The 143,067-nt window shown below is 41.6% G+C and overlaps 8 protein-coding genes across 9 annotated transcripts in view; 6 read left to right on the forward strand and 2 right to left on the reverse strand.

Moving 5' to 3' along the window:
* Positions 1–14,844, forward strand: part of LOC133015440 (nardilysin-like) — a 21,673-nt gene extending 6,829 nt beyond the window's left edge. Inside the window, exons 10-32 of the mRNA XM_061082638.1 lie at positions 841–914; positions 1,384–1,453; positions 2,128–2,205; positions 3,821–3,941; positions 6,141–6,199; positions 6,666–6,720; positions 6,804–6,908; positions 7,557–7,680; positions 7,996–8,082; positions 9,365–9,484; positions 9,603–9,654; positions 9,996–10,146; positions 10,300–10,427; positions 10,603–10,765; positions 10,919–10,950; positions 11,215–11,353; positions 11,449–11,496; positions 11,585–11,637; positions 12,342–12,425; positions 12,669–12,759; positions 12,986–13,102; positions 13,838–13,927; positions 14,060–14,844. Coding sequence (XP_060938621.1) covers positions 841–914; positions 1,384–1,453; positions 2,128–2,205; positions 3,821–3,941; positions 6,141–6,199; positions 6,666–6,720; positions 6,804–6,908; positions 7,557–7,680; positions 7,996–8,082; positions 9,365–9,484; positions 9,603–9,654; positions 9,996–10,146; positions 10,300–10,427; positions 10,603–10,765; positions 10,919–10,950; positions 11,215–11,353; positions 11,449–11,496; positions 11,585–11,637; positions 12,342–12,425; positions 12,669–12,759; positions 12,986–13,102; positions 13,838–13,927; positions 14,060–14,275 — 2,257 coding nt within the window. The 3' untranslated portion in view covers positions 14,276–14,844. The remainder of the gene's footprint in view (positions 1–840; positions 915–1,383; positions 1,454–2,127; positions 2,206–3,820; positions 3,942–6,140; positions 6,200–6,665; positions 6,721–6,803; positions 6,909–7,556; positions 7,681–7,995; positions 8,083–9,364; positions 9,485–9,602; positions 9,655–9,995; positions 10,147–10,299; positions 10,428–10,602; positions 10,766–10,918; positions 10,951–11,214; positions 11,354–11,448; positions 11,497–11,584; positions 11,638–12,341; positions 12,426–12,668; positions 12,760–12,985; positions 13,103–13,837; positions 13,928–14,059) is intronic.
* Positions 14,845–29,187: 14,343 nt separating this feature from the next.
* On the forward strand, positions 29,188–30,330 carry LOC133016127 (protein FAM163A-like). The gene is made up of 2 exons (XM_061083454.1): positions 29,188–29,280; positions 29,953–30,330. The coding sequence occupies exons 1-2, from the start codon at positions 29,188–29,190 to the stop codon at positions 30,328–30,330; spliced, it is 471 nt and encodes a 156-aa protein (XP_060939437.1).
* Positions 30,331–33,597: 3,267 nt separating this feature from the next.
* Positions 33,598–37,869, forward strand: LOC133015766 (rab GTPase-activating protein 1-like). The gene is made up of 8 exons (XM_061083034.1): positions 33,598–33,931; positions 34,570–34,650; positions 34,797–34,907; positions 35,503–35,607; positions 35,698–35,781; positions 35,903–35,974; positions 36,185–36,436; positions 37,400–37,869. The coding sequence occupies exons 1-8, from the start codon at positions 33,821–33,823 to the stop codon at positions 37,589–37,591; spliced, it is 1,008 nt and encodes a 335-aa protein (XP_060939017.1). The 5' UTR covers positions 33,598–33,820; the 3' UTR covers positions 37,592–37,869.
* Positions 37,870–38,225: 356 nt separating this feature from the next.
* On the forward strand, positions 38,226–41,264 carry ebi3 (Epstein-Barr virus induced 3). The gene is made up of 7 exons (XM_061083036.1): positions 38,226–38,301; positions 38,833–38,947; positions 39,108–39,160; positions 39,269–39,312; positions 39,936–40,050; positions 40,208–40,371; positions 41,016–41,264. The coding sequence occupies exons 1-7, from the start codon at positions 38,226–38,228 to the stop codon at positions 41,169–41,171; spliced, it is 723 nt and encodes a 240-aa protein (XP_060939019.1). The 3' UTR covers positions 41,172–41,264.
* Positions 41,265–41,416: 152 nt separating this feature from the next.
* Positions 41,417–44,175, reverse strand: odf3l2a (outer dense fiber of sperm tails 3-like 2a). Its single transcript, XM_061083035.1, has 5 exons — positions 44,127–44,175; positions 43,496–43,600; positions 43,198–43,320; positions 42,274–42,415; positions 41,417–41,762 (listed from the first exon to the last, which is right to left on the reverse strand). Exons 1-5 carry the CDS (start codon positions 44,173–44,175, stop codon positions 41,417–41,419), a joined length of 765 nt encoding a protein of 254 aa, XP_060939018.1.
* Positions 44,176–46,922: 2,747 nt separating this feature from the next.
* On the reverse strand, positions 46,923–65,432 carry crlf1a (cytokine receptor-like factor 1a). 2 transcript variants are annotated; one of them, XM_061082978.1, is made up of 9 exons: positions 65,264–65,432; positions 60,904–61,182; positions 59,409–59,538; positions 56,466–56,635; positions 51,258–51,415; positions 50,047–50,121; positions 49,866–49,959; positions 47,908–48,092; positions 46,923–47,733 (listed from the first exon to the last, which is right to left on the reverse strand). In XM_061082978.1, exons 1-9 carry the CDS (start codon positions 65,337–65,339, stop codon positions 47,710–47,712), a joined length of 1,191 nt encoding a protein of 396 aa, XP_060938961.1. In that variant the 5' UTR covers positions 65,340–65,432; the 3' UTR covers positions 46,923–47,709. The 2 variants fall into 2 exon arrangements, with proteins under 2 accessions (XP_060938961.1, XP_060938962.1); XM_061082979.1 differs by having other exon boundaries at positions 47,904–48,092.
* Positions 65,433–75,832: 10,400 nt separating this feature from the next.
* On the forward strand, positions 75,833–92,096 carry keap1a (kelch-like ECH-associated protein 1a). Its single transcript, XM_061082950.1, has 12 exons — positions 75,833–76,015; positions 80,972–81,749; positions 82,821–83,020; positions 83,243–83,399; positions 83,965–84,057; positions 84,291–84,437; positions 84,883–84,989; positions 85,751–85,880; positions 86,679–86,875; positions 89,212–89,417; positions 90,046–90,222; positions 91,293–92,096. Exons 2-12 carry the CDS (start codon positions 81,537–81,539, stop codon positions 91,469–91,471), a joined length of 1,806 nt encoding a protein of 601 aa, XP_060938933.1. The 5' UTR covers positions 75,833–76,015; positions 80,972–81,536; the 3' UTR covers positions 91,472–92,096.
* A 24,528-nt stretch (positions 92,097–116,624) lies between these two features.
* Positions 116,625–143,067, forward strand: part of zgc:110158 (uncharacterized protein LOC553590 homolog) — a 34,356-nt gene continuing 7,913 nt past the window's right edge. Inside the window, exons 1-5 of the mRNA XM_061082570.1 lie at positions 116,625–116,783; positions 124,511–124,583; positions 126,130–126,191; positions 131,200–131,284; positions 142,297–142,386. Coding sequence (XP_060938553.1) covers positions 116,728–116,783; positions 124,511–124,583; positions 126,130–126,191; positions 131,200–131,284; positions 142,297–142,386 — 366 coding nt within the window. The 5' untranslated portion in view covers positions 116,625–116,727. The remainder of the gene's footprint in view (positions 116,784–124,510; positions 124,584–126,129; positions 126,192–131,199; positions 131,285–142,296; positions 142,387–143,067) is intronic.

Below are 143,067 nucleotides of genomic sequence, written 5' to 3' on the forward strand. Positions count from 1 at the left end.
CAGATGTAATTTTTTTTTTCCAACAGCGTGCACCTGGAAATGATAATTTCTCCATAAAGCTGAGCTGAATTCATGTTTTCTTACAGACCTCCGTTTCCGTTTTCTTTATGAGTCACTGCAGTAGGGTTGTTAGTGAATAAACTTGCGTACCACTGCTTTCATTTCAGTTAAGGGATTACATGCTCCTGTATGGGTTAAATTAATTCTCTCTCATCCATGAGCTTATAAAATCTTCTCAGGCGACTTAAGCTGCTTTTAGATTTAACTAAATTCATTTTCATCAAGCCAAAAACATATGTATAGTTGACATCAGGAAATGCCATCCAGCAGAAACAAGATACCATTTTTGGGATGTATAATTATGAATTAAGAACAGTCGTCCTTAAACTTACTCTGGAAACATATTCAGCGATCTCTTGTTAAAAATATCAGTGATTTCGGTAGAACAAAAATGTTCTCTGTTTTCTTTAAACGATTCATGTATGAGTCCCTGGGAAATTTGTGGAAATGTAAAAAAACTTGCAATGTTAAAGAAATTGAAGAATAATCCCTCGATCCACCCCAAAATGTAATTGGTTTCTTCCTGGCCTGTGTCTTATCCCTCCACCAACTTTCGTTGAAATCCGTCATTTGGATTTTGTGTTATCCTGCTGACAAACAATGAAACAAGTGGACTGGGGTGAAAACCTCCACCAGGGAGGTTATCAGATGTTAAAAAAAACATTGTGGTGGATGTAATACCCATTTATTGACTTGTGTTGACACACAGACATTGTTTAATCGATATTAGTGGAGTATTTGTCATTGTTGCTTCTTCTAATCCTGGTTTTGTTCCTGCAGTGGTCTGCCCCAGCCGGATTTCTCTCATTTGCCGGATCCCTTCGAGACACCAGCGTTCAACAAGCTCTACCGAGGTACCGATCCAGCTCACTGTTTCTATCTGAACACATCTGCTGTACTCTAATACTTAGGAGCATTGTTTCCTCAACCTCTGAATAAAAGATAGTAGATAGTAAAGCAGAAAATAAATGATTGTACTGCACAGAACGAACATTATTCTTTCTTAGATTTTTTTTATTTTTATTACTTACTAAATAATGGTTGCCTTTTCAAGCCTCTACAATTTCACACTACAAACATTTCCGAAGGAACGTTAGTTTACACTGTCGACAAACCTGTGAATAAATGACATCAGATAAGATTTTTCCAAAGTCACAAAGCTTTGTGTTAATGGAAGTCAAAGAGATTGGTGAACGGTTCTGTAGAAGCAATCGACCGATGAGCCACACCATTACAACAGGCAACTGGTTTTAATGATGTGGCTGATCAGTGTGTAATCCAGCTGTTTGTTATCTTGTGTTTCCTGTGTTTGTGTGTCCACAGTCGTTCCTGTGAGGAAAATTCATGCTTTGAATATCACCTGGGCTCTTCCTCCTCAGGAGGAACACTACCGGTGAGCTACAAACAGCAGAAACTATATCCAACCTATTGCATCATCGCATGCTGCTAACACAATTGTCCACCTTCTATCTTTCAGACTTGGATTTTATAATGCACCCTTCTCTGCTCTTTCTCACTGTGCTACTTGAGGTCTTTAGCTTTTTCAGAAACCAGCTACAATCATCTCTCTCTTCACTGGTTGCCAGTGCAAACTAGGACTTCTCTTTATTTAAGACCACTTTATTTATTGGAGCTGATACTTACGCATATACCTCATTACCAATACCGATAATAGAAAGTATAAATATATATATATATATATATATATATATATATAGAATAAAAAAAGAAAGAAAAATAAACCAATGATCCTTTTTTTATCGACATACTGATACTGAATTTGGTAAAACTCTAATTTAAATATCCTTCTAACGCTGACGTTTTTAATGTATTTTTTTTTTTGGTCTTGTGTATTACTCTGCTTCATCTAAATTCTGGGCTCTAAATAAAACTAGAGAGAAATTGCGTCATGCCGTGTCTTTGTCTCCTCTCTGGATAGTAGTGGCTTTTCATATCGACATAGAATTACAAGAGGCAACCGACATCAGGCTTTGCCCTGATTGTAGAGGGACAGCATCAATATTGTTGTGTTTTTCCTTTTTCATGCTCTTCCCTCTTTTGTGTTAGGGTGAAGCCTCTCCACTACATCTCTTGGCTGATTGGCCATGAAGGCACAGGAAGCATCCTCTCACTGCTCAGGAGGAAGTGAGTGTTATTGCCTCGGTCTGTCTGTTTGTTTGTGTGTCTGATTTGAGGGCACTCCACAGCCCACTTAAAAGGTCTTCAATTCGCACGGTATACATGAGCCTTTTCACGCTCTGAGTGTATCGAGCCCTATCTTCCAACTATACACTTCGCCTGCCCACTCGACGATATGATTCCTAAGTTCTCATCTTGGTGGATGTGGTCGTGCGCGAGCGTTTCCGCCTCTTGTCGCTAAGTGGCAAAGCGATTGGCCAAAACTCTGCTGTAGTCCCACAGTACAGCGAGCGACCCCATCCAATAGTCCCTTTACCAGCAGCGCCACTCGCAGCGCTTGATAGAATATTCCTGTTTACTGTTAGTGCTGTTTGCTATTGTTGATAAGTGACAACAGTGACATTTGAGTGTGCTCCTTCTCAATTCCCAGTCGTAACAAAGTGCTGAGGCAGTGGAGTGTTTTTTTTGTTTTTTTTTGTCGATACAATCACAACATCAAGGGCCGAGAGGCTGGTTTGAAACCAGGCCACTGTTGTGCTCACTGAAAGAGGGGACTTCTCCGTGCATACGTCCTCACAACAACACACACACACAGACACACACACACTCACACACTGTTTGAGTTGCTGATCCTCTGCCTTAACCCTCTAAAGAGCCATACTGGTGATTTAATACAGATTTTAGTGACTGTACTGTACAGCAGATCAATAAAAATCTGTTCTCTACATCACCGCTGGTCTTTTTTCAAAAAAGTCCATCATACATTATTTCTCCCACCACTGGTTTGAGTTCATTTCAGTGCAGTATGAAAACCTTCAGAGATTTAAAACTTGCTCTGTGTGATCAATCACAGTTAACGTCTCTTCTACTTGTGTGGTAATGCAGTGCAGACACATTTTTTATACAACTCAAAAGAGATAAAAGCAGATGTGATGTTCACTTGTAGAAACGCAAAGTGTCAAGTTTTTTTCAAGTTGTTTTTCATGTTTAAAAGACTCAAACGCTGCAGACAAATTCAAAATAGAATGAAACATGGAATTCCTTTCATTTCAAATTTTTTTATATTTTTATATATATAACATGACCACAGAAGTGTATTCAATAAACATGAACCACCACCGCTACAGAGCACTGGTCGCCTGTTTAATAATAGTGACTGTATCGTATGTCTAAATGGCACCAAAATCCACAATCCACTATCCTGGGTCCTTAACAATACACAATCGAAATGTGAAGCTGATTATGAACAGTTCTCGGCTCCTACAGACAGAGATTTGTGGAAGTATTACATAGATATCTTTAATGGTAAATGGACTGTATTTATACACTCTTCCCTTTTAGCGACCACTCAGAATACCTTACTGTACAATTTACCTTCACCCGTTCACACAACCGTCATACAGCGCTTGTATAAGCAGTGCCTTACCATCACTTACCATTCATGCACTAGTGGCACAGACTCTGGGATCGAACCACTGACCTTCTGCATTGTGGATAACGCTCTGTACCTCTACCCACTTGCCCTTAATGTGCATTCTCTTTCAAGGTTATGGCAGAGAGGGAATCTTTACCCTGCCGTCCTATTTTTAAAATCTTTGTGCGTGTGTGTGTTTGTGTGCAGGTGCTGGGCCCTGGCTTTATTTGGAGGAAACAGTGAAACCGGCTTTGACCAGAACACAACCTACTCCATCTTCTCCATCTCCATCACCCTCACTGACGAAGGTTTCCGAAACTTCTACCAGGTAAATAAAACCTTATATTTGTCTCTTCTTCTTTCTACCTAGTTTTGATGTCCAGTTCATGGTCATTAATATTATTTCTTGTCCGATTATCGAAATAATTGTGTTTTTTGCTTCGGTAACTAAGATTTACTCTTCATGAACACAGATGCCGCATTTGTCTTATTTTCATTGATACATCAGATCACTTCAGGAAAACAATCTGTTATCAGTTGCTATGACAACTCTTGTGTAAAGCAGAGAGACATGGCAATTATTCAGCAGGCCAAGTGTTATCTAATCTTAAGAATTTAATGGAGAAAATGTTTCAGGTAACAAACTTGCATTGTTAACAGCTGTATAAATAATGCCTCGGCCCTGAGGAGGTTGTTTACTGCGATGAAGAACACTTCATCCTCCACTCCTCCTTTCAAAGAGGATGAACCTGGAATCTCTTGGATCAGAGGCTGTCTGTGTTTTTGAATCACGGTGCAAATGCAGTCAAGTGTGGCTCTCGAAGTGCGATGAGTAGGTGACGCACTTGTAGCATTTTGTTATCTGGAGATGCGAGACACATGTCAGGCTCACGTGGTAACAGTGAGAGGTTGGGAAGATGTATCTGTGCTCGAGACTGATCCATATGGAACGCTGATATTCGCAAGTAAAGATTCACTCTCAAATTGCCAGATGTATATGCAAACAAAGTGTTATTTAACCCTTACGACAAGGAAATTTGAGGCTTAACCATAAACCTTATTATAAAAAAGAAAACACAAATACAGCCAAATATATAGAACTTCAATTGAGACATTAAACATAATGTTTTTACGTAACATGTAAACAATTGCACGCAATTTTTGCATTGTTTATTACCCAAAATAAATGTTTTTGTATCCGCAAACATAAGTGTAGATACAGATGTGAGAGGCTCATGCCGGCCATTTTATTCACCCAACCGATTTATCGCCCCAGCTCTAATCATTGGCTAATGGGGGTGTAAAGGACAGCTTACGATCATGGCCAATCATCTTCACTTTAGATAATGTTGATTAAATGATTCGATATTTTTCTGTCTCGCGCCGGCAACAGCCAGTGGCTGGAGGCATTATGTCGGGTCTGTCCTTGTTCTTGTGAACACAATATCTCACGAAGGTTTTGAATTCCTACATTTTTGTTAATATTCATTTGGACTCACGGATGAGCTGATGGAGTTTGGTGGTCAGAGGTCAAAGGTCACTGGAACCTCAGGCTCTTGTGAACGTGATATAGCAGGACCATCCAAAGGGGATTTCATTACATCTGGCACAAACATTCACTTCGTCTGTTTCTTTCACAGAAAAGTGAAAGAAACTAAAGCAGAGTACTTCTGTGTACATATCTACCTCTCAGCAGAAATTTGCCTTAATTGTGTAGGAGAGACGGGACAACATCCAACATCATGCAGATAAATCCTTTGTTCAAGCAAAACATATTTAAATTCATGAATACCATAAATAATTAATATGAGACCTGGAGATGGTAGTGAACTTTTTCCTTACCAGACACTATTTGCATGTGGAACAGACTTGGAAACATGACGGTAACCACTAACCTTTCTGGACTCTCCACTGGTTGCCTGGAAACTGCTGTTGGCAAAGAAAAAGCCTAGTTCCAAAAATGTCAGACTATTCCTTTGTATAAGGGTCTGCAGGTCAAGAGTTGACCTGAACACGTTAAAATACTCAAAAGAAAATCTCGAGTTAAAAATAAAGTGCTAAAGGTTTACCGTTGTTGAATGTTCCCCTTTTTAAACTGCTCAGATTTAAAGCACAGTTTTCTGTTCTGTACAAACGGTCGGGTTAGGACGGAGAAATATTTACTTCGGAGTTAATAATTCTTATGCTTTAGGTGGAGCTGACATTTTCATTTCCATGTTTGAGTCTCTTAAAGAGGACAAATAAATCCACGCATTACTGCCTGTTTAGTTTTTAAATGTCATCACCTTTTTTAAGTGACTGTCCGAGCTCGTTCTAATGGTTTTGAAATATCCTTGGTCAACATGATTGGCAGCCTCTGTCTCGTCAGTGGGATTTGTATGGTTTATCAACATAAATGCTGCATTTCTCATAAACCCAATCGTTAATGCTGACAAGGGGGGGTTACCTTCGACATTTTAGGAACGGAACTTAATAAAATTATAAATTAAAATTAATGAAATCTAATTATTCTCTGTGGTCTTAACAGGTGACTCACCTGGTTTTCCAGTACCTGAAGATGCTGCAGACGCTTGGACCACAGCAAAGGTACTCACTCTCTCACTCTCTCACTCTCTCACTCTCTCACTCTCTCACTCTCTCACTCAATCACTCTCTCACTCACTCACTCACTCTCCCACTCTCTCACTCACTCTCTCTCTCTCACTTACTCTCACACTCACTATCTCTCACACTCACTCTCTCTCTCACTCACTCACTCACTCACTTACTCTCTCACTCTCTCACTCAATCACTCTCTCACTCACTGTCTCACTCACTGTCTCACTCACACACTCACCTTGGTCATACTTTCTTTGGCTTTTGGATTCATTTTAAGGTCTGAGGTAGTGAACAATTCATTATATTTCATATCGAAAGGATAATGTGGCTCTTGTACTTTTTATATTTATGCCTTTTGTTATTTTCCATCATCTGTGTCTCTGACTTATTAATTTTGTGACATTTGAGACTTAATCTGGGATGATTTTGTGTAATTAATTGCACGTTCATGCAGAGTATACGAAGAGATCCAGATGATTGAAACAAATGAGTTTCACTACCAGGAGCAGGTGAGAACCATCCAAACGTCCACATGCTGCTGTGTTAGATAAGTCAGTTAATGTTCTGTAACGACTGATTTCTGTTTCGACAGATTGATCCCATCGAGTATGTTGAGGATATTTGTGAGAATATGCAGCTGTTTCCCAAAGAGGATTTCCTAACAGGAGATCAGCTGATGTTCGAGTACAACCCAGAAGTAAGTACTTCACTGTAGAGCCTGACTAAAAATTCTAAAAATCTATTTATATAATATGGCTAAAATCCCTAAAATGACATCATCAATTCTCTTGTGACAAAGAAATGTAGTTGAGGCTTGACATTTTACAGTTTGAACCTAAACGTTATCATAAATAACTATAAATGATAAGAAAACATAAATACATTTAAATATATAGAACTTGAAATAATACACATTAAAAACAATTAATGTAAAATGCATATACAATTTTACATATTGGCATGCACAAACTTAAATGTATAACCAATATATTTGTTCTTTGAAGAAAAACATTTCGTATTGGCGCATATCAGCAAAAATAGACGCTGATAATGATCTAAAAGGCTCATAAATCGGATAAATAGGTCAGAGATGCTCCAGGAATCCTTTATTTCCCTTTTTTGGATAAACACATCATTGTAATGTGGGAAAAAAACCTTTGTCTAAAACAAAAATCCTTTTGTAGCTTATTTATCATACAAATATACTTGTTTATCCTCTTTTTGGCTTTTCTGATTCTTATTGCGATCTTTCCTGCTCGAAATTGTTCTCAAAAAAACTACTCTCCTCTCTTTGCTAAAAGTAGTTTATTTTTTTGGACCTGTGTTGTCTCTTTGTGTTTTGTAGGTGATCAGTGCGGCTCTGTCCCTGCTCACCCCTGAGAAAGCAAACCTGATGCTGTTGTCACCAGAACATGAGGGCCAGTGTCCCCTGCGGGAGAAGTGGTTTGGAACACAATACAGCGTGGAGGGTGTGTTTTTGTTTTTCTCTGTGTGTTTATTTGCTTGTTTACTGTCACAAAACAGCTCCTTCTCACAGTGCAGAGACCCAGTGAATACTTTCCCCTTGTGTGAGGATATTCAGTCTGATCTAAGCCAGAAACAGAAATGCCAGCATTTATCTTTGTCTCTTAAATGGCGAACAATAGTGTTGAAACAGCATTTAAATGTTTTGGAAACAAATTTCAACTTTTTTGCGGTAAAGTCTTAAGTTCCCTCAACTTAAAACACAAATCTATATTCTAAATAATTTGTGTCATGACAACAGCCTTTTTGTCTTCTCACAGACATCCAGCAGGAGTGGATGGAGCAGTGGACGGGCAACCTGGAGCTGAACAGCGACATCCACCTCCCTCAGGAGAACAAGTTCATCGGTGGGTGAAGTTACGTAGTTATGATGCTTACCAAACCAACAGATTTCAGTTTGTTATGCTAGTAGCAGGCGAAGTAGCCTATGGCCTCAGGCAGAAATGCTGAGTGGGCTACAGAGATCTCATGAGCTCATATCGTTCCCTCAGACATATTTGTTTTCTCTTTCAAACTTGAAGTCTTTAGCCGCAGCCAATGCAACTCAATGATGACTCTATTTCATGGGAATCAGACTTGGATACAAATCTGCTCTGGTTGCCCGGAGATATTATGTCATGTTGAACGATTCCTGTGAACACGATATCTCATGAACGCTTCTAGGAAATTCCTTCAAATTTAGTACAAATGTTCACTTGTACTTATGGATGAACTGAGACCCAGCATTTGCATCATTAGCTTCACCTGCTCAAGTTAAACTATTTGAACTCGAGCAAGAAATCCATATGACGTGAAATCACTCACACACACAAGTCAATCGGTTCTAGCAGGTCATCAAGCCGGCCACTGGTCAGCCTCAGGCAGCCAGTCATCCAGATGCAGATGATAAATTCCCCTGAGCTACTTAAACCAGTGGCTGATATACAACACAGATTGACAATTGTTGTCACATTAATCCTGCTGAATGGGAATTTAGTTGAAACCTTGATAAGGATAATTATTTATTTTCCTTTCTAGTGATTACAACAAACCTGGTCTTGTGCTTATAATATTTTGACATTTTATACTATTTAATATTTGTAAAAATTGTATATTTATGCTTGCACAAAACACCACGGCAGATTCCTTTAATGTGTAAACCTACTTAGGAATAAAGCCTGATTCATATTATACATTTTTTTTGTATAAAACTTTCTGGCGACACTTGACTACAAGTTTACAATTTTCAACTTTCTTTCACCACCAATCTGACTGATGCATAAAAAGTTATTCTGCTACCTCAACAGACGGCAATGGTTGATTTACTGGAGCATATTAATGAAAGGTCAAGATTTTTTATGCTGTCTCAGCAAACAAGCAGCTCTGGTTTAATTCTGACCAAACTTTAAGGCCTGATACAATTCGGTATTCTGACAAAATGTGGAGGGAGAATACGTCTTCAGTGCTTGCCCTAAGGGTTCCTGAATCATTTATTAGAGGTGGGGGGGGGAGACGACATCTTTCTCTGCATTGAGTTACTGCATGTTCATCCCCTAACTGGACATATTGAATTGTTGAAACTCACACATTATTTATAAGGTTTTACCAAGTGGAATGATGGGGATTTATTGTTTATGTGCATTTGTTCAGCCACTGACTTCACCCTGAAGCCCTCTGACTGCCCAGACACAGAGGTCCCCGTCCGGATTGCCGACAGCGACAGGGGCTGCCTGTGGTACAGGAAGGACAACAAGTTCAAAATCCCAAAAGGTGACATGTGTTGGAGTCGTTGTGTGTGTGGATCATTTAGCATGCAAGCTGTTTTTGGAAAGACATTTGATATCATTAGAGAGGTGTTGATACTTGTTTGTCCTCTCTCCTGCTGCAGCCTACATCAGATTCCACTTAATCTCTCCTATAATCCAGCAATCTGCCAAGAAGTAAGTGCAGGCTCAGATTTAATCTTGTGAAATTAACATTTGTTTCTCTAGTGCTGTAACACTCATTAATATCCTCCACCCCTCACTCTTTTTTTCAACTGCACCTCCTTGTCTTTTTAATAATTATAAAAAATATTTTTCTCCTACTCTTGATTCTCACTCTTATTTCCTTTTTCCCCTCAATCTCATCTATCTCACCTTCTATTGCCTCTACCTCCCCTTTCCTTAACTTCATTTCCTCTTCCTGTCTTCCTTTCCTTGTCACTTTTCTCCCTCCCGCTCCTCCTCTCCTCTCTATCTACCTCCCAATGTCTTTCCTCTCTCTCTCCTCCCTCCTGCAGCGTGGTCTTGTTCGACCTGCTGGTCAACATCCTCGGACACAACCTAGCGGAGCCGGCCTACGAGGCGGAAGTGGCTCAGCTGGAGTATAAACTGGTGGCTGGCGAACATGGCCTGGTCATCAAGGTCAAAGGATTCAACCACAAACTGTCTGTGAGTGAATGTATCAGGAATAAATTAACTATTTCATCTTAGTGTTAATCTGAAAACACTTTTAAGATAAAAACTTATACATGAATTATTTCCCCAGTATGTATTGTTCACATTAATTAGTTATAATAATTGTGTGTCTGGTTTTCTGTGCAGCTGCTGTTCCACCTGATCATCGACCGCCTCGCTGATTTCTCCGCCTCTCCTGGCGTCTTCAGCATGTTCTCAGAGCAGCTCAAGAAAACTTACTTCAACATCCTCATCAAACCCGACAAACTTGGCAAGTGAGTAAGACTCATCCTGTGTCTTTGTCTTTCTGTCTCACTTTCTGATTCATCACCAAGTCTACGATGCCTTCTAGTGGTGAAATGTGTCAACCTCAAAGAGAACTCCTCTTTCTCTCTCTCTCTCTCTCTCTCTCTCACTCGCTCCTCCTCTCCCTCTTCTCTTCTGTGTCAGGGACGTTCGTCTGTTGATGTTGGAGCACGGTCGCTGGTCCATGGTGGAGAAGTGCCAGGCTCTGACGGCCGGGCTCACCAGCGATGATCTGACGGAGTTCAGCCGCAGCTTCAAGACGGAGCTGTACGCCGAGGGACTGGTGCAGGGCAACTTCTGCAGCACTGTAAGTCCACCGCAGCTGGAACCCACACAAATAGGTTGATTAACAATAACATTGATACTTTCATCGACTGATTCTGAGTGAACTTGACTTCTATACTCTCTTTCGCTCTTATCTCTACCTGCTCATTATCATTTAATTGTGTTTCTTCCACAGGAGTCAGCTCAGTTCCTGCAGTATGTCACAGAGTAAGTCAGCTCTTATCCTGAATGCTCTCTAATGAGAACACTAATACTCTACAATCACAGATCTGTAATTTGCATTAGCTTCGGTTGTTCAATGATCCCCTTTTAAACTATCTTCACTTCTGCCTCTTTTCTTTTTTCTCTTCTTTCTCCCTTCTTTGTTTCTTCCTCTACTCCCTCGGATCCTGACCGGGTTTGTTCTCTCTCTCTCCTTTCCTTCCATCCTCCCTTACTCTCCTCTTCTCCTCCTCCCTCCTCCTCTGGCAGGAAGCTGCAGTTCTCAAAGTTGCCAGCAGTTGTGCCAGTGATGTTCAGAGTGGTGGAGCTTCCTCTGAAGCACCACATCTGTAAAGTCAAGTCGCTCAGTAAGGGAGACGCCAACTCTGAGGTCACAGTTTACTACCAGGTAAACACATCTGCACACATCTGTACAACATACACATTTTAGCATTATTTGTTTTTACGCGATTTTATGTTTTATTTTCCTTTACATTTATCTAGTCTGGCCTCAAGGCCTTAAAGGAGCACACACTGATGGAGCTGTTAGTGGTGAGTTTCTCTCTCTTTTCTCCACCTATTCCTTCATTCACTCTCAGTCCATCAGGTCATCCCTCAATCTTTGTTTTTTGTTTTTCAGATGCACATGGAGGAACCCTGCTTTGACTTCCTCAGGACCAAAGAGACTCTCGGGTGAGTTTTTTAAAACTGTATTTTAAAGCATTTCTGACATTTCAGAAAATTATTATGGGATGAAGCTTTAATTTCTCTTATTCAATATTTATAAGCATAATACATTCATAAATTGAATTAATGGATTATAACCTGCAAAATCCTAAATATTCATACTCCGGCTCCCACTTATGAATGACTTTACAGTATGAGTTGTAGTTGTTGACAATTCTGGTTACAACTGTGTTACTGTCTGTTTATAAACCATTTTTTGATACTTCTTAGATCCTCTTCTATGTATCTGTCAACTTTGAAGCTCATTGTTTGAATCCTCTGTGAGAAATGTGCTAAATTACTTCATTTTTATAATTTGAATTTTTACATATATGAATATAGTCAAGACAAGAATGCATATTGATTTAGTTCCAGTCTCTGCCTACATGTTGTTCTTCATAGTGAGTTTGTATTGTATTTAAAAAGAGCAAGCCTGTGCTTTAACCGATGGGAGGATTTTCTTACTCCGCATTGTGTGCACCAAACTGCTCCAGTGACTTTGAAAAAAATGCTTGTCACATTTAGCCAGACTTTAGTGTTTACGGCTAAACTACTATTTAATTAAATTCCAACCCTTGGCCCTCCAGACTGGCTTTATATCGTGCAAAGTGTAGAAAGTCAGGACAGGAAATATAATGCATTTTCTTCTTTTTTCATTTCTCCTGCCGCAGGTACCATGTCTTCCCGACCTGCAGAAACACCTCGGGTGTACTGGGATTCTCTGTCACCGTGGAAACACAGGCTACCAAGTTCAGGTGAGTCCGAGACACAATCGTAACCTTTTATTTGCCCCAAAGCAGGACACCATTTATCTTAACCGCCTTCCCAAAACCAAGGTGTAATGTGTCTGACTGTTCACCCAAATCCAAGCTGCAATTTATCTGTGTGGTTGTGGAGAGAGGAGAGAGAGAGGAACTGATGAATGAATAAAGGAATCAAATAAACCCGAAGCCTATAATATATCTCTCTCCTCTCATGAACTGTTTTTTCCCTCTCAGTACCGAGCTGGTGGAGTTAAAGATTGAAGAGTTCCTGGTTTCATTCGGGGACACGCTAAATGCTCTGACTGAGGAGGCCTTTAAAACTCAGGTCTGTGTGTGTATCTGTGTGTGTGCATTATTTTTTAGGTTTGTAATTTTCCTATGTTTATTCAAAAGGTGAAAATGGTACATATGCAAAAAAGGTTTTAGGAATGTGAACGGTTTATCTTTTCCTTTGTTGGATTACGAGGACATTTTGTAACTATATATGCATGAGTATATGCATAAGTCGAATTAGGGATTTGTGTGTTTGTGTGTGTATGTATTATGTACAGGTGACTTCTTTAGTGAAACTGAAGGAGTGTGAGGACACACACCTCGGGGAGGAGGTGGACAGGAACTGGGCCGAGGTGGTTACACAGCAGTATGTGTTTGACAGGCTTAACAGAGAGGTGAGGAAAACACACACACACACATACACATCTTTAACCCGGTAAACATACAAATCCATACATCCTATTCTCCTCTGCTTACATGTATTGATAGTTAGTTTATCCCCCTGTTTGTAACTCTAACTTGATCTTTACCACAGACTTGTGTGTGCTCTCTACTGAGTGCCATTCTAGTTTGGATTGTGAAACACTCAAAACAAACTGGTCCCAAGTGATGTTCATTCCTGGACACACCTCCTGACGACAGCTGATTTCACACCTAATATTAGACCTTTAAGATCCAGAAGAACATGAAAATAAACTGTGAGAGGTGCAGCTCTGCCATATCATCTCTTTAATCTGGCAGATGAATAGGAGATTTTTTTTATCCCATTGGCATCAAGTATCGGACCACCTGTCCAGTTTAAGACCAATTTAGCTGAGGCTTGGATTCCATCAACTCCAGAGGGAAATATCTGGCTTCCTAGCAGCAGGTTGTGTGCAGATAGTGAATGAACTGGTGGAATTAAAGCAAACTCTAAATGAGCTGTAAAAACAAAAAATGGTGAAGCTAAACTAGGCTTAAAATATAAGGCTGACAATTGTGTGAAGACTAACCCCTCCTTTTTCACAGATGTCAATTGATTCAGCGTTGTTATAAAGACATTGATTAACAGAGGATTAAACTTCCTATGAATGTTTTTTTGTCCGTCAGCCCAACCAGTGTTCTTCTTACATCCGTGTTTCTGCTTTCAGATTGAGGCTCTGAAGCAGATGAGCAGGAATGAGCTGGTGTCTTGGTTCCAAGAACATCGAGAACAGAACAGCCGCAAACTCAGTGTGCATGTAAGAAATGTCTTTGTGTGTGTTTGTGTGTGTTTGATGGAGAAACTCAAGGATACTTTTGAAGGACATGATACATTTTTCTTTATTTTTTTGCATTACTCAACACAGTGAATCTATCCCTGTCTCCTCAAGGTGGTGGGATTTGGTGCTGAGGAGAATGATGAGGACGGCAGTGGTAAAAAACAAGAAAGCAAAGAGGAGGATATAATTGGCGCTACCTACTGTGAAGTGTCCAAACTCACTTTCCTTCCTGCCTCACCCAAGCTGGCGGGCGCCATTTCCATCATGGATATTCCTGCTTTCACTCTAGGCCTTCCCCTCTTCCCCTACCACAAGATACTGGAATGAACTTGTTGTCAGACTGACAGAGGGCTTAGCTCTGAGCTCTGAGCCACATTTGGGGGACGCTGCCTCATTAGAGATGCAGGCGCTTAATATGTGGAGGTGAAGGCGGTTGAAACGGCGTCGGCTCCTCTCTTGACCTGGATTCTGTCTCTGGGGCCCGGCTGTTGATTTTAGTTAACACTGTGTGCACAAGCAAAAAAGCCTGGAAGTGATAATAGACTTTTCTTTTTAGCCAAGTGATAATCTATTCTGTTTTCTCACACTCAATTGTTTTATATCCCCAGACACTGGGAGTGTGGGAGAGGTCCCATTCTCTTCCACTATTCAATATCATAAATCAAATCTCATTTATTTAGTTCTCTGAGCTCTGCTGATGAATCGGTCTTTTCACTGGTTATGTCGCACTGCAGGTTGAGCCTCATACTATTTTAAAGTTGTTTGAACTCCACATGTACGTGTTTGAGTGATCCTGCTCTTGATTTCTTTCTCTGCCGTGCACTACTGTTATAAGCTGACCTGGATTGTGCCATGGAATGAAACTGTGCTAAGAAATAAATCTGTGACTGAACGAATTGGAGTTTACAGAAAAACATCTCTTGAGTTGACTTTACAGTAGAAGTAGAAAACAATTGAAAGTGCGTTTTCTATAACAGCTCATACTTAAACTTTAACATGACACGTCTGCTATTTAAATCCCATTAAACCAAACAGAGGCCGAGTGTTTCCACAACCCGCTGTCTGATAAACGGTGGGATCTGTTAAAAGTCACAAGTGTGTGCATGCAGATGACTGAGTATGGCATCAGCTGTTTAATTCATGCAGCTTTAATGTATTTTAAATGTGTACAGAGTCGCCACCTTCTCTCGGAGGAAAAGGTTGTTGCAGGCGATATTGTGTGGGCCTGTGGCTGGCGACACTCGGTACTATTGAATGTAATTAAAAACTAATCCCGAGCCGAGCCGAGCGTGTTGACAGAACCGACTAATGTGCCCACAGGAAGGTCTCATACTGTCGCACACAGTAGCCTCACAGTAATATAAAATGGATGGCAAGCCAGTTTGTCCACATTTGAAGTACAAGCGATGTGTGTTGCTGCTGCAGCTCTACGTGCTTGTTCGACACGTCGTTCCAAAAGAGTGGTGATTAAAGCGCTGCTGTAACATCCTCCGTTCAATTAGTAAAGCCACCCTCAAGATTTTAGAACCTGGCTGCAGGGATTTGCTTCTATTCAATGATAAGAGCATTAGTGATGTTGGGCTGATGTGTGATAAGGCCTGGCCCGCAGTCAGGATATTGAATGGGGTTGAGTTGGAAGCTCTGCAGGATTGTCAGGTTTCCTTTCTCTTTCATTTTCTCGAGTATTTTTAGTTATTTCAATAAAGAAAGGGACAGAAAAATTTAAAACGTGACCATTCTGGATTTCCAAGGATTGTCTTTTCTGTGATTTACAAGCAGCTTTATGGACATTGCGATGCTTCGGACATCAGAGTGAACGATATCCATGGACTGTGTAAGTCACGAAATAACCTAAACACGTGGAGAACTGCAGAGTTGGACTATTCCTCTCTGTCCTGTGGGTTAATTGCTACAAGCCTTGGTGTGGCCACTTCAATAGATCTTGTTCCCTGCAGATGTTTTGACAAAGCAAGCAGTTAAAGCACAAGTGTAATTGATGACATAAAGGCTTCATTCCATTTACGTTGGCCAGTCCCAGGGTCCTGATACTGGACATGCAGGTTAACTGGATAGGCTTCCTGGGACACGTAATTAAACTGTGGCATTGTGTCACCTGCTTGTGCTGCTATAAGTCAAAGTGGCTGCAGTGACTAATGCCTATTCAAAGTAAAGAGCTTCGCCCAAAAAGCCCAAAGGCAAAGCTCAAGTTTGTAATTAGAGTCATCGACATACTTGAAGACGTATTGTCCCTGTTGTGTCACATAGTCTATATATAGGGATGGACAACATGACCTCTTGCCCAAGGTATAGCCAATGTGTCTTGATTTCATCCTGGGGGCTGGCTGCAATATAGGTCATTAAACCTGACTCCTCCCTGTAAGTGGATGGGACATGGACCAAAACAAAAAGTCAAAGAGCGTGCCAAGTTAATTTGAAGATGTTCTCTGATTGTTACTTCTCAGACTCTGGTTCCAATTGACGTCATTTTCACATGATGGCGGCATTCGTATCCTGGATATTTAAGCTTCATTTTTGGATATAGAGAGGAGGATGCATTGTCAATTTATATGTAAGTCTTTGTGCGGTGACTGTGACAAATGTATTCTATAAATGAAGCTAAAGTGCTCATGTGTTCTGTGGAAGAGAAGTGGAGAACTGGATAAAGCATGTAAAGCTGCTAAAAAAGAAGTTAAACTCCACCTATGGGGAACGTGGTGTTGTTACACTTTTAGTCGTCCAACATGGAATTCACTCGACAGGTTCTGGGTGTATGGTGGCAACATGCAGCCCTGCCCGGTCCCTCAGAGCTCCTCCTGGTGATAAACAGATCTAATAATCTTTCAGTTTATTGTGATCTGAGCTGAGTCTCCCTGTTCAGCTGCCTTAATCTCTTCCATGGGGAATACAGGATATTACGCATGGGCCGGTCGTCCCACATTACACCAGAGCGGAGATACTGTAGCTTTGATAGACAAAACTGATTATGTGATTATGAACTAAGAGCAATGAAGACAGGCACGTTTTAGCTTCAGAAAAGCCTCGGATCTGTTTGTACTGGTACCAGACACCACGTGTACTAGAATCCACCTTTTAAAGAAGAAAAGGCATTCAGTTCTTTGAAGGCTAAAGAACTTGAAAATCAATTTTCACACTTTAAGCCCCAGGATCTCTTAAAGGTTTAGTGATGTCTTTATGTGCTGAGCTCCGAGGCCACAGACTTTATTTAGGTGTTTAGGTGTTTATGAAAACACTTCTAAGACTATTTGGCCTCTGGAGGAGCAGTGACAGTTAGGGCTCCTTTAAACCTGGTGCATTACTACCTGGCTATCACTCCGGCTGATATCCCCAATTCTCCTCTGATATTTCCTTCACTTTCTTTCCCTTAGTGTTGAAAGCAGGGGCACTATATAAGGTCTTTTGAGAAATAAATCATGATTTTACCAGTATAACACCAGATTTACTGTAGCTATATACTCCTTGTCATCATACCTCACTACAGTACAGCCGACCATTTTCACCTGTCAGTGGCAGTAAAAGATTTAATAGTTCATGTCAAGCTTGCAGTGAAACATTTTGATATTTATACCTTCTCTTTGCAGAAAAGGTTCAATTTCAGATTCCTTGTAAACATATCTATATATAAAAGTCTCCTTTAAAATCATTTGTTGTTATTGGAGACCTTTTATTAACCTTTCTGCAGGTCAAGAAAACAGGTCTGGGAGTTAATGTCAATTCTATGACTCTGTGAGGCTGCACCATGCTGCTGTTTGGAGCTTTTGACGAAATGCACATCAAAAACATTTTTCTCAAAGATGGTTTCTCTCATTTTAGACATAGTTCATTTTTCTAGTAAGTTTAGTTCTAATTAGTTATTTGATGCTATCAAAAACAAGGTCAAATGTCATGATTGACAGCTGAGACTGGCTCGTGATTGGTTGAGCAGGACTTCACTTAATTTAGTAATAAACCAAAGTGCTGCACTAATTATTAATCTGACCTTATGTTGGTGCTATAAGGAAAATCAAGGATACACAAAGTTATCACAAGATTGATGTTATCACCACAATCATGAACCTCATAGTGACGCCAGAGGAACAAAATCAGCAGGATACATCATCTGGGACCAGATTCCAACGCGCTCCATCCAGTTGCTCTAGATGTTATAGTCTAAGACATTACCACCCACAGAGCCACCCACCCTTGCACTGCTAAAAATAAACCTATCATCCGTTTATCTCCAAATGCTACATGAAAAGCAGGCACTTATTCCAGCAACTTATTCTAAATACAAACCATTAAACCTCAGAAGACAATATGCATTGGGGGGGTAAAGGGATGTATAAACCTGCCAGTCCCTACATCATCTGTAGTTATCGGTGCTTTTGATGAAAATGAGAATCGGCTTCCCCGTGTTGTCTCGGTGTGCAACGGAGAGCAGCAGTGTCTCGGCACGTCTTTTGATCACCAAGTCATAATTCAGCCTTTGGGATGTGTAACTGTGACACAAGTAGTATTGCCAGTAAATGAACTCAGCCTGCGCTGTCAGCAGTAACTGGTGGTCCCGCTAAGAAAGGCTTTGTGACTTAGTCCCGGAGAGTTGTGCTCACGCTGTGTTCAACTGTCACAAACCATTCGGTCTCACGCGCTCTCGCGCTCCATCTCGTAGACTGAGCGCATACGCGGAGAGGAAGAGTATCACAAATGCATGCAGACAAGCTTGCCCATGAATCAGAGAAGATTAGATTTGTTCAGTGTGCACAAACACACACACAAACACACACATACACTTCGTCTTCACCCTAAGAAAACTTTCCACTGTCATTCCTGTTGTCATGTGAGGAACCCTGCCAAAGCAATAATGAACTCCAGGCATGAGGCAGGGGAGCATGCTGGGTGGATGTGAGTCGTCATGTGTGCACACGTGTGTGTTTGTGACAATCTTAGAGAAAATGAGACACAAGGTAAATGGAGGAAAAGACTGAAGAAGGAGGCTGACCAGATTTCCACATGTTGTTTGTGTGTGTGTGTGTCTGTGTGTGTGTGTTTCCTTGCGCTGTGTATAACATTGTGCTGGTTTTAAATGAATCAGTGCAATGGGGTGTATCTTCTAAGCCGCTATAATGTGTCGGCTCCTTTATTTGATTCGAGCAGTAATCTTAGAACTCCCCACTGGCCTTCCTTCATCGGCCCTGTACTACAAAGCTAACGTTGCCACAGAGACACACAGACCGAAGCAGGGCAGTGCCAAAGAGATGAGCCACTTCCCTGGATTAACATTATACTTAAACAAGTGAATCCAGCCGGAAATCTCCTCATTATATGAGCATTATGGTCAAGACGGAGCTCGTTGGAGTATTAGTTTGCGATGGTTGGCTTCAGCTGCTTTAGGGAATTAGAAAGATGAAGATAGTGAAAAAAAGATTTATGAGTAGTTATTTAGTTGCTGTAATGCCCTTTTCATGCATGAACTCCGATAAATGTCTAGAAAATTTGGTTTGGACATTTTTCAGAGTTTGTTTATGATCACACAGCAGGAGATTTTCTTTGTCACAACAACAGGAAACCTCCGGAACGTACAGGACACAACGTTGAAATTCCACTGTGGACATCACGTTTTATTTACAGGACATCGAAACTGGCCCCTTGGTTACGCAAAAAAAACAACTACGGAACCAGTTTCCACCAAACTTAGTTCTCACGGGATGAAGCCTGAAAACAAGCCATTAAAGTTTGGTGCCGTTTTATAGGTGATGGATTTTCCCTTTCGTCAACTATGTTTCTTGACAATCGTGTATAAAGGTCAAATGCTGAAACTTGCTTTGGCTTTAACATAATATTTTTCTCTATAAACACATTTTTTACCTTTTCAAACTTGTAGATCATGTAAGAACATGCAGCCCTCTATTTAAAATTAGCCTGACATATTTGTGTTGTTATTATTATTCCAGTTTTGGTCTGTCCCATGTAAGACACATAATCAACACGTTTGCTCCAGGTGGATCCTCCGGAGGATCTCCTGCTGAGCTCATTCAGACATTCTCAGGAGTTTTTACTAGGAGGCCTGATGGAGAAACTCCGTTGAATGTCCTGATCTTCTCACTCGGACATCTGCGTTCTTCTTACATTCTGCTCCTCCGGGGAATGTCCGGAGTTTTCTGCAACAAAAAAACAGCTACAGACTAGGATTAGTTTTAAACCTTCATCTCAGGATGGTGACGAACCCCTGCCCACATTCTCCCTGTCCTCCATCACCTCCATCCTGGTGAGGAGACATCACACCGCCCCTTGTGCCCCTCTCCTTTCGCCACCCCGCCCCACCGGGACCGCTGGTAGCTGGTGCCAAACCGCCCCCAGGGAGCCGCCGACGAGGAGGAGGAAGAGGAGGAGGAGCAGGAGGACACAGTCATGCCGAGAGACGACACTCACCATCCGGACCGCCGCCTCGTCTCATCCGTCTCCAGCGCCTCACACGGGCGGAAGATGCCGTGAGACCCCCCCCCCGCAGGCCCCGGACCCCCTGCTGGGAGCGAGCTGGAGGAGCGGCGGACAACGGACGGCGGAGAATGACGTGATGGTTCCGGTGGTGGAGCCTTTAGTGACCGGAGCTGCAGAGGAGAGCACCGGACTCTGACTGTGTGTGGACCCGCCTGAGGAGCACGACACCGGGGGAAGGAGACGGTCTGAAGGTAAGACATCCTGGACCCGTCCGTGCGCATCCATCTATCCGCTTAATTGGGTGAAAGATGAGGCCAATCAGCAATGAAACCGCCGGTAAATGGAGCTCCAGAAACCGGTGGAGTTTGACAGAGGCTGTGTTTGTTTCAGGGAAAGTATTAATATAAATTGTTACCCCTGAAATATGCATATAATTGCTGTAGTTTGACATTACTCCAAATGATGAGCATCCTGTGGTGAGAGATGAGTGGACCTGATTCTACCTCCTTATAATAATAAAATAAATGTTTGTATTAGAAGAAGAAGAAGTAAATCACATGCAACATGTAGTTTGCAGAGTTTATGGGTAAAATCAATATGAATGTCTATTTATTTTTGCACGATTGTGACCATTTTCTTTCAGATTGAATGCTCTAGAGATGTACAAAACAATCTACAAATATTCCAATGTGCCGAAGAGCAGTGACAGTAAATGAATGGGGGTTTACACAGGAGTGATGAATGCTGATGTTTGGGATGTGAATGAGAACTCCTCCGTCTGACTGACCTTCTCCGTCCCTTGCAAACCACCAGGCTCATGTACCGGAGCTGCAGGGCCGACCATTCACCCGCCGAGGGCCCTGAGGCTTTTTCCCAGGGGGCTTTGCAGCACTGTTGAGGATGCCACGCACCCCAGATGCTGACCTCTACGGTTAAGGTGTGTGTTTGAGAATCACGGTTCAAAAGGCTAATACCTTTTTTAATTTTTGAATATTTGACTTGCATATTTCATCAATCCAGATGTTACTGTCCATTCAAGTATAAAAGATCTGTGATAATTAACGCTGAGGAATCCACGACCCCTTTTAGCCCCTTCAAACACAGAAAGAGACCTGGATCATCGTCGGTCATGTGGGGAAAAAACGGATGACCGCATTCTGTTTAGACGATATGAAAATGAAATCATCCACCCCCCACCCCCCCTTGTATTTTTTCTTTCCGCTCCTTTGCCGCCCCCGAGCCCTCCCGCTCTGACGGTGGTTACCTCTGTCCTAGATGTGGATGTGTTCCTCTCCTCACACGCCGAGATGAGTGCTTTCAGAGGCGGACGAGGCAGAAAAGTCCAGATTTTTACTACCTGGCTAAATTGCCCCCGTGATGGAAAAATATTGTTAAAGGGAACGATACTTGAATAATTGAAGGCCCGCGGTTTTAAAATTGCAGGGACTAGCTGTGATTTTCCAGCGCAGAGTCGGGAGGCCGCCGCAACGAAATATTCATATGATTATTAAAGAATGGATATATCGGAGAGCCACTCAGGTGCTGCCACCGTCTCGCTCCATCTCTCCCCCCCTCAGTCTCTGTGTTAGGTTTCTATCTGCTGTTGTAAAATCAACCCTCAGTTTCTCTTAGGGTCGGACCATCAGACCATTTTATTTCGTGGACATTCTCAATTTGGTTAATGATCCACATTTCGAATCGTACGGATCGCATCATTAAAAGTTCCTTTGACAAAGCTACACTGTGCAACTTTTTAACTCAAAATAGCAGCTTTGAATTTTATCTTGATGGTGCACTGACTGGGAGAGATTGGTGTGACGCTTTCATTCTTCTTGCTCCATGTAACATTAGTGAGCGGGTACGATCACGTACGTAACAGACTGATTGTTGTGGTTTAAAAAAAACACAATCAGGTCTAGCAAGTTCGTGACTAACGTCGAACAATAGATACGTTTTTAAGATTTAGATATAATTTAAAACCAGAGTTTAGTTCCAATATTGAGTGAGGATTCATTTCTGGCTCAGGAAGCTGCTATGATTCACTTCAGTGAGTGGGACACATCAACACAATGATGGGCTTTGTTCCTTTTTACTTTACATGAAAACTATTTACAAATCTTCATCGCTTGAACACGGAGCCAAATATAAATAATCATCACTTGTGGCTGTTATTTCTATAGAAAAATTACAGCCATATTAACTTAAGTTTTTAATTGGTGTCATTTTTGAATAACCCAATATTTGCTGTCTTTTTTCACACTGTGTTGCTGCAGAGGGCGCTGTTGCTCAGCTGCCCCACTGAATTTTACACACTGAACCCTTAAGATAAATTTTAAAAGATCGGCCCCTGCTAACCAGCCTGCTTTCACACCACTGACTGCAGCTCTAAGCCAAAAGTGTGATTCGTTGTGAAATCGTTTGTTAACAGAAAGCAGCATTATGGGCGAAGAATGCGGACACGCATCAATATTCTTGGTCAGAATCAAATCAAAGAAAAAACAGGCTTCAGAGATTTATGAGTTGGGTCTTTAGTGTGACAGACTTTGTGTCAAGGCAGAGAATCGTGATTTAGATCATAGAAAAAGATTGCGATAGGATTTCTTTGGCTTGATCCTCCTCTTTTAGCTTCTATCACTGTCTAAAATGGATCGACTATCTATCGGTCTAGAATGGGAGCTTGAACACGTTCAAAGCACCCTTATCATTACACCTGTTTCACATAGTTTTATTCTATTTATCTGCAACGATTGTAAGGTCTCCAGTTCTCAAGCTTTTAAGATTTCCTTCAGTTTCTCTGTTAACATCTTTGTAAACTGAAAATCTTTTGGTTTTCGAATGTTGGTTGGAAAAAATAAGTTTTCTGAAGACTTAATTTTGGGCTCAGAGAACGTGTGATGTTTTTAAAAATTATTATTAGCATTTAGATTGGTTTGCCTTAAAATAGGAAACGAAACTCCTGGTTCCTCAGCCTGAGTTCTGGGCATATACCTCCACATCTGGGCTGATTCCAGCTGCTGGCTGACAGCAAGATTCTCTGTGTGCACCAGAATGGGTCCAGATGTGGAATCTGAGAGTCGTGCTGTGCGTGGACAGGACCTGGGCCGGGGAACAGGGCACGTATTGAGCAGGATGTAAGACAAAAATGTGGCACAAGTATTTGCCAGAATAAGTTTTCCATCTGAAAGACAGTGTGAAACAACTAGTTGGCGCAAAGTGAAGAAACTTCTTGGAATCTCTCTGTCAGGTAACAGAGTCCAGGAATCACTGCTCCTGGTACATAGGAGCACATAAGCCCTGTGAAACTGACACTTTTAGTACGAATTAAAGAAACGACATGTAATGTGTTAATTATTGAGATTTAGAGGTGCTTGAAAGATGATGAATACTGCTTCACCCTGTTTTCACTCCACGACTGAAGCTAAGCTAATTGGCTGCTGGCTCCAGCTCGATTTTAAATGGACAGACATGAAAGTGATGTCAGGCGTCTCATCTCGGTATCAGCACGAAAAGGAAATGATACATTTCCCCAAAATGTCAAATTATTCTTTCAACTTGTAGATAAATTGGATTTTGTAATTAAACTTCTCTTTGAAAATCGTCTCTAATTTTTGTGACTTACTCAAGCGTCACATGGGAGAAAGTTTCAAAGCACCAATCATCATCACATCATCCCACCTGAAACTTCTGAGGGAGGCAGAGTTTTTACCTCTCCAGGTTTTGCTGCGATCAGGGATGTTTAATGTTGGATGTGTGCGTGTGCGTGTGCGTGTGCGTGTGTGTGTGTGTGTGTGTGTGTGTGTGTGTGTGTGTGTGTGTGTGTGTGTGTGTGTGTGTGTGTGTGTGTGTGTGTGTGTGTGTGTGTGTGTGTGTGTGTGTGTGTGTGTGTGTGTGTGTGTGTGTGTGTGTGTGTGTGTGTGTGTGTGGTTGTTATCACCTGTGTGTCTCTGTGCGTTTATCCAACTGCTTGGATCATTTCGATCCCACAGAGAAAACTAATTAAAATATGACGCCTCTCTGAGCTGTGTCGAGAGACACCAGAACTTCTAAATATACCTCTGTAAGTGGAGTGTGAAACCTCTCCACCTCTCTCAACACTTCTAACATCATGAAGGTGGTAACTGCATGAGGCTGTGGTGGTTTAATCATGTGAGCATTTCTCTCTCTTGGCACAAGGATATGGATATTTTAACAATTTAATAAAATGTTTTGTCAGGTATTTTTTTTGTTAGATTGCTGTAAATCCTAAAATACCCATGAGTTTCATACACGCACACAAAGGCAACCTTCAAAATCCCCTGTGAGTCTCAGGGATACTCGTCTGCTGCACAGTGAAGAAGTGGAGCTTTTACTTTCTGTCACTGAAGCTCATCTGACAGATACACACAGTATTATTACAACTGTAGTCTGCCGGTCACCTGGGACTCGTACACTTAATGTCTTCAAAGAGGTTTTGTGTAGTGGACATCAGATGCCTTTTGGCTCATCTGCGTCTTCCTCATCCCCCTCTTTATCCCTGCCACTTCTCCATGTCAGCACTTGACAGGATTTCTGTCAGATCCTCTTGCTCCTTTTGAGCCACAATGAAATCCAAGGATGGTTATGTGTGTGTGTTTCCTTGGATTTGTGTTTCCCAGTTCAACCAGACAGCTGTGGATCCTCTGAGAGCCACACATGAACTGCATCGGTTAAGATACTCTGACAGCGTTAGACTCGAGTCTCCCAACCTCCCTCACTTTGCTTCTTTGTCTCTCCAGTCCGTTGGAAACTCCCTAATCCGAGGCTTTTCTTCTGCACTTCCTTTCTAACGTAATTTGGTTGCGTGTTAGTCCAAATGACTAAATTCATTTGCTTTGTCTGTGTTGATATACATCAGAGAAGGCCACAGATTCTGAATAAACCTGCTGCAGCAGCTTCAGCCGTCTTAACGCAGGTCTTAAACTAAAGTGACGCCGGAGACCAGGAGGGGAATGGTGTAACGGTGTGGTGAAAGAGGAGGATGGGGTTTGAGAGTGAATGGGAGATGGAGTGTAAAAGACAAGACAAGAAGCATAAGGACGACTGAGGAGGTGGAGAGGGAAAGTGAGCCAGAGAGGGAGGAGATGGAGAAACGGGGAGCATGAGAGGCTTCACATCGCTTTTAACGACATTATCGTGGCCCGTGGTGTATATAATTTAGTACGATGATGCAATGGAAGGAGCTGCAGCGAGTGAGCTGTCTGGGAGGAGGCTCACATGCTCATTTCAACACACACACACTTTGCTCTGTGTTAGAGCCAAATTTATGATTCTCACCTTATCTTTAAACAATTTTTAAGGGATTCGCCAGTTGGTGTTTTGTAGCGGGGATGATGGCGGATTTCATCCTCCTTAATAACCTGCCAGTTCCGCCATCCCCTCTCTGCAATCGCTGCTTCTCGATTGTGAGATAGAGATGCGTGTGCAGACACAGAATCACCCACTGGGGTTCACCTCAGAATTTCTGCCTCCTATTCAGACCTTTACACAGGGAAGAAATCTCTGCCTGGTTTTGACTTTTGGTAACATGTGGCTCAGCAGCCGGGCACCAGACCAAAACCAGCCAACCCTGAACCAACATGTTAAATGTTCTGGCTGAGATTGGCCAGTAATGATGACACAACAAGCGCCAGAGCAGTTCAACCTTTTCATTATGAAAGATGACGAAAATTCACTGCAAATTGTAGCCTTGGGAGGCTCGTAGCTTTTCACCAAATTACATTAATTCACCAGTAATGAGAAGGAAACTTGAGTTTTTCAATCAATTTAATTAGGATAATTAAATGTGTTTTTTCCGCTGAGAAATATCTGGATGTTTCAGCTAATCACCTTGAACACTAGATAAACAAAGTCGTCTGGTGTTGTAATTACTATAATGGCAGCGCTTAAAATTAATCATTTTGCCTCAAGCTTAATCATATAAATGTCCAAATTAAGGTCAAATGAATGTATTTTATGTACTGATATATGAGGTCGTTTTCACTGAGTGAATTCATTTTTGAAATGTGCATTTATTTGGTATTTGAGTCGTTAACTTGACAGTTAGTGGATTGCGTGTTTATATGTGTGTATATGTTACTATGATTCCTAAGATAAACCCTCATGACAGAGAAATGTAATTGAGGCTAGTTATTTTACAGTTTAAGCATGAACTTTTCACTATACATAAAAATACAAGCACATACATAAAACTTGAAAATAATATAGATAGACGATAAATATACATGTTTTTTAGGTAAATTGTATATTGTAGAAATTATTTATTTGCACATATCTGACATCATACACACCGATACTACATCAGCAGTTTGTCGACATCAGTTTTTAGAATCCACTGATATCACACGTAATAATTTATTGCTTTCCCTCAGAAAGAGCTGTTTATAAGAAAGTCTATTTAAAGCTAGACGTTGTATTTACTGTGTGCAGTGGAGATAATTATGCGTGCAGACATATTTTTCTTGTGTTTAGCTGAAAATATTTCTGCTTCTGTGTGAATCAAGGCTGTTTTGGTAAAAAATATTTACCTGCATCGTGGAGCTGGAACAACAGGGACGAAGCTTTTCTCTAAAAATCTGTGTGATTGTCCTATATAGTCAGCAGAACATTAAATTGCATGATTTCTTTCTTTGAATAGTTTAATAAATACATTTTTGCTCTGGTGTCTTAATGAGCACCTTCAGTATTCAGTGAATTCTGTCCACATGACGACAATTATCCATGCGACTGTAAGAGCTCCTTCTGAACCGCTCACAGAAAACTGAGATGACAAGATGCACGTAGGCATGTGGTTTAGTATTCTGAAACTATACTGCACATATGCATATAACACACAGGCCATATGGCTCCTTTGCAGAGTGGGTGAAGCTGCTATTCTCTTGCTATGTCCTGAGTGAGAGGTTCACATCCAAAATTGTTCTGGTTTTGTGTAATTTGTGCCTTTTTATGGATTTCGTTGCAAGACCAGATTCCGAGTCATGAATAATAGTTAATAGTCGTTTACTGTCAGAATCCTACATGTCAAAGGGTTTCTGCCTCACCCAACGTGAGGATTTGCTGCCCGCTTCTTTTCACATAACAGGAAATAGACTGCCCCTACAGGAATAGCAGGTTGAAGTACATCACTTAAGGCTGCAATCTAAAGATAATTGGTGATTTAATTCATCCAAAGAGCAGATGAATCACCGCTGAGAATAATGCCTGGCTGCACCCCCACGGTTCTCTTCTCTCTCTCCCTGCAGGAGTCCCAGTGAGAGGAGGTCTTGAGAGTGACACTCCGCGGGCCTGTCATGGTTTCCTACCTGTCACACTCCTCCATCTCTGCATCTCCCGCCGTCTTCTAATGTAGGTGTCCATCTCTTCCACTACAACATCACTGTGCTCAATAGCTCTGAAAACTGCAAACAGGTCTGAAACTTACCAAGCTTTTACAATCATGTGTGTATCGTAGAAGTAAAGGAAATTGAGTTGCTCTTTCACGGAACAGCTGTTTATTTTTTACCTTAGCTCTATTCAATCCATTAGTTTTGAGTGCAAGCAGATACAAACACACTGCAAATACCTGCTTTCACTTTCTTTATAGAGGTGTTCTTATTGGATTTTATATAGTGTAGATGTCACTGCCAGCTATGGTAGATATTTCGTTGACACTGATATATTGCAGCTGTCCGAAATTTCCAGTAGCTCGGTCTCGGACGCTGATCTCGGGAAATTTGTACTTAGTCAGAAGGAGAGAGAGCAGGTGGAAAAACAGAACGAGGGCACAGGACTCAAGGGTTGAGTGAGACCCAAAAGTATGTGAATCCAACAACACATGAGTGAATTTTCACTAAAACTAATGGGAATATTATTTTTGAGTATATCTCCAGATGAGTAACTTTTGGTGCTGATGAGTCAAAATCAAAAGAAATGTAATCCCCCCCCAAAAAAATATTTTCTCATATTATATTATAATATAATATTGACAAAATATTCATGAATGGAATGACATCATCATGTTAAATTATGTTGTAGCGTATTAATGCTTTAACTTGAACTAAATTTGCTTTTATTAGATGTTCAATTTATTTACAGTCATATGAAGTAACGATGGAATTTTCTATATTTATATATAGTTTTACCTATTTAGGGAACATGTGCATCCAGGGTAAACATTGTTTGTATCATTTAGCATTTTATTAGTTTACAGGATCTTCTTTTGTTGTCTTATGTTTTGTATTTTAATCTCTTGGAATCATGTTGGAATAAGTGATACAGTGAAGTAGTTTCTCATGAAACTGTTATTCCTTGGAATGTAATTTGTAAATAAATCATATCTAGTTACATCATATTATGAATACACCAAATTAGGACTGAGTTGAATAACACTAACGACCGGTGAAGCTGCTCCGTGGGTTCGTTGGGACCGAGCTTCATATCAACACACTTAACTTTAATTTACCACTTGAATCTGTGTATGTGAGGCCTGTCACAGCCCCAGCCGCCTGAAAACAGCTGCACCACAACCATCCAGTTACAACATGTTTCATCAGTTGCAGTTACATCACGATGGCACATGAACATAATTCAGCCGGCACTGGTTATCATTGCCGACGTTACAGAAACCTTTGGACATGAGTTTGCAGGATAGTCTTTTAGCTGCACTGAAAGCCACATGTCGAATGAGCTCAATCAGAGTTTTTCTCCCTCTCTCTCTCTCTCTCTCTCTCTCCAACTCTCTCTCTCTCTCGCTCTACTGCTTCCATCATCGCTCCGCCTCGCTCTGAAGGGTTTGATGGAGAGCTGGTCGAATGTCAGCGGGAACTATCGTTATATCCGGAGGAATTCTCGCCGGAGTGATACTGCTGTGCATCGTAGCAGTGCTCTGTTACTGTAGACTCCAGGTACCACTGTGTGTGCATGAATCTTAAATCTATAGATGGATGGAAAGAAAACAGAGGCACAAGAAGGGATCACAAGATTTGTGCAAAAAGAGTAGAGAGCATAATGAGATAAATATATGAAATATACATGTGTAAACTTAAAAATATAAACATAAAATACATTAAAAAAGTTATACAAACACAAAAATACAGTATATGATCATTTAAAGCCTTTGCACTATAAAGCTTTTTGTATACACTTTATAAAAATAATAACTGAGTTTATTGATCTGTGGACAACATGAGAAATTTGAAATGAAGATAAGATTAATAAAAATGAAATTGACAAAAGTAACTATTTTGCTCATACATAGGTTCATAATGTTCCCGTGTGTTTTCACTTGAAAAGGTTTAAATGCTCTAATGCTCAGAAAACACATCACTGTCCTCACACTGTCCATAGCTGCAGCTCCTCTTTTCAGCCTCTGTCTGTAACCCTTGGTTTTAGCTCCTGTATCTTTAAAGGGATAGTTCACTGAAAAAGGAAAATTTAGAAGAAGTACATTTACATTCTCAAAAATGTATAAGAGTGTTTAGTGTTAAAGCATCCTATGTTTCCTTTAAGAATCCTTTAACCCTGAACCCTTATTTTCAAACTCTGTCTCCCTCTGTCCCCTCCCTCGCCCTCTGCAGTATTACTGCTGTAAGAAAAATGATTCGGAGGTGGACGTGGGCTCCGCGGTGGGAGAGGACCCCCTCTCTCACTTTCCCTGCAACGCCTGCAACGCCCTCGCCATGGACGGCGCCACTGTCACCCCGGTCTCCGTGGATCAGCTGGACACGGGGTCCCACCACAGCCCCTGCCCCACCTGTTCGCCGCGCCCCACCCACTCTGGTCTCGCAGACGGAATGCGTAACGGAGGGGAGCGGCTGGGCTTCCACACCTACTACGAGAACCCGTCCGTCTCTCTTCCTCTGTCCGCCAACCCGCAGGGATCCTCTCCTCTGAGTTACTTCGGCCCCTCGGACCTGTTCCCTCCGCCGCCGCGCCCCTACAGCACCGATGTCTGACCTCTGCTGCACCGCCACACAGACATATAGATTTACATACATACACCTGACATTCACACATCTAGCACATGTGACTAAACTCAGGTTACAGGTTACAAAACAGCACAATTACACTCACACACCCACATTACCGCACACGCTCACTTCAGCCACAGATTCATCCGAGGGAAAGTGACCCACAGACTGAGCCGAGCCTCTGTGTGGGCAACAGATCCACGGACCAGCAGAGGGCAGCGTGAAGTGCTGTTACATCAGCAGGGAGCCGGTTAATCAGCCTCACTTTGTTTCACATGGGACTAAAACGTGTTGTTGCCGATTGGATTATCGATGTGACCCGGTCCACATTCAGGTGTGGACGCGTCTGCACTGGTGCCGTCATTCAGGCCAAATGTGAAAGTTGTCAGAGACACGTGACCATGCATGTTCTCTATAGTGTGAACACAAAAGGGCCCCACGCACAAGTCATTGTTCTTTCTTTTTTTCCACAAAAACCATGTTGATGATCAATTACAGATGAATTCTTAAAAACAAATTGCATATTTTTTGTTGCCATGAAAGTTTATTTTAAAAAACTGCACTGTTTTTACAAACCCAAAGGAATTGAGTTATAAGAAATAATGAATTTCAAATTAAATTGATAAAAATCCCTTTTCCACCAAATATTCCACCAGTTACACTTTCTGTTATTGGTTCATATTTTCTGATTCAATTCCAAATTATTTCACAATTGAATCACATGTTCTGGGGTGTCACAATGTTTTTTTTTGTGTGCTAATTATTAAGAAAAGTAGGAATTTCCTCCCAAAGGAAAAATGAAAGTGAAAAAAATGTTGTAACATTCCTTGGAAAATTAGTGAAAATGTTGAGAAAAAAAACGTCTCGCAATGTTAAAAAAAGTGTGTGTAAAAATTACATGCGTAAATCTGTTGAGTTGTTTTTGCGTAATCTTGCTATCAAACAAACAAACAAATCAACCAACAAGCAGACAGGTGTGAAAACATAACCGCTTGTCGGAGGTAAAAGGTGGATTTGTACTTATCCAGTAACATTTTGAGTTCTCTTTCCTTATGTAACGCAAATATCAGGAGAAACTCATGAACAAGTCAAGTCAACTTTCTGTCATATAGCCCAATATCACAAATCACAGGTTTGCCACGAGGGGGCTCTTGCTCACAAGAAGTCAACCGGTTACAAAATGCTGAGTCTAAAACATGGACCACCACCACCTCTTCAGTTTCCCCTCCTGTATTGTTGCCCCCCCACCTCCTCTGCTGCTTATTATACATGAGGGCTAACAGTTTTTCTACGAGGCGCTCGTTTGGACAGAAACGACTCGGCTCCATCGGTAGTTTCTACTGTTGCCGGAGGAAAAGACTCCATAGGAGAAACTCCCAAGTCGGAGCATTTCCGTGCATCATGCAATTATCTGGAAGAGTCGAGTTTCAGTCTGCTGGTAAAAAAAAAGTCCTTTACTACAGTGAGAATTTATTTTGCTTCTACTTTCACTTCAGGTTTTATGAAATTGAGCTAGACCTGTGTCTTCCATAGGATTTGATGGTATTAATATGTTCATGTTTACAGATTGAAGTGGATGAAAAGAAGATTTGAGTCTTGTTTTAGGAAAGTGACAAATATAAAGGTTCATGTTTTTATCTAAAGCCCTTATATCTGCTGTAGAGTGAGGAAATGCAGTGTTATTCCACAGTATATGCCTGAATCTATATATTTTCAAGGAGTGTTGTAGTTTTTGTGAAGGGTGTCAGGGTTTAGATGTGTTTAAGTTAGTTTGTACCAAATGTGAGATTCTCCATCTACTTCCCTTGTAGACTGTGAGAGAATGGAACATTTACATTTGGAAATGAAAGTTTACTTTGTCCAATTATCCAACGTTGTTCTGTAACTGAGATAAATATATGAACACAATTGTATGAAAGATTATTGATGAAAAGACATAAACATATTTATTCACTGTATTCTCACAATGTTCCCACTGAGCTGTGAGAATTCTTTCCTCACCTCCAATCGTTGTGAATAAGTTTGTGCTAAATTACAGTAAATATGTAAAATTACTTTTTGTTAATTTAGCGTTTGAGGTGCACTTTGATATATTCACACAACACATATGGTTCCCATTGTCTGGTGAAAGGTTTATTTCTAGCGGCCAGCGGCTCTGTGTTGTTGTTGCACCACAGTGACCACAACAGAATCAGAACTGACACCTTTAAACAGCTTCCTTGTTTTCTTCCGATTGTTAAAAAAGTGTATTTTTCAGATTTGTCCGTGTGAAACTAAAAATAAGTTCTGTTATAACCTGATACACAAAAGAATCCACCGTGTTTCACAAATGGTTCCTTTTTTTGAGGAGGAATAAATGTTTATACATCTGCCTGGACTTTTTTTTTTTTGTCTTCAACCACAATGACAAAACAAAAATCACAGACGTTAAGGGACTCAAAAAAAAGTTGAGTCAATCAAAGACGGAAGTGAGAAGGAGCCACAAGCCGCTGAGAGAAAGGGAAGTGAAACCTACGGGGGGGAAACTTAGGTAATTTGTCATTCATCATGAAAGGAAAAGACACAAAATTAAGTGCGCGACGTCGTGACTAAGGGAGAAGTCAGGAGAAACTTGCAAGGGAAAATGTGAATAAAGGGGATAAAGTGGGCGGAGGTGCAGAATCCTCTTTTGTTATTCTGCAAAGTCATGCTTTACCTGCCGGACCCGTTTGCTCTCCTGCCAGGCTGATCAGACAACAATAATAATGTGTGTCACAGCAGCACCTCAGGGGCAAATATCACAAATACCACATCACTTACGTCACTTAAAGTGGGTCCATGTCAGTGTGGCAGCTTCATACTGCGTCTGTGCCAGAGTATGAGCCAGAAGAAAGTGGAGAATGGATGAAAGTTAAGATGAATGTCCAAACAAAATGCATTGTGGGATCAAATTATTGTTGTTAGTGGTGTTTAAGTGTGTGTGGGTTGTGTTGTGTTGAAAGCTGAGCACTGCAGTGGGTGTATCTGAGGCTGTTGTTCTTTCACACACTCTCTCAGGTCGCATATAAACCTTGCTGAACCTGTTACTGCCTGTGCACCTGTAAAACACACACACACAGACACACACTCCTTCAGATGACACTGTGTCCAAGTGGCTCTGCTCTCTGGTGGGAAAGGACACAGCTGCTCTTTACCTGTTGGGAGGTGTATCTCTCTCTGTCCTCCACCTTTGGACTGTAAAGCTGCGTTTCCTCGTGTTGGGAACGGCGTGGACTTTTCCCCCGATCGTGCGCTTTTAGTCCTGTTTACACTCTCATGCTGGATTCACCGCTCGCCTGCGTCACCGTGAGTCAAAACAAGACGTCTTCCCCTTGAGGAAGTCACCTTACATCTGGTGAATCGGCTGTGATTTCTGGAGTTGGAGGTGTTTTTCCTGCAGAGGCCTTGGTTGTTTGTGTGAGCGTGAGCAGCTAGCCGGGCTGCGTATTTGGGCAAGATGATGGAGGAGGTGTCCACGATGATGGCGTACGATGCCGAATTTATGGAACAGATGAGCGAGGACGAGATCCTGGCGTGTCTGGTGGAGGAAACAGGACCTAAATTCACAGTAAGACTCACTGTTGCTTGGATTTATTCAGTTAAATGAGCATTTCAGAGACAACACTGACCAAAACCGTGGCACTATTCTAATATTTGTAAATGTATGAAAAAGCGTCTAGTCATTCTAAGAAACTGTTGTGGATTTAGTTGAACTTTCACTTCAGTGTGTCTTCAGGAAATCAGTGCAATGCATCTAAAAACATACAGATACACAACTTGGATTCACAGAATTTTCCTACAGCAAGCGGGGAATTGTCAGTAAAATCTTGAGTTAAACTGATTCCAAGAAAAAGGAAAAAATTACTTTGGTGTCATTCTCTGTGATGATTTGTCATTTGAGACATTAGAAAAAGAATTCTATTCTGATCATTTTAGTTATTCAAGATATGGAAATTGCAATTTCAGGCTTTAAAATAACCCTCCCCTCCACATTAATTCCTTCATGCATCCTCAGATATGTGCCCAGCTATGTCATATCTCAGTCTTATCCAGATCTCTTTTTGGGGCCTGCTCTTGATTTGTTGCACTCGCTCTGCATCCGGCACCAGATCATTGTGGAGGAGATATCTTTCTTCATTTCAGTTAAATAGGACAGTTTTTTCCATATTAGTGTATTTAGTTAGATCTGATTCTTTCTCCCCTCAGGTTCCGACAAAGAAAGCTAAGCTGAGGGAGAGCCGGCTTCAGTTGATGGAGGCTGTGGAAGATCCTTTGGACAAATACGAGGTCAGAAATCTATGACTTTTGACTTGACATCAAAGCCCAATGTCTTTGAAGCTCAGCCCTCACATGCAGCCACTTCCTGTATCAGCAGAAATAAAATTGTTAAATTGTTTGTGAGCCACAAACCCTGATAGTTGAGTGTTTTTCAGAAGGAAAACCGTCGTCTGGAGCAGACCAGCCTCCGTCTGGAGCAGGAAAACGACAACCTGGCCCATCGCCTCATCAGCAGCAAGGTGGCCCTGAGGAACGCTCTGGACAAGGTGCGATTAGCTCCAGTCCTTCATAGAAAGAGTCAGAATTCAATATACAAAACATCAAAACTAGTCCTTGCTTTAAAAAACTCCAATATATAAACTGTCAGTGCTAAGCTAAGCTCTCATTTTATCCAGAGAAACATAAAGCATGCATTTTTTTTTTTTAAAGGAAATGGTTCAACAAATCCCTGAAATGATGGATGCTGTTTTGTGTGTTTTAATCCTGCTCAGCACATTAAGCTTTGCCAAATGCAAGAAGAAAGCACCATCTTTTCAAATGTAAAATAATGAGATGGATTTTCCAAGAGTGATGTTCTGGAGTTAAGCAAAATTATGAAACGGTATAAATAGAAGTCGTCAAAGCTAAATATATTCTCAAATCCCTTTAATTCTTTTATTTATACCAGTTATTATAATGATATATGTAATGGAATTTTACAGAAATCACCTCATATGAAATTTAAAACGAGTTTTTTCTGGTTTTTATGTGTTTAGTTTTTCCAACTTTGTTGCAAAACCTGGAAAACCTTAGATACAAATTTTTTTTTATTGATATTTAAAAATTGAATAATGCATGGAGGTGTTTGTGGGCTGTTGACAGGCGGAGGACAAAGAGGACGAACTCGCCAAAGACCTCGTGCGGACCAGACGTCTCCTGCAGGCCGCGGAGGAGGAGAAGATTAGGAAGGAAGAGGAAGCTGGCACGGTAAAAACGGGTTCTACTGCCTCCCACAGTCATTATAATAATCACTTTATTGTCGGCGTTAGAGGTAAAAATGATTTCCTCATCTCCCAGCTGAAGGAGGTGTTTCGAAGAGAGCTTGAGAAGGCTGAGCGGGAGGTCAAAAGGTCATCGGGCATCATCGCAGACTACAAACAGGTACAGACAATTGTCAGGGTTAAGAAACGGGGTGTAGGCTTCAAATAATATATTAATAACAATAAAGAATTCAGTTGTGTTTTTGCTTAATGATGTTATCATCAAACGCTCCTGCGCTCAGATCTGCTCCCAGCTGACGAACCGTCTGGAGAGGCAGCAGACCGCCCACAGAGAAGAGCTGGATTCACTCAAGGTGAGAATAAAAAAACTTTCATCTCTTCCTCTCTTTTTTTTGATCTCTTTCAAGCCACATTTAGAACAGAATGTTGAAGGAAGCAATTTTCAACGCTTTCAAGAAATTGTTAACACGACTCGGCTGCTTAACTTTCTCATTACAGATGGTTTATTGCAGCAGGTGTCAGTGATATTCTCATCTCACATATCTCATCCTCCGTGTTTGCAGAGTGCAATGAAGGCTTGTTCTCGCTGTCAGCACATTGTGGACCCAGATGAACCATCGTCTCCAGCAGCAGCAGCTCAGACAGGAGGCCTCGTGATGATCAGAGCTCAGGACGGGGACAGTCGACCTCCTAGCAAGGCGGAGCAGAGGAGGCAGGACAAGGAGAGGGAGTCCCTCAAGGCTCAGATCAGGGGGATGGAGCAAGACTTGGCGCAGACCAAACTCCAGATGGTGGAGGCTAAGTGCGAAATCCAGGTAAATATGGTGCTAATCCTGCTTTTTTACCTTAATAACAACAGAAATACAACTTGTACTCACAGGAGCTTAAAAGGGAATATGTTTGCTGCCTGATTTGTAACTCAGAAAACTTAACAACCTTCAGTTCAGCCATCAGACCCCACTGACATGAAGCATTTCCATTTAGCGTAACAGCTTGATTGTAGAAGACAGGACAGGATTTCCCAAGGTCTCCACGCTGCTGCTGGAAAGCAGAAGTGACAGGGAAAATGAGAGTAGGAAGAAACAGCAGAAATTAATTCATAAAGAAACAAAAAAAAAAAAAATGTGAAAGAAAAGATTTTCCTCCTTGAAAAAAAGCTTCTTCCCTAAACTGACCTCAATACGCTTAAGAAAACAGGATCCAGCAATTTTTCCGGAAAAGCCTCTTGAAAGGAGAAATGCTTTTGAATGATTTCCGTTAAATGATCAAGATGAAAATATTGGTATTTGAGATGTTTTTTTTAAAGTATATTAAATGTGTTTTCACTGTTCTACTGTAAAATGTATTATACATGTAGGTCTAGTAGTATTTCAGTGTACTTAAAACAAGTATATTAACTTTAACTTTGTTTCTTCTTTCATGCAAAATAACAGTGTCCATTTAGTATATTATTTAAGTAGACTGATGAGTATAAACATAATGGGTATTCAGGTACTACTAGCAATTACTGACAAAACTAACTCAGTGACAATAGTGACAAGTGACAATATATCTGTTTAGTAAAATGTTATAGGAGGGATATTAAAGTACAATTAAGTCAGTATACTGATTGACCACTTTTATTTGTTCATTATTTATAAAATGATGTTATGATCGGTTTGATTTAAGCAAAATAGAGTATACTATCTTTTACCTCAACGTTACAAGGACTTCCAGAGAAATACAAGAGCAACACTTTTCTGTAACATTTCTAATAAAGGCTGTGTTTATTCTTCCAGGAGCTGGAGCACCAGAAGGGTCTCATGGCCAACCAGCTACACGCAGCAAAGAACAACTGGATCAACAAGGCCTTCACGTCCCTGCGCACATCCAGTGGAGGGACTCAATGGTATAAGCACAACCCAGGGACGGGGGAGCGTCCTTATTTGGCTGGAACCTCCACCGTGGCTCCCTGTCCAGAAAATATGTGACAGCTCAGACTGTGGACACTGATCATCTGGAAATGGACATTGTAGCTTGATCAAGACTTTTTAAGTGTGAGCCGCACACTGTGTTTTCAATGCTATCGCTGCTATTTGTCATTTTGGACAGTAAAGGGGCGTCTGGAGCACAGAGAGGAGCAGAGAGGGACTTGGACATGTCCCAACATATTCTCTCATGTCTCTTCACCACTTTCAAAGAACTGCATCTTCTTGTACATAATTATTTCATCTGTAAAAACAATAAAACACAAACGTTAAATACTCAAGTAGGAAACTTGCTGTTTTTGCTTGTGACATACGGAAACCTGACACATCAAAGTGAAACAGTCGTTTCTGAGGGAGGTAAACCACACTCGCTGTTCCTCTTTCATTTTCTGCCTTTAAAGAGCTGATCAGCCGCGACTCAAACACACACACTCACACACTCGGGCAGAGATCGAGAGGAGATTGTGATCTCTGAACTTTGACTGGTGTAGCAAACTGGAGGAAACGGAACCGAGAACAAAATAATCGTACTGTCTGTGCCAGGCTTCGCCACAGGGTTTTTAGAGATATCTTTTCAACAGACAACAATCAAGGGCAGAATTATTGTTCTCAAAGACGGATGATGGCTGTTGGTGGAATGTTGGTCACTGTGACTCTCCTCCTGTGTGTTCTGGGAGGACAAGCACTGGACCTGCTGAGAGCTACATCAGGGGGTGAGTACCAGTCTGTGCTCATACGCTCACAGTTATTGGTGTGTGCTGTGTGTGGTACATTGTGTGTTTGTGTGTGTGAATTAGTTTTAACCAAAAAGCTAAAACAGAGGACTTCATTATTCTTTATTTAATAACCATGTTTTATTGTATGATAGTTATTGGATTGTACTTTATACAGTCACTTTAATTCTGTCATTTGTTTATTTTCATCTTTTTACAGAGAGAAAAATTATCTATTTTATTAATGTAGTTTGCTGTTTTGTGTGTATTTCAATTTTCTTTGCTTTCATTGTGTTTTCTTTCTTTTAAGTGATATAGAAACAGGGATAATACAAATAAAATAATTGAATTAAAAAAAACAATAACAATAATAATAAATATATAACAAAACCAAGGTAATAAGAATAATCAAGAAAAGATAAGTAATATTAAAACATAGTTTTTTTCATGGATAGAAACACATTCATTCTTTAAATGCTCTGCTTGTATTATTATTATTTTTTTTTCACTGAATATGATTTGTTCCACCAGTTCCTCCCCCCGTTCCAAGAGTGTACTGCTGGTGCTCGAGCTTTCCAAATGTGACTCTTTGCTCCTGGCCTGAACCGTCCCACTGCCCACCGACACATTACGTTGCCACCTACAGGTAAATCGGACAAATTAAGCAATTCTTCTTCGTCCTCCTCCTCCTCTTCCTCATGCTGGTGCTGACCCAAAAAAATGACCCCTTTTAGTAGCATGGACTGCACCTGTTGAGTGTCATTAAGGAGCTTGTTTGTATTCATGTAAATGTGTGTGTTTGACAGTGAGAGACATGGGCAGCCAATCATTGAGAAGTGTCATCTCATCCCACCCTCCCATAATTCATCCCCTACATCATCATCCCCTACATCATCATCATCATCATCATCATCATCATCATCATCATCATCATCATCATCATCATCATCATCATCATCATCATCATCATCATCATCATCATCATCATCATCATCATCATCATCTCAACAGGTAAAAAGGTTATTCATCTTTGCAGTTAAGAGGTTTTCCCGTATGTACAGAAGCAGATTTGAACCTAAATCAAACTGAGCACACATAATTCATTTACAGGTTTGAATTTGTGAAGGTTTTAAACTGCAATGTTGATCCAAATACTCCAAGCTCCATTTCCAAACTGGTCACAGTGACCATTACATGAGACAAGAGAAATAAGGAGCATTGTGCTTGGTTTTGTTGAGTTGTGTGTTCATCATAATAATGTAATAAACTTTATTTAATGTAGCTTTCATTCATAAACACAATTCAGAGGGCTTTATACAAACTTAATTAAAATAAAATGATAAACTAAAATAAAGAAAATGCACAAAATACATAAAAGTGCATAGAGGTACACAAAAAAATAAAGAGGTGTTAGTTAAAAGTTGATTGATCAGCAAGTTACATAAAAGATATAAAGTAATAAGGAGATATTTATCTTCATAAAGGGATACTACAAATAAATAAAATATACACTCTCAGTGTATATAAATTAGCAAAATACTTTCATTTATAGATTCTTTCAAATTGAAATACACTATAAAATACACTTACCGTTAAGATGTACTAACTGGAATCAAATCTGCTTTCTGCTCTAGTGGCACTGCCAGCTGCCCAACCTGAAGCTTCTCACCGACTACATCATCAACATCACGGCTGTTCATTCTGGTGGAAGCAGCTCCTACCTCTCAAGTTTTATGTTGGAGGACATTGGTAAGAACTGGAACGATGAATAATCAAATTTAAAAAGTGTTAAATCTATGTAAGGTGTGAGTTACCTCCGTTGATGGAGATGCAGTTTTGCAACTTGGCCTGATAACGATAGTATAAGAAGAAGCAATATTAATTTTCTCTGTCTCTGGTTGTGCAGTGAAACCAGATCCTCCCGTAGACGTCCGGGTTTCCTCTCGCAACACCAGAAACCTGCTGGTGCAGTGGTCTCCTCCGTCCACCTGGACCAACCTGCACATCTTCCCCCTCAAATACCAGATAATGTACCAGTGGGAGAACAAGGGCATCGCATCGTCTGTCAATGTAAGAAAGAGCTTCATCACAATCTACAGGGTTAAAGTGCAGCAACCTCAGAAATGATGGGATATGTGAAACTCTTTTAAAAAATCCTTGTTCCAAAAAGTTTTCTATAAACAAATCCTCGTTACATTGTTTTTTTTTAATGTCTCCTATTAATTTTCAATTGTTTGATTGAAACAATTTAACATTCTATTTACTCTTCGCGTTATCTAAATATAAGAATGTATCCATGGTTGTAATTCCTTTGGCTGATGTTTATCCTATCTACACTAGGGGTTTAACTAAAGTCCATCTACTAAAAATGTATTAACTTGTAATATTGGAGACTTAAATTAATTATAGCTGTCATTTGTAACTGTATTATTACCAAAAAGAAGAAGTAAACATAATATTTGAAGGGATATTTCACAACCTGACAAACCAAAAAGTGCTGTTATTAGTCAATCTGCTAATAGATGAAGTATTCTAACATTAATAAAGTTAGAATCCATTATTAACCAGAACCACCTATATTTCCAGATGATAAATGACATTTAATCTTTCATGGAGACGATTTGTGTTAAATCTGCATATGCAAACCTCAGCCATTGTGTTTATTTTAAAACTCAAGATGGTGAAAATAACATATTGTTTATTTTCTCCTCCAGTTGGGTCCGTTTGAGAGCGCCCAGGTGGAGCTGAAGGGGCTGAGCCCGGGGAGGGAGTACCTGTTCCAGGTGTGCGCCAAGGAGCTGCTGGATCTCGGCAAGTGCAGCAACTGGAGTTCACCTGTAAATATCACCTTACCGAGGACAAAGCCTTAGACTCTCACACCCGGTTTTATTTATCTCTCTCCTTCTAAGCTACCACTGATCTTTGTTGTTTTGAGTGCACATACAATGCAAGCAAAGGTCGTTGATATTTAAAATGTATTTATAAAGAAATGGAAATTTTTGTTATTGCCGTAGTTTTTGTTGTAACACTGTTGGTTTTATTGTCAAAGAAACAGCAAAATCTTTTGTGAAAAATAAAATAAAAATAAAGCTTTTGAATAAAATCCACCGAGGAGTCAGTCGACTACATGCAGCACGAGCGGGGTGACAAATTCAGAGTGTCTGACCCCCAGAGAGAAGGACGGGGGTTTGGGAAGGTGCACGTGAAACTTCTCCGGGCTGTACGCTCCCGGGCCGGGAATGGTCGCAGAGTAACTGGGCCGCTTGGTGCGGCTCTGCATGGTGAAGGAAGGCTGGCGCTGGCGGAAGATGTCTGGGTTGGTGCTGTTGTATTTTCCTGGTCCCGGGCTCATGGAGAGATCCTCGGAGGGAGCGCCGACCTTCCTGCGGCCTGAGAAGCTGAAGCTGTTGCTGGAGGGTTTGTTAGGAACCTGGCAACCGAGCAGATTTGGGAGACTGTAGCTGGTGGAGGAAAGAAAGCTTAGTTCAATTCATTCATTTAATTAGTTTGATTTAGTTATCTAGTTAGTTTTTTTACTTCAGAGATTTCGGATTTTGAAATTTTTAAATACATCCACTGCTGAAAGTGTAATCCCCAGGAACTGCAAGAAATATCGACGACAATGAAGGTGTTACTAATCTGTAAATTTGCTCTATAAATGTATTTTAATATAAAAACTTTTATTGCATCTAAACTGCAGTTCGACCAGAAGATTCAGGATTCAAGCATTTTGTTTGTCCTTCCAATACACATGAGAGGGGAAAAAACTAAATACTAAGGCCCCCGGTTAGAATCAATGAAATAGAACACTAGAATCTAAGAACTAAGTTCTATTCTCTAGTTTTGAGTGGAGTTGATGAAGCTCTATGGCACAGAGCAATAATCTATATCAGACTTTGGCTGCACAGACAAAACTGTCTAATGATCTGTAATAGACCAGCTAATAGTTGATAAATGATAGTACTAATAAACCTGTTGGGGGCTGGTACAGCGTCCACAGAGCGGTATCTGGTGCGGCTGCCGATGGTGTAGGATGGAGGTCGGCTGTGAGCATTGAGAGGTGGAGCCTTTTCTGGGCTGTAGGCTCCGGGTCCTGGAGTCGGGAACCGCTCCCCTGTGAACACACAAAAAGAAGCTGGTTCAGGAAGTCTGCTTTTCTTTATCACCTATATGGAATTGAATTGAACCTAGGATAGGTTAGGTTAAGTTAGGAAGGCTATGCTAAGGTAAGGTAAGGTTAGATAAGCTAAACTAAGATGAGCTGAACTAAGACAAGATAAACTAAGGTAAGGTACGGTTAGGTTAGGTAAGGTAAGGTAAAGCCTATTTTATTGCCCCACATCACTGCATCACATTCAACAGCACAATGGTGCACATACATATAAATACACCAAACAAATACATCAAAAGAAAAATATCCCCTTCTTCACAAGAGTGTTGGCAACTAAAGCAATGAAAACACTAGTTCTCATTTTTTTTCGTATTGTTTTGAAGTTCAGTCTACATTTTGGCCTCTTGAACTGTCGACCTGAGGTTAGCAGTTTGAAATCGGAGGAGAGGATTTGTGTTGGGTCACTTTGTATGTCATGTCCTGCCTCATGCTGCTGCTCTACACAGACGCTATCCCCACCTGAATGTTCCGGACATCTTCCTGTTGTTGGGAACGCATCTGACAAAATGTTCGTACCAGATTTTCTGGTCTGACACAGCTTTAGAATCCGATTCAGGTTCAGGTACCGACTGAAGTTGGTGATGGTCTTGGTCCATATTTGTTAGGATGAGTTTGGTCCACCAATTGAAAAAATGTTTGTTGTCCTCTGATCAGATGTCTTTACAATATACCCTCTATGGAACAGTTGTTATGCTCTCCCATATACTTGATCCCAAACCAATCACCTTTACTTCCTGTGCTCCTTCCTCGGCCCAAAATTGAGTAGGACGGCGTCTCCATTCGGCCAAAGCGGGTGACCTTTGCGTCAACGTGGTACCTTGGTCCCGGGCTGGAGTCCACAGAGACCACTATAGGAAAAAAAACACAAACAATCATCCAAAGACATCCAAATCATCCAATTCCAGACAGTATATGTAGAAAGTAACAAGTTCTAGCTGGTCGGGAATCAAAAGCTGGGCAACTACAAACCAACAGAAAAAAAAAACATGTAGCGTCCCAAGAGATTTCCATATGAAAACTCACTGCTGTTGCGGATGTGGAAGGAATATGCAGGGCTGCTGGGTTTGGTGATGTCATGGTTGATGTATCCAACTGTAGGGGGCAGAGCGTAGCGTCCAGGGCCCGGGCCTGACAGTGAGAGAGAGAGAGGGAAAGAAGAGGAGGAGGAGGAGGAGGACGACGAGGCGGAGGAGGAGGAGGAGGAGGAGGAGGAGGAGGAGGAGGAGGAGGAGGAGGAGGAGGAGGAGGAGGAGGAGGACAGTGATGAAAATGATGCAACAGGCTTAGTTCCAAGCAGCAGAGGTAGACAGCACACCCACTGACTCTCTGGCTCGGCCTGTGTTGTCGCTGATGATTTCCACATGTAGCCCTTTGACAAATTTTCTATGGTTATGCATTTTAACGTCCTTCCTCGGCTTGTTTGGGAACGGATTCTAAACAAAGTAGGAATCTCAAACCAGTATGGAGCAACGGCTGTAGAAATGCTGTGTGAGAAATGTTATACCAAAGCCAGTTCAGCTCTAATACAGTCCATGTGGATGTTCGAGCCACACACTCACACGCACACACACACACACACACACACACACACACACACACACACACACACACACACACACACACACACAGTGGGATACACAATTCTTAAACTGACCTCTTTCTCGGGCAGAGATTATGGGCCGTCTCTTCACCACCTCCTCCATACTGTGCCAACCTCTTCGTCCTTGTCCTCTCCTCTTCCTCGGTCACTTCAGACACATCCTCTTCTCCCGTGTGCCTCTCTCCAGGTGATCAGCTCCCTCCCAGGCTGAATTATACATGGCCATGAGGTGAAGAAATCCTATATTGACAAGGGAGCTGGGTACGCCCCAACCTGCTCTCCATTTCCTTTCCCCCCTAAGGTCCTTTTAAGACAAAATATTTTTACATCTGTGGCCAAAAGTCGACTCTTTCAAGGCTAAAAAGAAGATAACCATTGATTGTTTGGAACTAAAATGTCAAAGATGATAGAACAAACAGTTAAGCATGCACTGAATTCTCAAAACGTACTCGTAAAGTGCTCAGTTGACGTAAAACACTGCAGCATCACTCATGTCAGCAGTACAGTTTTTCATCTTATTCCAAGTCACTACAGGTAACTGTAGTTCAAATGAGCGTCAGTGTGGGCTATTAAAAAATAGAAGCACTCACATTGATCTTCTGTTGCATGTGGATATTTGACAGACTGAACTACGCTGTAATGAAAACCATCGAGTGGCGAGCATTATAATCTGAGAGTCCTTTTTTTTAAATAAAAAAATCTTATTTAAGTCAGTTCAAGTGATTCATTACCTGCCAAAGCAGCTGCAAATTTAATTCAATACTTGGCAAAGAAGAAAGAAAAAGGCTTTTAAATGTTGAATAATCTCCAGGGATCTTTTCATTTCTTTCCTCTTTTCTATTGGTTAGAAAAGGAACCATTAGAGGTAAAAGCCCAACTTACAGCACTCAGCTCTGGAAAGTACAGTAATGAAATATACTGAAGTACTGAACTTGAGCTAAATTTAACTTTTACATTTTTTTTTACCTTTCGGTATTTCCATTCAATGCTGTATTATGTAACTCGTGTGAGGAAAGCAAAGAGAGAACTCCCTGTTAAACCTTTCAAATGGTTCTGTTTAAATTACAGTTGGAGGCTCAAAAAACAAATATGAATTTGTGTTGTACAACTTTTGTAGGTTATACTTCTATTATTTTACCCAAATAGACTATTTACTGCAGGAATTGTGCGAATAAAGGAGTATTTTTACATGATACAAGAAGAGAGAGCATTTTGGTTTCACACTTTATTTAAAATTGCGAGATGGAGCTTTTTTGAGTTTTCTTTAAAATCTCATGGAGTAATTCATGGATCTTAAAAATAAATCTCCAGCAGGTTTAGGAGAGTAATATCTATGAGATTTGGATTTGGGTTTTTGGGTTTCAAAAGCAAGAGAGATCTTCCTTCCTATTTCCTTTCCTATGTTCCAAAATAATCACATGTATAGATAAGACATCTATACATTTACTCCGGAAGTATCTTTACAGAAAAAGAAATTCTACTTATAATATATTTTACAGTGTACATTAAGTAAAAGGAAGGAAAAAAACTTGACAAACACCTTAAGGTTGAAATCCTAAATTCTCCTGATAGGCAGAGTGATATATATATATATATACATATATAAAAGATAAATATGTTTGAAATAAAAGATAACCTCGATTTCATGCCTGAAAGGTTGTGTCAGTGCTTTTGAAAACACGTATTTCTGCAACAGTGACATTTTCAGGACACAAAAATTGGTTTTCCTAGCTGGAAACCTGCGACTAATTCTAAAGTAGGTCACTTTGCCTGCTAGTTTTCACCCAGACAGCATCGGAAAAGTGTCAACTGTGACAGAAAAGCCCTGAGGAGGATTAACTGCTGCTCTCTTTTACTTTCCACTGAGAGAAACTCAGGTAGACATTCAGCCTGTTGCTCCCTGGTCTGATCTTCTGTCCCCCGAGCATAGAGGTAACTAAAGCCTTTAGTCCGAAGCCATGACCAAGACAAACGCCACACTGGTTAAATATTAAGCACCAGTGACTCTGAGTGGTCACAGGATCAGTAACAAGACTCTGCAGGAGATCAACTCGCTGTGACGACAGGAAACAGTGTCTTCAGTTTCCCTGACAAACTTTGGGACAATGCAACTTCCAGAATCAAACTACACAAGTTCAACTGACGCTGAACTACAGATCAGATTAAAAGACGTAGAAGTCTGTAAAAACTGTGAATCTCTGCTAACCAGTGAAGAAGCATAGACCATTTTATTATATCTCAAATATATAGAATTCTAAACAGAGTTTGATGCATATGTAAAACTTTAATATAATTTTATTCGCTACATGAAAACCACCTAATTATTTGGACACCAATAGAATGAATCACAACTTGTGCCTGCAGAGGGTGCTGCTGCTCGGTAAAAGTTATATAAGCTCCGTCTCAAAGCAGGTGAAAACGTTTTAAATGTAAGTACTCAACCGAACAAAAGGTTCAACAATTTTAGAAAGAGTGACGCAATAGAAAGACTAGACCGTCTTATTTCAGTTCGGCAGTGAACCCGGTGGATTGAGACACAGATAGTGCTGCTTTAATTTTCCACATGTGATTCTTGTGGCACAGTGGTGCAGCTGGATTTAGCTCCAACCCTCAGAGATGGATGGATGGATGGATATGTGTTTCCATGTGTCTACGGTTGTTGTAGATGCATCATCATGTGCAAGATTTGATCCAAAAAAAAACAACTAATGATGAGATTTTCTTTCCTAACAACAGTCTTTTAACCACAGAATCTGCCACAAAAGTAATTTGCAAACTCAGTTTTTCTGACAATATTTTTATAGAGCAACATTACAGATTAATAACAACTTCAGTCATTGATATTTCTTTACTAACTAAACATAACTTAAGAAATAAAACGTAACTTTATACAGTTTTAAATATGCTGGTTCAACTCAGTACAAAAATAAAGGCGGTGAAAAAGTTTCCATACCCAAACACCATCATCACGTCATCAGTCACTCGGAAACGGAGGAATCCTGGATGAACCAGTTTGGCACATTATCCACTTATATAACAAAGCATGAATTACAAATACTGAATGATAATTTGGTACTTTTCTTTTTCCCCGTTTTCATGAAGCTTTTGGTGGGAGAGTCCATGGGTGTTGAACAGCCACTAGATGGTGCTTTGAATCCACAGGAGAAACCTCCAATAAAAGGTCACAGAATACTTTTCACATGCTCCTGCTTTGCTTGGATCTGTTTCCGACCACCCCTGTGCACGTTTAGAGCCGGCACATGTCAAACGTCTTTAACTGGTGTCCAAGTTATTCATGCTACAGTTTCCTGTGTGAAAGCAGAGTAGTCCACGTGATACCAGGATATCCGTGACGCGTCCACCCTCCTCAGTCCTTGCCAGCGGAACATGTTTGCAGGCGAAAAACAGAGCTCGCACCTCGACCGGCAGAGAAAAATCCCATCGCTTCTCTTTGGATGTCCTCTCACGTTTCATTGCCGGCATCCGCACAAAGTGTCCAGAACAAATTGTCTTTATAATTCCCATATACGAATACAATCTCTTTCTCATTCCTCATACACAGAAAGACAAAAGCAACAAATCACACGCACTCAGTTCTTTTCTTGACTTGTTTTGTGCCTGTGAAAGGCAGCATGTGCTAGGATTTATCCCCTTGGAGAACCTGAATTAAAAGACAAAATCTGTTAAAAATCATCTCTTGTAAAATAACCGACTGTTTTTATTTTATGTGTGTGTGAGGCCCATGTCTGCGTGCGTGTCTGCGCTTTGCATTTGATCACGTGTGTGTGTGTGTGTCTGCGTTTGCGTTATCGCTGCGTTACTGATGCTTACCTACCTGGTTGCGAGTTTTGTGGGATTTCTGCATCAGCACTCTCCACTGGTCGTACAGCTTCATGGACATGCTGCTGCAGCCGTAGGCGTGTTTCCGCACCCAGCCGAAGAACTGCTTCAGCTCCCTGCGCAGGGTGGAGTTGGAGTCGCCGCTGGACTTGGAGTCGCAGGAGCCTGACATCAGCCGCTCTGCACGGTCAGAACAGAGAGAGGGAGATTAGAAAAGAGAAGATGTTAGAGAATAACATTCACGTATAGTTCCAGATAATTACAAATTAGGGTTTTCCGAGATAATGAATATCGCCAGGAACGACTTTTTCTGGAGATTTTGCAACATATTTGATGATTTGTACTTTTATTTTAACTAGAATGTCATCTAAATCCACCAACACACAACATCAGCCCCCTGATCTGGATCTGCACCAAACTCGTTAACGTTTAATACTGCTATAAATGTCTGTCTGCTTATATCAGGTATAAATACTTCTTTATGAGAAAAAGTCCAGCATTATATTTTCTACTTCAGGAAAAGTACATATATTATTTTTTATTTAAAGGAAACCATCTGAATAGTTCAAATATCAGTCCCCTATATTTGTTTATTTCATCACAACCCATGAATAAATCTCTCTGAATCTTTAACATTTTGCTAAAAGACCCATCTCTCAATGTTAAAGAAAGTCATTAAACATTTCCTGGATCTGTCTCCTGATATGAATTTGCACCAGAATTGAATGGCTTCTTTCCTCTGGTCCTTTCCCACACAGACACAAAGTTTCATGGAAATCGATCAAGCAGATTTTTGGGAATTCCTGCTAACTAACACAGAAGAAAACATCCCCTCCTTGGAGGAGGGAATGAAACCATGTGAGAAGTTTACATCTTAAATGTCTCTGATCTGATGATGACGCTTAGACATCTGATATGTGAAACGGGCACAAAGAGACAGAGCTTTTATTTGAAGGGGGCCACAGCCCAGAACGGTTGGTAACCACTGATTTAACCTTTAGAAAAGCATCTTATTGTATGTGTTTCACGTAAAATAGCTAGAGACAGATAAGTAGGAGTAATATGTATTAAAATGCTCAATTACCTTATTTAATTAAAGTTATTAATTACATTCCAGCAGAGTTAGAGGAGAGAAATCCACAAAGAAGAATTTAATAACGGCTAAGGATGTGTGGTGTCCTGTTTATGTGTGTCTGTGTGTGTGTTGATATAATATTAATGTAAACTCGGAGCCATGGAACAGTTCAGCCACTGAATGATGCAAACCCTGATCAGTCTGGTGCTTCAGCTCAAATTCCTGGCTTTCATGGCAAGGTCTGGGAAACCCTTGAAGGAAAAATTCAGAACTTGTGTTTTCATAGTTGTGGCCATAATTCCTATCAGTTACGATAACATTTACTCAACAATTGCGTTGCTACGGTCTGGGGAAAGCAGGAACCACAGGCTGCCCACAGCTTTATGACATCCAGTAGAGCAACAGGTTTTTAGCAAATCAAATTTGGTTCAGCCTCCTGTGTCGGCCTTTTCATCATCGTTTCTTTGGGAGGCAACGAGAACCTTACACGTTCAGAGTCTGGTTTGATTTAAAGGATGTTTAACAATGATTTGATTTAACTGATGCATCTGCTCCAAATTAAACTGCCAATACAATACAAAACAGAGTGAGGACATTGAACAAGGACGGTAAAGTAGCACAAGTTTTGTTCTTCTCAGAGGTTTTCCAGTTTCAGGCAGTGCGATGTGTGGTGCACCGTGAGATGAAAAAAAAAGTTTGGTGATCAAATATTCCCCCGCAAAATGGACCTGAATACACAAAACGAGAACTGAGATTCTGAGTGTGTGTGTGTGTGTGTGTGTGTGTGTGTGTGTGTGTGTGTGTGTGTGTGTGTGTGTGTGTGTGTGTGTGTGTGTGTGTGTGTGTGTGTGTGTGTGTGTGTGTGTGTGTGAGCTCACCACTGTGGGGTGTGGATGCAGCGGTGGGATGGCTCCACTCGCTCCAGATCCCAGCTTTGCGAGAGCCGTAGATGCCCACGGGGTTACAGCGGACCTGAACACAACATATCAAACTCATCATCACACACATGGAGACACACACACACACACACACTCACTCACTAATCCGCCTACACCATACCTGGACAAAATAAACAGTTCCAGGTCTGAGTCCGGCCAGTCTACAAGAGGTCTGGTTCCCGACGTCATCCATCACCTGGAAAAAAAGAAGAAGACACAAACACAGAATAGTTGAGCGCTGGAGGTCTGACCACAATATTAAATACCAATGGGCATAAACGAGATCACAGGGAAAATCAAGATGTAGAAAACACAACTATAATCCATGTACGGACCTAAACATGCACACCACATTGTTTGATGGCTCCTGATCAGCATGTTTATGAAACTATTTTAATGTAATTGCGCCCGCTGGGTAAAATCTGTTCTCTGTTACTTATTACAGAGCTGGATTCACTGGGACACACACAGAAGAGCGTGCAAGGTACAGGCAGGAAAATAGATACGGAGAGAGAAGTACACACACGCTGGAGTTAATAATCTGGTCTAATAGTCCCCACTTTCTCTCTGGCATTCGGTCTGTAAACACTTGTTAGAGAGCGACTCCAACAGAAAGCAGAACATGGAAATTACAAGCATCGGAGGGCTAATGACGTGGCGCGGCGAAAAGCCAAATCGGCAGAGGTTAGCGCCGGGCGTTTTTTTTTTACCCCCATATTGAAGACATTAACAGCTGAGATGTATCCCTCCATTCCTGAGCATGACCTCATGATTACGGCCGCTTTTTCCTGAAGGGAGACGGCGTTTTTAGTTTTCACCACGAACCCCTTTAAGCCACTTGGATTCGAATCCTCCTCTCTCCTCCTGCGAAACGCTCTCATCCCTCCGCCGCCTCTCCACTCCCCTTCTTTTCTTTTTCCACTTTGCGAGCAACGACTTGCTTACATTACATCTGTGTAATTCCGCCTTAATTACTGGAGAATCTTCACTCTCACCCAGAGGACTCTGCAGAGCGCCATCTGCGCGGTTAGAGGTTTCACACAGTATTTTTCATTCATTAAAAGCTCAGATGGAGGTATACACAGCGGCTCTGGCCTGTGGTTTTCCTCCTGCTCGGACCTCAACTGCTAGATTCATGACTAATGAAAGTTTTTTGACGAGCCCTACTTTTAATTTGTCTGGCAGCGGAGGCTTCAATCAGACCAGATTAGATGTGATTACAGCACGAGGATGAGAACCAGCTGGGATGCAGTGTGTGTTTGAGGGCGGGAGACAGAGAGAGCAGATTCATCCTTCATCCATCCCATAACCGCCTGCCCACTTGTCCTTTACCTTCCAGTCCTGGCTTTCCTCCAGTCTGTAGCGGATCTGGTACTTGGCCTGAAACAGGAAGTCCTTGAGGGCAGGCGGAGCCTCCCAGCGGACGCTCAGCTGGTCCTCCAGTTGCCCAACGCGACTCACCATGACACCTGACGGAGGGTCCGTGGTCACTGGAGGGAGAGAGGGAGGCGGTTGTTGAGTAAGAAGCAAAACACATCGAATCAACACCTTCAATTGTGACATGTTGTTCTTCACCTATATGAGTGTAAACTAAAAATCTTTGGTTTTTCATTTCTTTGCCCGATAATTTAATTTTAAATGCTCCTAATTACTCACACTGAGTGTGTTACTGCGTCTAATTTGACACTATTACATTTTATGCATAGCTACATGAAGTTAGCTTGATTGGGTTTGGGTGTTTCTGTCCATTAGTCTCTGTTCGGCCTTGTATTGATCTCTGCCGACTCCGGAATGAAATAGTTTCCTCTTATTTCTCCACTGTGTTGACTCCCTAAGTTGCTGAGCAGTGAACATCAGTCAAAAACAGTAAAGCAGTGAAATCAAAAGGCTCTCAAATAGAACCAATGAGCTTAAAAACTCCCATTTTTAGGGAAAGTACAGAACAGGTTAGTTTGAGAAACTTCTGATTTGATCCATAAGTAATTTAAAAATATTGATAAGCACTGCTTCAAAGATCTAAGCAGCATTCAATAGAACAAAAGAAAATGAAAACACTCAAATGGCAAGCAGTAGAGTGCATTCCTCCACCAGGGTCCAACAGTCCTCTTATAAAATCACATTTAAATTCACTCGATCCAGATTTTTATTTGGATCTGCACCAAATTCCACGCACTCATAAATATCAGTCATCTAAATATGCCTGATTTCTTTTATCAAGATCCATGAAAGTCAAAGAAAATATTGAAGAATACCTTATTTCACAAGGTTAAAGACAATGATCAAAACCCATGTCACATCCTTCCACCCAGTTTCGTGGAATTCCCTTTTGTTAGAGTTTGCGAAATCCTGCTGAAATTCAAACTAACTAACTAACAGACAGGGGGGGGGGGAAATAATAGTAGTCATTATTAAATATAGTGAAATCATGGTGTAGACTCTTAACTGTACAGGGATTTCACAAAGGGCAGAAACTGTTTCTTTTAATCATTACATCCATTAACAAGTTCATTTCTACCCTGAGAGGATAATGAAAAACCTCTGGTGGACAGATGGCCCAGATTTTCATTTCCAACCATGGCTGCAGAACTCCACAGCTCAGGGGTTTCTTCATACTTAAGGTTAAGTTTGCGGGGTCACGAAATCCATTCAGTTCAAACAGTAAGTAGTAGGAGTGACGTCCGTGTGTCAGAGCACATTGACGGATTGTTCGGCGTTGGCTGAGGTTTGCGGTCAGATGCCTTCTGCCTCTGAAGGCTGGACTTGTGCGGAGCTGGAGGCGGCTTCTTCATCTGACTGTGATTATCTTTTTCGACAAACAAACATGTGGTGACAGACCATTACTTTAACCCTCCTCGCTTTATGTTCTAGGCCCTCGAGCTTGTTTCGATGTTCACGACGTCAGTTCCTCTTCGCGACGTCGCCACACAGCGGCAAACAAACAAGGCGACCCGGGGGAGAAGAAGAGGATGGGGAACGACTCACTGGAGGAAACGCCAGAGTTCAGAGGAACCAAAGACTGTGCAAAATAAAAAGTGTTTGTTCAAACGGCTCTCGTGGGTGAAATAAAAGGATTAAACCCCAGTGGTGGCTACGGGGTCGTCCGTCTGAATAATATATTTTTTAAAAACAAAAGTTGAGAGTAAAACTGAGAATAGAAAGTTTTAAATGTTGGGGGGAACCAAATCGGGTTGTTTTTAATTATTTTAATTATTTATTCATTCTTATTTGAGATCATTGTTTAAAGTAGTTCTATTTTATCCCATTATGTTATGCTTACAAATTATCCGTTCATCGCTTAGGGTAAGAGATCACTTTTCTCATGGTGACAGATTCATTTTAACCAAGTTATTTAATTTTCACTTTTCAGAATCAAGTTTTGGCTCGATATATATTTCCAGTTTCAGTCTGTTTACTCACTGAAACCTCTGTACACTTTCTTATTACCAGCATCAGCCAGCACTTTCCTTATTTCAGTTGCCCTCACAGTGAGGAAAGCATCAGTGAGGGGGGGGGGTTTCCTCGACTTTCTTTGCCCTGTGGTTCACCTCTCAGGCTGCGAAGATGTTGATGTCTGCAGCTGGATCTGAGAGTAGAGCTGCAGGAACGACTCTGAACTTTGAATAAATTAGTTTTATTGCGTGAGTCGAACTCGTAAGATGCTACACTGAAGGACTGAGCTCTTAAAAAGCTGCATATACATTATTTAGCACCAAGTATAAGGTCTTACAGCATTTTTAAAAGTCTAGATAACGGTTTTCCTAACTGTGTTGTTTAATTATTATCTAAATAATTGTATCACTTCATTCTGACTGTTTTATGATAATTATCCAGATGCCAAGGAAATCCTCATTCGTTTATATCCAACTCAACATTATTGCGGAGAACAAACATTTTAAATGGTATCTGTAATAAAGAATTATGATTCCTGTGCTTTTAATGATTTTAGCCATAAAAGTCAAGTAGACATGACAAATTACAGATGAATCATTAACACACTGTATGTTGTCATCCCTCGGCGCAGCGGTGCATGTTGCCTCCCGTCACTCGGTGGAGGGGGCTCCCCGGGACTGAGGAATGCAGCGAATACTGTAGGTGGAGGTTTCTGCCTCGCCTTCATGACTGATTGGACATGACCGGAGTGACTCACGGCAGCCGGAGCACGCAGGTGCGGTTGCTGTGTTTTATGACACGCTGCTGTTGTGGAAACTACTCGACAGAAAAAGAGCGGCAAGGGCAACGTGAGCGAAACAAAGCCAACACACACACACACACACACATGCACGTACACAAGTCCAGAAACCGCCTACACTCCAGCCCGCCTCTCTGTTTCTATACTGTTACCAGGCCCTGCCCTGCCCTGGGGATGTGTAAACAGGTGTGTGCGTGCGTGCCTGCATACATTAGGGAACGGAGAAGGATTACAGTTTGATGGACACTTCTTTCCTTGCCAGTGACGTGTTCGCCCCTAAACTCTATATGGAGTTCTCATGGCACATTTCCCCGACCTCGTTAGGAGCGTGTTGGGGGTGAACCAGGTGAAGCGTTCCAAGGGAATCAGGTTGTATTATGTCAGGTGTACGTCTCAAAGCCTCAAAGCCCAAACTCCTCGGGCCTCAGGGGTCTGCAGTCGGCTCAGAGACGGGATTAGGTTCGAGGATCAGTCTGGAACATTCCAACACTACATAAAAGAGTGTAAGCGAGTGCTTTCTGTGTGTGTGTGTGTGTGTGCGTGTGTGTGTGTGTGTGTGTCCAGTGAGCATGAATAAAGAGAAAATTAGCTCATCAAAGGGAGAGGGTGTTTCCCTTTGTCACACACCTACGCCTGTCCAGGTGTGGGCATGCGTGTGTGTATGTGTGTGTGTGTGTGTGTGTGTGTGTGTGTGTGTGTGTGTGTGTGTTTGTTTTGGTGATACTGAGAGAAGAACTGGGTCTAGTTTCATGCTCCGTTTGCTTAAACCGCACTAAGCTAAGCAACGGACCACATAACAAAGCTTTAAAAGGAAACACTGCTCACTTCCTATCAGTGTGAATCAGCGCAAGAAATTGCAAACAACTTTCACCGACAGCCGGGGGCCACGGGACTCCAGCCAGTGTCCTGCCTGAAGGAATAAAGGAGATGAGGCTGTAGAGCGAAGGATTACTCTTCTTCTGAGAGATGCCTACTTGGGGCTGAAGCTTAAGCCATTCATGGTTCCCAACCCGTGGGTCACAAGATGAATCTGAGGGATCACGAGGGGATGAATACACGTTGGAATAAACCGCTTAGCGTAGTTATCCTCCTTTTGCCGCCTTTCATTAGCTTTACGGTCATTATTGATAACTTTAATAATGGGTTGTTAATGATGGGATGAATAGTTAAACACAATAATGGGTTTTTAGGGTTGCAACATTTATAAATATGTAAATACTTCTTGTAAAGAATTTCCACTTTAATAAAGAAGGGAATTCAGAGAGCACATATCTCCACCAAGGCTAATGCCAAAGTTCCTGGATCTGCCTGTTTATCCCGATCCACTCCAAATTATAATTTCCAACCCCTCCACAAACTATCTTGGAAATCGGTTGAGTAGTTTTTAATTTATCTTGCAGACTGACCCTGACCCCCTTACGCTAACAGGCGGACTGGATTTGGCGCAGGTAAAAAATAAAGTTCAATGAGGGATTTATTTAATCAGTCATATCATGTGGATTAAAAAGAGATACAGCGTTACGATTTTATTTTGTAGTTTTAGTCGCTCAAAATTTCTGCCTGTTAACTTGTTAACAAAGACGAGCCCTGGATGGTGCCCTGCCCTGTAGATAACTGGATACATCCGTTCAAGATGGCCGCACATTCGTTCCCATGGAAGCTGCTCACCATGCAAGTTGCAGCACGTCATTCCATTGAAACCAAAACTTTTAATTTTTTACATTTTTGTAGAGTTAGTTAAGAAGATTGCGTCCTTCCATCCCTGAGCAACAAAGGCTCCAAAGGGTGGATCCTTCCCAGCCCAACCTGTCCCAGGATTCATTGCACTTCAGTGATGAAACTTTTTTTAAAGAGTTAATGGCGCAAGCGAGCAACGATAGATGACGTTACTCAAGTTTTCAAAAACCACGGGGCATTAGAACTTTCTCGTAGATTCCAACTTTAGCTCTGTAGCTTGGCAACAGCAATACGGGCGGGACGAGCTGGTGACGCAGATCACGGCAAATCCTCCTTAGACCAGACTGTCTCATTTCAATTTAGCCTTAACTGTCTACTCAACCGGGTAGAATGCATCTTTCGAAGGATGCAGTCCCTGAATTGAGACCCAGCCAATACGACAGTGCTATCGATTTCCTCATCTAACGCTTGGCAAGAAGTTGTATTTCACACAATGTCTGAGCATTGCTTCCTAAGACAAACAAATCAATCGTTCAACCATGTCAGTTTTATTCCTAACTGTGAAGGCTCATCAGCCTAAGAGTTTGGTTCCTACTACACCCTCAGCCCGAGGGCTCACTAACTCTCTAAACTCAGTTCAAAGAGGGTCAAAGTTCACTTCTTCTCAAACTCACCTACGTCTAGGATGTCAAGGGTGATGACATCAGATGTGGCCCGCCCCAGCTGGTTGGAGGCCTCCACCCAGATCTCATAGGGCGTGAAGAGGTGCAGGTCTCGGGTGATGCTGCAGGAGTACGGCTGCGTGTGAGTGTAATCCTCACACTCCTTCTCTTTACCGTGCCACCTGGGAGGAAACAGAAAAATGCTGAAACACTTCTGGACAGAATTCATAGGCTTTGAATAACGCTCTCAAGAGTTTATCTGGCACTATAGTGGTTTTATGAAGTGCTTATTTACACTAATCTGACTCCAATAAGAGATCTCCATGCTGTTGGTACGCCTGTGGGCAGTGCATGTCAAGTCACTTCTCCTTTGGTGTTTTTAAATAGCTGATTTAATGATCAAAAAATGTGAATAGATCCCTTACATCGCATCTGAAACTCATTTTTTGAGAATGTATCGCTCCAGAAAACCTGTTTTCCTAATTCTCATGAAATTTGACTTTTTTACGGTTGAAAGGTTTTTACCCTCTGGCTACCTCTGATGTTACTTCTCTTAAAATGAGGTCTGCCAAAGTCGTAATGTATTTTGTCCTGTTTCCAGCTTCACTGTAGCTTGTTTCTGGGGCGTTTTTTTTAGGCATGTCAGTATCATTTTAAAAAACTCTCTTGAAACATGTTGATTTTGAATAGAAACTTGTGCAATGGGCTCAACAATTCGGTGTTCAACCCATTTGAACACTGAGGTTTTTCTCGGTTTTCACTCCCTTCACCTATGACGTGAGGACGGCATGTCTCTACATGTTGTCATTTTCAGAATAAGTGAGGATGGTTAGAAATACAATCAACTGACCGTTCGCTAAAGGCTTTCTCTCAGATTGTCCAATCATAGCTTAGTAACTGTTACTGGGCATGGCAGGTTTGTCAACCTTTAGATTTCCCCACAGGTTGAAGCATTGTTCCAGGTGCTGCCGTAAAAGCCGTAGACTCTATACAAAGACTTTGGAGGGTGGTGTCTGTTTAAGCCTAAACAAAACCCAAGCACAAGATTAAAAGGAAGATCAAGATCAAAAGATAACCACACTGTTTAAAGGGGAAGGCCTCCGTAGCTGGGATCGTCCCCATGCACAGCTAACTGGCTAACTTCTTGCAGTGCACTGTGAGTAGCCTAACTTACTACTTACTTACTTACTTACTTACTTACTAAGGAGCACTAAATCATTTTGTGGGGTTACAGTTGGCATCTAATAATAAATGCTGACAGCTGATTGATAGCAGGTGGATTGCTCAGGACCCAGTGAGGTGCAGTGTTGTATTGTTTTCTTTGGGATGAGTCATTCTTAAGGGAGCTTCAAACTTTATTTTTCTACTTGACTTGAAGAAGAAAGACAAAAAACCTGAACCATATCAAAGCAGCGTGCAGCAAAAACAGGATTAACACAGGCCAAGCGATCATCCCCCAGTGACTATGAATGGGCACTGGGCTGAACAAAAACTCCATTTACAGCCACCACTGTGCAACATTATCCCACAAGGAAGAAGTCCGTCAAAGATTATGTTCACATGCTCCTCAGTTCATCTCACGCCACAACTTTCTAACTTGTTCTTGCAACTTCGGTGTGTTCATGTGTGGACCGTGGAAACAGCATGGACGCTATAAAGATGTAATTTATTAGCCAGAGTTGTTGCAGTACCAGTACATTCCCTGAAACCACTTAAATATTGCCTAACCTAACTTGTTATCAGGGTCACTGCTAGTAAAGCAATATTCTGCGTCCACGACTGCACTATAACCGAGTTTAGGGTAATAGCGGCCGCTCTGTGCCGCTCTTTCTTGGATTTGTAACTTAAACTCATAAAGGTCCAATAATCATGCTTTCAGCAGACAAAATTCTAACTTTCTTTTTATCAATTTATTTACAGTTTATTAGCTGTGTCCAAATTTGGGGGCCGCATCCTTCAGACGCTGCATTTGTAAACTTTACGTCTCAGCGGCGTGACCAGACTGTTCTAATTCGAAGGCCTCTCCAAAATCGGGCCGACAAATGTGACCAATGATTCCACCCCCCCGAACAATGGAGGCTCCACCTGGTAGATCCTTCCCGGCCCAGCATATCCCATGATTCATTGCACTTCAGTGACAAATTGTTTTTCAAAGCGGTGTATAGAGCAGGTCCTGTTATGTGTCTTTCTACTTGTTTTCATTGTTAAGAGGAGGAGTCGGCCATTCCAGCAAGATTCGGATCACTTTCACACGCACAAGGAACTTACTGGAAATGCATGTAATTCAGTCTGACTGTAACTCTATGACATTGATATCAACCCCACTGTTAATTGTTCGCATGTTTAATGTGGAGCAGTCAAAAGAAACACATTTATCTGCCATGTATTTGTAAAGATAGCACTGACCACAGCTGGTGATGAACTATAAGAAACAGCAGATATGTTTGTCATTTTTTGTCAGCGGATCCTTTCTGATATTAGGGAGCGGGTAATGAGAGAGGATCAGAGTGAACACAGCGAGTTGTTAGATGAGTTTCAGGTGACACTCCTTTCACAGTGCTCTGCTGTGTCAGGAAAACTCCTTGTAACCAAATCATTAATGTAATTCTAATAGGCCGACTGAAGTGCACAGATACCAACTGCTCTGTTGTGTTGCTACTGAAGTAGCTAGAGTATTTGCTGTAGTATTAAAGAGTCCTGTTACTGCCGGGAACCAAGAGAAAGTGATCCTAAATCAACCAGGACTGAAATCTGAAGCATTAGAACTGTATTATCTTTGAAGAAATTAAATTTCCAAACTAAATCATGGATTAGATCATATAGGGTGTGTGTGTGTGTGTGTGTGTGTGTGTGTGTGTGTGTGTGTGTGTGTGTGTGTGTGTGTGTGTGTGTGTGTGTGTGTGTGTGTGTGTGTGTGTGTGTGTGTGTGTGTGTGTGTGTGTGTGTGGAACATACCTGAGTCTGAACTTCAGCGTGTACTGGGTACTAATGTTGGTCTCTCCCTTTCCTCCTGGGGCCCAGCTGCAAGTCAGGTCTTTGGTGTTCCTGGACCAGCAGGTCAGATTGACCGGCCTCTTTGGAGGCACTGGGAGGGAGAGAGGGGTAAGAAATGGGTGAGGAGGGAGGAGAGAAAGATGGAGAGAAAGAAGTTAGAGAGAAAGAATATGGAGGGACATTGGCTCAGTGAGAGAACAAAGTTACCTCCATTACTTTAGCCCCTTCCTCTGGAGTGTAATTGACCCACTAGTGATGTTCCTCAGAAATTGGTGTTTTTTTCTTAATTGGCGTGTGTGTGTGTTTGTGTGTGTGTGTGTGTGTGTGTGTGTGTGTGTGTGTGTGTGTGTGTGAGTGTGTGTGTGTGTGTGTGTGTGTGTGTGTGTGCGCACCTTCTGATTTGGTCAGACTCAGGATCCCTGCCAACATTCCTCCTGTCTAAGAACACAGGGTTCTCAACGCCAGTGTCGCACAGAGATTAAGATCCGACTGTGTGTGTGTGTGTGTGCGTGTATGTGTGTGTGTTTGTGTGTGTGTGTGTGCGTGTATGTGTGTGTGTTTGTGTGTGTGTGCGTGTGTGTATGTGTGTGTGTGTATGTGTGTGTGTGTGTGTGTGTGTGTGGACTGTGGCAAACTCACATTGACATTAAGACACCCGGGAGTCTTTGAGTCTTTATGCTAAGCTAAGCTAACCAACTGCTGCAAAGTTTTATTATGTTATCACATCAACAAGGTCACCCAATAAAGTTCACTGTAAAAATAAGAAACTGTATTTAGGTTTAGGGGTAGGTAATGCCCCCATATTACTGAAGTGCGTGTGTGTGTGTGTGAGTGTATGCGTGTGTGTGTGTGTGTGTGTGTGTGTGTTTGTGTGTGTGTGTGTGTGTGTGTGTGTGTGTGTGTGTGTGTGTGTGTGTGTGTGTGTGTGTGTGTAACATGTCAGACCCCCACCCTATGAGTAATAGTGCGAGTAATGGACCACACAGGTGGTCGAAGCATCACACAGTGACACCCACTCACGGAGGCCTCTCACTGGGCCTGAAGGCAAGAATACTCAACATAAAATACAGCCAACAGGGACTCAAATCTGCCCCCGACTTCCTTGTTGTTTCCCTTTATTGCCATTTCCTTTTCACTTCTCTCGCTTCTGTGGTGCGTCGCCCTCGTCCTGCACTTTGCTCTTCATGTTAACAAGCTGCTTTAAGAACTCAAACTGAACTAGAAACAGAGCCCTCACAAAATTAAACATCTTAAAAAGTATTTTGACACCTGAATGAAATACTTTGAAAGGCGTTTCTCCGCCAAGGCTATCTCCAATCTCGCCATAATTTGAAAAAATGTCATGGTCATCAGTTCAGTAGTTTTGGAGTATTCCTGCTGGTAATGAGACATTTCTACATGCATGAGATCAAACACTTGTGTACAGCACTGCAACGATTGACAAGCTTCAACTTACTCCCGACGTAGAGGCAGGAGCCGGCTAAGATGTGCCCCTTGTGGTTGTGACACACCAGGTTGTCTCCGGACGTTTGCCTGGAGGCGTTGAGTCCGGCCAGCGTCACACTGAGGTTGGTCGGACTCAGCACTCTGTAGATGGAGCTGGGCAGCTGTTGACCGTTCAGCGTCCAGAACAGAGAGTTGGCGTGGACGCCGAGGTCGGGGTGGATCCAGCAGCTGGCCGTCAGGTTGGACCCCATGCGGAGGACGGGGTCCTGGGGGTAGATGATCGCTACATCTGGAGGAGGGCAGGAGGAAACGACACTCAGTGACGTAATGGAACATCCTCACTCCACTTTTCTCGTGCTACAGGAGTTGTAAGAGCTCAACATTTCCAGCTGCAGCCCAAGGCACTAGCCAATCAAATTGTACTTAAGCGTCGGCACTAGCCAATCAAACCAGTCCTGCCTGACAAGCTGAAAATGAGCCTCAACTGAGGAAGTGTTCATCGGGTTGGAGTTTATTTCGCTTTAGCGTTTCATGGACCGCTATCCTGACACATTATCATAGGGCCAGCTGTGTTGAGTGTCGCAAGCCGGAAACTGATTGGTTAGGGTTGTTGCTATGGCGATTGTGCCCGTATCAAGCGTTGAAGAAAGTCGTACATGCGAATGCTCAGTTAGGCTTCGGACTTATTTGACCGTAAGTCTTTGGAAAGATGTGGGTAATTATCAGCCATAGGTCACTATTCGTTTGCATTCTGGGAAATGTAGGATTTGGGAGTTTTACCCTATGAAAGACAAAAGTGAGGATGCATCGATCTGTGCTGCCACCACTTAAATCACTGCAGCACCAACCTGAGGAGGCTGGATTCTCAGTCGCATTCATCATAGCATCTAAATTACTGCATGAACAGATGGTTTCAGATCATCTCAGATGGTGGAGTAACCTTGGATGCTCCAGCAAGAGTTTGAAAATCTGTCCTGCTTGAAATGTTCCGCGTGGATTAAGTTTCAGTTGGTTGATTTTACATCAAATGTGGGGAAAGGTTACAAAACAGTCACTTGAAAACATGTTGTCAATAATGTGAAAAATGCATTAGAGGACAACACATGTGTAAACTTTTTTTTTCTGGTGAAAGACTTAATAACAAGTTTTTAATGTTTGTGACTTCATTTCAAATAATAATAAAGTTTTATAATCTTTTATAGTTTATTTTCATAGTTTCATAATTTATAGATTATTTTTTTTCAATTTTCCTTCTTGAATAATCTGATTTAGTCTGAGTTGGTTTCTTTCTCCCGTGTTACAGTAACTCTGCACAGCTGTTTTCTCCTCTGGGATTTTCAGTTTATTTCCAGTAAAACATTTAAAAAATCAAAATAAAGTGGTTAAATAAATCAATTATATGACTACTGCCACTTATTTTCATATAGTTTTAAGCGGAATATAGTTGGTCTTCCGTTTTATTTCCTTTCTAATATAGACACATGTTGCCCACCTAGGACGACGGCACTTTAAACCCCCAAAATGTATGTGTGTGAGATGATTTTCTATGAGGACACGAGTGAGCAGTGAGTGAGAACGTCAACACTTTGTCAGAAAACTGCAAATCTGCGCCCGCGGGCCACAACCCTCCGCCTGCCAGCCACCTCACGCTGACAGACACTGTGTGGTCCCTCTTACTCAGGAGCCGCCTTCGAGGAAGTTAACTCAGCTGCAAATCCAAACCAACAACAATATCATAACCTCCATCTCCGGCTTCCACCAGCTTATCAAACAAACACATGGGCCGACGAATGCTGGTTGTCTTTGTCACCGGATACAGAGGAGTGAAGGCATGGACCGATCCAGCTGAATAACAATCAGTGTTTATGTATTCCAGGCGCTGAGGACGGGACGTTGGTGTGAAGCCCTCCGAACAACCCCCTTCTTCTCACAGTTCAAACACCAACAAAAGAGAGACACAATTATTGCTTGTTTATTGTCTCTGCTCGACACGCTCAGCGGACAAAATTGCTTGTAAAATCCTATTTGTTTGGAGAGGCTGAGGCTGATTGCGGCACCGGGGGGCAGGTTTAACCCGACCACAGTGGAACATGGAGTCACTGCACAAGTTCAACCGAGATAGGAGAAAACGTTTCATCTTTGTCTGGGTGAGAGTACAGGAGGTCTCCCATGAAGGTCTGTGGCCCTCGCTGTCCTTCTCCAAAGGTTCACGACGTCCTTTTCCCAACTATTTATTCTCCACTCATCCGTGCAACCGACCAACTACAGCACGTACTTTCCTCCGTCTGCCGTACGGTATGAGGACATGTGGAACATTTCGAGAGGCTGGCCAAGTGGAGGAAGTCACGCAACATTTAGTGACAGTGAGCCGTGCGAAGCCATCTGAGAGGAGATCGAAGAGACAACGGGCGGATGGTTTCAAATTTACAATTCAGGTATTTAGCTTGTGCTCTTATCTGGAGTGAGGATAAATCTTCTCGAAACCTCAAGTCAACTCGGGGCGAGCACAGGCAGGAGAAATGGAAAATGTGTGTATGAGGAGTGAGTTTCAGGTTAAAAGACGTTGTTTTGGGGGGTTTATGTATTTTAAGAGTGAAATATTTGGTATTAAACCATCACATCCAACATGATTACCCTCTTACATGACCACGAGCTGCATTAAACAGCTCATCATATGTTGGAAATAGGTTTCAACGTTGAAACTGTTGTGTTTCGGGGGCATCTGTACACCACAGCCCGCTGAGGGAAGGGAAAGCACCGTCCATTACTACAGCGAATAAAACCGTAATGACCAATTAGGCTCGATAAAACACAGCCGAGCAGGTTAGGATCAAAGCCCATTGTCTCGTCTGAGCCCGGGCGACTAGACTTCCTTTTATTAGCGCCTTTCAAACAGGATGGATAACAGGAGCTCGTCTGTGTGGAGCTGTTCGGTGCCAGTGAGCTCACCATAAAAAAACTAATCCAGCCACTTAACAGGGGAAGCGGACATAACTTTGATTTATTTACGTTACTGTGCATTAAGCTGCCGGTTAACATGCTCCCCCCCCCCAAAAAAAAAAACAAGAGCAAATGATGTCACTGGTTCAGTTGTGGTCCCTGAAGTCCTCATGCTCAAGCTCCCCATGTGTTAAACGAATTACGGCCTGACTTGTTGAGATTCGGCCTCCTGGGAGATGAGTCCTCAGTGTGGGGATACGAGCTGTGTACTTCACATAAATAACAGGAGCTGTCAAGTGGAGGAAAAAGTGGCATTTGTCCTTTTTTTAATGTGTGTGAAGATATAAACCTGGGTTGATCCAGTGATTCCCAAGTGCATCATTATTATGTAAAACCATCTGAGGAGAGAATTGTGCCATTATTTTACATTAAAAAAAGTAGTAGTATATTGAGTATGACCCAATGAATGATGTGTGGGATTTATTTATGTCCCTATATGGGATTTACATTATCTTAAATCCGTTTATCCTCTTATAGAAAACGTTTGTCTGTGCTCCTTTAGTTAAACTGACATTTTATATTTCTAATTTTATTCTGTATCAATGAGATTTCTGTAATTAATAAGGTTGGCGGACAAAACTATATCAGTTATTTAATCAATTATTGCAATATAATTTTTACAATGTAATTTGCATCACTGTCAATATGACAAAAGATCAATTAACATAAATGTAATTACTTAATTATTGCAGGGTCATTTTCATCAATATCAATATAACACAAGTTCACTGTATATATACGTGCTAGTGAGCAGTGATAACACATAACTGATTTTTTTAACAACTATAAAATGTGGTTTATTCACTATTTATGAATTGTCTGCTATTAAAAACAAGTTACAACAATTACTCAGGAGCTAGAATCTGTCTTTAAGCTTAAAATATATATATAATGACTATAACTATAATATATAGTGACATATTGTGCTAATTATTGATAGGAAAATGTTTATCTTTATAGATTATTTTGGTCATATCGCCCTGCCCTTATTATAAATAGAAAATATATATTTTGTTAATTTTTTAAAACACAGACCACTGATATCACATCTTATGATGCTCTTATACCAGGAACTACACATCAACCTTTCATTATAAAGTCACTGAATAAAATATTTTACACTTATATTTTGTTTGTACTGTTTAAATTGACTCAACCCCCTCTACGATGTGTTGTGCTATTATCTAAATCCACTATGGCTCCAGTTGTATCCTTGAAATCAGGAGCAGGCCAGTGTCACACTGTTTACAGCTGAGATCTCTGGGTGACACATGGATTAAACTGATGGAACCAAAGAGAAAAGAACAACTAAAAATCCCTTCCCCAGCCTTAAGTGTATGTGCATCCATGGACATCTGTGTGCAACTTACGTGTGGACAGGGACAGCACAGTGCCCGGGCTGTGCAGCGTGAGGAAAACCAAGCACAGATCCAACAGGACTTTCATTTTCCTCCCACGGCTCCTTGGTAAAAAATGTGCCCTCGACTCCTCTTGTTGTTGTGATGTTTCCTTTTCTTCCTCGATCCTGGACGGACTTTACTTACGGGACCGAAAGAAGAAAAAAAAACACTCAAAAAAACAGCCCCCCAGTAGCACGCTTTTACGCAGAAAGCTCCAGGTTCCAGGAGGGAAGGGACGCTCGGGAAAAAGTGTGACCCGGTGGAAGAAGCTTGTGTGTGGGGGTGCAGCCAGGAGAAGAGTCGGTCCTCTGCGGAGCCTGGAAACACTCCGGGAAAACACCACGTCCTGTTTTGCAGTCTTTTCGTCTTTTAATGCTTCCTGCAGCCAAATCATGCACAAGTTCATACTTTCTAAGCCCCTCCCCTCCCTCTCTCTCTCTCTCTCTCTCTCTCTCTCTCTCTCTCTCTCTCTCTCTCTCTCTCTCTCTCTCTCTCTCCCTCTCCCTCTTCCCACACAGTCACTTCCCCTCTTTCTCTCTCTCTCTCTTTCCTTTCTCCACCTCTCCGCCCTCAGTGATGGGTAGGACAGAGAGAGTCAGAGCCATTCACTTTCACTGAATCACTGAGCCTCTGTTAGTTTCCATGCCTCAGGTTCTCCTCTGCAGTGTTTCTCCATAGGAGGCTGTTGAGTCACAGTGTTACAGGAAAGGCTCCGTTTCTCTCTTTGTCTATGAGGAGTGAAACGTGCTTTGTGTTTGTCACATTGAGGGAAACCCATTTGTTTATTGAATTAAAATGTTTTGTGGATATATCAATGTGTGTGTTTTGGTTACTTGGAGACTCTAAACTGGAACAGATTGGAATGGGATTCCGTAATATTTGCTATGGTAATAATAACCTGTTATGTCTCCACCCCTGCACATTTGTTTGTTTGTTTGTTGGTCTCTGTGCTGTTGCTGCCTAATCAGCATATTTTCACGGGACAAAATAAAAATCATTTAAATCTTTATTATTGCTGAATCTTACCAACAGGTTTTAATGTCTTACTCTTCCCATTATGACACATGAGCCATATTTTCCTTTTTTGACATTTTCTTCCACTGGTCAGAAGATGTCACTGGTTGTTGCCATGGAAACATGTCTCCTAATTCAACTTGGGCTAACGTCTACAACTAACAGTAGGATATTCTAAAAGAAAATGTAAATTCCACAACACTACAGATGAAACCGGCATTTGGGATATAGTGGCTGTTTTTTGGAATATTTCACAGAAAATATGATAGTGATTTATCAAAGGAGGAGCCTTGTTTCAGAAGTAAGATAAACTGGTTAGTCGAACACAAACAAACATTCACCCTGTTTTGCTTACAGCTCTGTTGTGACGTATGCAGGTCACTGTTGTAGACACTGACTGAGGATGAGTCAAAACACCCGGGTCGTTAAATAGCCACAAACCTTCTCACTTACTGCAGATTTGTTTCATATTTATTTAGTACGAACTTTCCATCTAGATTGCATTGACCAAATACTGTATGTAAACAAACACACATACGCTGCTTTTCAACCACAGGATCTTTCCCCAGGAACAACGGAACCACAACCAGAACCACAGAGAGCAGGATCTAAAATATACAAATACACAAAGTCTCTTTTTGGTGTGAGGGCGTTTTCCAAAAGTAAGGGAACATGTGGAGTGGAGCTTACAACAGTTATTTTTATTTCTGACACCATTTTTAAATAATTGTAGATGCAGATAGATAAAAGGAAACGTTGTAGAGACAGCAATTGTTCTTCTCCTACAGTAAAAATATCTTAGTGGAGGATAAATGCATATTGTTGAGTCTCCCAAAGAGTTGTCAAGGTAATTCTACTTGAGAAAATGGTAAAATATTGTGTATTTTTATCATCCATGGGACAAACATCTAACTTTGAGATTGTTCTCTTGTATTTTGAATCTTGTCATATGCAAGAGAACAATCACAGAATCAAAACTTAGAGCTGAAACACATTTTTTTTCTAAGCAGCGATCAATATCTGTGGCATCAATGTTCTATAATTGAAAGGGATTAATAGGATTTGGACATAAACAGTAAATAATTTATACTTATAGCCTTATATACTTATATACTTGATCAAAAATCAAAAAATCAAGAAGAGAGACAGGACTTATTTTTGAATTACATGAATATACATGTGAAAAATTACTTTTTTCTCAGAAATAATAGGGATTAGATCTAGAAGCTTAATTGACCTTAAATTTTTACTAAGGAAAACAAATAGGGCGACTATATTTTCCCATAAAGAACCTATTTTCTTCTACAGAGGAAGAGTTGAGCAGGGAGTCACAGCCAAGGAGCGGAAATGCAACAACATCAAATAACAATGGGATTTAGAATAGAAATCCACATTCAGGCCTCAGTGTGTGTGTGTGAGGGGGTGGGAGAACACACACTCTCTTCATGTTCAATGGGCGCTGTGATTAATGTTTGACTAATGGTGTTCGGAGACAAGCACCAGTAAGTGTGTGGTTGGAACAGAAGTGAGTCAGCACGAGTCCAGGCAGGACAGCCAGGATGACCTTTGGGTCCCGGCCCACAGCGTCCCCCTGTCCCCTCACTCAGAGGAGACTCTTGTTCAGGGCTCAGTTCCCGCTTGTTTCCGGCTGCCGCTGTCCAGGAAACGTGATTTTGTGAGACTGTCGTTGTGTTACTTTTCCAGTCAATGTGCTGTGATGCTCATTCACAGGGTCATAGTTAGAATAGTTGATTTATGACGGGCAGTCGTCACCGTCTGTCCCTGTCGGTGAACACACACACACACACACACACACACACACACACACACACACACACACACAAACACACAGCCGCACTATAACACACAAGTTAGAGCAGATCTCCTAATTAGAACCCTTCATTGACTTCCATTCATTTTGGAAAGCATAACCATAACTTTATCGTCAACCTTAAATTAACCACAACTCACATCCTCCCACTAACCTCAACCAGGAACTAATATGACCAAGCTTTGGTCCCCATGAGGTCTTCTAGTCAGTGTTGATGCAAGAAGAGGTCCCAAAGAGGTAACAAAAATGAGCACACACACACACACACATGTTACATGGCATTCATTTCCTGTCGTCTTACCATAACCCTAACCACTGACCCGACGCTTTCCTTCTCAGATTTTTGTCCCTAATTGGACAGGCTCTTTCCAATTAACCTGTCTGTAGTCTGGAGTTTGTCCCCAAATGTAGCAAATTCTCTACATATCTAAAATATATATAAACATACACACATATAGGTTATAGGATTGAGATCTGGAAATTTTACTTGAGGATCTAACTTAAACTGGAGGACTTACAACTACCCAATAATGATTGTCATAGGTTACACTCCTACTGTCATAATTCACATAAATACATTTGATTTGTTGAGTTTGATTAAGTTCTACTGACAAACTGGATGAGCAGCTCATCATCATCAAGAGACTGGAAATGTGAACGTCAAACCGGGGGAATAATCAGAGGGACGGCAATGACACGAAAATAGAATTACATTGAGATGAGAGACACAGAGAGGACAGAAAAGTTTGTGATTTGGGTTTGAGACGACCGGAGAGGCAGCAGCCACGGAGATATTTGAAGCGGGGGCAGAAAGAGGGGGAATAAAGAGAGAGACAGACAGAGACAGAGAGTGAGAGAGTGAGCGAGTGAGAGGGGGAGTAATCAAGGAGAATCAGGACGTTTCCTCTGTTATACCCACAGGCCCAGACTGAGCCCCAGCTCCACAATCCTCCCTGATTGGGAGAGGGAAGGGTTTGTTTGAAGAGGAGGTCAAGGCCATCAGTACCTTGTTAAGGAAAAAGTTGTGTCCAGAGGAATGAAGACGGCTGACTCCTTCCTGAGGAATTCATTGGGGGACAGTGTGTGTGCGTGTGTGAGTGTGTGTGCATGTGCATGTGTGTGTGTTGATATAGATACTAAAAAAGAGGCAGCGGAGAGGAAGAATCAGGCCGTGATTTAAAGAAGACCCATCAACCCCCTCCTCACATAGTTTCTAAAGCCAGGATAACACTGGCATTCGCCGCAATAATGCATGACAGATGTACATCAACTCTCTCTCTCTCTCTCTCTCTCTCTCTCTCTCTCTCTCTCTCTCTCTCTCCCCCTCTCTCATATGGGCCCAATGTGTTGTTGGTGATGGGCATCATGCATGGAGACGTAAACTGAGAGGAGTCCACCACTGTTAGTGATTGAATTCTGACTCTCAGGGCAGTGAATGTTTATTAGAGAGGACACAGTGTTGACGTCAGCACCAACAATGCTTTCACTTTTTATTTGAACCCTCTGGTTTGTCTGTGATGATAGACAAAGAGTGTGTGTGTGTGTGTGTGTGTGTGTGTGTGTGTGTGTGTGTGTGTGTGTGTGTGTGTGTGTGTGTGTGTGTGTGTGTGTGTGTGTGTGTGGGTGTGTGTGTGTGTGTGTGTGTGTGACAGAGGCAAACTGAATTCAAAACATCACAAGCTGTAACAACTTAATGAACTGATGGAGCCTCCTTAATTACGCGTTTCTACATTTTTGAGTGCTTGGAATGATTGACTGATTTATTGATTGGTTGATAAAACTTTGTCTTGCATCACAGCAGCAGCTCCTTCCAAAATTTAAGACAGTAAATTAGTGGATTAACATCACATTACATATAAATTACATTATCAGTTTTCTCATGCACTCAGTTCTCCCTGGAATAATAAATCAGTTGCTGTTGCATTTCAGAAAATGTCTAGTTTTTATTCCTCTTCCATCAGAAACAAATGTGCGAAATCTTTTTTTTCTATATTTCCCATTTAACCTGTATGTATTTCCTTTGAATATGTGTAAGATAAGTTATTTCTGTCAGGTATAATTGTTGTCAATGTATTATAACCAAATACACTTCTGGTGTAATACATTATTTGCCTTGAAAGCCTGATGATGTGATTATAGTTTGTCACTTCTTCATGACTGTTTCCTCAGCTGATAAAGAACAATCAAGTTACCGCTCTAAATCCACTGTGTTCAGCTTAAACTCACATGTTTCCAATTCCCCCCCATAAATGTCCCCTGAAGTGCCATAAACGATAGAATAAACTTTCTTGCGTAGTGTGTGATTTAACCACGGCAGTTTTACTGTCATGGGAAAGTGTGTGTGGCACTGACATTTGTCTTGTATATGGCTGCTGACTTCAGACCATCTCTCAAATCAGTTAATCGTTCTATTGTTGGAAATCGTGATACTCAGGTCTCATGATTGACATTCCTTTTATTGTTTTCACTTGCAATAAGTTATTTTTATGTCTACATCTTAAAATTCTTTGGAAAATTCCTGGGTTTCAGATGTCGAAGTAGTCTTGTATGAAATATTGTTTCTGGATCTTATGTACTTTGCAGTTTAACCATTTGAAATGATTATTGCACTGATATAAAGTTGGGCAACTCTCAAGAGACAGATTTAATTGTTAAAAAAACAGACTTTGGGAGCTTTCATTAGATCCTCTCCTTATCTCCTGTATAAGCATTTATTTCAAATCAAACCATCTGCGGTCTGAAACACAAACAGAGCGTAGATAAGCCTGATGATCAAGTTTATTTTTAAAACTGGTAAACTACGGTAAAATCCACAGAAGACTTTATAAAACTATTTTCCACGTACGACTCTGAGTCAGTAAACTTATCTCCACGTGTGAAATCGATTGAGTGGCCTCATCATCTCAGAAGGACCTGTGTCTATCACCGTTTTCACATGTGTTTCTGTGTTTGAGCAGCAGAGGGCAACATGTGCACAGTGCATCTCTCTCATTATCACACTAGAGCTCAATACAAGTCTGCGGGACTTCCTTCAAATACAAGCAGGAACCCACTCCACCTCTTTAATTCAAAATGTGTGTTCACAAACAAACAGGGTCTACACGGTGGAGTGAGACATGCATGAGCTGTTTTATGTGGAGATGTAAAAGCTGATGCCAAGAATAATCCAAGGCGAGGCTCTCTCTCTCATTACTGACTCCTGTACTGGCAGGAAACTGGAAACTAGCAGGAGAGGAAGAGGGATAGGGAGAGGAGAGGAGAGGAGAGGAGAGGAGAGGAGAGGAGAGGAGAGGAGAGGAGAGGAGAGGAGAGGAGAGGAGAGGAGAGGAGAGGAGAGGAGAGGAGAGGAGAGGAGAGGAGAGGAGAGGAGGGTGAAATCTGCAGAGATTTGTAAATATGTGAGGAGAAATCAAAATGTAATAAAGAGAGAATACATGCAGTAGAGGGTGGAGCTGAGGGAAGGAGAGAACACAGAGGATTATAGAAAACAGAGGGAACAGCAGACGTACTCAATGACAGAGCAGAAATGTGGCCAGCCCTTTGCTGAGTCATGGTGCAGTTGTACTTTATTTTCTTACTTCCTTGTGGCATGTTGCTGGCCTTGATCACAGTGTCTGAGCAACAGCTAAATAAAAGTATTTGATTTAAGCTTCAAAATGCATATAGGAGTAAACATCAGTGTCAATTTCTATTTCTTAACATTACTTTTTTATGTTTGTTTTGTTGAGTGGTCCGTGTTGCAGTAAGTTTCCAGTGGTGAAATATAAAACAGGCACCTTTATTCAAATGGTGTTTGGAACTCTGCTTTAAAATTGTAAATGTTCTTCTTTAATTTTTGTCTCTGTTTAGTTTCTGAGAACCTTTGACCCTGAAGCACATGTGGAAATGAAACCTGAACCTGAATCCCCCTCATAAATGTTGAGTGTACTAAAAATGTAAGTCGCTTTGGACATAAGCGTCAGCTAAATAACATGTAATGTAATGTAATGTAATCCATAAAAGCTTTGTGTTGAATCCAAAGTTTCTAATTAAACTATAAATTATATTTCAATAATTATAATCCATCAAATGACTATGCGAGAATAATAATAGTGTCCTAGGAGTCACTTATACAAAAATAACTACGGAGTTCATCTACGACTGCCTCGTTCTTATTAAGAAGCTGATTGAGAGAATATGTTTTCATGGCCTCTAACGTGTCGATGGTTCTGGTCGAACAAGAAGTTCCACTTTGTGCTTGCAGGCCTCGGTCAACCAGTTCAATATAATCATCTCTCTGAATGTTCCTCAGTTAAAGTTTCAAAAAGTGGCAGAAAAATGCTGAAAGTTATGAGGTTACAGTATAGTTGACCATTTACCTTTTGGATATAAATGTCATTATTTTATCTGATTAGATAAAAGAGTGATTAGATTCAAATAGTGTGTAACTTTTTTTGTTAACGTCACAAATGTGTTTTATGAAGTCACAATGATCTCTACCTTTGACCTCCAAATCCTCATCAATTCATCCTTCAGGTCACTGAAATGACCTCCAGGTGTGACTGAGAAAATGCATTCATAAAAATGAGATTAACATGATGTCGCAGTGACATTGACCTTTGACCTCTAGTGTCCATACAGTTGATCTGTGAATCAAATGTTTGGGACAAAGTTGAAGAAATTCCCTCAATATACAAATTCATATGAGAAGATTCCTATGCACCATTAAATATCCAGTAAAATATCGGTGTAATTCATTCATATATTTCACACTGGTCGTCATCTCCTGCACGATTATAATAATCTGTGACGTCACTGTTGTTGCTGTGTCTTTAATGCAACTGTCTGCCGGTCGACCTGTGACACAACACATCCTGGCAACGCATCAGTGAGTTGGTTTTGTTTTCATGTTCCGTTCAGGTGGGTGTGGTGTGAGAGAGCAGTCAATACACCTCACTCAATAACAAGCAGGATTCCTGTTGATGTCAAAAAACTGTTTACAGGCCACTGGGGCAAATGTTCAGGTGAGAATTTAAATTCAGTCTCAGGGGAATAAAGTATCTGTTGTTATTTGGTAGATGACAGTGAGATATTCACCTTTATGATCAGGATTCCTACAAAATACAAGAACTCAGCTCAACTCATATCTATCTTTACACTTGTTAATTTGCTTTCAAGCATCTCTGTGCATTCAATGAAATAAGTTTGAAATATATACATTTTTAAACAAATCTTAACCAATTTCGTATGTGATTGTGTTTCATGAACGCTCCTGCAGGAGAGGAGCACGCTGGCCGTGCGTCAGTGATCAGATCGAGCTCTGTGTGTGTTCTCAAAGTCAAACTCGTCCACCGCTGCAAACTGACAAGGGTGCGGCTGTCACCTCGCCGAGTACCGAGGTGTATGAGACATATGGTTGTGTATGATGTGGTCAGGACGACAAATATGTCTACAGAAGTTCCATCACAACAACAAGAGGATCGACACTAGCAGTAAGATCTGGGATCCACTACAGCAGACAGAGAGTCAGTGAGATCAAGTATGATCAACCGATTCAATCAAAGATCAAACTTTATGCAAATATGCCAATAACCAACCAGACAATACCAGTAATCCCCTGAAACAGTGATTAAATAATACTTAGACAAAAGTTATTGCATCCACATTGTGGATATGTGGATGAAGTGTTTTTTTAGATAAATATACCTGAAAAAATCCAAAAAACCACATTTGGTCTTGTATAGTTTTAATTCCACTGGTGATAGTGAATGTAAACATATGTGATCTTGTAAATAGTCCTTTTTTTCAAATTAACTCAGGTCAGGTTCCATTCAGAGTTTGAATTTTATCGCATTGTACAGTTGTATGTAAAAAAACTTCACTGCAAAATAAACACATTAAGAATCACTTGGAAATATGAAAACTTTTCTTCACTTCTGGATTTAGTTTTTTTGGAAAAGAGTGATCTTAAGTGTTGTGGAGCAGAAACTTAAACCTCTGCCAGAATCTCTCCTGCTGCTTTTGTTGAGAAATATTTCTGTCGATCCGACTGAAAGAGTTTAATCAAACAATGTGAAGTTATATGTTGCAGATTTTATCGGCTCTTAAGCAACATTTCCTCTTGTCATTGTAAGATTTTGACTGCAGCAGATTTGACAGAAAAGTTAGGAGCAAAAGAACAAATGGAAGTTAATAAATAAATAAAGACACATAATTCTGTTTATGGACATTATGTCCCTGTGCTGGTTTTTGTGTCTCTGTGGACAAATTTGTGTGAATGTCGTACTTCAAAAAAACCTACTGATTAGATTGTGGTGTGCCTGCTGCACAGATTATATATATTAATGATTTACAACTCAAAACTTTAGTGCTATGTGCATGTGTACATTTACCAGTTACATAATGAAGGAACATACAAGTGTTGCTTGCTCCGTATATTTGTTCGTCTGATTATCTTTGCCAAGGAAATAGTTTTTGCCCGGGTTTTTTTGTTTATTTGTTAGCAGGATTGCGCAAAAAACTACTGAACAAATTTCCATGCAACGTGTTGGAAGGATGGGACGTGTACCAAGAAACAGGTCGTTAAATGTTGGCGGCAATCTGGACAAAGGGTCAAATCCAGGGATCTTTTATTCCTACTTTCTTTATATACTTCTTAGATGGGGGTTGTTTTTTGTTGTTGTTACACAAAGCTTGGATCTTGGTTTAAACTCTAGACTGATACCAGTGTGGCTAATTTGGTGCAGAGCCCAAAACAAATACAGATCTATTGGATTTAAATGATTATATATTTATTTTTAGCTGCTGTACTGTAACAAATACAACTAGAAACCCGTGGAGTCAGGAATCAATACTTATTTTTAATAGTTTTAAAACATGGCCTTATGTACATGAGGTGCAGAATTAAGGGGGCTGCCGGGCCTTGGCAGGTGTGTGCTCTATAAGTGCTATTCCAGCTTTATCTGAATAAAACTACTTTAATATTGTATTTAATGTGCCCGGAGTAACTTTGTTTTATTATTACTAGTAGTATTATTTCTAAGGGAATAAATTGTGGATCTTGGTGAAAAACTCAGGACTGATATGAGATTTGGTGCAGAGCTGAAAACAAATTCAGATCGAGTAGATTTTAATTGTTTTTAGCTGCTCCACTGTAACAAAAAGAAGCAGAAACCTGTTAATATCACCAACTTGTATGTGCCCAGATAAACTTTTATCATTATTAGTAGTAGTAGTAGTATTAGCATTAGTATTATTGCTGTTGTTGTTTTTATTTTCTGTTGTGTTATATTATTTTACACAGACAATCAAATACAAACAACGACATGTAAATATAATAATAATTAATGTTTCTGAAAGTGAACAAAAGAAAAAAGTGTCACTTTTAACAAACCATATTAATCCCAGTGGTTTTGCCTTTTGTAATTTTCCTCCATGGGTCAATAATCTCATTCACATGGGATCATGTTAAAAGCTGCTATGTCACTAACTCTAGTCTTCTCAATGATGTGTGTGATTATAAGATTTACTCTCACAAAAGCGTCCTCGCAGGCTGTGGAGGGCAGGATATAGAAAAGATATATGGGCAGATGAATCATGGCTCGGGTTCCCTCCCCTGCTCCCTCGTCTTTCCGCTGAGTAACAGTTACATAATCGATCCTGGCTCAGTTTCAGTTTGAGGAATGCTGCCCCTGACTTGGAGCAGGTCTCTGAACATGCGTAACAGGGAGGCACGTTCCTCCTCCTCCTCCTCCTCCTCCGAACGTTGTGCCGCTTCCTCCTGCAGATCTGCGGCTGGTGACAGGACGGAGGTTGAGGGAACTGAGCGACTCTTCCGCAAACTCTGTCAAAGTTCCTCCGGAGGAAACGAGTCCAGTCGGAGGAGCTGAAGCTTCCAGGTGAGTTCAGCTGCAGCTGCTGAGAGAAAAGCTTTTCAAAGTGTTTCACTGGGTTCGAGGACGCGCCCTAGGTTTAGAATCACTAACATTCAAACGCGTTCCCGTGAGTGTGTCTGTGCGTGTGTGTGTGCGTGTGTTTGTGTGTGTGTTTGGCGACTTTGTGTGTGATCTTGCAGCAGCACTCGTGACACTTATTACAGCAAAGCTACAGCAACAGCACACACTTACAGTAAAACTAGTTCCTTCTATCGCCCATTCAGTGTGTTTCCTCACTAGTACGCCTACACACACACGCACACACACAAAGTGGAATTGAAACTTTCAATCTGAGCGACAACTTGAGCTGTCTATCTGTCCGTCCGTCTGTGTGTGCGTGTTGTTGTGGTTCGGTTAAGTTTAGGCTTAACCATGAATTAGTCATGGTAGAGGTTAGGGATAAGATATTTAAATCAAATTTACTTTGTTGTCCCATAACAGCTGCAGAACGGTACATTGTACAACAAATAACAACAACAACAACAACAACAAAGGTGTTGGTGAGTTAGGGGTCAGGATAGGTGACCCTAGCACCATTTCAAAAGTTGTGAATCTGGTATTTATTGTCATATCGTTACTTATTCTTTCTGATTGAAGTGTATATAACATTCAGTCAAATTATTGATTCGTCAACCGCCCGAAAATTCATCTGCAGCAATTGCAATAATTAATAATAATAATATAATAATAATAATAATTAGTTGGCATAATATTTTCAATTTATATTCAACATATTTAAAATATTTTATTTGCTGCTTTTCCCAAGTTCTGTATGTGTTTCACTGTAGATGTATTATGATATTTTTTTTAATGTTGGTTGCTACAAAATCTATAATTTAAAGACGTCTGTTTGCTCCAGGATGTTGTGTAATAATAATAATAAGCATCACAATCACAATTCACCAGAGGCAAAGTGGCATCATTTAATTTTCTTATTTGTCCAACAAACAGTCATAAAGCCAGAGATATTTAGAGATTAAGTAATAATAAGAAACTAAGAAAATAAACAACTCCTGGAATTCTGGCTGTAAAAGCAGATTTTTATCTTCTGAATATTTTCCTTTGTGGTTTTATTATTTTAGTCTTTGAAACATCAAAGAGCATCACAGTACAGCCTGAGGTGAAGTCAAACCATCTTTGTTTTTCTGACCAACACGTAAAACCTGCAGGATTAGTTAACTTCAGTTATAAGTAGCAAATTATCACATGTAAGCATCACATGTGAGAAATATCCCAAATATTAAAATGTTTTAAGTTTGAGGTGCAGTGAAATCACTAAATTGTGAGCAATTAATCGAATTATTCATAGAAATAAGCAAAACAACCACTATGCCATCATCTTTTTGTTGAAATGCATCCGTCCATACGTCTGATCATTCCATGTCTTTCTGTGAACGTACATAAATACAGACTTCTTGTAACCGCAGATAAGGAGTTGATTTCTTAGCTTAGTGATGAATGGCACACTGTGTATTCAGTGTTTCTGATTGATATGGTGAAGTGTGTGGTTCAGAGGCCGAATTGAGCCGTTGCAGTTCTTCACTCTCAAGTGTTGGTGTAGTAGTGCAGTAGACGATGTAGTGTCCAGCACTTGGCTGGAGGTTTTACCACCAGATGTCTACTGAGGAAGCTTTTTTTAAATTCCTAAATACATGGATCCTCCAGTTTGACTCTTTCGTTGCTGCGGCGATTCGACGATGCTCTAATCTTCTTCCAGGAAAAGTTATCTCAGAGCAAACGTAAAAAAGCACCTTTGTTATCGGGCACCTTTGACCCAGTCAGCTGGAAGGCAAGAGATGACAAGGCAGAGAAGGTTGTGTCACCGCTGATAAAAAACCTTCTTTTTAAAAAGACACGTTGACACTCCAGCGCAGCAGTTTTTGTGACGGGATCTTGTCAAAGGTTAAGCGTGGTTTGTCTTCATTCCTCACCAGACCTCCTGTAATGTGTTATATGTTAGGCTGGGAGCTCTCAGGTCAGAGTCAGTGGACTGGTCTCCCATCTGCTCACAGCACCAGTCTGTAAATAGTTAACTCTGCTTCCATCTGCCTCAACTGGTTCTTCAATCAATTCTGCACCGAACTGAGGTCTTATGTAAAGCAAACAATGACTATGCATTTACACAGACGGCAATATTCCAACCATCTTGTGACAAAGACATTATTTCCATCATGTTTGTATGAGTTGCTCGCACTTTAGTTACTGTAAGAGACATATTGCTACATGCACTAAACCCATAATGCTGTGCAAACTGCTGCGACTAATTGTAAAGGTGTTTGATTGTATTTTGAATTTGAATACTCCATTCATATTCCCCTTAACTCGTTACAGAGCATAGTCTCATGATGACTGATGTGAACATTACCTCCAGCACATGGACCCAGGGTACATGTCGTCAGAGTCGATAATGTCGATGTTGCAAAATGCTTTGAAATCTTCAATAGAACGTTAGAATGTGATCAGCACGTGTACATGTTCACAAATGTGCATGGATATGGATCTGAATAAGTGGTTGGATGCAGGAGATTTGTGGTAATCAGTGTCTATCGTCTTGATGTCAAAACGATTGACTAACAATGATTCACTCTTTGTGTTTGAAAGCTTCTTCGGAAGAATTCCACAGATCTCGTCTTTGAAGCAAAGGCGGGGTCAATCGAGCCTCCTCCCCTCATTGAGATGTGAATCTGACAAAAGTAAACAGTAACCACCACCTGCAGTGTTACCGGTCAGGACCTTGGTCAAACAGAGGTTTACGAAATGCCTTCTGGAAATCAATAAACTGGTCCGGACTGGTGTCAGGGTGCTCTCACCGTGTTCCTGCAGACTTGAGCAATGCTTTATATAGTAGCCGAGCTCTGGACAGTGTGTTTACTCAGTAATTCACCGTTAACCCCCTTAAAGCCTGATCCGGGAGCAGGACAGGCTGATATATCCAAGCACAATGGGCCTTTATGGAAAACTGAGTAGTTCACTGTACTAGTGTCTCTCACTTTCTGTTTTTACTCCCTCCTGGATCTTTTTTTCTCCTTCCTACGTCTTCCTTCAGCCAAAGAAAATGAAGAGTCCTTTTCCTCCTGCCATGTCTTCTATCCGACTTTGTTATTCCCTCACTCGCTCCATGTTGCCCTCGTAATCTCTCCCCTTCCGTCTCGTACTTTTGGTCATATGACCGGCACACAGGCTGGCTGACTGCAGGGCGAGAGGTGAGGGAACTCGAGGATGAACAGCTTTCATTGTGCAACCCTGCAAAGCTGCAGTCCTGCTGAGCAAAGCAGCAACTTCCCTCAGTAAATTGCATAAAATAACAGGGTGAAAACTATATCTGAGAAATTCTGCTGTCACAGACAAAAACGAAACATCTGTGCTTTTGCAGGATCTTTATCCCATTCGTGCTGCTATCGATTTTAAGGCTTTCACATAACAAAACGGTGGCTAAGTGGCAGCAAAGTGGAAGTCTCCTCTTGCTCAAAGATTCATTTTTATTAGAGACAGTTACGCTTAGTGTCTAATTCATTGATCTCCTATTATGTCAGAAGAAGATAAATTGTATTATTAGCCTGCTCTGATGCGTCTGTGCTGACGACAGCCGCAACCCGAGACACAATGTTCCCTTCAGGGAATTTCTATTTTAACCCAAATTTATTAGACACAAACTAATTCCGTTGTCATACGGGTTTGATAATGACATCTTAAGAAACACTGCTAATTTTTGATGTTGTAAATGAGTATTTTGTAAATATATATCAATTTTTTACTCCCTAATATGGGCATGGACCCCCAAAAACTCAGTCTGGCCTTAGTTGAAGGTCAATGTCACTGTGACCTCACAAAACATGAGTTTGGCCACAACTCAAGAATTCACATGATGACAAAATTTGACACAAATGTCTAAATGTGAAGATATTTGATATCCGAGAGGTCAAAGGTCAACCGCCTCTGCGACATCCCAAACATTTTCGGGCCATTATTCTATTGTTAGATCATAAGACAGCAACAAGAGATAGATTTTGATCATATTTCACAATCGGTTCGGATACTGAGCACACGACTGCCGGGCGGGAATTCTCACTGTGTTACAAACGGCGATCAAACAGGTTCCAGTCGGTTCAGAGAGAAGCTGCAGGATGACACCGACACAGTGTGGAGCGGTTGCAGTCGTAACATATAAGTGGAAGTCTGCTAGGGATCCATTCATACTTTGTGGTCTTTCTAATAGTGTGAATGTGTGTCTGGCTATTTGCAGAATCTCCGCCGCTCCTCTGTGACTCACACACGAGTGTCAATGTTCACAGTGGACTATAAAACTTTTGAGGGAAGGAAGCAGCACTTTCAGGTCCCTGTGAGCTCACTTTGAAAAATGGATTCCGGTTGAGCTGCGACAATTTGTCAATAAATGGATCATTTAATCGCCCGTCAGCAGCTATTTTATAATCAACTCATCATTTTAGTCCTTTTTAAACAGAAGAGCCAGACGTCTCTGAGCTCCAGCTTCTCATGTGGGGATTCGTTGTTTTTCTTTCTCATGTAAGACAGTTAATTCAATGGCAGGTTTTTACCTCTCACTTCACATTTACACAATTGTAGAGAGGCAGATATAAAAAGTAGACATTAATGTGTAGGAATGCTCGGCCTTGATAGAGTTATGTGTTCTACTGAATGTCGTTCTAGTTGTAAATTATTAAAATAAGAAAATCATTTCCTGCAGTAACCAGTCTTCAGGCGGAATCTGTTGCATAAAGCTGTTAAACAGAAAAACGTTTCTGTTTAAAGATACAAGGAAGTGAAACTCTTGAGTGTGTGATTCACAAATTCAGCAGAAACACGAGGGAAACACGACCTCTTCACTCCATTAACTTCTTCTCAAACCAGTAAATGTCTCAACTTCCTTTACTTTCTCTATTTCCTTCTCTGTCTTTGCAGGATAAGCAGTAGTCAGACGGAGTCCCCGCCAGGATACATGTGATTGAGCCGACCTTTTCTTCTTCTCCTGTGGAAACACACTGCAGCGGACTCTCAGGAAAGTCACGATGGACTTTTAAAAACCCGGAAACCGGTGAAAATGTGGACCAGCAGAAATGTGATCATCATGGTTTGACTGGTGCTTCGAGAACAAACGCTGTCCGTCATGTTGGAGCCAGGCTCTGTGGAGGAGGGAGCACCGTGTGGTTCAGCGTCAGTCTACGAGTTTCTTCATCCGCCATATTGGTGCAGAGAAACATATGAACTCAACGAATTTAATGCAGCGACTGGATTTTCCCGCGGACTGCTCGCTCTGCCTGCCGACTGCGGCTGGGATCACCAATGGATAAAACCATTACTCTGTTTGGACACCTCATTTCCTGGGAAATGCCTAAGCACTGAATAGAAAAGGATTTATTCTGTTAGAACTTTCGCCCAAATGGGATAAAAACTCGATACTGTGAAAGACTTAAGAAAAGGTAAAAACTCTGATAATTTTGGAGTACCCCTCTTCCTCTTTCCCACGATGAATTGCCCCTTAAGGAAGAAACGTCCCATCCGAAACTCTGACTTCTCAGCCATAGTCATTCCCTCAATGTACGGGTCTGGTTACCTTGACTACACGGTGGAGACCCACGCTTCCAGGTCCATGAAGATCATGGACGAGTTCAGGCAGCACGAGATGTTGTGTGACCTGGTGCTTCACGTCACGTACAAGGACAAAACCGTGGACTTCAAGGTTAACACACAGAACATCCACATAATTTTCCTTTTAGATCAGTTTCAATGTAGTAGCACTGTATGCCGGCCGGAAACTAATTAAATGTAGGTGCAATATGGAATAAGATGAAATTGGGGTATATGATAAATAGGGATGTGCACAATTAGTCAGCAAAATTATTAGGTTGTTGGCACCAGAAATATTGGTCAGAAAATGAAATGTGTATATAACTCCACACATGCAACAAACCAACCTTAATAGAGAATATTTGAATACATAAAAAAAGGACATATACATAATTTACCGTTTCTCATTATGGCCCCATATTTTATCCTACATCAACAGAGACAACCTCAATAACGTCCTTTAAATTCTCTCCCAGGCGATGTTATTGTTTACCCCAGACTCAGAAGTTTTTCTCAACAAACAAAGCCAATTAATTACTAACATGTAATCAATCTACAATGTAAGTTAACTGCTGTATCTACTATGTAATGCAGCTGCTCATCACTGGGGCTGCAGACAGTAGCTCCCTTCTCGCTGTCGTACTAAAGACATCTCAAAACAACAAGCGCAGTTTGGCAGTATTTTAATACAGAAACTGAGGGTAATGTTGCACGTCAGCTGTATAACAATAAATGACTCATAACCACTCAACTGGAATGATGCATCACCACATTCAGTGTACACAGGTATGTGGGCGTTGACCTGCGACTAAACATGGCTGCTGGTGCTCACACTACTAAGGTTAATTTAAATGTGTTGAGGATTAACTTTTTAATTCAAGTTTCGGTCGGGGTCAAACATTGGAGAAAATAGAGAAGTAAACTATTATTATTTGTAAAAAACAAGGAAAAAGCAGAACAAAAAAATGAACGCAGGATAAATAATTCTGAGTTAAAAACATTTTCTATTTATTTATCTATCTATCATTTTATATATTTATGTCATCATGTAAATTATTTTACTCACAATATTTCTCCTGATATATTCAGTTATATTTCTGACTTGATAACATTGTGACAAACAAACACACAAAGCGAATTCTTCATTTCCACAGTAAAAAACAAATCCTCTTTTCTTTTCCAGGTGCACAGGTTGGTGCTGGCCTCATGTAGCCCCTACTTCCGAGCCATGTTTACCAGCTGCTTCAAAGAGCGGCACGCCTCGGAGATCACCTTGCGTGATGTCTGCCCCCAGGTGGTGGGAAGGCTCATTGACTTTGCCTACACCGCCCACATCACAGTGGGAGAGAAATGTGTGTTGCATGTTCTGTTGGCTGCGATGAGGTAAACATGCACAAACAGTAGCACGTTGTGTCGGGAAGATAATCCAGAGTCATTGAAAACAGCTGTAACCAGAAAACACATACAGACTAACTCTGATTTCTGTTCTGCTTCTCTGTTAATCTTTCAGAATTTACCAGTTAAATTATTATTTTAAATAAAACAAGTAAATTACAGAGGCAATAATGATTTTTCTGTACCTGTGTGTTCTCTTTTTTGTACAAGGTATCAGATCGATGACGTGGCCAAGGCGTGCTGTGATTTCCTCACCAAGCATCTGGAGCCGGCGAATGTCATTGGCATCGCTCGGTTTGCCGAGGAGATCGGCTGCACGGAGCTGCACCAGAGAAGCCGAGAGTACATCAACACACACTTCAACGAGGTGAAGGGCAAATACAGAAAGCAGAAGTAGGCGCACTCGCGGTGTCCAGTCGTGACAACGTTACTCGACAATATGGCCCCTGTAACCTGCACGCAGCTGTTAATCATGTGGTGTCCATGGCCCAATGCATACTGTGCTTTATCATCTATTTTACTCTGAATGGGGTAATCATTTACAAAATGAACATCATGATGTATTGAAGAAGACTTAACACTATAAGTTGAGAGCATAAATACTTCAGGAAAGTGTTTACTGAGGTTAGAAATCAAGTGAAAGGTACCTTCTGTCTCATAGCCAGTGGAGTCGCCCTCTGCTGGTTATTGTAGAGAGTACAGGTTCCAGGCCCAAAGAGCACATGTGACTTCACAACCTCTCCAAGAATAAAACGTTTTTCAGTTGTTTTAGTGTCATTTTCCCAGTAACTCTATCTTGTCCTGCATTAGAGTATGTATATTTTCGTCCGTGTGTATTGTCACATTATTTCCCATTCTTACATGCCAGCTTATTTTCCAGTATCTTTGAGCTGACCTTCATCTGACTTCTCTCTCGTGTCCCTGTGCTGCAGGTGACTAAAGTGGACGAGTTCTTCAGCCTGTCTCACTGCCAACTGCTGGAGCTCATCAGCCAGGACAGTCTCAAGGTGCTCTGTGAGTCTGAGGTGAGTGGCTTTAAAACAACGAATTCAAACACAGGCATATTGTTATGATTGTATTAATAAAACACAATATGAACAGTGTTGTATTTTGTAAGATAACTCCACTCTGCATGTCTCCTGGTGTGACCAACAGCTTAACTTTTTATCAAGATCTACTGAAAACGACGAAACTTTGAGAAATGCATTTTTATGAAGAAACCCACATGTTGTTTGGTTTCTGAATATGTCCACGTCAGGTGTACAAGGCGTGTACAGATTGGGTCGGCTGGGATATGGAGGGCAGAGCCCAGTACCTACACGCCCTCCTGAACGCTGTTCATATCTACGCTCTGCCGCCAAAGTTCCTGAAGAACCAGCTCCTGTCCTGCCCCATCCTCAGTAAGGTAAACCACAGCCTCGCAGTGTAACGCAAGGGCAGAAAAGATTTATATATTCAATTAAAAAGAGTACATTTCTTTAAATTCTCACAAAAATGCATCCTCCGGTTGAACAGTAATAAAGGTTGATGTGTTTTAAGTACTTCTGTATTTCAAATAACAACCTTCTCCCAGGTTTCCTGGAGGTAATGTTAAAGTGTTAATGTGTTCACATGTGTGCTCAGCCAACTCCGCCTTTATCATCACATTGAAAACAAAAATCTATAATTGTTTTATCTTACTATTCCCAGTGATAAAGAGAAAGTAGAAAACTCCTTTTCTATATGATTCAAAAAGGACACCGAACAAACCACCTTTACCTGATTGTTAAAACAATATTTTTTTATAAATAATGTCTCATTCCTAAACTCTATTAAAGGTTTTTATTTTCTCTCTTTTATTTTAACTCCAGGCCAACTCCTGTAAGGACCTGCTCTCTAAAATCTTCCAAGATATGACGCTGAGGAAACTGCCGCCAGCTCCAAACCGTGGAACTCAACTCATCTATGTGGCCGGCGGGTAGTTAATTCATTACCTCATCAGTTTCTCTAGAGCACAGAACCTCTACTGTAACACACTGTGTAGGTTATATTCAATATTATGGGACCCGTTGCTGATATTTACATATACAAGCCACCTCATGGATCTAGTAAGTGTCTCAGTCTGCCACCTAGTGGCTAAAAGCATGTTCTCTATTTATGTGCAGAGTTATTCTGCTTGTTGACCTATGTGTCCACTCTTCTAATTTGTTTCAAGTTTATTTTGATTCTACATGGATACCACAACATTTTAAACACATCTCCTCTAACTCATCATTGTCTGTTAGAAATGTTTTTTAACCAATGTGGAAAGTTTAAAACTAAATTATTATATATATACTGTATTAAGAAGATTTTCCACTTCTGACGCCTCTTTGAGTTTCATCTAAAATTTAAGCTGTTTGACTGTCATATTATTATAATACAGACTTGGCTTATATATTTTGTATAATTATTTAGCTTTTGTTTGTTTGTTTGGAACCAGGTTATAATATTATTAACATATTAACGTCAATATTTACTTACTTACTTGGGAAGTCTTATTGCATTAACCACTCTGTCATAGAACATTTCATACATGTATTAAAGTCATTGTCCCTGACTTGTTAGAAAATAATTTTAAAAGCAAGAGACGATCCCATTTGAGTTCTCTATCATGTGGTTTTTACCCAGTAACTCTTCTTTTTTACGCTGGACATTCATGTGCTGAACTACCCGCTCTATTTCTTCCTCTCTGGTCAGATACCAGGAGCATTCATTGGCGTCCATGGAGGCTTATGATCCCAGGAGGAACGTGTGGCTCAGACTGGCTAACATGGGAACGCCGTGCAGCGGCCTGGGAGCCTGCGCGCTGTTCGGACTCCTCTACACTGTAGGTTACACCACCAGGGAAATGTTATTGCAGAGAGTTTGAATCTCTGCAACACATCAATAAATGACCCAATACATGATCTACTATAGGGGAAGGTGCTATAGGTCTTTAAGGTTGGGACATTTTCTGACATTTATACTCTAACAACATGGATCTAAACTGCATCCACACACCTACAGACTGATTAACTGGTGATTTTCCAAAGAATGTATATCTCATTCATGCTTGATGCATTTGAAAAACAGTTTAACGTGGCGTATCAGTTTAGTGGAGAAGGAGCCGCTTCCAAGAACTGACTGTGACGTGGACATGGCTCGGCAACGCACAGTCGGATATTTCTCAAAGCAAAGTTACTAGTCAACAGTCAATACTACAACACATTTGTATGGAAGTATCAGAAGAATCGTGCCAAGACTGTTTCGAGTGGGTCGGTACGATCTCACTGATCTGTTCATCAAGAGAATCATAAATCTTATCATTATCATCAACTACATCTAAATCTACTTCTGCAACTTGAATTATGAGCACTTGAATATTGACTAGTGATTACAGCCTTCTTTTATATCTAAAATAAAGTTTAGAAAACAGTGTCACAATTTAGTTGTGCATTAAAAAGATTGTTTGGGAAAGTGGGAAGTGGGAAACACCTCATTTAACCAGTGGTTTAGTTCTGTGCTACCGTTCCTGTGTACATCTCATATTTAATACTTTAAGGATCTTTTTTCTCACTCAACCTGTCGCTCTTGGAGGACTGATAATCCACACTGTACATTTCAATCCCTTGTTTCATGTGTCCAGGTTGGTGGCAAAAACCTGTCGCTTCAGAACAACACCGAGTCCAGCGCCTTGTGCTGCTACAACCCGATGACCAACCAGTGGAGCCAGCGCGCCTCCCTCAACATCCCCAGGAACAGGGTCGGCGTGGGCGTGGTGGACGGCTGCATCTACGCCGTCGGAGGTTCCCAGGGCTCGACTCATCACAACACAGTGGAGAGGTGAGACGTCTCCACTGTCTTTCACTCTTTTTTTTTAAACTTTATTTAATTTAACAAGGCACTCGAGAAGTAATTTGATTTTAATGACATCTTATTTACCAGGGTGAACGTAATGAACACGGATTTCCTCCCCTGTGCGCACACACACGTTCTCAGATTAAGCGCAGTCACCTCGGTGTAAGTATGGATAATGGCATGAGAGCGATGGGCTGAATAGCTGCCATTCAAGCTGAAGAGCCGCGGAGAAGTTCTCAGGTATCTCTCTCTTAGTCTAATTAGTCGACAACGCAGCCTCTTTGAAAAACATGTCGAGACACACTTTCCCAGGAATGTAGGATCTGCCCGGGAATGCTTTACATTTGGTAGTTTCCACCACCAAAGCAGGGAGGAGCCCTGATGCTGCTATAAATCAGTTTTAATCACTTAATAAGAACAAACTGTCAGGTGTGAGAACGACTCAATGTTTTTCTCTTTGATACCATTATCTTTCTTGCGCTTCAAATGTGGCCGTTTTGTATTGAGGCGGGGTATAGATATTGAAAAGATCATAGTCACAATAAGAATTATTAGAAGTCATCAGACGACACTTAAAAGGTTTCACATGAGACGCCGCGAAAGCACAATGAAAGCCGATAAAGCTGCCGAAATGAGAATTCAATGGGAAGCACGTCAAAGAGAGATTAGAGTATTTATAGCAACAGTTTCCGCCACTAAGGGCTCAGGTCTTCCCGAGTGAATGTGAGCAACATGCAGGAGATTCAATAGGGGGGGGGGGACACTGTCGTGCCGGTTGCATAAAGCCCCTTGTTGCAGATGCATGTGCAATAACAACAGGGTTCAGAGCGCAGGGTCATTGTCGCCATGGTGACCCGAGAAATGACTTAAATTTAGTGGTTTTCTCAAGGGCGCTCCTCCGGTGATGAAATATCAGAGCACCCTCGTGTCGTTGGTTTACAGCCGGACTGTAAACCAACAACTGAGCCAATAACCTCTCAATCACTAACCAGCAGGAGAATATGCATCATGACTGGGCTGTTTGCCATTGTTGTTGTAGCCAGTGTTATTTTCCTCTGCAGACATTCTGCTATTAAAGGGATAGTGCGACATTTTGGGGGATTTGCTTATTTGTTTTTATGAGTTAGATGAGACTCTAGTGTCTGTTCATAAAAGGAGTTTTTCTTTACTCTAGTGCAGGGGTTTTCAACCGAGGGTCCAAGGCCCCCTGGTGGTCCGCGACGGCATTGCAGGGGGTCCGCGAAATTCGCTGTGATATTTCAACACATTTCCAGATTACTCTTGAACATCTTGAAAAATATCTAAAATAATATAAAGGTGATCATGAGGTTAAACTTAAGTAGGCCTCAATTGTTTGTGTGATATTGTATGATTTTCATTTGTGACATATTCTGCTTTGTCCTCTTCCCTCTTCAGTTGTAGCCCCAGTTTATGTTGATTGTTATTGAGCAACGTTACTTTAACGTTCTCTCAACATGTCAGCTACATTTAAGTCATGAACGTTATATATTGATGTATATATGGTGCTGAGATGCAGTACGACTACAAAATACAATTTAATTTTGTTTTCAATTCTTAAGCACTGAAAATCAACTGTTTTTGTTGTTTTTTCACAGATTTTTCTAGATTTGTTTGAGGTTTTTAAGTAGATATATCTAGATTTTTTTTGAGGTTTTTAAACAAAACCAACATGGAAAACCAAATGTTAAAACTTCTTTCTATCCACATGCATGCACGCACACACACACGTAGGCACATCAGTGGGCCGCGGATTACCTTCTAGTCAGAATGCTGGTCACTGGGACAAAACCAGTTGAAAACCCCTGATCTAGTGTGTTATAAGGATTTTTAAAATATGTAAAAGTTCAGCAAATTTAAAAAGTCCTCTTCCCGACAGAAAACACAAGATCATATTATTATATATTTTGTGTTTAATTTTCATTAATTTGTTCCTTTGTGTACGTTTTGACTGGACATCGAGAAAAGCATTGTTGATACCGATTTGAAACTTGACGTCTGCTGATGTCCTGTAGACGTTCTCATCTCCGTCTGCTCATGTTGGTGTTAATTCCTCTTTAGCCTCTAATAAAGCTTGTCAACAGTGGCCAAACATGGCTGCCAGCTTAACCTAATCCACTTAAAGTTGACTTGCTCACGTAGACTGAGACTATTGCTGCTCGCGGCCGCTCCAACTCCGGATCATTTCAAGTTCTGCAGCACAGACACTGCTTTTCATTAATTAATAGAATTGACTCATTTGTAGTGTAACCGTCAACAGATTACGGCCACGCTGACCCCTACCTCTTCTGTTTGCTCTACAGGTGGGATCCAGAGTCTAACCGCTGGTCCTTGGTGTGCCCGATGTCGGTGGCTCGTCTCGGCGCCGGCGTGGAGGCGTGCGGGGGGGCTCTGTACGTGGTGGGGGGGTACAACGGACAGAACCGGTGGGACACTGCTGAAAAATACCAGCCTGAAACCAACACCTGGCAGCAGCTGGCTCCCATGAGCACCATCCGCAGCGGGCTAGGTGAGTACGTCTGAGATTCGGACGAAACCCAAAGACGACTATTATAGTTTTTGTTGTGTGTTCTGGTCTTTAAAGGAACATTTTTGAGAAATATATATTCACATTCTGGCAGAGAATTAGTTGATGCCACTTGCATATCTGTATGTTCAATGTAAATCCACAGCCAGCAGCTAATTAGCTTAGTTTAGCATAAGTAGTGGACACAGCGGGAAACTGCTCACAGTTTGAAAAAAGATCTGAGGTACCAGCACTTGTAAAAGTCACAAAATATATATACTTCAATTTATTCTAGGACTCTCCACTTTCGAAAGAGTCCCCCTGCGTAACCGCAACTTGTCAATTTTGATTTTGCACAGATTAAAATACACAAATTTCACAAATTAGATTTTACATGTTAAATATTGACCTTGGTGCTGGCGTGCAGATCGTGTTACCCTCAGGTGGAGCCAAGTCTGCTCTCCACCCAGTTCCAGTTTTTATACAGTGCTCCAGGTTCCAGCTCCATATTTACTGTACAAATATAAGTGTGGTTTCAAACTTCCCATCTAACACTCTGAATAAAAGCAAATAACCTCTTTCCCAGAATGTGGAAACCATCTCTGAACATCTCCTCTGTGTGTGTCTGCAGGGTTGGTCTGTGTGAACTCTTACCTGTACGCTATAGGAGGGTACGATGGGAGGAGCCAGCTCTCCTCCGTGGAGCGCTACAATATAGCCAGGAATGTCTGGGAGCCCCGGGCGTCCATGCAGTTTGGCCGCAGTGCACACGGAGCGACGGTCCACCACAGATGCATCTTTGTCCTCGGTCAGTTACGTCACTCGGTAGAATGCTGGTGGAGCACATTCTTCCACCAAAGTGGCATGAAATAGCACAAACTCACAGATATCAGTTCCCTTAATGTGCCTGATGCTTTTCATGAAGATCCATGAATTATTTCCAGGTGAATCATAAAGAAATCCTGGCTCCACCTCAAAATTTAAAGGGTTCTTTCGTGTCCCGTCCGTCCACCACGAACCAGTTTCGTGGAAATCTGTTGAACAGTCAAAACTTATGTGACATTAGCAGAGGTAAAATAAAACTTTTTTTTTTTATGAAATATTTATAAGAGAAACATTTTCTACTGTCCCTCCAATTTGATTACATTATTTGATTTGATTATTCTTGTGATATTATACGGAAGGAGTTCCTCTTTCTCCCTAATTCTTTCTTGTGTGTGTTTTTAGATGATGTTTGTATTGATACTCAGTCAAGTCGGTTACATGTGTCATCACTAACTATGATAGGGACAGTTTCAGGTATTCAGCCCCAATCAAACTTCTCATGAATCACTCAGGAGCTCTGAGAGAAAAGTTTTGCTCTTATCTGAGCTCATAAAAAGTCGGTTATCATTGATATATTTTTATTTCTATATTTCTGTGGGCTGTGTGTGCAGCCACAACTGCTGACACTTCTTTCATGTTGTTTATGTCCTTACTAGAAAATGTGTCAACAGACTTAAAAACTTGCACTTGTGTTGTTAATGGAAAGAACATAATAATTTAGATTCATTAAGACAGTTCAGGAGATCATTGGTTTTATTTATTGTATTCCCAATGTGGCTCAGTGACTGTGTTGTTTAACTAATTAGCGGAAATAATTTGTTGTTAAAAGTGAACAGACTCATGGCAGAAAGATCAGGAAGTGATAACAAACCACATCACTAAATTTAAATCACACATTTTTAAAATAACCTTTCTATAAAATGAAAGATAAATTGCCTGAAGACAAAATAATTCCATTTAATAATGAATCCACGCTGCTGTTGAACTGTTCCTTAATTGCTTTATCACCAGCTTCATTAAACAATGTGTGTGTGTCTGTGTGTTTCCATTCAGGAGGCTTTAACCAGCACGGCTTCCTGTCCAGCGTTGAGTGTTACTGTCCAGAAAGAAATGAATGGACGTGCTTCACCAACATGCCTGTTGGACGCAGCGGCATGGGCATCGCCGTTACCATGGAGCCGTGCCCTGGCAGCCTGCCAGAACAAGACGAGGACGAGGACTCAGCCACGTAGGACATCGAAGTCTACGTAGACTACAGCTCAAAGTGCCCTAAAGAAAAACAGAAAGCTTCCAACATGAAAGCTTCTTTACCTCCTGGAACTCTGGCCTCACGGGTCCAACTCGTGCTGCACCGTGATGCACCGCCGGGTAAAGAGGAGGAGCAACTATAAGCAGATAATATCTCCACATCTGTTAAAAACTGAGCATGACAGGGGTCCTGCAGTTATACGGTGCTACAGATGTAACTTCAAATAATAATGCTATTTATTTAAATATTGTCCCTTCACTGTTTTTAATCTCTTTCCTTGTAAATTTGCAAAGTGAACTTCAGGGTCCTAATTTCGAATTCTGTGTCTGTCTGTGCCGAAATGAGGACTTAACTCACATGTTTATGTTTATGTTGTGCCAAAAGTGGGGTCCCCCCTTCCCCTCCTCCTCAAAACTGCCATTTGTAAACATTTGTCAAATTAGTTTTTTTTCGTAAAGTAAATCAAAGGTGTGAATGATAAATATCTTATTTCTGCTCCATTTGTTCGGCCTTGTAATTTTCATTTTGAGCTCCACCAAGGATGTAAACACCTGTTTGTTTGTTTGTTTGTTGTAAAAGCAAAATTAAACAAAAACAACGAAAAGGAAGGATGTGAAATTGGTTCAGGGAAGAAGTCACTAAGTTCTGGTGCAGGGGTCTGATCCAGTGATTTTATTATTTTTTTTATCACTTTTCTTAACATTGGGCGTTTTTGACAGTTTCACTGACTTCACGGGAAATACTTTATGAATCTTGATGAAAAACATCTGGCACATTAAGGGGACTGATATGAATAAGTGTGTGAAATGTAGTGCAGCTGGATTGCTGGAGGTTTGTGCTCTGCTGAGTGGCGTTGTTGTGTTAAATGCACTGATGTTAGTCAAGACAAACGAGTTTTACTGACCTCTTGTGATCTCTGTTGTCAGGATGCACCCACACACTGTGTAACAGCACGTGCACGACCACTAGATGGTGGAGTAAGTCTAAAAACAGCTGCACGCTGCTACCAAAACATTTTTCTCAGCTTTTTTTTTTTGTGGTTGTTTTCCATGTCAAAGATCTCCTATGACAGTGACAGTGTAAAAAAATTACAAAGCAAGACAACAAGGGCTCCTGCATCTGCTTAAATGATGATAAACCAGGACCCATTCCCACAGTGAACAAGATATACAGTTGTGCACACTGTGATCGGTGATATCCCGTTTGGATAATGAATATGTGTCCGTGGTTTGTGGCTCAGTGAGGATGATTTGAAGCAGCACGAGCTCTCACAGCAACCTTTCTTTCTGCAGTCCCTGAGAACGAGCGAGGCTGCCCGAGTCACTCCAGCGTTAGTCATCAACTGCAGACGTCACTTGTGTGTTTACTTATCTCTCTCTCTCTGCTCTTCTCCATCTCCTCCATGGCTTCACCTGCAATTATCACAGCAGGCCAACAAAAGAAGACGGTTCCGGACAGAGCCATTATTCAAATGCGGCCTTCGGTTGTCTCATCACGTTGAGATTTCTGACAGAGAAGAGACGTCGATGAAGGGAGAAGGGAACAAAAAACCTGTTTGTGTTTGTTTTATGGCTCTTCTCGAATAAAGGAGAAGCAGGTGATCACGGCCACATGTTTGTCTGCCTTTTGAATCTCCTCTCGCTTTTCAAACCTGGTGCAGCGAGCGTGCATTGTGAGCGGGCGTTATTGACAAAGCAACCTGTTGGCCGACGAGCAGAGATGGAGAGAAGACAGGAGGCGGCTCCTGCTTGGTTCTCAGGGCCCCAGAGAGTGAGAGCGGAGACAGACTGGGGAGAAGAGGGCTCTTACTCACTACTTACAACCCGACACAAGAGCAAGTGACTCACATGGCGAACGCATGACGCAGGCATCTCACTCACATGGATACACAAATGTGCGTGTGTGTGTGCGTGCGTACACAGACACAGTGGTTCTTTATCCGTCACACAAAACACACATGCATATATGTGAGTGCGTGTGTATGTGTGTAGACACTCGTGCAAAACAAAGCTGGCCGTCTCTTATTCACAGGCTGTGGAAACAGATTTGCCTCAATGTGTTCATTGTCTCATGAGAGGAGGGGAATCGAGAAAGAGATGAACCACTGTACAACAGGGAGCTCTACCTTCCACAGAGAATGGGCTTTGGAAAAGTGGTACAAACACATTTGTGGTTATTGTCCATCTTTTGCACACTTGATGCACGAGTTACTGAGCAGTCGCACAAACCCCAGGATCAGCTGTCATGGGGAGAGCAGCCTCCTCTGATGAGCAGAGAAGATGCCGGGTCTGAGAACATGTAGGAGAAATGAAATGATATCTTGATGTGAACAGAGTCAGTACTTTGGTGTGCAGTGTTGTACAGTTACACAAACATCGGGCCTGAGATCTGCTGTAGAAAGCTCCTGTCTTCACACAGTCTCTGTCCAGCTAGTCATATTCAAATGTATGGACATAGGGAAGAGATGGAATCTAAAAGGAGACGATCTGATCCTCGATCATTGCAGAACAGAGGTTAGAACTATGCAGTATGTTAAGATGTGTCAGTATTAAAGAGCCATTTTCTGGAGTCTACCTAGAAGGAGACTTTTATCCCGCTTTGCTTTCATCGCATTTTCAAAAAACATCATCATCACGCCCACTCGCTCTCACTTTCCAGACATTTTGCTGTGGATGTTGCAGGAAAATAGTTCAGAAAATCTGCAGAGCAACTGACTTAGAAGTTTGCCTTCTCAATCAGAACCTTTCAAGAAAAATCTGTATAAAAATGTCTGGCCTCACTAGCGTACTGTGGTTGTAACTGGCGGCAGTGGACAATGACTGTGGACTATGGTGGCATCCGATCTTGACGCTGGATCGTGATCTTGCTGGCTGCTGACCAGAGACTATGATTGCAGCAGGACTACTTGACATATAGTAAAGTTATCCTTCAAAAATGTTTACCCTCATCGATGCTGCTAAAAAACTTGAATCCCGATGATGTTTTCCTACACTTGACATCTATTGCACTTCTGTCCATCCTGGGAGAGGGATCCCTCACATGTGGCTCTCTCTGAGGTTTCTACATATTTTTACCTGTGAAAAGGGTTTTTAGTAGTTTTTCCTTACTCTTGCTGAGGGTTAAGGACAGAGGATGTCACACAATGTTAAAGCCCTATGAGACGAATTGTTATTTGTGAATGTGGGCTATACAAATAAAATTTGATTGATTGATTGATTGATTGATAACGTGGAGCCATTGAGTCTTTCTCAAGTCCGTTCACAGGTTGAAGGAACCCTGAAGGGGCCGGGGCTGAGTATTACAATGAGGCTTATCCTGTTGGATGTGGCTTATTCGGCCTTATTTAGATCTGCATGCAGGCGGGAAGCAGAACTGAGCCTCTATAGTATCTGAAGAGGTGTGGGGGGGGTGGGCTTTAATTCTAGTGGGCCTACAGCTAGATGTGTGTAGGTGTGACCTTGGGAAGTGATGACCTCATCAACATCCCTGCCTGCAAAGCTAATCTGTTACGTTCTGAAGGATGCTCCTACGACGGAGCCACCCATGAAGGTGACATTGGGGAGCGGGCCGGTGGCGTGGAAACGCAGCCCTCAGCGAGGAGGCGCGTGCACACACATTCAAATGAGGAGGGGGCGCACGCACGTCCACGCATGCGACTACTGTACACGCATGCAAATACTGTACCCACCTCAGTCACCTGACCTGGACACCAGGCAGCGGGAACACTGAGGCGTCACCTCGAGAAGGTGTTGCAAAGTGATGTGGGTTAAAAGGTCAAACTGTTCTTTCTTATCTGACCCCGGTTTCAACCCTGTGACCCAGCACTTCTTTAAAAAAAAAAACATTATTGTTCCAGGAAATGTTGGACGCAAGAGCTTCCTCATTCATGTACAGTAGTTTGCTCACATCTGGGAATAGTTGAAGAGCCTCGGAACTATTTGATCTCTACTGATACTAACGTGTATGACGGTGTCGGCCAATAGCCGCTCTGTGTCGACACATGCCCTTGAGCAAGGCACGTCCAGCTCATGCAGGAGTTGGGGGGGGGGGAGAACAGACGACAGACTGGTTGGTGAGGCTGTTCTAAACGCTTGTGGGGGAACTGAGTGGGAAGCTGAGCATATGTGCACATGCACCGAGCCAACGTACGGAACTGTTTCAGACTCCGGGACACAGTTCTGAGAGACGCTCTGGCTTTTTTTATTCCCTTCTTCTTCATCTGACTCCATCTCACTGCTCTTCCTCATTTACTTGTTTGTGTTGTTAGGCAGGATCTTATAAATCGAACGAACCTCAAGACACAAGTATCAGTAAAAAACATGGAGGAGGTGCAGGCTGCTGTCGCTCATGGATCCTGATCCCGAGCATCATCACATGTGAGAGAGTTTGAAGGTTGAAGTGACACATTCACAACATCTGCAGCAGGACTCAACAACACTATTTGTTCAAATTTTAACAAAATGCATGATGGGGAATTTCACATTTGGGGAGATTTTTTGGAATGCAATGAAGTTTAGTATAAAATGCTCCTTCAGGGGGTTTCAGTTTGAGTGTGTGTCTGTGTTTGTGTTTGTCACTGTGTAATGACCTTATACCTTTTTACCCGTTTTGCAGATTTTGCAGGTTTCATTTAGGCTTTTTTGCTCGGGGACACACATCCCTGAGCTTGTGTGCGTCGTGGTTGTAATGATAGTGAGTCTGCTGTTGTGTTGCGTTGTGTTGTGTGCTGCTGGGAGCCTGCCTGTTGTGAGCATGCAGTGCGGCCCGACTGGTCTGTGTGTTCACTTCCACTGGGTTTCTCTCAGACTCGGAGGAAAGCATGAGTGGACGGTTTCAAGCTCCCCTCTCGCTGAATTGATTCTACTATGGGTCCTGCAGAAACACGGCGCTCAAACACGGGGGAGGACGACTTAAAAACACCCGTCGCTCCGTCTCTTTCTGCACCTTTCCACCACCCACGTCCCAAGAATCCACACTTATATCACCATTGTGTGTTTTGTTAGTTCACCCAAATGCACAACTTCAGCCCGAGACCCCTCGCTTCCCGGAGAACGCACGTTCCCGGCTCCCCCCTCTGTACCCACACGTGGTATATTCCACAATTTATTCCAGGGAAAGACTGACAGTTTTTTGGGTCATGAAGCAGCTGTTCAAGTCAGTGGCTCACCCTCCCTCCGCAAGAATAAGGAATTAGTACATTTCAAATTAGATAACGACAAACGTTGGTGCAAGAAGAAGGGGAAAAGTGTGACAATGCGTCCGCTGCGCAAAATAACCCCGTTTCAACATGTGCACAAAAATATATTTTTATTTACTAGTCAATAAAAATATTTTATTTTCCAACACATTAACAGGATGCATGTTTGTGTGTTGTGTCTTGTTTGCTGTTGTGTTAGTGCGGTGGAGTGAATAAGTGGAGCAAGTTCTTTTTTTTTTATATATATTTTTTTTTTGGTGATTTGAGGATGTGGACAAATATCTCACGCAAACACACACACACACACACACAAAAACACGCAGTTGTCCCTCTATAGTTGTGAGGACACTCGTTGACATTCCTTAGCCCTTTACCAACCACAGTTCAAGGCCTAAACCTAATTCTAACACTCAAACCAAGTCTCAACCGTTTGTGAGGACTGGTGAAATGTCCTCACAATGTCAAAGTGTCCTCACAATGATGGTATTGAACCACAATTGGCCCTCATAGCTATAGAAAAGACCCGCACACACACACGCTACTGTAACAGAGTTCAACAACACTGGAGTGACTGTTGACCCCTCCTCAATAAATCCAGGCAGCGTTAGGTTGTGCCTCGGCAATCCATCAGCCCTCTATAGAGGTTTAAATTACAGTTTTCATTGTGGGCCCCGGTGTCGTGTCGACCCAACAGACTCGGCCACTCAACATATTTATCACACATTTCATGATCAATACGCCTCAGAACGCCGGGAACGCCTTTTGTGGAACCCGTGCATCCATTTGTGCTTTTGTCCTAATACTGTACGTGTGGATAATAAGAAAAACACTGCTCAGGCGAGGTGGCTGAATTTGCGCGCAGTGCTGCTTACGTGTGCTGCGGCTGATTATTTTTCGTGCCATGTGTGTCTGCGTGTGTGCACATGCAACATGGGTCAAGCCCCTTGGAAACAGCAGCAGAGGTCCTCTGCTTTTAAGTGGATTAAAACTCCAGCACAATCCCCAGGGCCAGCAGGCATTGGACAGACCGGGTGTAGTTTAGATGAGGACTTAAGACTGATTATCTCTCATGCTGCCTTTGTTTTTTTCTGCTACTGTTGCGTATATTGGCACAGTATAATGGAAATCTGTACATGCTCTACAGCAGCGAGGCAGGTATTGGCCACTCGCTCTTCGTATCACTGTTGTTGTTGTTTTTTTTTTACATCTGTGTCGAATCTTCTGCCCGGAATCAGCCCAGTGCTCCACTTTCAACATCAGCTGTTCCCAACTTTGCCGGGCTGCCGCAGTGGAAAGATTCCTCGGCTCTGAATGTATACCTGCAGTGTTTATGTTTAGTCTGCCGTCGTGCAGCCACTCTTATCTACGCTGTAATATGCGAGCTGCTGTTATGGTTTCCCCAGGACCCGGTGTGACACTCCCATACTCCTCGCAATGTGTCAGCGCCAATTAACCAGGTCAATATTCCTTTGCTCCAGTTGTTGCAACTCAGATCCAGATCCTCCCCAGTTCCGATTTTGAATGTCTCATGCAACAAAAATCCTTTAGCATCCAACCCCAAATCGACTTTTGCCTCGATATCTTCTATAAATAAGATGTTGTGCTAATTATATTTCTCATTTAAGGCTCAATATAGGCACATGGATTTGTTTATAATGATAAAATCAGAAAGAACCCTAATTTATTTTCATTCTTAGGTTCTTATTTCATTTTTTTAAATACAGTACGAGACATATTTTCTTTAACATTTGTATTGAGTGATATATTGTTGTAAACCCTGTGGTTGTTTTTCTTCTTATGACCTCACATGATCTTCATAACCTCTTTAATCTTCTTGGGATTTATGACGCTTGGAACTGACGAAACAAATTCAATTATCCAGGCTTTTTTTCTCACTTCCACACATCAGAACAGAGATTTTTTTATTTATTAAGTGAGCATCTCAGGGCTTAAAAGAGTTATGACAATAACAATGTATAAATGAAGTATAATACACTGGAGTTGTAAAGCTCTGGGTGTGGATGTGGCTTTTGGAATCGCCTTATCTGCTTTGTATCTGTCCGTACGTGTCACTGTCGACTGTAAATGACCCAGTGAGGCTGTTAAATGAATGTATAAGGAAGTAATGAGTCTAATAGCAGAGCGCCCGGTCAACAACATAACAATTTCTCATTAGATACAGTCATCAAGTTTGTTCTATACTAGAGAGTCTTGGTTTTAGACACTGATTTATCATCTGAACTCTGTATCATTGTGAATTGATATAACAGTGGAACATGTAGGATGAGGTTTCAGCCCTGAGGGTTTTGCAGTTTTTTTCTAATTTTGTTCAAATATTGTGGTTCACATTACAGATTTGGGCAGCACGTACAGTCGTGCAGTGTTTGGCACAGCAAACAGGTTCTGGATTCAAACTTGACTGGCTGGCTGGGGCCTTTCTGTGTGGAATTTGAATCCTAGAGACCAAAGCATAGATTGTATTTAAAGATGAATGACGTGTCTCCACTTCCTCCCTCCCACTATCGAGAAATGAGGCCAAAATGTCCCAGATATGAAAGCTGCCATCTTGTGCATTTGGAACCAGACTCAGTGCTGTAGTGATGAGAGATGGAGCCACAGTTTTGAAGTCCTGGCGATACACACGCTTGACCAATCGTGAGTCGGTCTCAGCTTTCAATCATGACATTTCACCTCATTTTAAAGCGTCAAATAAATAGTTAAAACCAAATGTACCGGAAAAAAGAAACACTTATTCAACCTGGATTTTTACTTGAGTTCCATGTCCCATCCAATAACACGGAAAAAGGCTTTACAGACAATACTGATCCATTCTATAGATGGTTCCTGATGCATTAAAACAAAGAAATCTGCTGCTTCGTCAGGAACAGGGACAGAATAGCAACTGCAAACCTCAGTGCCTCCTATTACTGCTTCACAATAAAAGGCTCAGAGTGTTTTACCAGCTGAATGCTTTTATTGTGAACGTGCATCAGAAGTTAATGTTGATTGTATTGTAGTAACTTGCTCAGATACAGTGAAAAAGAGACTCGGCTGTAAACATAATAATCCTGATAGGAAGTATCGAAAAATTCAAAGATTACATCTCTCCACTGGCTCATGGGAATCCTACGTGAAAATTAATTGAATTATTTGTAAGAATAGGGGACAGTCCAGTTTAGTTAATTCAAGGATTCCCATTGGAAGTACATACAGTATATGCCTCTAGTCTTCCTGGGGTCCTGAATGTAAAAAAAATTGTATAGAAATACAATAAGACAATGATAATGATAATTGCAGAATGTAAAGACTGACTGGCTGAGTAAATGCATGCTAAGAATTGCAAAGAAGAAGAGTTATTATTAGCTTTGAACAGAACATTATCTGGAAGTCACAAGAGAATATTATTTAGAGATTATAAGCAGCATTTCTCTATTATACATTTAACCCCAAGTATACCTGTGTTGCTTTGTCTCTGTATTATTTCATGAATCTTTCCTTCATAACAAGAACCACACAGTAATGCCTTAACATTAATCTCGTATGTGTTACACTGCTGTGTTGCTAGCATATTAATACAATAAATAAAATATAAGGATGATAGTATTTCCAATTTTTGCTTTACTCCAATTACCCTAGGTTAAAATATTTACGATTTAAGGATAATAAATGAAGAGATTGTTGGACCAACGTAAAACTTCAGTTGATAAAACAAATGTATTAAGTTTGTTGAAATTAGAGTGTTGGTACAATTGCTCAAATTAGTTTGCAAAAACTCTCTTTTCTTTTTTCCAGCCTCCTATTGAGAGTCTATCGAAGGTCTGATCCTAGCTCTGCTTAGTTCTTGATATTGCATCCAGGTAAGCTCAGGCTGCTTGGCAGGACTTGGTTGTCACTGATAGACAGAGAAAGATCCATCTCTCTGCTGTAAGTTAGAATTACAATAATTGCACAGTGTAGCCTATGTACAGAACAATTGCAGCAACCATTGAAGCCATTTGCCAAAACTTAAAGTATCATCAGACACATTATTTTTCTCCACAGCAGAGTTGTCACATTCCCACACCTAAGAATAACCTGATTAAAAAGACCCTTAATCTGACCCTCATGAAGATCCATTAATCTTTCAGCTATTGTCAAACGTCAGCCATTCAGCCACTTGTTGGACCCATACGATTTCTACGGTCAGATCAAAAAGACCTACATTAAACAGTCATTACATTGTAACATAGAGAACAGGTTCCATCAATCTGTATCAATCAATTCTGGAATGTCTATGGCATCATTGTATCAAATATGTCAGTTCCTCAGTCATGTTTTTAATCGCCTATTTCTGATGTCAGGTTTGAACAAATAAAAAGATTACCCCACTGCTCTTTTTGAGGTCTCGTGTTGACTTCTTTGTGGTCCCCAGTGAGGGATCTGTTCCATTATTCAAGAGAACATGGATTTGTCCATATCTGTCCACATTTTGGCTTTGCACTCTCACCTTGTCCTCACAAACTTTTCAATCTTTGTGATTTCTCATGAATTATGTTGCCAGTAAACCATCAGCTGACTGACGGATGAGGCTTTTACTCTTAATTCTATCATTTTTACCAAGCCTCTCCTCCGTGCTCACTACGCATCTGGTTTCTCAGGACGCTTGTGGTTGTCTAAAGAATGATGTTAGGTTTTACATGGTGATGACATCACCCCACCCCCGGTTCTCGGTGTTGCCGTGGCTTTAGAAAAGCAGGTTTAAGTGGCCAGAACACGGTTGGTTTTAGTGTCAGAGAGAACCTGCTCTTTTTCCAACGAAAACGCTCAAAATTTTGTTCAGACACCGATCCCAACATCTGCCTCATGTCGGAGGAAAAGCCTCAGGGTCGAGCTGGGATCAGGCCCCACAGAACCCCACTGTGCATGTGTGTGCAGGATGCATGTATACCTGAATGTACATGTGTGCACGAGAGTGTGTGAGTGTATGCATATGTGTGAGTATGAGTTTGTGTGTGGGTGTGGATGAAAGTGTCTGTGTGTACGTGTGTGTGTTTCTGTGTGTGTGTGTGTGTGTGTCTACTCCCGCCAGCCTTTAATGGGGATCATGTGTGGAGTCAGCAGCACAGACACACAAAAACATACTAACCCCCACCCCCATGCACGTTCCGCATTAACACGCATGTGCACGCACGTACACACATATAGGCACACACACAGGCACACACACACACAGAAACACACACACACACACACAGGCACACACACACACAGACACACAAACTGGTGCTTTACCTCCCCTAGGAGTTGTTCTTAACTCGCTGACTGAGGCACGCTCTGTTCGTGTATGTGTGTCTGTGTGCGTGTCTGTGTGTGTGCGTGTGTGAGTGAGTGAGTGTGTTTGTGTAACTGTGTGTGTGCATGTGTGCGCGTGGCAGAGCACACTGTTTCAAGAAGGATTGGGGGTTGGTGGTGGGGTGGAAGTGAAGGGGGAGGGGAGGGAACGCAAGGAAGGGGGGGTGAAGAGAGAGAAAAGAGAAAGATATGGGCAGTGAGCACGGGCAAAAGGATAGAAGAGGTGTGTGTGTGTGCGTGTGCGTGTGCGTGTGCGTGTGTGTGTGTGTGTGTGCGTGTGTGTGTGTACGTGTGTATGTGGAGGAGCAGGGAAAGAAAAGGGGAGCGAGTGGAGAGGGAGAGACAGCAGAAGATCGACAGGGAGGATAGAGTGAATGGCTGAGAATAAGAGAAAGAGAGAAAGAGAGAGAGAGGTTGAGGGGCCCAGTGCAGGGGGGAGAAGAGGCCCTGTAGTTTTGGCCGAGGGGCGAGACAGTCAACAACACATGTATCCAAACCTTCAGACAAAACTCTTCATCCAGGACAATAGCAGAGCTGCTCATAAACCTGCTACACACACACACACACACACACACACACACACACACACACACACACACGCTCTGTTTTATATATTGACATTTGGGTCCATTTCTAGAGTTGTTTCCTGTTGACCTCCAGGAGAATCAGTGTTGCCCTCGTACTAACTGACAGGGATCTGTACACTGTGAACGATCAGGGGTTCGTTCAATGACCTGCACACGTCCTGAAGTAAGAAAACAATAGTCTTACAAATAAATCAATGTTTAAAACTTACAGAAGAAGGATTTGTTCTGTTAGTTGAAGTCCAAGTCCAAGCAATCTGCAAAGAATTTTTTTTTCTTCAATGCATTTGTCTTTGTTGTCAAAACCTGGTGCCTACATTACCCACAATGTAACTTAACCACCGGAAGTTTGGTAAGAAGCATAGGTAAGAAGTTTGGGTGTGTTATGCTAGGAGCAGCTTATGTAGCCCCTAGCTGTTATGTCGTGTTCCATTACACCTCGGAGCTCGGAACCTCGGAATGATGTCACACCCAAATCACCCGACTTGAAAATGTTCCAGTTGCACAACAACAATGTTTACCAAAGCCATTCAGCCATTGTCAGCTAAACCAGTTTATAATAACTCCTTACGCAGATTTTAATGCATACTGACACCGTAGTTAAACGTCCACAGTAATTGGAAAGTGCTATGTGTAAGAAACATTTAATGACAGAAAAAAATAAACAGCTTTGACTACTGTTGTTACACGGAGCAGCCATCTTGGATTTCGAAGTCGGGGCTGGTGAGGCTCCCCCGACTTTCTGAGTCGAAATTCCGACTTGAGGGGGCGATTGAGTTGCATCTTCCGACTCGTGGCTCTGTTATTCTGAGCTCTGAGGTTTAATGAAACACGGCATAAGACACCCAAATAGTAGCTAGGGGCCAAAGTAGCTATGATTTAAATATTAAACAGACATGATTAGCATTAGCAAAAAGCGTTAATCTTGATTTAAGTTCAATATACACTCTCCTGCTCTGTGTGTGTCTCCGCTAAAGAATTTGAACCGGCTCTTAAGTCGCTAACTGCTTTACTTTGCTCACCGGCTAGTCGCTAACTCGGTCTCTCTGTTTTTTGTTTCTAGGTGGCTCGTGTTCAGCAAGCTTAAATAAAAACAGGTGCTTGCTGCGGCGGGAGATGAGAGCAGCGAGACCGAACCAAAACAGTAAAGTCGGAGCCTCTGAAACCAAAACAAGGGGCTGAAAGACATTTCATTGGAATGTAGAGCTGAAGGAACTGCAGACTCTGAAAATCATTAGCTGTGGGTTTGTCTCAATAAGCATTATGTCAATACACAGCAGGTCTATAAAATATTGATTAGTGCAACTTTACGATTATAGAATTGTAAAGTTTATTATTTTTTGGCGTTCTGTTCAGTTTCATTGTCTTGGTGCATTTACACTTGGATGGGCATGAACGTCTCCCGGCTGAATCATCAGTAGAACAGATGAGCAACTGTCTTAAAAATAACTGGTTGGCTGATGAAACGTGCAGGCCAGTGAAAATAAAAATAAAAAGAGAGATTACACCAACCTGCCTTCAAATGTGGTCGTATGTGCCTCCAAAAATGAGCAATCGCTAAATATTACACTTTGTAGAAAACTAATGAAATATTTAGGAGATTTCTTCTTTTTTAGATTCTGGAGGAATTTTGCCAACTATGTGTGGTGTTTGTTTTCAGTTCCCTGCAATGAAGCATCTTTTTTCCATATTGCTACAGCTCTGATTTCTGCCTGTGACTTTCTCCATAGCAACAGCAGCTGAGGCTTATGGGTATTGTAGTGTTTAGAAGTATCCACCTTACCAAACTGGTGGAATAAACACGATTTTCTTTTAAACAAAGCTGGGATCATCAGAGCTAACAATGCTAATATAATTTAGATTATCTAGAAAACTCATGTGTTTCGAACTTTGAGGTTATCACCACAAAAACTTTTAAACAGTGGTGAATTTATTATTATTGTCTATTATTTGGTGAATACGTATTCTAAAGCCATGACAACATGATACATACACAAAAGAACTGAAAATTCATCAACGCACTCCCACAGTGGCAGTTTTTTTTATAATATTAAGAGCGGTTACAGGACTGTGAATGGAAAAGTCGTCATGGTCACTCGAGAAAAGAGTGCAGACCACACCGTTCTGAAGGTGACAGAAAAACAGCATCTAAAATTACTCTAGCTAGTTGAAAGAAAATAACATCTGTAGACTGTCTACGCAGCCAATTATACCACCGCACACCCATGCTTGTGTCTCTGATGAAAAAATAAGGAAAAAGGTTGTGTAACTGTTCAAACGTTTTCTAGAGGACACGCAATCTGGATCCAATTTGACATCCACGTCAACATATGTTTCTATCGCAGGCACTCGGGTCAAATGTAAATAAAAGACTGTGAGCACTTTATGCGTTGAATTCTTCACACCAAAGCAGAAGAAAAAAGAAAATTGCGGCACAGATGAATCCATATGAAATGTGTGGCTTATGCTTTGTAGTGCGTTGAATGAAGTGTTGGCCCCATGTGAAGGTGAAGAATTTGTCTATGTTATATTTTTACTGAATAAATTTATATTTATTGCTTTATTGGACGGTTTCTGAAGTCAGGTAATGTCAGACGCCAGCTTACGTTTTCAGCTGAACATTTTTCATGTAAATGTTCAGGAGTGACGCAGAGAGGAAGGATGCAGAGTTTTTTCAAACACAGATACATTTGTAATTCCTAGAGCTAAATATTATCTGTAAAAAATAACAATCGCTGCATTATCTGAATAAGGAAAACTCTTTATTTTGCTGTGTAAACATTCCATTCCTTTCAGTTTTTGCCTTTGTTCCGGCATCACTTGGACATTGAAATTAATCCAACAGCACAGGAAGGAGCAGTTTTCGAACTCTGACAACTACAAGATGATTTGAACAGAGGTGGAATGGTTGAAGTGAACAGAAGGAGAAGCCACAGGAAATAGAACGAGGCAGGGAAAAGAAAAAGCATAAAATAAGAGAAGCTTAACACGTGAAAAAACTATTTTACTCATTGAACTTTCACCAGGCTTCATATCTGTTATTCACTCATAGCAGCAGGGTGTATGTACGGTAAAATGCCTATTAGCAGCTTAACTCCACTTCTATGAGGTAGGAGCTTATGATCGGTTACATTTTCCTGGTCACTAAACAGTTGTTGATATGAGGAAATATTTCTCTTCTTCAAAATGAGCCATTCTATCGTATTTTCTTATCGTAAAGTTTCCAGATTTAATTTGTATCTTAATTTCATTGTGCATATTCACAATCGGCTGACGTCAGATGCCCACTCATCAACAAACCTATCAATATCAGGTACTGGTGGACATAGCCCAGTCTTTAGTCCACTCTCTAACATGCTCTGGGAAACCAGAACTAATCAGATCAAATGTAAACATTACAACAAAGACATGAACGTTGGTTCGTATTTTTATATGTGAATTTAATACCCATATTTTGCTAAATGTTTGTGTCTGTATTTCAGTAAAAACTGAAAAAGGTGTATTTGCATTATTTATGATATGGGGCATGTATAATTTGAATGTATTTGAAACTTAAACAGAAGTCAATGGACATCAACCTATGAAGTTACACCTTGGTTTTCCATGTTGAGATGAGTTCCCGGTGTTTTAAGTGTCTGGCTTTTGAACGCACGTGTTTACACAGTATCTCAGATGCTTTCTGGGCTCAATGTGTGTGAATCTACTCCTGTGAGTTTATGTGTGTCAGCCCCTAAAGGCATGTCGCTGTCAACCCTGGGAACTTGTGTCTGACTGTAAGTCCACAGTCCTGCCCTGTCAGAAATAGGCCGACTAGGTTCGAAAATGTTTCATAAGGTTAGACTGACCTCTTTCCTCTCTGTTTCTCCCTCTACACCACGCTCCCTTCCTCCCCCCTTTCTATTTCTCCTGGTGTCGCCGTCTCCCTCCCTCTCACCCACAACGATAAAACAGTCAAAACACATAAATAGTATCATATACTTTCATGGCAATGTGCGTACCAACACCTGAAAAGTTGACTTTTTTCGTACTGTTTTTGCTTCACTGCACCATATTCCAACTTCTTCGACAACTCCCCCTTTCTTAATTTTTAATCTCTCAGAAAAGTCTCCGCTCTCATTAATATTTCCTGCATTCTGTTTTCCGATAGCTTTGTGCTCCAAGAGTAATATCCTCCCCACTAAACTGACTGAGGGAGGTGACTGAAATACTTGAACGCATCTGACACAAGAGTGTGTATTTATACATGTTAAGGTACACACATGTGCTTGCAGGTGTGTACGGGCACTTTTGCACAAATGTGTGTGTGTGTAGTCTCCGTCCGTGCATGCAGTTTCTGGTCGGCATATGCATTGTGTGTGTGTGTGTGTGTGTGTGTCAGAGAGCATGTAATTGCATGCATGTGTCTCCGTGTTTGTCTCTGTCTAACATTTAACTGCCATCTGAATCTGTGGCACGTACAGCAGAGCTAAGAAACAGCAGATAGACAGGAGGGAGGCAGGAGGGAGAAAAAAGGAAAAGTGTATGTGTGTGTGTGCATGTTTGTGTGTGTGTGTGTGTGTGTGTGGTGGGTGGATTGGTGGATGGGTGGATGGGTGTGTGTGTGTGTGTGTGGGGGGGTACAGGAGGGGAGTGAAGGAGCGAAAAAGTAGAGAGGAGAACAAGTGAGGAGGAGAAGGACGGAGGAGAGATGAGGACAGAGAGCAGAGGAGGAGAGATGTGCAGAGAGACAGGGGGAAGCATAAGAGAGAGAGAGAGAGAGAGAGAGAGAGAGAGAGAGAGAGAGAGAGAGAGAGAGAGAGAGAGAGAGAGAGAGAGAGAGAGTTAGACAAATAGAGATACAGAAAGAGAGCGAGAGAGAGAGAGAGAGAGAGAGAGAGAGAGAGAGAGAGAGAGAGAGAGAGACAGGCTCGGAGAAGGAGGGGATGGGGGTGGTGGTGGTGGTAGAGGTGGTGGAGGGGGGCATCAGCATACAGAGGCAGTCTGTGGTCTTCCAAGCAGCAGCAGCAGCAGCAGTAAAAATAGGGGAGAGGAAAAACAACGATGGCTTGAAAGATTAAATTCCTGTTGGAATAGGAAGTGCAGAGAGAGAGAGGGAAAGGGAGAGGATGGGAGGACTGGGCGCTGCCGCGGTAACCATGCTGGTTTGGGGTTTTGGTTCAGAATCCAACATAAAATTCCCAAACACAATCAAACAGGAACAATTGGTTTTCTCGGTTTCAGTTGACACCCGGGCAAATGGATGTCTAAATGTAAAGACATGAGGAGAAAACTTCACCCAAAATTACAAATAGAACCCAAAGATATTTTCAGGAGTTTGCCTATCACATATGAAAAATATCCGGGTCAAACGCTACGTTCATAGCATCAAGAAAATCTCCTAAACAATAAGGGTGGTGGGTAGATCATGCAGGATTGTTTTGTGATTTGTGATTTGTGTTGTTGTATTTTCCCCTTTTGCATCCATTGCCTGTTGGTGTCATCGACATTCCCACTCATTGGGTGAATTTTCCAGACAAGGAGGATGAAATGGAAGTTCCTGAAAATGACCAGAGCAACTGACTCCGACATTTGCATTCTCGACCTCTCACAATGTCCGGACTTCAGAACATATCTGAAAGCAGATCATGCTTCTCCACCACAGATATTTGCATCTAAATGTTGAACCACCAGCATAGCAATTGGATTGAATGAAATTTAATCTCTGTGGACATGGAACTGTTACTCGATGCATTCAAATAATATTATTTGAAAACCAGTTCTACTGGATCATACTGACTTCAGTGTTAAAAGGGACTAACCGTGAGGTCTGACATTGTTTTAGGTAGTTTCACGATTACTTGGGTATTAAAATTTTTGGTCTGTCGAAGAAGCTGGGGTAAACTGTCAGCAACCTGACCTAGTTTAGTTCTCGGCTGCTGAGATCCTAGTTTATAAACCCAAACTTTGTAACGAGGCGTCAGATCTCACCCGTCGGATGTCAGAATCTTTGGTTGCTGACAGTTTACCCCGGCTTCCTGCTCCTGCTTGCATTGTTACGCTTCCTTTGCCTCGTGGCTAAACTACCCAAATAACCATTACACCATTTTTTTCTCAATTGTATTTGTTGGGTGTGTTCAGGTATCGAAAGTGTAGTAAAACTTTTGTATGTGAATATATCTATATCGCAGTTTATTTAAAGAGTTTTTGCTTTGCTTTGCTATATGCACACATTTTCAAACACTGGATTGTCTCTCCTTCTCCGTTAACAGCCAGGGTGCAAACTAAAGGTACAGCCATAAGCTGCAGTGATGTATTTACCTACCTGTGTTTCCTGTTACTGATCAGGAACTCCTGCTCTTTCTGTTATTATGTTCTAATCTCTTTTCTTTTTCGCATGCCTGGCAGATGCTCTGGGATACACACATTGTTTTTGAAACACTAAACGTACCAATTTGCATCTTCCAGGGTGAATTTGCGTGTATTTGCGTGTTTTGTATTGCCAAATTCATTCGTGACGCAATTGTGTCACTTAGAAATTCACCTTTACACACCGATACAAAGGGATATCTCAAAACCCTCAGCAAATATGTCTGCATGGCTGGATACTAGTGGAGGAAAGTTGAAAGTTGATTTACATGTTTTGTATGTGAGGTGTAACATCCATATACCTATCTTCCATCTTTACATACAGTCTATGGTTGGGATCACCATTGACACCCTGGCTGAAAGTAACACACCGATAACAGAACAATGTCAAATACTTGTGGGGTTGCTTGATAAATCTGGGTTCTAATTAACTTTCAGTTGGCTGGATGGATAACGATTCCTCCAAATGTCAGTTCAATTCCCGCACCCTCTCATTTTTCTGTAACAATGATTTGGAATCTGGAATTTAATTGATATCACACAAAGCAGATCTTATTTTTTGCCGCATTAACCACAACGCACAAAGGAAAAAGCCTGTTTTTACAAAAGAATACTTTGGGGCGGGGGGGAGGAAGGAAGTGATAGCTAAGTGCTGGAATGGGTCCCACGTCTCTCTCTTAGAAGCCAATGAACTCTGATACAGAAATTGCAACAAACCGACTGATTGGCGCCGCAAATGATGCCATTCAATTAGAAATGAACATGTGAATGGAATGTGCTTCTGAGAAGGATCTGGAGTGTTGAAAAATACAGGTTTGGCACGATTGAGCTCAAACCTGTTTGGGGATTGGACACGTGTGTTTGTGTGTGTGCTTGCATGTGCGTGTGTGTGTGTGTGTGCACTCTCACTGATAGGATAGGGGCTTCGTTAGGGTAATTACAGCTTTGCTATGTAAATAAGCCTGTCATAGAGGAGAGAGACACACCCACCTCTTTTTCAGACCCAATTAACCTAACTCCCCTGAAATTTACATTCATAACAATCTCCAGTGTACACACACATGTGCACACTCATACATGTAAGATCCATTCTAACAATATTGCCTGCCCGCTTTATCAAAGTGCAAATATAGTTAGCAATAAATTCTTGCATGCACTAAAGTTTTTATTTTCCTCACAGAGCGAGTCTTAGACACCAGGCAAGCACTGGGTATGTGTGTGTGTGTGTGTATTTGCGAGCAAACTTGAGAGCATTTGTGTATATTCGATCCTGGTTGCACCGGTAGACAACAGCTAGCCAGGTGATATCTGTATGCATAAGGCATCACCCCAGGCTAACTGGCTGCTGGAGCTGAGGTGAGCAGCATCTATCATCTCAGGCCGCTGATGAATGTCTGTCCTGAGTGGCTCCGTGGTGTAGTGCGGGGAGCACAGAGAGCACGGAATGACTCAAGGTGGAAGGAGTGAGGAGGAGGAGGAGGAGGAGGAGGAGGAGGAGGAGGAGGAGGAGGAGGAGGAGGAGGAGGAGGAGGAGGAGGAGGAGGAGGAGGAGGAGGAGGAGGAGGAGGAGGAGGAGGAGGAGGAGGAGGAGGAGGAGGAGGAGGAGGAGGAGGAAGGAGGAGGAGGAGAAAGGAGGAGGTGGGGAAAACAAGGTGGGAAGACAAGGGAGAAGGGCACAAACGAGAAGGGAAAGGGAGAAGGTAGAGGATATGAAAGAAGAGCGTGATGAATATAGGATTGAGAGAAAGGCTTGGAGAAGAAGGGAGAATATTCAGTTGGGCTGTGTAAGAATGGAGGGATGGAGATGCACTCGGGAGAAAATGAGAGGAAGAGTGAAGTTGCTGAAGGAGGGAGGCAAGAGAAGGAACAGAAGGAGGAGTGTGACTGGTAGAGAAGCACGAGCAGAAGCAGGAGACAAGAGGAGGAAACACTGAAATGGTGGAAGAAGGGAATTGGGGGGAGGAGAGATAGAGAGAGATGAAGGCTGTGGGTGCACGAACAAGAACAGAGGAAGATAGTGGCAAGAAGGCAGGAAAGTGGGTCAGAGGAGAGGACGACGACGATGTGGAAGAGAAGGAGGAAGCGAGTGATGAGGCAAGATGGAGAGAAAGATACCAGTGGGAAAAGCAAGAGAGGGGGACGGAGATAGGAGAGAATGGAGAGCGGGATGGTAATGATAATGAAGTTTGTGGCCAGGTGCCGAATACCAAATAATGAGGGCAAATTAACATGCGTTCAAATCCAGCCATTGGCACATGCAAAAATCTGGGTTTATAACTTGGTACAGTGCAAGTAGTGAAAAAAGCCATTTTCCCTGTTGAGGGACAATTGAAGGGTTAATATAATTTGTTCAGACCAAAGAAAACTTTACAAATCAAATTTATTTGATCATATCAAACAAATGTGGGAAATACAATTTGAGATTACAAGAGGCTGTGAGAGGTAATGGGAACAATCATGGCACTTGCATGTTATTGACATAGTTAACGTAATCTGGCCTATTCCAAATCAGCTCCACATGATCCATGCTCCCAAAAATTGGGCCCAATCATTTGGATGGTCCCTCTATGGCTGGTTGCAGTATAGGTCATAAACCCAAACACATTTTTTCTGTACTTTTAGGTAGTTCTTATCACACTGATATATGTTCAAGTGTTAATGTAAAAGTTTAGTTGTAATGACCTTTGTGAAGGATGTTGTTATCTTGTGGTCATTTGTTTGTCTGTTTGTCAGTTTGCAGGATTACACAAAAAACGACTATAAACCAATTTCCATCATCTAAGAATGGAGTAAACCAGATAAACGAGAGGATCTAGGAATTCTCTTCATTTCTTTAACATGGTTGGATAGGGCGTTAGCCTTGGCGTAGGAATGCGCTCTCCCAGTGCCCGTCTGGTCAGTTATTTGATGCTATGAAAACAGAGTGAAGCATCAGCTGACACTGTCTATCATTGGTCAAGTGCAAGCTTTGACTTGGATATTTTGGCTTGTGGTGACGCCATCTCTACTTACAGTCTAAACTATTGCATCATTGTACATTCAGAACTGTTACAGTTATTGCCAATGGTATGAGTTGCAAAATTATCTTTGACAATGACATTGACTACAACAAAATCTACAAAAACGCCATTGGGTGGTTGGTGCGGTTTGTTTGTGGTAAGAAAGATGGATGAACAGGAATGAAGAAACACCTTATCTGCTTATCTGCTTATCTGCATTTGGTAAAACTAACGCCAACAGGAAGTACAGAATGACACCGTTTGTGTTGATTCTGTGCAAAGAAGGAAGAGCCAGTGTTCCCGGGGATCATTGGGTTCTTGGATCAATACTGGCGCTATGATGAGACAGTGATAGAGTTTGTGGTCTAGAGCTTAAAGGATACGTACACCATCACTTTCGCTCCTTCCTGTTCTCATTCTCCCACTAACTAAACCTTCTTTGTTTAAAAAATTCAACAGATTTTCCTTATGCTGCAGTTTCTTCCCTTTCAGTGGGATCCATACTTTATAAATATGAAAATACCAGCCTCAAATCTTCTAAATAGGGGGAAACAAAACTTTTGGGAAATGACAGCACAATCCTGTTCGAACTGTCTTTGTAATCATGACTTTGCAATAACAGTAATTTGGTTGACCACCTGATAAACAAATAGTGTTTATGAGATATGTTCAAATGTTTAATGCTCATTAAGCAATATATTCATACACTTGCTGAGATTATAATTATATCTGGAAAAAAGAGGGAAATGTATGAATTTCCTTTATTGTTTTGCTATAACTAAAACCACCTGAAAATCTTGGTCTGGTTGTAATTTCTACAAAACAGCCTATTCAAAGTTTAGTGTGATTGTAATCTGAAATACATGTAAATATCAAAAGATTAAGATTGAACATGATAAAATTATGATTCAGAATCAGACCAGTTGTTTTCAGTAAATATAAATACATAATTGTACATGTAAATCCACAAAGCTCAAACAAAAGAAGTCAAACTGTTTTTTCTTGCATTTTTCTTGCTTTGCATTTTTGAGTGAATTAAAATATGTTTCAACTTACATGATCCGTGTGGACATTGCTAACGTTTACAGTATGTCACTTGTTAAATCACGTTACTCTATATCTATTGCATTTGTCAGTATGTGTGTTGCTATATGTAACATACACGAGCTCACTGGGGGGAAATTCCTGCCATTTATATCGAAGATGCCTCTCGCTTCTGTTCTTTCTTTCTTCTCTTGCTCTTATTATTCCTCCGTGCTTTAATAGTACATCTGCTCATCGTGAGGTGTTTGTATTCTCATGTAAAGAAGCTTCACCAGCGTATACATGCAGACGTGTTCTCTCTCTCTCTCTGTCCCCCTCTCCCCCTCTCTCTCTCTCTCTCCCTCTCCCCCTCTCTCTCGCTCTCTCTCTCTCACACACATACACACAAATACACACGCACACAGACAGTCAGCTGTGCCCTTCCCACAGCAAGTAGCACGAAAAGAGAACACACTGCCTGTCCCTGCCTTACACACACACAGACACACACACACAGACACACACACACACACACACACACACACACACACACACACACAGACACACACACACAGACACACACACACACAAACTCTGCAACTGCCCTCTACACACTCTTAAAGGGACATGACACCGACTTATACATCGCAGCCAAGTGCCAGCATCATACCCGGATATCAAATGAGTACATTTGCAGCAGTTGTATCATCATCAAAAGCAAACAATTTACAGGGTAAATAACATATAAATAATTAATCAACTCTATGAGTGTTTCTGTTTTTTAACCAAACAGGAAGCCAACGTGTGCGTGTGAATGTGCTTGTGTAATCTACTGATTTTATTACAAGAAACACAAAAAATAGCAACAACTTGAGCATGATTTTTCCCTTCCCCTCATGATTGTGTGTGTATGTTGTGTACCTGAAAATGTATTTACATTAATGTTGGTTAAATGCAATGGCCACATTGAAATCGAGACAACTTATGCTGTTCTGTACGTATCAGAAAGCTTTGGAGGAAAAAAAAGACATGGTAAAAAAATAGATGGAGCCGTAACAAACCCTGCACATGATTAATTCAGGAAACATGAAAACACAGAACAAAGTGAACTAACAGGAGTAAACTTTTCGTCAATATTGTAGCTCTCTGCTTATCTAAAACTTTCTCTACTATCTCCCAAAAAATCTAAAGCAGACATGTTTTGTCCTCAAAAATAGATACAGACAGTGGAATCTGTCCTTATGAATTAAAAAACAGAACAAAATTAAATTATTGAATAAAAGCAAATTCAAACGATCCCTTTGTTAGTTGGGAACTGCTCCCACCTTTGTTGTGACCCTTGGTGGTCTCTGGACCCCAGTTTGGCATCAAGTATTACATGGAAAACAAATATGATTCATCCTTTTTACAGTTACCGCATGAAGTTGCAAAAATAATGAGGCACTTTTGGTTGGAGTTGATGGTTGTTCCAATGGAGCCACTAGATAAGTACTTGGACTGAACATAGTACCACTAAAGGGACACACAAAACCAACTCAGTTGAGGAATTGGCCCTTCACGTTAAAGAAAACATCAATGTGCACCATTAGAACATCATGGCTGAGTAATGCTTCAGAATTTGGTCCCAGTTTTAGAACCAAGTATCACATGAAAAGATGGCCACCTTTTTACTGTTACTGTATGTGATCAGATTTTTAGATAACATTTGGATAGTGGCAGTCTGATGGTGGGTATTGATCAATAATGAGGGACTTTGTGGTTGGGGTTGAATGCTGCCCCATTGAGGACACTAGAAAAGTACTATGACTGAATAAAGTGTCACTGAAGGGCCACAAAAAAACAACCTAGGTGAGGATTTGGACCCTTCTCGTTAAAGAAAGCATCAATGAGCACCATTAGAACATCGGCGCTGAATTAAGCGATAGAACTGTGTCTCCAGTTTGGGAATTAGGTATTACATGAAAAAATGTCATCCTTTTTACTGTTCCTGTATACAGTCTGATATTTAGTGGCATACGTAGGCAGTCTGAATGTCAGGATTGAACCATAATGACACACTTTTGGTTGGAGTTGATGGTTGTTCTAATGGCGACACGCAATAAGTACATGGACTGGACATAGCAGCACTCAAGATAGATTGATAGATGGATACTTTATTAATCCCGAGGGAAATTCAGATCATCCAGTAGCTTATACAGTTAACACTTAAAGGGACTCTTACCTTTTTTGCATTTGAGAATTACAGCACATTCAAATCATCCCGCCTTCCTCCAATGCCCCACCCCCTCGTTCCCATCCGCGGTGTTTTTTTGAAGAAACTTTATTTACAAGCAGACTTTCAACCTACTGCCTCCGCACAGTTTTTGTTTACCAAAGCAATGGATTCGGATTCAGAAGCACCGGTAAGTTATATACATTGATGACGCGGGCCCGAATGCGCCACAAGAACGGAAAACCTGCATGTCCATGCAGCAAACAGACAGGTCTGTCGGCCAATAAGGTCCTTCGGTCCGAAGAATTTTATTGGTTGAAGTTTTCACTAAATATTATGAGAGTGAAATAATTGTTTGTTTTTACTCCTGGTGGGTCTGTCTTGCATTTTAGAGTGTCATTACCTTATTAATACCATTTTAACCTTATCCAAAAAAAGTGTAAAAATGCAACAAAGGTAAGAGTCCCTTTAAACACCTCACTGACATAAATACATAAATCACATACGGAGAATATATTTACAGATACAGGAATGGGATGCAATGATGTGATTGTGTCAGTGTCCAGTAGGGAAGTGTTCTTGTGCTGCTGGAGTGGAAAGTACAATAAAATATATGTATATAAAACAACAAAAATATATACATATATAAATATATACGAATATGTAGTGGTAAAGTCCGTGCATGGGGCTAGTATAGCCAGTAAAGGGATGGACACTTGGTTGGTCCCCACAAACCAACCTAGGTGAGGATTTAGGGTGAATCAAGTTCCCTTCTGGTCAATGTGCATCGTATCAGATTAGATTATTAGATATTAGATATCCGATCAGCAAATGTTCAAAACTCTGCTCGGCATGAGAACACAAGCGGGCCTGAACTTCGGAAAGAGACAAACTTGAACTTGAGCGAAGTCGACACAAACTGAGCCGCTGCGCCTTTAAGAAGCCCCCACCGGCCGACAACAGGGGGGGCGTGAGCTGAATCCAGGAACAGCGATTGAAAAAAAAAAAAAAAAAAAAGAAGCTCCACCAGCGGACCGTTTCAAGTTCCCCCCTCCGGCTGAAACCCTGCCTGATTTGTGGGCAATGTTGGGGATGTAGAAAAAAAGAGAAAAGGAAACCGGAGCGAGGAGAGAGAGAGAGAGAGAGAGAGAGAGAGAGAGAGAGAGAGAGAGAGAGAGAGAGAGAGAGAGAGAGAGAGAGAGAGAGAGAGAGAGAGAGAGAGAGAGAGAGAGAGAGAGAGAGAGAGAGAGAGAGAGAGAGAGAGAGAGAGAGAGAGAGAGAGAGAGAGAGAGAGAGAGAGAGAGAGAGAGAGAGAGAGAGAGAGAGAGAGAGAGAGAGAGAGAGAGAGAGAGAGAGAGAGAGAGAGAGAGAGAGAGAGAGAGAGAGAGAGAGAGAGCGACAGAGAGAGAGAGAGAGCGAGCGACAGAGAGAGAGAGAGAGGGAGAGACAACACTGACCGGGTAGCTATGGAGATAGTCGGTTTTCCTGGTAGCTTTCTTTGACAGGTGTCGAGTGGGATAACGTAAAAGTACCAGCGCGGCTTCCAAGATGTACGGCAAGGGCAAAGGAGCTGTGGTCCCCTCCGATAGCCAGGCGAGAGAAAAGTAAGTCAATTGTTGCAGCCGCCTCACAAACAACAGGGTCAAGAAGAAGAAGAAGAAGCACCAGAAGAAGAAGAAGAGGGAGAGGAGTGTGCTAGCTGGCTAAAGTTGCTAACTGGTGTACCCCCCTTCAGCAGCTTTGTGTTTTATTGTGTAAAACTTTAAACATGAAAGCTACATTTAAACAGAAGTGATGCTGTGCTAGTTGTTAGCTTCTCCCCCCCCCCCATGCATCCTACAACTACACGGGCATGGCTACTAAAGTTAGCTTCACACACACATTGCTAGTTTCACTCTTGTTTTCTCTCTCTCACACACACGCACACAGTTGGTAGTTTGTGTTAAAGTTGCAGCACTTTGTGGAATGGGTTGCTTGTGCATGTGTTTCCAGCAGTAAGGCAGAGATATGTGGCACCCCCCACCCGGGAAGCATCGGACTGGGGCGGTGGTGGGGGGGAGAGATCCCACTTTGGGTCCGGTGTGGAGGAACAATGCTCTGTGTGGCTAACCCTAGTCCTAGCTTTGTGTATGAGTGTGTGTGTGTGTTGCCCCCGGTTGAAGCAGCAGGTATAAATAGAAAGCAGCTGTTTGTGGGGAGCTTTGTTAGAAAATAGCACCGGGACGAGCTCCAAGACCCCCCCGGTCTCCGGCTGCATTGTACCCGGGCTGGGGCGCTCGCTCAGCGGCCAGCCTCTCCTGCGATGCCCGGGCGGTTAAGCGGAGGAGGAGGAGGAGGGGGGGAGAGAGAGCTGCACCTCATAACTTTTGTGGCCCGGACAGATTTGCTCCATGTTCCCCGAGTTGCACGACCCGGTGCCGGTCACCACCAGCTCGTTATCGCCTCCGTGGCTCGCTTTAAAATTAAACTCATACCCGGGGTTTTGAGTGCGATTCGCCGGGAAAGTTGCAGCGGTGTTAGCCTCCGGAGCGGTAGCCCCTCCACGATCCCTTTGTCTGCGTGTCTCTGTCTCGATGCCCCTTGTTCGCCGGGGAGACCCGTGCCGTACGGCCACCAGCCCTCAAATCATAACCATAACCCACACACGTTTCATATTAATCTGTATTGTTCGTTTCGCATCCCTCCGTGTCGTAGTTTTTGAAATAAGAGCCGTCATGTGCAGCGAACTCCCCTTCCCTCCTCGCCTGTGTTAACAAAGCCGCCTGCAGACCTCTCCATGCTGCCATTAAACTTTGTCCGATTTGACTGGTTCCCTGAGCCATGTGTTGTTATTGTGGGGTGGTCGTGTCTGGGATGGGGCAGTTGGATCACACACACATGGGGTAAATAAGATACAGGAGCCTCCACTGAGGGGAACGCTGCTGGCTTTGTTCCTGACACCACAGTGGATGGGGTTGGACACCACACTACATGGCTCACTCCCTGGATCCCTAGACCAGTCAGCAGGTCGGTGGGACCTGAGGTGGGACACAACAGCCAAGACTTGTGTGTCTGTGTTTGTGTGAAGACCACAGGCTCACACCCCCCCACTGCTCTGCCGTGAACCCACATTTCTTCATGCGTTTCCCCTTGTTTGTCTCCATCCCACCTCCATGACTCTCACCTCCCATCCTTCGCCTCTCCTCAAAGTCCCACATCCCTCCTCTGCTGCTGAATTATTGAGACAGACTGAAGCGGCTGCTCTCAGCTTTGCGTCAGTTTTTGAGAGACAGAAGAGGAGAGGAAAGAGGGAGAGACGGTGGGTCGACTCATCCATGTTTCAGGAGGGGGTTTTGTCGGGAGCCTCGGGCAGGATGTCAGGTGTGTGCCACTGGTGTGCACCAGGGAGATTTCTCACTCGGCGGGATTAGGCTTACAAACGCACTAATGTCCCATCTCAGGACGTAGCAGGGAACGGCAGGTCAGGAGGTCACCTCACATGGTGATGGAGGAATACAATGTAGTTTCAGCATGATAGAGAGGAAAGAGCAGAAATCAGAAGGGAGGTTCTATGTGATATCAAACTTTAGTGTCGCCGGGCCGTGCAAACTTAGAAGTCTGGAGCCATCCTTCATGCTTTTTTACCTTTCTTTATAAATATGATTTTACATTCTGGCTGTCAAAGTCTCCTTCCATCAAGACATGACTGCTCCTCTGATCCCAATCTACCACCCACTGCTTTCTTCCTCCCAAAAAATGAGGCATGCCCCCCTCTAACGTTCAAGTCAAAACTAATTTCTCTCCGCTATCCCACAGCGTTTTCCTCGTCTCCTCCTCAAACTTCCCTTCCTTTTCCATGAGCAAGCTTCTGAGATTAAATAATGCAGGAGGCCAGGTGCTCACACACGCAGCCCCTTTTGCAACCCACACAAAAACACCCATACACACACCACACATAAAAATTTCATTGAAGGCCTCTGAGCGGAGGGGGGGGGGTCTGCGGTGTGATCCATATATCTCCAGACATAGGACAAATGTACAACCCTCCTTCAGACGGCTGCTCATGTAAGCAAGCCAGGAAACGTGCTGCGTGTGGCGGAGAGATGCAGTATCAATATTTGAAGCGCTGGCTTTGTCGCGAAGCTTCCCATGAGCCTTTAGGAGGCGTTTAAAAACTGTTAAAATCAGGACGGGTCAAGGGAATTGTACTGTAGGTGTTCAGGTGTGATTAGTAACCTGCGAAGTGTGGGTGGTCCGGTGCGAGACTGACCTGCAAGTGGCAGTGACTTAAACTCTACACCAGCGGTCACAGAGAGCTTTGTGACCTACAAATTGCCAGGAGCCTCGGAAAGTGGTCCGGTTGCCCTGGCTAAGTTGGTCAAGTGTGTGTGTGTGTGTGTGTGTGTGTGTGTGTGTTAGCTGAACTGCAGTCTTAGCTGAACTGCCGCTTAGGAGCATCAGTCATTTGTGAAACATCCAATCTGTCCCACTGTCTTTATTGAATTAAACAAGTTGATATGGGCAGGGTGTGATCTTCATCTTTACATGTTTTATTTGTGCAATGTGATAGATATATTTACATGTGAATATTATTAACCAGTGTAAATCACTCCAGGAAGCTCAGAATTCATTCCTGGTCCTTTGTTTGCTCATCTACATATGTCTTCTTATCTCTGCAACTATCTGACAGGGGGCACACCCTCAACCAAGCTCTCTGAACAGGGTGGCTCGCTGTATAGCTAATGCAGGCCTGCCAGACTAATATTCAACCCTTTGACCTATTCATCGAAGGCAGACATTAATGTGTATCCATGAACGTATCCATCAAACATGTAGAATTGTACCGCAACAGTGGTTTGATACAGGTAAAATACAAAGATTACAACAAATTTATAAGACGAGTGCAGAGAAAAGTTTCTCTTTTTTCTCTGTTTGCTTTTATAACAAAAACTTAAGCAAAATATGTTTATCAACAGCCTTTTTTTCCATGACTCTGATGATGTGATTACAATGACACTTACGTGACTAAGATAAGACAATGATGAGATGCCACCATCAGTAAACAGACTGTATCAACATGCCATATTGTTGATGATAAAATATAGTGAAAAACTAAACTTCACCAAAACCTCTTTATATTTTTGTTTTTGAAAAAGGAGACAAAATTTCAGTGTTTGGAATTTTCAAACAATGACATAAACTAAATGACCTTTGAATGTCTATGCTGCACATTTCTCTTCCTGCGTGACGCCACCAGTGGTGTCTTGCTCTCACCGATGAGATTGCCTGACGAAAACTTGCTACGCACATGAAGTGCTGTTGTTAGATAATATACAGTAAAGGTAAAAGAACATGACTGCAACTTAACAGGTAATAATTTGGAGCCACTTAAAACACTTACGCAGTGATGACAAAAGGCGAGTTGTCAAGTACTTGGCTTGCCGTGAGTCAAAACGAGTTCCAATTACTTTCTTTACAAACTTATTTAAAAGGTTGATAAAAACCTGTTTTAAACACGCTCAAACAAAAGAGCATCTCACTACTAGGGCCTACACAATTAGAAACATCAACACCTGTCTGGGTTGTTGTCCGAGTTTGATTTAAGGGTTTTGTTTTTTCTCGTTACATTTTAATCATATTGCAAGGTTAAGATTAAATCTGCTAATGGTGACGCACCTTTTCTGATGTAATTGTGATCATCAGGGGGAAGAAATCTTATTCGAAAGCAGGTTGGTGAAGTTTGACTAAAAAGCTCAGTCTTGGTTTTTACACTAAAACTTCCAGTTTTTCAGGCAGCATAACCTGACCAAAAACAAAAAGGTCAAAGTTGCAGAAATATAAAAGACACCAACATGGACTTTGTTAATCTCAGGACTGAAAAGACTAAAACTAAAATAAATTCCCAGTTAAATCTTTTGTCCTTAAAATGACACAAAAGCATGTTCGGCCAACATAGTGTTTAACCGAAGCTCAGCCCAGATCAATGGTCATGGCGCCATAGGTCAGACTGTATTGGACTAATAATGATCAGCTTGTATCCTGGTATGGCTTTTTTAAGGTCCATGTTTTACAGGGTGCCTGTTAAACTTTCTGATTTGAATTTTTTTTACTGCTGTTAAAACACATGATAATAAAACCGTTTTGAAACCACCCGTCCAGCTGTTAAGATCCTGTCCCCACAACCTGCTGTGGTTTCTCTGTGAAGGACATGGTGTTATCATGTAGCGACCATCGGCTCCACTCCGCACTTATTGTGTATTTGCCTATTTATATATTTTACAGACTACATTTGCATACTAACAACGCATATTTTAAACATTTGCATACCATTAGTAGTAAAAGCTGGCCAGACACAGACCATCTCTCCTGCAGTTTTTGGCAGTTCTCTTGCTTTCATGTGCTCACCTCGTCTTTACCTTGACTTGAAAAAAAATTGGCAGAAATAGCAACTAAATTAAAGCGTTCTCACAAAAGTGTGCGGTGCTTTACTATTCCCCATTCGGCCATTAACAGGTTTATTTATTTATGGTTATTTATAGTATACAAGTATAGAATATTAATCAAAAGCTAATTCCATATGTCAAATTTGGCTGCAGGTAATTTGTAATACTTGTTCCTCAATGGGCATTCTTAAAAAACACATTCAAGGAATACCGACCAAAGACATGCAATCATACTAGACACTAATAGCAACAATAGAACATGCTACAGTAGACGAAGGGAAAATGCACAGGGAGACAACCATTTTTTATTTTCACTATCAGTTTCTTTACATCAATAAAACATTAGAAATCAGAGGGGAAAATGTCCGTCCTATTAACAAACCAACCACCAAAATCTTCCATTTGCTTTTTTAAGACCAAGAAAGGCAGCAAATTCCTGATACTTATATCTGTTTTAATTCTATAGTTAAATACTCGGAGATCCCTTAAACCCTCTGTCTTGATATTTATCATTTCGGCAGACTACACACATAAGTTGACCTCTGTGCAACCCCCCCATCCACCCACACCGACCTTTCAGTTCTAGTTCTCTACCTGTTCTTATGAAAAGGTGTTGTACAGTTCTCCAGATGAGCATCCTGCTGTTTCACCTTGTCACTGAGCATCATCTGAGCAAAGGATGCAGAAATGTAAATGGATAGATTCATCACTAGCAAACTAAGTGCCGTAATTAATCTCTTTTTTAAATGGAAAGCTGCTGTAAGACATGCACTGGACAGCAGGGGATCCCCCACTGGATTCACCACGAGCGAGTGTGGGGTGTGTGATCACTCTTCTAATGCGAAACAGACGCCAAAATGAAGAAAACAAATTTTAAATTAAAAACGAATCTCCTGGTGAAAAAAGGGGACATGTATGGAGAAGACATCAGCGAAGATGTCAAGAGAGTTTGTGGTGATGAGATCTGGCGACATGTTGGAGTACTATTTGATGCTATTGTGAATGCATGTGTGAAAACAGACGGAGTGAAAGCTGTGAGCTTATCACCTTCCTATCTGAACTTTTTTTTACCATGCAACAAAACGCCATCGTAAGACGCTTAAATGGACTTTACGTGTTTGAACAGACTTGACCTTTCCTCTGCAGTCACAGCAAAGACACCGGTGGAAACTTTAAAAAGCCTGTTGGTGGTTCAAAAACAAACTGCTCAACAGCCTGATTCTCTCAAAGCCATGTTTCATCGATCAGAAAATTGACTAATGATGGGGACCATGACACTGAGCTACTGTCCTTCTCATTAGGACCTTATTGGCCTGTCGGAGGACTGTCTGCTCTGGGCACACAGGGCACTGTCATATCCACGCTGCTGGTCGATTGATGGTCCATTAACAGCCTATTAAACACGGCTAAGTGAAGGAGTTAGGAGTACAATGTTGGGCCAATAGGGGTTTCCCGCTCCGCAGCATGGTTCTCGTGTCTGTTAATAGACCCTGGTAGATTGCCATTTTCAAGTGAGGCTGGCCTGTTATAATAAAAGTGATTTTAAAAAGAAAGGGAAAAAAAACCTGCCAAGAGGTTTGGAAATGCGGCTGGAATTAGTCAGAATACTTGTCATGTACATTCAGAAAGAACGCATGTTTTTATTAAAGCTGATGAATGAATTTTAGGTTCTGTTGTGATTTGTGGACTTTGGTCATGTAGGGTTTGTCAGACACACAGAGGGAATGTTTAAAAAACATGTAGAGGTGCTGCTGAGATGATGTGGCCCCTTTCCATAACAGGACATATTCAAGCAACCCTGACACCTTTGAAAGTCCTCAGAAGCTTTACTAGAAATGGGAATTGATGAAATTCAATGGATACCAAAGGTTTTGTCCATTAGGCTTTTGACAGTGGTGTAGTGATAGACTATTTCAGAGGAGGAGAGTGTAACTTATTCTCTGCAGCTACAATTTACTGATGTCCCCTAAATGCCTCGTGTGCAGATTATTGGTAGATGCTTGAAAGCTACACTCTGAGAAGCCTGTTACACACAACTGGTGTGTAATGAAAAAAGTTGTGAGCCTGATAAAATTTACAAGATATGGTGTCTAAGTTGACATTAAGTGATTTTTACCTTCCTGGGCTAGAGCTGATATTACAACATTTACCCTCAACAGAAGTGTTGATCATTTTGGAAGCAGTGGCACTTGCATAGATTGTCAAAAACATGGCATTTCCTGAATTCAAGACAGAGTTGTATTGGCATTTCAGCATACAGCTCTGTGACTGGCATACATCTGAGAAACTATATCAATATATCAATAAATAACAGTAACATTAAGTTGAAGTCTGGCTGACTGAGTGGGGCAGAACGTTGCTTGGTCTCTTTGTGTTTTGCCCTCTGGTCACTTTCAGGACTTTGTGCTTAGACTTAAGTGAGAGTGAAATACAACCATTTACCACATTTGCTGAATGTCAACAGGCAACAATGTTTATAAACTGCAGCTTGTAAAAAATATTCACATGAACACATGTACGAAATGAAACCTGCTCTTTAATGACATTGATAATCCAATAATCTCAGTCAAGGTTTGGTTTCAACTCTGTACTTGAAAGCAATGGATGAAGTTAAGCATTTAATATTGAATTTAAAATGTTTATTAAATGGGCTTACTGGTTAATATGGACGCAACTATTTTTTCGTGGTTAAATAATAATCAAGTAAATAGCAATGTTTGAGTATGACTAGTATTTTACACCAGAACATGGTTTACCTGTCTCATATCTGCTTGAAGCCACCTTTCGTTTTATTAGCTTACACCTTGATGTGTTGATGTGTGCAGGTCTGAAATGTAGATTGATTTCACAGCAGTTTGTAGGAATAAAGAAACTGAACTAAGTTTGTAACCCTTTTTTCTCCTTCCCAGGTTAGCGTTATATGTGTACGAGTACCTGCTACATGTGGGAGCACAGAAGTCCGCACAGACCTTCCTGTCCGAGGTAAGATCCTAAACCAAGTCCTGACCAAACCTTGAAAAATGTAATTATGACTGTGAAGCCCCTTTTGCGTAGCTTGCCCATGGCTGCAATATTGCCCCTTTACTCATCTTCACAGTTGTCGTGATTGTGGAATGGGGGCCATTACTGTTTCACCATTATCCTGAATTGCCAAATCAATGTGTAAAAAGGAAAATGACACGACGATACAGACTTCAAGCCTCGTCTTCTTCACGGGAATGGATGTATCTGTCAATTGGACAGAAGACACTCTGTCGATTTAAAGAAAAGACCCCATTGGTAGAAGTAGCTTAGTATGACTCATCGTCTGTTTAGCTGCATATTGTGTGCGACAGTATCAGTGTTTCCACAGACGCCACAATGAGACATGTTAACGGGCTGCTGCAGTAATAAATGAATAAATGGTTGCAGTAATCATCAAAGGAACAATGCAGGAAATTGGGCGACGTTGTTATACAGCGTCAGATGCCGTATGGGGGGGGTTCTGGTTGACGTGGTTGGATGGTTTAACCAAACATTACACTTTAGTTATTGTCAAACTGTCACATTTGCTTCAGTCTATAACTTCCACCACGTGTTTATATGGTCACCATGACGAGAAATGACCCTCACTTAGTACTTGTTTAAAACCAAACCATGATCTTTCATTAAAACTAACCACGTGGGTGTTTTTCCATAACCAAAAGCTATAAAAAATAAGTTTCATCAAACCAGAAAAAACGTTAACCCATTACATTTCTCCTGCAGCTGATAGAGGCATAACTTTAGGAAATTTGCCTATGTACAGTGTCAGAGGATCATTTATGTCTAAGGACTCTTGAGAGCTTCCTTCATTACTAAAGCTCTTGTAGCTAACGTAGCTTTGAGCCCTCCTCGACATACAATATCAGTGCAAACATGCTAAACACGATTAGAGTGCAAGGTGTAGCATCAATTTTTCATAAGGTAATTCTATAAAGTTACACAAGCTCGTGCTCAGTGTTGGCGCTTGTAGAGAACAACTGCTGTAATTGTCAGTGGACATAGTACACTTGTGTAGTCTCAGGGTTGTTTGTATACATTTCCAAGCCTCCGAACCCCCAGACAGACAGGTTAACAGTGAAGGAGTGAGTTATTCTCTGGATTCATGAATGTTAAAAAAAAAGAAGAAGGATCAGGACTGAGACATGACAGAGAGATGAGGAAGCGGGAGATGGAGATCGACAGAGGCAGAAAGATGCCTATCTTCACGTCGGAGGCCATTGACAGTTTGAGACTGACTGATTATATGTTCTTAACCCCTGGACCTGCAGACATAATCCTCTCTCTAGTGGCCGCAAGTGACTCTTCTCTCTTCTCTCTCCATATTACTCTCCTCTACACCTCTCTTCTTCTACCTCTTTTCCTCTCCTCTTTTATTTGTTGCACACATTTCTCTCGTCTTTCCCTGTCTCACTACAATTCCTCTTTTTTGCCTGCTTTCCCTCCTCCTCCTTCCCCGATTCTCACATTCTCTATTTTCTCTTCTCCTCTTCCTCTCCTCCTGCAGATTCGATGGGAGAAGAATATTACATTAGGGGAGCCCCCTGGATTCCTTCATTCGTGGTGGTGGTAAGTTTTCCTCCTATTTTTTTAGTTTGTTTTGATATTTGTATTAATTTTAATTCCTGGTTTGTGAAAACAGATTTTATAGTGGGTCTCACCCTGTGTATATACACACACACGCACACACAAACACACACTCATAAATAGGGCTCTGATGTCCATCCCGACGCTACATAATTCATTACTGTCATATGCACAAACAGCAGCTTCATTAGAGCGTTCATGGTGTGGCGGCTCATGAAAGAGACACAATAAAATTTTGTATTTTTGAAACATGTAAAAAACATATTCAGGTGTATTTTAATATATCCGCTCGTCCTGGCTTGTGATTGAATTTGCCGTCCAGAGGTGGAGGGTCTCAGTCTCAGCCTTGGGGTTGACCAGTCTCACCGAGGGCGTGACCCCCCCCCCCCCTCAGTCTTCTACTCCTTCCCCTCCTCCAGCTCTCCATCCCTCACCCCCCCCAGTTCCTGAAACAATAGATCCAGATGGTTAGGGAATGGACCCCCCCCCCCCCCTTCTCTCTATGCACTCCCCTCCCCCTCCTCACCCCCTCTCACCTTTTGTGTTCCCCCACCTCCCACTTTTCTCCTTTGTTCACGTGGGAGAGGGATTCTTAGCAGATTAACCCGTTGCATTCCGGCTTCCTTTGTGTCACCTCTCCCTCCGCTGTCTTCTCCCCCCCCTCCAGCCCCACCCCCGTCATTTCTGCCCTTGGCTAAGATTTGACCTTTCGGGTCAACACCTCAAGCACTGATCAGCAGTTTCACAAATTTTTCGTTGTCGTTGGGAGATGTCAGGAAAATGTCACTTACATTCACAGTAAAAGTTTTACTTTCAAACAATGTTTACACACAATCAGTTCATACTAGTACTACTACTACTACAATTAGTCCATTAGTCCACTACGTAGCCTTAGATTCAAGAGCTGTTAACAAAAACACATGTTTTATGCAGCAGAATTTATTCATTATGTTTTGCATAAGGCTGCTCTACCCAGGCGCCACTCCTTACCTGAATGTTCCAATCATTTTGTTGTTGTGATGGTGTCTGACTTTGGACAATCTGCTAGTGTGTTCTCCATTTGTGAAAGCCAAACTCTTTGTCCATAGCCTTTTTTCTCGAAATTTTCCAGAGTTAATGTCTGAAAATAGCATATGTTGCAGTGACTGAAAAGAGCATATAAAAAAGCATATAAAGCAAATATAACAGGAATGTGCTGCTGCTTCCTGGAAAACGGAGTTCATGTAAATTTACAGTTCAATTCACAGTTCAATTTACAATGCTCCTTTTACCTCGGAGGAATAACTCCAGATTCCAAAGTAATGGCACTAAGTCCTTTACCTGTGGCAAATGCTCTTTAGGTTGAACTGCGTAACGTCCAGCTCATGTGCATATACTGTATGAGAGTTTTACTGAGACTTGAATCAAGCTCTTTTTGACTTACCTGAAAAAAGATTTCAAACTCTGTGAGCCGCGGAGAGAGTCTGAGGCAGGTCAAGAGATAATCAGAGCAGAAAAGAAAAGGCTACTGACACATTTTGCACCAGATTCAGCTAATAAATGTTGGGTCAGCAATTTAATAGTTTTTTCGCCTCTGATTTTTTTCAGTTTTTTTCTCACTGTCAGCAAACCCTATTAAAACAGAATTTAAATATGTTAGTCCACACTTAATGATTCTGGTGCCCTTTTGTCCCCTCTAAAATCTTTCGTAAAAGGTAATTACTTTTTTATAAAAGGTTAATTTATAATAAATAGTATTTTCTTCATCATCTTAACTCAAGCAGGAGTGAGTGGTTTATTTCGGGAGACTATTCAGAATTCATATATCAGAATTGATGTTCCACTCTGTGTTTTCAGCAGCATGTGGTATTGTTTCAAAATAAACTACAAAAACATTTAAACAACAAACTAGTTTTAAAACAAAAATGACATGAATAGGGGGAAAATCAAATTGTAAGTTGTTGTCGTTGTAAGTTGTTGTTGTCTTTTTCAACAGATTGTCATCAATAGGAAGATATAGTATACATTTATATAATCAATTTAATAACAAAACTTAAATAAACTCAACAGAGGTAAAGCACTATAAATTAAATTAGAGATTCACAATTTAGCTGAAGGACACTGCACTGGAATTGTACATATTACAACGCAAAGCATGTTTAAAAACCTGTGGCTGTCAAATTACAGACTTATAAATATACTGAATATACTTTATACTCTTTAAATTGCCTTAAAAAGAACAGTGTAACTTTCACCTCAGGGGGTGGTTCTGCTGAGTCGGAAGAATGAACGTCAAGCCAACCGAGCACCATCAGCAATATGAGACCAAGGACATGTTTTGATGAAAAGAAAATGAAGCAATAGAATAATAATTTGAAAGCACACAAGGTTGCGTAAATCTAAAGAACAAGTTCAAAGTTCTTGTTCAATTAAGGACTCGGACCTCGAAGGTCTCTTTTAACACATATACTCTACATGGTACTGCAGAAAAACAAGAAAATTGAATAGAAAGTATAAACTTATGTTGTTTTTTATAAGCTTAAAGGGATAATTCATAAAAAAATGAAAATTCACTCATTATCTACTCACAACTTTGTTGATGGAGGGTTGGGTGAAGTGTTTGAGTCCACAAAACACCATAGGAGTTTCAGGGGTAAACAGTGTTTAGCCCAGGTGACCTCGTCTCTTTAGACATTATAAGATAGGTAAAACATAACATGCCTCCATACTGCTGGTGTAGTTTCATCCAATTGTCCACAAGCCCGGACATTTATGTACTACTTAAAACAAGGTAATTTACACTGTGTTTTAGGCCTAAATTTTCGCTAATGGAAGTACCAAAGCTATTGGACATGGCCTCACGATGGTGTGGCCGAGGGTCCATGAATGCACCCGTAGTCACATTTAGGCTAAAACATGGTGTAAATCACACAGTTTCAAGTCACAATTTGAATGTCCGGGCTTACAGACGTTTAGATGACACCACACGAGCAAAATGGAGGTATGTTATATTTTTTCTGATTTAATACGTCTGAAGTGGTCGCCATTCACTTTAATTGTATTGGATTCGGCTGCAACACGGTTTACCCCTGAGACTCCAGATGGGTTTTGTGGACGCAAACACTTCACCCACCCCTCCATGGCATGTTGGGTGAAGTGAGGAGATAATGAGTGAATTTTCATTTTCCGATGAACTATCCCTTTAAGAAGTAAAGCTTTTTCTTTTCTCATCACATAAATTCATCTTTTAATTATATATGAACTTGGCAGGAACCAATATATTCTCTCATCCTTCTTCTGTATTTGTTTGGGCTTGTAATAAAAAAGGATATATTTTCGCCTGAAAGGTTTTAAGTTCAACAACTTTAAAGCGTTTCCGGCAGTTAGGGTGTCCTTGAGAGGAAACACTGACACACTTACCATGTGGGCGTCTTTGTAGCTGAACCCTGCACTCTGACCTTCTCACAGAAGAAGGTTAAGTTTGGAGGGCAATCTATCAAATGATGCGTGCTGCACACTGGAGGATGTTCAAATATCTTAACTGAATAAAAACGGACCGAATCTTAACTGATTTAATACCACAAACATAACAGATTTTTACTTCTGCCAAGGAAGTTATTTTCCGTCGGTGGCTTTTGGTTTTTAAGCAGGATTTTTACATTTTTGTTCCTGAATCCTGATGAAAAAAATGTGGCTTAGTTAGGAGACTTATATCTATGAGTGTGGAAAACTTGGTGCAGCTTGATTTAAGAGGACTGTCGGGCCGTGGTGGAGGTACTGTATATGCTCTACCAAGTGCCTTTCTAGTTAATCTTTTAATTGGGAGAATGCACGCACTAGACGATCCAGTTCAGACACAGACCACACACACTTAGAAAAAAGAAAAAAAAAGGTTTCTGAGGAGCGATTCCAGAAACTTGGGAACTTGCAGAAACGTGCGTGATCACACACGACTTCAGATTAAAAGCAAACATGGAGGCGGCCTGCCAGAGTTGTCAGCTGGTTGCATTTGTCTGCGTAATGTTTTGCTCATTCAACTGTACATGTTTAACAAGCACTCATACTGTTGACACAATTCCACAAGTTAGTCCTATTCTACTATCCATGTTTTGGGTTCGAAACACAAGTATACTGTGCAACATCTGGTTGGTGAGACGTCCTGGTCCGCTTGCTCTCATTGGCTGCAGGTTTTTCTCATCTAAGCACCGTTCACCCTCTAAACTTCATGAGTCTTGATTCAAAATCAGCAAGTTCCACTTCAATGTGCTCAAAAGTGGAGCCTAAGATAATATTACTAGGTTTTCGAGTCTGAGATTCAACGTGTGTGTGTGCATTGCAGATTAACAGGGCATGTGAAGTGAAAGCCTGATTAGTGATCACGTTAGCCGAGTCGCTGTTTGGCTTGGTTTATAGCACTTCCACTAAATCCATGCACAAAGACTGATTGAATTTAGACCTTTTAGACAGGTAGCACACAGGTATTCAGTCTTGTTGTTCTGTTGTCTGTGTCGGTGTGTGTGTCATTTTGAGACAGAGAACTGTATAGAATGAGTTGATGTGTATAATATGTGTGTGCGTCAGAATCTCATTGTTCTTGTATGAATCAAACGATTAGCAAATTCCTTCACAATGAGGCCATTTTCCAGTCAACACTTGTGCAGGAGGTTAATTCAGGGATTCACTTTAGGCAGTATAAGTTTAAAATGGATGTGTGTGTGTGAGCCTGTGTGTGAGACCGTGTGTGAGACTGTGTGTGTGTGTGTGTGTGTGTGTGTGTGTGTGTGTGTGTGTGTATTGTAAGAGAGTGAGAGGTTGATTGAGGGGGCGACACTGGTATTGTGTCCCTCTTACAACGATGCTCAAGTGCGCAAGAGGCAGTTTAAGAGCGCTATGGAGATAATGTGAGTGTGTGAATGGGTTATGAATAGCTGTTACACATTGGCTTGTATTGCTCTGTTTGCTAACCTTTGACCTCTTCTCTCTCTGTCTGCTCTCCCCCCCCCCATTTCAGCGTATTCTGGGATTTGTATTGTGCGGCTCCAGACCGAAGGGAGACATGCGAGCACTCCAGCGAGGCCAAGGCCTTCCATGACTACGTAAGTGGCAGATGGGGCCTTTTTTTTGTTTACACACTCAGGTTTTTTGTTTTTCGTTGTATGTAAAACTGTACACATTTTATTGTGAGTTCAAGTGTTTAGGAGAAGCTTGAAGCAGCACCTCAAGGACATTTTTGACGATCAGCATTATCAGTTTTATGGATCAAACTTTAAAGTTTAAATGTTTCTCCTCTAACCAGGACACCAGCTCACTGGAAGCAATATAAATTAATTAATAACCACATTAGAAATCACAGTTTTTACTGGTAACCCATACTGGTGTTGTTATCAAGCACATAAAGGAGAAATTCTGTTATTTTGAATTCTTGCTGGTTGCTGAGGTCAGAGGTCACCTCTTTCAAAGTTTGTAGGGATTCCTCATCTTGCATACGGATGCTTCAGTGTTTATCGTTTGCTCACATGCATGCTCAGGTCATCTGTAGTTTGAGTCCTACAACGTCACATCCCATCTAATAATAATGTAAAAAAAAAGTGCCTTTTTTTACACTGTACCTGTATCCACTTGTGTGTAAATGTCATGTGTTGTGGTTGACACTGTGTCTGTCTTCAGCTCCTCTGGACCGTGTGTGTGTGTGTGTGTGCGTGCGTGCGTTGTATAGTGTGGGGAGATAATGGAATAGAGTTCTAATCCGGTAATCCCGGCACTGGGCTGAGGCTAAGCCAGGGATTTGTGTGTGTTCGTGTGTGTGTGTACATGTGCATGCATGCGCGTGTATGCGCGTGTGTGTGTATGTTTGTATTTTTGGACAGGGGGCATCTTTGGCAGCCAGCCCAAAGTAGGAGGGTGGAGGGGCTCACACCCTCAGTGCCAGCCAGCATGACAGTTAACCCTGTGTCTTTTGTGTGTTGGGATGGGTGTGTGCTACATGTTTGCGTGTAGTCTGCTCCTAACAGTGATAAAGCGAAGGAGACGGGAAGGGTTTAATTTTGGCTCCGGCCCCCCGAGGCTAGTCTCTGAGCACAGGTCCTTTTCTACTGGTTTTCAAAAGAACGAGCCGGTTTGAGGCATCGGCAGAAAAAAAAAAATTTCACCCGACCTCAAAAGAGTTTCTTAGTCTTTGGAGAATTGCTAGATTGCAAGCCAGCGTTTAAGAAGCATTATCACAGTTCTCTCTGCTGGGTGCAGACACGCTGCAAAGGTTCATGGTTACTTTTTGACACTGGATATAAAATGAATGCAGTGGTTGTAAGACTGTTTACCTTAAAGTGATTTTACAGTAAGTTGATGTCAAGTTTTGAGTTCATACTTTTAAGCGTGTAATTGCTTTAGGCATCTGATCCACCACAGACCTAGCTTTGCAGAGTTCAGATAGAGGCTGTTTTTCCTTCTCTCATATATAATTTCATATCAATATTTTGATCTGTTTTTAATTAAGCTATATATGCAGACCTTTAGTTGAGGCTTATATGACTTAACATATCTCAAATATGGAGTGAAGTGGTTTTTATTTGAGGTTTTTAGCCACTTGTGTATTCTGAACTATCTATAAAATGTTAGACATTAACAGATATTTTTGTATTTGATGATATAGAGTTGACAATGAGTTTGAGCAGAAGGAAAACAAAAGATTGTTTATAGCAGAACTGCAGCTGTAAGTTACAGAGCTTCTCTCTCCTAGTTAATTTAGATGCAAGCGTGTTATATCCTGCATTAATGGATGATAAAACATCATGTCATACATCATTCATCATGTCATACAACAATTAATATGCTGGTTTTGGATTATATGTAATTTTAATTAATTAAATGTAAGTTTTTGAAGCGTGACGACACATCAATAGTGGGATATGACAAATCTTAAGTATGACAATTTCCTCAACAGAAGAGGGGGGGGGAACATTTGAACGACACACATTTGTGCTAATTTTATGGACTTTCCTCACATCTTTGGTACATATGTAGTGTTGTGTTTTTTTTCAAAGGAAATTGGTTAGTGGAGGGAGGAAGACCAAGTGTTTACAAACAAGGAGGAGCTAAGAGAATTTATTTTGTAAGCATGACATGGGGAGAAGAGGGGGATGACATGTAGCAAAGGCCCAGGTCGGAACCGAACCTGCCGCAGGACTCAAACCTGGCTGAGTGGCTGCAGGGCGCCAGTGCTTCCAGGCAGGGGCGGACTGGGACAGTAATTCAAGCTGGGAATTTGACTCCTTTCCAGACCACGCTTTTCACGCACAGCGCCAGACCTATAATTTTGTGGGCTAAACCGATTTGTTGATGTAACACATATCTACATCAGAACTGTCATCGTGCAGTGAAAGTCTGTGGAAACAGGTAGTTTCTCAATGCTAGTCTGTTATTTTGTTCCTTGGATTTAAGTTTTTCTTCATTATCAAGTTTGACTAATTATTCTCACAGGGAGATCATTAATATTTTAAGTCTCAATTATCTCTGAAATAGTTTTCACACCGAGTTGTAATTTTTTTTCATCATTCATTTTTAGTATTTTGGCATTGCTTCATTTGCTTCAAATTAGTTTGTGTATTTATATTATTTAAATACTTAGTCAGTTATCTCATTAGTTGATTCATGTATTCACTGACTGAACAAACTATTTACAAGAAGGTCGCCTTTATGTTGAAATCACTCTTACATGGCTGGTTTGACCACAGACCTGTGCTGCTGCAGTGTTGGCGTCACTTGACTCACCTGAACCCTTCATGGCAACTTGTCGCTTATTACGCATTGTTCAGCTGCATCTCTTAATTCTTGCCTTTCTCTTTCTACTGACCACGACCTTTGATTTTGCCGGTGACTTGTAAAATACCATCAGAGGTGGTGGCACGGCTGCTATAGCCATTTCAGATAGTGGAGCTGTATTATCTTTGGCTGCTCGGTGATTTGCCGAGAGACGTCGCTTCCCACGTCGTTACGTCAGATAAGTTGATTTGACAGGTCCATCACCTCGGTCCTGTTTTCTATATTATTACTGGTCAAGTAATCAGTTCAAGGCCAAATGGACCATCAGGCCACTGGGGAATGTCCCGGTGCTCCTGATGTGCACCACTGCTGCTAGGTGAGCTAGCACACACTCTGCATACGTAGGTTTGAGTCCTTCTGCATCCACTATGATCTTTTATGTGCAAGTTTAAAATGTTTGGCTACGATAACTACTAATCCAAAAATGGTGCAACCAAGGGTTTTACCATAGAAAAATAGATTGTAAAGACATAAACATTTGCCACCAGCACTGTGTCAACCTGCAGTGATGTAGTTCTGGCTCCTCTTGATTCCTTCGTCACAGCAGTCCTCTGTTTTTTTTTTACCTTAGCTGTTTCTTTCTTTATGCGTCTGCCCACGTATCTCTCTCGCCGTCTCTTCTTTTTGTCTCTGTAGCATTTTGTTAAACCCGTTCACACCATGTTTTGTGGTTTCTCTGCGACACCCCCACATCTGCATCTCTCCTCCCTCCCCATTTCTCTGTTCATTCTCCTCAACTCTCCGCCTTTTTCCTCCCACCCTCCTTTTACTACATCTTTTACTACATCCTTTACTCTTTCCTTAACCCAACATACATGTACGCTCTCATCTCTTCGTCTCACTGGCCTGCTAGCTCACTCCCTCTATCCAACTCCCCTCCTCTCCCTTTCTCTTTCCCTGTCTTTCTCCCCCTCCTCCCTCCCTCCCTCACCACCACTACTACCTCTATTCCCGGGAGAAGATTGATTGGCTAATCTCGCTGTTTACCCACAATTCCTAGTAGCGCTGAGTGGAGAGGGCAGTGTAGGCTACAAGAAGACACAACCAGGAGACAGTTGAGATGTCTGAAGATGGAGCTGAGTGGGCAAATGTTGAAACGTAGAGGCAGGGATGTGGAAGATAAGTTTTATTCAAAGTTAAGTAACTGTAGGAGGTGTGTGTGTGAAATTAAATCTGGCTGTTGATTTTACCAAACTGAATAACTATTATTTTAATAAAATTATAAGTCTTACTTTATTCAAACTTCATGTTTCTTTAAGAACTACCCCTGGCTAATTTAGTTTTTCTTGTTGAATTGAATATTGATGACATTTAATCTCCAATATTTATTGGTGACTGTTCACTTCACATCACTTATTTTTAAATATCTTTAAAAAGCAGCTCACAGATCCTTTCTAACATCTTCTATTGTTTAAAACATCTGTTAAACCATTGTTTTTTCAAACATTACAATAAACAATCTTGATTGCATTTGACTCGCATAAGTCACAAACCTCCTCTGCAAAAATTTAGTTGCATGCGTTCTGTTAATCCTGTTCTGCTTCCTCTCACCAGAAGAATCAGTGTAATGGAAAAAGTGAAGAAAGCTCCATTAAACTCGATAATTAACTGTGTGATAAAAGTTTTGGAAAAAATACAATACATGTGTTGAACAGCCAACAGTGTTATACCAGGGTGTCCTAAAGCGTATCCTGCATCAGATCCAACCTAATTTCAAACTACTATAAAACCAACTTAGTGATAAAAAACTAAAATCATTGTATTCTTTCATCAAAGGGCAGAGGCTGAAGAAACTAAACTGGGAACGTCTCTTGTGCTTTGACATCTTTCAGTTACATCAGTGTTTTCTGTCATTCAATAGAAAATCAGACTTGAACCTTTTACTTAAGTTAAAGTAGCAACATCACAATATAGAAATACTATTACTGATAAAAGACCAGATTTCTTTAAATATAGAAATCGAAACTGCTTAAATGTACAGTATATATAATATACTTTTGGATAAATATTATCGATGCATCAATATGCACATCACTTGCAGATGGTAAAGGTGGAGCTAATTCTAATGACTTTATATAATGTAGGGCCCCTGGGGATTAATAAAGTATTTTAAAATCTTGTGTTAACCTCTAGGAATAAATTGCTATTTATTCGTTAAGCCTCTGTAGCTGTGATGGAAAAGGACGATAAATGATCATGTTGTCGTTTGTGGAAAAGACGAAACATCCGTCTTCTGGAGTTAAAACTGACTTAAGTTCCCAGTTGTTCTCATTCTCCTCCTATCCATGTCTCTGGCCTCTCTGCTGCTCATCTGAAGTGTTGGCTAAGTGGATGTTGTGTCTGCAGCATGTATTAGTGCTGTCATCCAGTTTGTGTGTGCGTGTGTGCACGAGTCCGCCAGTCTGGTTCAGTACTGCTACCTTGGCAGCAGCTTTTGGGGAAGCGTGTGTATGTGTGTGTGGCGTGCCAGTTTTGAGGACCAGCTGGGCTTTCAGAGATTTTACGTGTGTGTTTGTGTGTGTGTGCGTGTTTGTGTGTGTGTGCGTCTTTGTTTGTCAGACGTGACGGTGAGAGTAGCAGCCGTATCCTGTTGCTTCAGAGCAAAACACACTGTTTTGACTGGGCTGATAAATTAGCCAGATCACCACTGTCAGCTATTTTTCCTCCCCGTCTCCACACACACTCTCTCACTCTCTCCTGTCCTCACTCCTTTGCCTCCCCCCTTCCTCCCTCTCTCTCTCCCTCCCTCTCTCTGTGCGCTAAGGACAGCGGGTCAAGGAGACAGTGATGAGGTACATATCAGTGTGAACCAGAATGTAGATTAGTACGCACTCCAGGCAGGGATGCACATAAATACAGACACACACACACACACACACACACACACACACACACACACACACACACACACACACACACACACACACACACACACACACACACACTCGGATACATTTGCTGTCTCTCCCCTCTCTCCATCCAGTGTTGTCTCTGTCTTTATCCCTGTGAAAGGTATCAGGCAGAGGTCAATAATGTGTTGAGCACTATTGATCTGTACGGTGGGTCCTATGGGCGAGCAAGAGGAAGAGGGAAATGGAGAGGGAGGGATCAATGCTTTGCTGTACAGCCCATCTACATGCTGCACCGTGCCAGCCAATCAGATCATTAGTCTTTTGTTCTCTGATAGGCTATTCATCAACAACGCGGGCTTGTACCGCGGAGGAGAAGCGAGCGCAACAGGGTTTCCTCACGGGGAGCCGCTAACGTGGATTAAGACGTCAGCGCATTTAAGATATTTTGCCACAAAGACGCCGTCGTGGAGCCACAGAAGGCTGGATGGGGTTTATTACACGGTACTTGAGGGTTGTCTCGACTGACGCTGAGCAAACGTTTAAGGAATCAGAGGTTGTAGCTTTATGTTGCATGTCTGCCGCTTTTTTAGCCCGAAGCTCTAAACCTGCTTCTTCCCACAGACCAAAATCAGATTTAGTAGCCTCGGTAGAAATAACCACAGCATGAGAGTTTGCAGCCATGCGATGCCTGCCTCTGCAAAACACTTCTGAAACATCAACTGCATTGTCTCTGGGGAATTCAAGGATCCAACTAATGATTTATTTCTTTCATTAATCTGCATATTTTCTATTCTTGATCAATTATTTGCTCTGTCAAATGTCAGAAAACCACGAATTACTCGTTACAGGTTCCAACAGTCAAAGTTGTTTCGTCCCAACATCAGTCCCAATCTCAAAAGTCGTTTTCAGACATGAACTTTGACCATTTCCCTGAGTTTGCCTTACACATGACGAACACAGCAGCAGATTGTCCAGGTCAGACGTGTTCATAACAACAAGAAAATGTCTGGAGCATTCAGGCGAGGGGCTGGCGTCTGGGTAGAGCAGCAGGAGGCAGGACATGACGTATCATTTCTGCTCCAGAAATCACATGTTGTTTACAGCACATAGACGTCGGCTTCATCTCCTTATCACCAAAAGCCCTTAAATCTAGTTGCCTTTCCAAGGTGACGTCTGCGTCTTCTAGATATACGCCACCTCTTTTTCAACCTGAGAAGATTGTATTCATCTGTTGTTTTTTATCCGTTGTGCTCCCGTCGCATATTAGAAATAATACGTTTGAACACGCCCACTCCCTTGCTTTGAATTTTCTCCGGACATTCTAATAAAAGGCTGATGGAAAAAAATCTAGAAAATGTTCACAGCTACTGACTGGGAGATTTGCGTACTCACAAACCGTTAAATTTTCCCAAGTTCAGTAAATCTGGATATAGTGAGTTTAAATTTGGTTTGATGGTAGAGGTATGGACTAGTTATCTCTGACTTTAATGTTCCAACCAATGATTTATTGAATCCATTACTCTGCCTGTTTACTATTCTTAATTAATCATGTTGTCCTTGAAATGTCAGAAAACTATGAATAACAACTGTCGCAACATCTCAAAGGTGTCTTTGTTCTTATTGTATAAGAAGAAGATGAGCACCAGTTGTCCACATTTGATCATTTGTCAGTCATCATCATCAGTGATTTAATTTCTATTGCTTGTTTGTTGCATTACGCCTTTAAAAGAAATGCTCAGGTTAAGAGTTTCCCACTCAGAACCAGTGAGGTCAACACATGTGATTGTGTATTATTGATAGCCAGGTAACATCAAAACTTTCCTATTGTTAATTTTTTTTCGCAGACGTAGCTCTAGGACGGCGTGTTTGAGTGACGCTGCCGAGGAAGGCCATTAAAATATAGTTTACAGTTTAAACCGTGTAAATATTCCCAGACATTTGAAAATGTGTCCAGTGGGTTTCGTTGAACTTTCAGCCAGCCTCAATGAAAGAAACGTATTCTTCTCCTTTCTGTTGCATGTCAGGCATTAAAGCCCTTTCAAGTCGTGCTGCCACCCAGCGCTTCCCTCGCAGCGCGTGCACTCCTTCATTAACGGACTGTTCCATACGTTCAGCCCCAGAATGAATAATTCAACTCCACTACAAAAACTCCACGTTCATTATATCAACTAATTAGTGCAGCATTAGCGTCTGCTCTCCACTGTGCCGCCTTATTGAACTGGTTTCTTTTTGCATATAGGTGCACTCTTTTGTTTTGTGTGTTTGCTGTCTCAGTTTACCCGCAACAGTGTCAACAAAACAAATTCCTGCAGACTTACTTTCTGGGCGAATCAAGTTATTCTGATTCAAGGAGGCAGCCTCGTCGCAAAGGTTTTTTTTTTCCCTGACAGCCTCATACTTCTGAGCCCCGGAGTTGAAATTGAAAGGTAGATATCGGCGGTACTGTGGGTGCTGCTGCAGAAACTAAAAAAGCACTGTTGGATCCTTTTGTATTTCCCCAGGCCAGATGGTTTTAATAAAGAGCGACTGCATACTAAATCTACCTTACGCCTTGCTGGTGGCTACTGCGCCTCTCTGTGTGCTTTTAGTTTGCATTCGGGTTTCACTCGGCAAACTGAGAATTCACGAGCATATCGTTGGTCATTAATAGTGTCGAACAATAATGTGACCAAGTGATTGATAGTGAACAGAATCTCTCTCCTTGTAACATTATCTTCTTTTGTTTTTTGCCTCTTCCATCGCCTTTTTTCCCTCCTCTGCCTCACTCTCACATCTTCTAACTCACTCTCTCCTCTATCTCGCTCATGTGCCTTCTCTCTCTCTCTGTTTCTCTCTGTTTCTCACTCTCCTGCATCTTCTTATCCTCTCCTTCCCTCTCTCTCCCTCCCTCCCTCTCTCTCTCTCTCTCTCTCTCTCTCTCTGCACTCCTGGAGCGGGGGATGCCAGGGGGACAGAGTGCAGATAGGACCTGTCTCCATAGCAACAGCTTCTGCAAGCTGCTGACACCCTACTGGGGGAAGGCTGAGGGGAGGAGAGGTTGCGATGGGGAGGAATAGTACAGGGGTTGGGGCACAGGGAAGGTGTGTGCGCGTTTCTGTGTGCGTACATGTGTGCGTAAGTGTGTGTGTGTGTGTGTGTGCACCAGTGCTAGGAAAAATAAGTAAGGAGGGTCACGGAGAGGAGAGAAGATGGAGAGGAAAGTGTGCAGAAGAAGAGAGTGAGGGAGATGGATGGGAGGGAGGGAGGATGGAGAAGGAGAGAAAGAGGCAGCCGACCCTGCTCCTTCCCCAGGGACTCAGTGGCCTGCTCATGTTCACTAGCAGAATTAGCATAAAGATGGGGGAGGTGTATGTGTGTGTGTCATTGTGTAAGTGTGTGATTTTTTTTTTTCTTCCTTTTTTTCCCTAGTTCTCATGTGTGTCCGTTCGTCAGGAGAAAAGGGCAGCGAGTATATTTGTGTACATGCGTGTAATTGGGAGACTGCGTTGTTGTCCAAGCATACAGTGTGTGTCACATAGCTGTAGTGTGTTCGTTAGGTGTGTGTGCGCTGGTGAAACAGTGGATGCGTGATTGTGTGTGTGTGTGTGTTTGTGAGGCCAACTCCCTCCCCTGGGTCTTAAACCCCCTCTCTGTTCTGGTCCTGTAGCCTGTGGTTCTCCACTGTCTGCCTCTCTGTACTGAAGGCCTGCACTTTATGAGCCTGTGATGCAACTCTTAGTGTGTGTGTGTGTGTGTGTGTCTGTGTGTGTGTGTGCGCTTATGTTTGCCCGTTCTTGTGCTTGCGTGCATATGTGTGTGTTTGTTCTGCCGTGCTTATGTAAGCGCTCAGAACATGCGTCTCTGTCTATGTGTGTTGACAAGAATACAGTTATATCATATTTAACTCCCGGGCTGAATCACCACCCCCCCTCTTCTATCCTACGTTCTGCTTTTATTCTTTTATATTGTTTGACTGACGTAGAGGAGATTGGAATCAGTAGTGTTGTTGTTGCATGTGGCAATATGATGTAGTCAAGCAGCAGCTCTCATCAGGTTTAACTTGTTTTTGTTGCTTCTAAGCATTTTTGGCTCGCCAGCCTCTTTACAAAATCTAATACTTCATTTTGGAATTTGCATATACTTTCTGCAAAGTTAATATTTCATGATCTAATAGTGCTGCTAACAGTGCTGTTGCGCATTATGAATTCATGGTCAAATATATTTCTCATAAGATTTAGGATGTACTTTTTAAAGTCATAATATGAAACATTTGGTTTTGTGTCCTTGAATGAATTAGACCGTAATTGGTTAGTTATAGTTCAGCAAAAGTGAAGAAATAAACTTCTTCCCAGACATGAGGATTATTATGAGTCATTATTTCCTCCTTTGCTTTCTTAAAACAGCTTCTAATGATTAAGACATTATGAAACTCAACATATTGGCCTTTGACGTCTAATAATTATCAGTAATGTAAATTCCTCAATAAAAAATATAAAGATGTTTAATTGCATTGACTAGCATATTGATCTGAGTCATTATACCGCCAGTAAAATCAATGTTGAGTGGTTTCTGGATTTAACTCAAGAAATATATGTTCAAATATCATAGTTTAAGGAAAGAAAATGTATTTCTCTCAAGAGAGAGCTGTGATCATGTAATATCTAAAACACTTAATCTTGTTAAACTGCTACATTAAACAAAATCGTTAAAACCTTTTATTAAGAAAAGGACCAGTCATGGGCAAAGCTTTGATGCAAGGTAGAACTATCTTAGAAAAATGTCCCCTGTGATAAATCACTGTACAGATATGGTCTTTTGGACTTAAGTGAGTAGCTGGTTTTCGTGAGACACAATGTGACACACTCACTATATTTCATTTTGATCAAACATGAAAGTAGAACGTTGGAAATATGGATGTAGTATAAAGGTTGGACTAAGAATACCAAATAATTCAACGGTAACCACACTGAGGCTCTAAAAAGTAAAATGAAATGTAGAAATGCACATGAATAATAATCCCATCATTCATTAGCTGACACAGTGTGGATTCACTGAGCTGTGACCTGAGCTCTGCATGTGTATCTATGTGACAGCACACGTCTCAGGACAGACACACTCTGATCTCTCTGCAGTTTTGGGAGAGAGAAATATCTGAGTAATATTTTGTTTCTATTTCTTCTTCAATTCTTCCTCTTCACTCGTCCACAGAACAAAAGGTTGTGGTCAATGTCGCTCTCTCTTTTCCACAGAGATGAGGGCACAGTTTAGAGGTTATAATCGAAGACTCTTTCCTGAATTAACCATTAAAGTATAGATGCAGGGGGGGGTTCTGTGATTGCAGGTGCAGACACTGCCTCCTATAGTAATTTGGTGGCAAGTGCATCGTGTATGTAGATAGGAGTGTAGAGCAGTCACATACACAAATCACCACATTTAATCTTGTCATTTTGTATTTTCAGAGCGCAGCGGCAGCGCCCAGCCCGGTGATGGGCAACATGCCCCCCAACGACGCCATGCCAGGTGGTCCCATGCCCCCAGGCTTCTTCCAGGTATGACCCGACCCCCCCTCTGTCACTGACCTGCTCACCTCAACATCAGTTCCACTTGACTGTGGTTAACATGAGGAGGAGATCCACATCTTTCACAGTTCTTGCTGCACATGTTTCAATGTTGAATAGAAATAAGAATAACAAGTAGTGCTGCTCTCAGTGGGCCAGGATTACTGAACAATAAGTTATTTACAGATTTTAAATCAACTTTGAAATTGATCTGAAAACGGATCAAATCACCAAGATGTGGTTTTCCCAGGATTCCACAACTGTATTGAATGATTGTTAATCCTGATAAAACAAGTTTGTTGCTCATAACTGTACCTAAAATTTTACATTGGACATAAAATTCTTATTGGCGGCTCTTTTATGAATTCAATTAATGAACTTAATTCTTCATATGACACAGTTGCAGGTTGGGTGCAGCTCTCCCACATGTATTTCCTTTAATCCCCACATTTGTCCAAACAGTGTTCATTCCACTCCTGACACTTGCACTCACCACAGTCTCCGACGCTCACACTCGTCTCACTGTGGCTCTGCTCACTCTTCGCTGCCGCTCAACCGATTCATGATACAAACCATCCCATACTCATCCTCTCTCCACCCCTCCATCTCCATCCACGTCTCTGTCTCTGACCTGTCCTGGCTCTGGTTTTTGTGCGGGTAATGGCTGTCTGA

Source organism: Limanda limanda, chromosome 12 (assembly GCF_963576545.1).
Source record: "Limanda limanda chromosome 12, fLimLim1.1, whole genome shotgun sequence".
Lineage (NCBI taxonomy): Eukaryota > Metazoa > Chordata > Actinopteri > Pleuronectiformes > Pleuronectidae > Limanda > Limanda limanda.

Coding starts and splice junctions, on each gene's coding strand:
- ebi3 (XM_061083036.1), top strand. CDS start 38,226: ATGTTGGTCACTGTGACTCTCCTCCTGTGTGTTCTGGGAGGACAAGCA. Junction 39,313..39,935: donor CATCATCATCATCTCAACAG/GTAAAAAGGTTA, acceptor TTTCTGCTCTAG/TGGCACTGCCAGCTGCCCAA. Junction 40,051..40,207: donor TTTTATGTTGGAGGACATTG/GTAAGAACTGGA, acceptor CTGGTTGTGCAG/TGAAACCAGATCCTCCCGTA.
- LOC133016127 (XM_061083454.1), top strand. CDS start 29,188: ATGTCAGCGGGAACTATCGTTATATCCGGAGGAATTCTCGCCGGAGTG. Junction 29,281..29,952: donor TCTGTTACTGTAGACTCCAG/GTACCACTGTGT, acceptor CGCCCTCTGCAG/TATTACTGCTGTAAGAAAAA.
- crlf1a (XM_061082978.1), bottom strand. CDS start 65,339: ATGAAAGTCCTGTTGGATCTGTGCTTGGTTTTCCTCACGCTGCACAGC. Junction 51,416..56,465: donor CCTTGACATCCTAGACGTAG/GTGAGTTTGAGA, acceptor CTCTCCCTCCAG/TGACCACGGACCCTCCGTCA. Junction 49,960..50,046: donor GAACTGTTTATTTTGTCCAG/GTATGGTGTAGG, acceptor TGTTGTGTTCAG/GTCCGCTGTAACCCCGTGGG.
- odf3l2a (XM_061083035.1), bottom strand. CDS start 44,175: ATGGAGGAGGTGGTGAAGAGACGGCCCATAATCTCTGCCCGAGAAAGA. Junction 42,416..43,197: donor AAGGAGCACAGGAAGTAAAG/GTGATTGGTTTG, acceptor GTGTGTTCACAG/GGGAGCGGTTCCCGACTCCA. Junction 41,763..42,273: donor GCTGTACCAGCCCCCAACAG/GTTTATTAGTAC, acceptor TTCCTCCACCAG/CTACAGTCTCCCAAATCTGC.
- LOC133015766 (XM_061083034.1), top strand. CDS start 33,821: ATGATGGAGGAGGTGTCCACGATGATGGCGTACGATGCCGAATTTATG. Junction 35,975..36,184: donor AAGAGCTGGATTCACTCAAG/GTGAGAATAAAA, acceptor CCGTGTTTGCAG/AGTGCAATGAAGGCTTGTTC. Junction 36,437..37,399: donor AGGCTAAGTGCGAAATCCAG/GTAAATATGGTG, acceptor TTATTCTTCCAG/GAGCTGGAGCACCAGAAGGG.
- keap1a (XM_061082950.1), top strand. CDS start 81,537: ATGAATTGCCCCTTAAGGAAGAAACGTCCCATCCGAAACTCTGACTTC. Junction 83,021..83,242: donor GTTCTGTTGGCTGCGATGAG/GTAAACATGCAC, acceptor TTTTTGTACAAG/GTATCAGATCGATGACGTGG. Junction 90,223..91,292: donor CAGATGCATCTTTGTCCTCG/GTCAGTTACGTC, acceptor GTTTCCATTCAG/GAGGCTTTAACCAGCACGGC.